We start from the raw sequence: 144,179 nt of genomic DNA, 5'->3' as shown, positions 1-144,179 counted from the left end.
AAATGGGAATGAAGGGAAGAGAAGGGGGATGGGAATAGGAAAGACAATAGAATGAATTGAACATATTTCCTATGTTCATATATCAATACACCACCAGTGAAACTCTATGTCATGTACCACCACAAGAATGAGATCCTAAGTTATACTCCATGTATGTATAATATGTCAAAATACACTCTACTGTCATGTATAGCTAAACAGATCAAATAATTTTTAAAAAAAAAAAGAAAGACTTAGGACAGAATAACTGTCCTATTATCATTCACATAGTTAATCAAACATCTTGCATAGACTCTGGTAGTCCTTAGAGATGCTATATAATACAAACTGGGAGGGAATTTTAATCATTTCTATCTTTTCTACAGATCATCCTTAGATGAAATAATTTGGGTGAATAAATCTTGATTGTCTTTCTCTCAGCCATTCACATGTTCTTCCTTGTACAGAACCCAGATTTTGTCAGGCAATGTGTGAAATTCCTTCAGAGAATGAACCCTGCTTGATCAAAGCAGTGACTCTCAACCCTGGCTGCACATTATAATCCCTGTGAGAGAATTTTACAAATATTAATGCAAAGGCACTTCCCCAGAACAATTAAATTAGGATTTCTTCAAGTGGAATAAAAGTGAAAATATGTTTTTAAAACTTCTCAGGCTCTCTTAATGTACAGACAGGAGGAAGAAGCCAGTCTAAACCAATCATAGTAATTAATCTCATGAATCTGAACGATGAGACTTAAGGAGGATTCTTCTAGAGACTTCTGGTAAAAATTTTCCTCCCTGTAGTAAGGGAAGAATGTAAGGAGAAATGCTTTTTTATGCCAGTACTTTTGCTTCCTGCCAGGAGCAATGTTAGGTGATTTGGTAAAGTTTGGTTGTGGTAGCCATTTTGTAGCTAGGAAGGAAGACATTGCTGATTCAATAAAGAGGGCACAACACAAAAAGTAAAGGGTTCCAAAGATACTAGTACAAAACCAAAGTCACTGTAAATATATTGAGAATAAAGTATTTATTATAGGAATTAAATCTTACACAACGTAAGAGTTGCAAAAGTGAAGGTCTACAAGGAGAACACAACAAACAGGCATATTTCAGTCCACCTAAAGTACTGGTGAGGATAGAATTGCAACTGACAGAGAAATCTAAGAAAAACTAACTATGACCAATTGCCAAAGTGGGACTGCAAAAGGTGTACTCATGAAATAATCTCTTGAAATTAGCACCTTTGGGGAAATGGTTGCCTTGGGGTAGCCATCATTCCTGGGGTCTGGAGTCTTGAAGTGAGTCAGGGACTGCTATTGATGAGTGGACCAGCAGGTGGCAAGAAAGACAAAACAGAATGAAGAAGGAAAGAGCAAGCAGGGACTGCCGCATCTATGCCTTTATCCGTCACCCACTCTCACAACAATGCCCTTCTGAGTGTATTGGCTTCAGTATCATTTATTTTCCAAATCTCATGTAAATTCTTCTTTAGTCCAGTTCTAACCCGGAACCATATAGCAAAGAGGATTCTGGGAAATGTAGTTTCCTTTACTGTACCTATCTCTGTGCTGTTAAATCAAACTGTATTTTCAAGAAATCGTGTAGAATGTATTATCTCTGATGACTAGATTGAACAATGAATGTTACTTTAGAAATGAAGCATTCATTTAAAATATTCTGAAACTTCTTTGTAATGTTAACGGTACAAAGCTATAAGTTACAGAATACTAGAATGATAACAAGAAGAACCTACTCATAATCACAATAATCATAATTTGTAGGCCAGTAAGAATGATGAACTCCCTAAGGAGGCAATATAGGGAATAATGGAAAAGTGCCTTAGGAAAAGAACAGATGAAGTACAAAAAGTAAAAAGAAGGAGAGATAGTTATTTCAAAATTGAAGAGCAGATATGTCTTAATGAAAGAGAAACAATTTTTTTTTTTTTTTTTTTTTTTTTTTTTTTTTTTTTTTTTTTTTTTGTAATGGAGCCATTGGAAGAGAATCCCTTATTCTCTGGGAAAAATGTGAGCCAACAGCTACGAACAGCTATATTTCAGCCTTGACAAAAGCAATTTTAGGAGAGGTATAGAAATCAACAAGTATGGAAGGAAGAAGCAAACTCAAGGTTAGTGAAAGGAGACTAAAAGTAATAAAGGTAGAAGATCATATTGACATTTGAGTCCCTGGTCTCAGACACCTCTGATGTTAACTGCATTGCTGATTTTAATAGAGTTTGTTTGCATGAGCCAACACATTTCCATTTTATATGTAAAGCAGGTCCCTAAACTGGTTTTTAAAATTTTAATTCACAAACAGGTCATAATGAATATTATTAGACAAAAAACTCTTTTACCCAGTTACTAATTAATCTTGCTTAAATCTATGTTTTAATTTTTTTATGTTTGATTTGGAAAATTCAGAGTCAAATTTTAATCTTTCCTTCTTGAAAAATCTTTTGTTTCCTAGCATTCCTTTAAGGGTTGTAATTTCAGGATTTGCAGACTGAAGAATGATAACATATAGAAAGGATTCTTAAGACCATATGACATTCACTACCACAAAATCAAATACTTTTTTTCCAACTGTACAGAGGGTTAAAAAAAAAAATAAAAAGACTAGAGAACAAGCAGAGCATTTCAAAGACAACATATTACAATTTATACCAAAAAGAAAACACCATGATTCAAAATAAGTTAGTAAAACATCTAATTAAAACTCTAAGGGGAGAGTTTTCTGGACTGCTTTACAGTACTTCTTTGTGTCATGTAAAATATTACATTAATAATTTTTATTAACTATATACTAATATAGAAATACTATAGTTATATTGAGTTGAATATTTTAAAAGAATATATGATAAAGAATTGTGGAAAGAACAATGACTAAAATACAATGCTATGTAATATTGGTTAACTTTCCCCAAATCCAACATTTTGATGGTAGGATGAGAATGCTTAGCTATTGCAGATTATTCATCTTCATAAACATCAATTGTTCTTCCTTGATGGTCAAAGCAAGACTAGGAACCAGACCAGAGAACTATGCATGTGGAAAGAGGAAAGTGGAACTTTCCATTTGGTACTAGAAATAAAATTTGAGAATCTGGGCACTGGCAACTGATCCTATCTTCTTTTTTATACACTTATTTATTGTGATACATATCTTAAATATGTATGTGAAACAGTTTAGTCATAGGGTTTTATAGCTAATAAACATCAAAATATCGCTGAATATGCTAACTTCTATTGGAAATTTCATTTTCCCTGTGGCTTCTGAATATCCTTACACTTTCACAAACATAAGAATTTCAAAATAGGGATTATGGGTGACTTGTTTCCTTTATTCTTCTTTGTGTCTCATGTTCTTCAAATTTTCTACAATAAAGCTTGTATTACTTTTCAACCATGGAAAAAAAGAAATAATGATAATCAAGTGAAATAATATAGAGAAGAGTCCTTGGGACATTCTATAACTACTTTCTTTTTATTATTTTTAATTATAAAACACTGCACGCATAGCAAAAAGCATAAAAATAAAAAGGCATCTATTCATGAAACACAATACTGAAAGTCAACATTAGCCTATTTCAGCTGCCTCTCTGTTTCTCTCTCACAATAAATAGCTGATACATTTTTTTAAGAAACCACCCCCATCTTTCTGTCTTCCCTCCCTAGGTCTGCCATAGAAGACTGTGTAGATGTGTAAACATTGTAGTTTACATAAATGGTGCCCTGGAGGACCATGCAAGGCAGAACACAGTTATGCATGGCAGCCCCAGAATTGCTATGTATTAATGGTTTTCATTGTAACTCTCATTTTCATACTGATCATCTATAAACATTCTTCATACACTGATTTTTAGATTTTTACATTTCACAATTTGATTTTTATTTACTTTATTTGTATTAATAAATATGTTTAAGTCACTAATAATTACTGTCCTATAGAAGCCCATTTTATACACAAAGCAGTTTAGCTATTCCTTTATGAGGGTAGTAAATTTTTCCCTTTTTCCCCTATTACTATCAGTACTACAATGAACATCCTTATATATGTCTCCCTGTTCTCACAACTGTGAGTTTCTTTAGAGAATGCACACAGGGAGAGGAAAAAAAAAAAAAAAAAAACCTGCTGGCTACTAGGATCTGTAGATACTGTACACTGCCAAATTCATCCCTGGGGTAAGGTGGACTATAGCAATGTAATATAATATTGAATATAGTATAACATTTCACATGTACATGCATGTATATATAAATATAATGTATGTACTTTAGGAAGAGTACATATTATAATCACACTGTGATCAGTAGTGTGGTTCAAATATTTGCTCATTTGTCTTAAGAAACAAACAGAAATCCAATGCATAAACATGTCTGCTGGCTTAATTTTTTGCAAATATTGCTTAAAAGTTTGCTGTTTAAAGGTTTCTAATATTTTTAAATATGAATTTCTAAAGCCCCAAATATTAGTGTTAAGTACATGAAGCATAAAATACTTTAACTTGGTAAATGCTTTGTCTTATTACCTACATGGTTTGTTATTTTCTTAAATCGTAAGTTTTCTCTGTTTAAGTGACAAATAAATTAAAATCCTAGAGTGATAAATGTAAGGGGAATTAGGTAAAATAATGGGAAAATTGGAAAAAGAAAAAGAATTGGAGCCGGTACTGACTGCCATGCTCTATTATAGGCTTTATTTGTCATCTTACATTAATTTATAAAAATGTTATCTTCCAAGCTCCTATAATTCACTTGGCATCACAGTGAATGAAAACAATGATGTAATGGATCGGAAAACGAAGGCTTGTATTTAATGAAAAGATTCTTCCTATTATATTTGGGGAACATTTTATTACTTACTCTAGGAAAGAAAGGGTGACAAACAAAAAAGAAAAGAAACATATCATTCAAAGTAACACTATTAGAAAAAAATGAACAAGATAAACATTCAAACCTGTTGGAACTCATCCTTTAGTGAGAGAGATGGTTAAACCCTCACGATAAAAAATGATGCATTATTTCCCACTGCTATGGTAACCACAGATTGGAGCTCAACCTCCACAGAAAGTTCAGGAGAACACACTTAAATTCTAATGTCAATATTTTGGAATCTCTGCTCTCAATGAGCAGGGGCAGGGTGTTGGGCTATGTTCTCAATTTTTAAGATACAATGTTTGCGAACATTTTTAGCTTCCCCGCAACAGTTTCCAACTAAATGCACATTTCCAAAATATTTTCACATCCACTAAAAGAAGTAATAAGCTGTGCACCGTTGCACGCACTTGTAATCCCAGGTAGTCTGAAGGCTGAGACAGAAGGATCTTAAATTTGAAGCCAGCTGAGCTACTTATCAAGACTCTATCTCAAAATAAAAAGAATTTTTAAAAAGAGCTGGGAGCATAGCTCAGTGGTAGAAGATTTACATAGCAAGCTGAAACCCTGAGTTCAATCCCAGTATGGGAAAAAAAGAGAAAGAAAGAAGAGAGAGAGAGAGAGAGAGAGAGAGAGAGAGAGAGAGGAGGAAGGAGGGAGGGAGGGAAGGAAGGAAGGAAGGAAGGAAGGAAGGAAGGAAGGAAGGAAGGAAGAAGGAAGGAAGGAAGGAAGGAAGGAAGGAAGGAAGGAAGGAAGGAAGGAAGGAAGGAAGGAAAAAACAAGGATTAGATCTGAGTGTACTCAGTGTTTCCATGTGTTTTAAGACAGTTAGGTCTTTTCTTAAAATACTTGTTAACTGTTCTCTCTTAGTGTAACTATCCCAAGCTGATATTGCAAAATAATTTATAAACTTATAAAACCTCACTTAGATTATTGACCCATTAAAGTGCAACTTTGTTTTCCAAGTTTTCTGTTCTGAATATATGGCATATACATACTAAAAGCATGGACTTTAGAATCATGAAGATATGCAGTTGAAACCTTACTACACCACTAACAAGCTGTGTGACCTTGAAAGGTTATCAATTTCTTTTCTCATCTGTGAAATAGGGGTAGTGGTAACCACTGTGTTTGTTCCAGGAACTGAGACTTAGAGGCGCTAAATAAATTATCACATTTTTGTTGACTGAATATATGTTTACCCTCAGAACCCATAGGACTACTTGACTAATCTATATCAACTCTGTGAAATTAATCAGTCTTAGCTCTGGGAAGTGTTTTTTGCTTCAACAGCATACCATCTCATCTTTTCCTTCCATACCCAACTTTCTATTCCATCAAGCAACTGTTTGATTTAATCTCAGAATATTCTCTTGTCAATAACTTCTTAACATGTTCTCAGCAATTTCCATTCTGCTTCCTTTCATGTTCAAACTGTAAAGTGTGTGCTCAGGAGCTCTCATAAGCCCAAACAGCAGGGTATAAACTGTCCGTGTAGCTAATGCAGATGGTATCTTCCTTGCTTTAAAGTCCACTTTTAAAATCCTTTGAAATACTAAATTACAGGAGCTGGGGATGTGGCTCAGTGATGGAGCATTTGCCTGGCATGCATGCAACTCCGGGTTCCAACCCCAGCACCACACACACACACACACACACATACACCAAAAAAACCAAAAAAACAAAACAAAACAAAACAAAACCTGAAATACTAAATTACAATTTACTCTACCATAAAATATGAGAATGTCAACTATATTGCCAGTGTTTGGAAGGTAGAGAAAGTTTTGCCATTACCAGAGAGAGATGATCAAACACCCACACAAGGTTGAGTTTTTACCAATTAGTCATCTCATCTGTAACATCTGAGTATCAGAGCTTCCTTTTCTTGGTATTCTTTTTTTGCATCTCCTTCCCTTAGGATCTCTACAAACTTCTTCGTCCCCTTTTGGCTCTCCCCTCTTCATCCACACCGTACTACTTCTGTTATTTGACTCTGATTCAAACTCCTTATGAGTACAATAAATGAAGCTAAAGAGAGAAAAGAAAGTTGAGAATATGGGGAACTACAGCTTCTCCAACCTACCCATAGTAGAGAAGAGGAAAGATTGGCCACCTGGTTCAGTCCCAAGGTCAAATTCACCAAGACAAACAAAATTTTCTTTTAAGAAAGAAGGTGTGTGGAGCTAGAGATAAGAGTTCAGTGGTAAAGCACTTCCCACTACCACAAAGTAAATAGATGAAAGAACAGAGACTCTAATATTTAATGTGTGATTTTACTGAAGAGTGTTACAATTTGTTTTCCAGCGTGTTCTCCTTGCATCATCCTGCCTTAGGGTGGGCCAAGTCCCAGAAAATAATCGGGAAGAGGTGAGGTCTTTTATCAAAACCTCATGGTTACTTTCACATTTGATTGATTCATCAGTAGCATTACATATTTTCCTTATTGCCTGACACAATTTTGTCAACTCCAGTGATGGGTTTATATTTTTGTTTTCATACTTATTGTCATGGAGCACACAATTGCCAAATTGCCCTATCTTAATAATCTCCCTAGAGCATTGTTTATTTATGTATTTATTTTTGCAGTACTGGGGATTGAACCCAGGGCCTCATGCATACTAGATAGGCACACTACCACTGAGCTACATCCTCAGTCCTTTTTTAAATTTTAATTTTGAGACAAGGTCTCACTAAACTGCTCAGGCTGTCCTTGAACTTTCAATCCTCCTTCCTCAGTCTCCTGAGTAGCTGGAATTATAGGTATGCATCAACATGCCCAGCTAACATTTAAATAGCTATAAGTGTGGGTAAGAAGTTTAGGAGGAAGTGGACACTTAAAAATTTTAAAACATTATATGTGTATTGAGTAAGTGACTATATACAATGATTTAAAATGGAAAGCAATATAGTTGCGGTGAAGCTCATCTGTAATCCCAGTAACTTTGGATGTTGAGGCAGGAGGATCACAAGACTGAGGCCAGTCTGGGCAATTTAATGAAACCCTGTCTCAAAATAAAAAAATAAGAATGTAGCTCAGTGGTAAAGCAACCCTGGGTTGAATGACCTATAATACAAAAAAAATAAAAATAAATAAATAAATAAAGTTTAAAAAAAGCAAAATAGAAAATACAGTCTTTCACCACAAAATGAGGTTTAGGTCAGCACCAGACTGCATATATAATGGTGGTGCCAATAAGTTTATAATGGAATAGAAAAATTTCTATTTCCTAGTGCCATCATGGTTGTCCTAACATTGTAGTGCAGTATATTTTTATATGTTTGTGATGATGCTATTAGAAACAAACCTATTGCACTGTCATACATATGAAAGTATAGCACATACAATTATGTACAGTACACAATATTTGGAAATGATAATAACATTACTGGTTTATATATTTACCATATTATAATTTCTGTCATTTTTATAGTGTGCTCCTTCTACTAAAAAAAAAAAAAATCATATAAGACAGTATGTGGCTGGGTGTGGTAGTTCACACCTGTAATCCCAGTGACTTGGGAAGCTGAGACAGGAGGATTGCAGGTTTGAGGCCAGTCTTAGCAATTTAGTGAGGCCCTTAGCAAGTTATTGAGACCCTGTCTCACAATAAAAAATAAAAAGGGCTGGGAATGTAACTCAGCGGTTAAAGCACCTCTGGATTTAATACAGAAGGAAGGAAGGAAGGAAGGAAGGAAGGAAGGAAGGAAGGAAGGAAGGAAGGAAGGAAGGAAGGAAGGAAGGAAGGAAGGAAGGAAGGAAGGAAGGAGGGAGGGAGGGAGGGAGGGAAGGAGGGAAGGAGGGAGGGAGGGAGGGAGGGAGGGAGGGAGGGAGGGAGGGAACACAATGTTGCAGCAACCCCCTACAGTGTGTATTTACTTTGTCTCTTGAGACCATCATTTTCTCTTGTGCTTGATTTAATCTTGTGTTATTTTGTTCAACATGGCCTCTAAGCATACAAATCCATTCTAACTTTGACAGTAAAATGCTTCTTTGATTTATATGGCAACAAAATTAAAAGTGATGAAGGAGGACAAAAATAGAAAATCCGTGGTGGTTAATTGCTTGCCAGTCAGGCATGTCCCAATCTGCCATAGATACAATCTTGAAAAGCAAGAAAAAAGTGACAGAATATGCTAAAGGATCTGCTTCTCAGAAAGCAGTGAGGTTAATAAAAATGCTATAAGGGTCTATACCAGACTGGAGAAACTTCTAATGGCCTGGTTTGAAGACCAGACACGGTGATGTTCACACAAGAATGAAATCCCTGATCGAGTATTTTTTTTAGAACACGTCCCTGCTGTTCAGCAATGCATGACTGTGCTCTGCTGCCCTGCCCCTAGTTCTTCTACTAATTGCCTGAGTAACTACATAGCTCTAAATAAATTATTAGTTCTGGATTTATCAATCTGAGGTAACATATACTATATATTGATTTCTAATACAAATTGCTTTTCATCTTTTCCAATTTTTCCATCCATACCTTCTAATTAAGTAGTTGTTTGATTTTGACTTATCAGCCACCATTCCTAGGTAAGTTACTTAACCTTCTGTGAAGCAGTTTTACTCTCTCACAAATGGAGAAAATTGAGTACTTCAGAGGATTGTTGGGAGGGTTATGTGAGTAATTAACATATTCCTCAGCGTTAATATCTCATTCAATCAGTTGACATAGTATATACTGGTTTCTTACTGTGTAAGTTTATACAAGAGTTCATAAACACTCTTGTGTTTTCATACTCCCTTCCTCCCAACTTTGCATCACTCAGCTTTCAGGAATTAAAAAATCTAAGTAAATGAGTTCATTTAATTCAATCATTCTGTAAACCAAAGTTAAGATTTCTGTGTTACACATAGAATGATATTATGAAAATTGAAACCCCAAAAGTATTTTGACAATGTTAATATTATTTAGTACAGTGATGCAGAGTAAAATGATACTTTGTTGTAAGTCTAACATTATTACTCTGTACCAAGAAATAATGTTCCAAACATCAAGATAAAATATTTTCTTTTCTTACATTCAATTGACTATTCAAATCATTCCCTTAGTTTGTTTTATATTTAAACATCATTCTTATAAATCTTTCATTGCTTACAGATAATTCTGATTGCTTTTCTTTTGCTTTGCGGATAAAAGAAACATAATTCTTTACTATATGCTAAAGATTTTCAAGCCTGTGTAAATTGCTATCTGTTGCAGTAGTGTTCTAGGACCTCTCTGATTTTCTGCTTCCTTCTGGACAAATTTTGTGCTAATTTTTCCCTGGCTTAGTTTGTTTCCATACTTTCCTTATTTTCAGTTTGATTCCATGTTTTGCTAAACTATGTATTTAAATAACATTTTTAAAAAGAAAATTGAGAGGTCAATTTTCTGATTTCTTGCAAATATAAAAATGTACTGTTTTGTCCTCACACTTATTTGATCATTTAGGCATAATATTATAAGCCCAAAATCATTTCCCTCAGAAGTTTGTAAACACTTTTCTTCATTATCTACTCATATCCATTATTATTACTTAGAAGATGGATGACAGTTGGGTTATCACTACCCTCTAAATGAATCTGAATTTTCTTTTTGGAAACTTCTATAATTTTGTCTTTATCCTTGGTAATCTGAAATGTAATGAGGACATGCGTGTGTGAAGTATTTTACTCGTCACTGGGAGGAAGGATGAGGGGAGGGAAAGAGGAAATACTGGTAAATGACATTGGCAAAATTAAATTGTTCTATCGTGAGCAAGTACAGATATATAATAGCAAATTCCACCATTATGTACAACTATAAAGCACAAGTAAAAATATGGAAAAAACAGAAATTATTTTCTTTGTTATATACCTACTTGATACCCCACAGATATTTTAAATTTAAAAATTCTTTTTTTTTTTTTTTTTTTTTTTGGTACCAGGGATTAAACCCAGGGGCACTTTACCACTGAGCCACATCCCCAGTCCTTTTTATTTTTTATTTTGAGACAGGGTCTTGCTAAGTTACTTAGGACCTCACTAAATTGCTGAGTCTGGTCTTGAATTTTTCATCCTCCTGCCTCAGTCATCTAAGTCACTGGGATTATAGGCACATGCCACTCAGCCTAGCCAGTTTAAAAAACTTATTTGTTTTTAGTCTTAAGAAATTTCATCTCTTTGAAGTGAAAGAACTCTACAATGAAAACCACAGATCTCTAAAGAAAGAAACTGAAGATCTTAGAAGATGGAAATGTTCTTGGATAGACAAAATTAATATTGTCAAAATGGCCATCCTACCAAAAGTGGTATAGAGGTTTAATGCAATGCCTAATAAAATTCCAATGATGTTCTTCATAGAAATAGAAAAAGCAGTTAGGAAATTCATTTGGAAACATAAGGGGCTCAGAATAGCTAAAACAATCCTCAGCAAGAAAAGTAAATTAGGAGACATCATAATATCAGACCTTAGATTATACTACAGAGCTATAGTAAAAAAATTGGCATGGTATTGGCACCAAAACCATGGTACAGAATAGAAGACACAGAGACAAACCCACATAAAGAGTTATCTCATACTAGACAATGGCGTATTTTTTAGACAAATGTATTTTTTTTACAATAAACATACACGGGCAAAAAGATAACCTCTTCAACAAATGGTGCTGGGAAAACTGGAAAATCATGAGACAAAATGAAATTAGATCCCTATCTCTCACCCTGGATGAAACTTAACTCAAAGTGGATCAAAGACTTAGCACTAGAACAGAGACCCTGCACCTACTCAAAGAAAATGTCAGCTTAGAACCTGACTTCCTCAACAAGACTCCTAAAGTGCAAGAAGTAAAATCAAGATCAGTAAATGGGATGGTATCAAACTGAAAAGCTTCTTCACAGTGAAGGAAACAAGAACATGAACAGAGAGTCTACAAAATGGGAGGAAAATATTCACCACCTGCACCTCAGAGCATTAATCTTTGGGATATATAAAGAACCCAAAAAACTTAACACCAAAAAAACCAAATAATCCAATTTTAAAAAATGGGCAAAGAAAATGAACAGACACTCCACAGAAGAAGAAATATGAATTATCAACAAATATATGAAAAAATTTGCAACATCTCCAGCAATTAGAGAAATGCAAATTAAAACTACATTGATATTTCATCTCATGATAGTCAGAATGGTAATTATTAAGAGTATAAATAACAATAAATGTTGGCAAGGATGTGGGAAAAAGGTATACTCATACATTTCTGGTAGGACTGCAAATGGGTGCAGCCACTCTGGAAAGCAGTATGGAGATTCCTCAGAAAACTTGGAATGGAACCCCCATTTGACCCAGTTATCTCACTCCTCAGTATATACCCAAAGGACTTAAAGTCAGCATGCTGACACATACATTATGACCACATCAATGTTTATAGCAGTTCAATCCACAATAGCTAAGCTATGGAAACAACCTAGGCGCCCTTCAACAGATGAATAGATAAAGAAAATGTGGTACATGGACTATTACTCAGCCATAAAGAGGAGTGGAATTATGACATTTGCCAGTAAATGGATGGATCTGGAGACTATTATTCTAAGTGAAATAAGTCAATCCCCAAAAACCTAAGGCCAAATGTTCTCTCTGATATGCAGATGCTAATTCATAATAAGCTGGGGCATGGGAGGGAAGGAAGAATAGAAGTTCATTGGATTAGACAAGAGGAAATGAAGGGAAGTGAGGGGGGAATGGGAATAGGAAGTACAATAGAATGAATTGGACATACTTTCCTATGTTAACATATGAATACAAGACCAGTGTAACTCCACCATCATGTACAACCTCGAAAACGGGAAGTTATATTCCATGTATGTATGATATGTCAAATATATTCTACTCTCAAGTAAAATTAAAAAGAACAAATAAATTTTTTTAAAAAGAAAGAAAACCTTAACCACACACACACACACACACAAACCTGTGAAGTACCTATAGACTTAACAAAATGAATAGAATTTTAAGCCAGATATGTTTGTGTGCACCTGGAAAAAATTTCTCTCTTTGATAATTTTCTTTCCTCTATTCATTCAAGTTATTCTTTCTGAAATACATATTAATTAGGTTAAATTTTGACATTCCTAACTGAGCCTCCATAGACCATCTTTTTTTTTTTTTTTTTTCACTCTCATTCTCTACATCTTTGTTCATTCTGGGAAACTTATTTTGCAGTACTTCCATTGTTTTTTATTTCAAGAATTGTTTTGGTTTCCAAAAATTTTTTGTGTCTTGTGATGATTCATTTTTTATAGTTCCCACCTTTTTTTTTTCTAACATGGTTTTATAGATAAAGTAACATTTTGAATTTTTCAGAAGATATTGTTTTATCAGTGTTAAAGTTTCTCTTCTCTTTCTTGAATTGCCTTTATATCTATTTTTGCTTTGTTTATCTTGGCATTTATGTTTAGATTGTGAATAGTCTTCAGATTTCTGGTAATGTGTTCTTGTTCATTTATACTTACAAAAGAAAATAGGTTAGTCAGTGTGGTTGGTGGCATGGGTTTCTTGTGCAGTGTGTTGCTTCTTTCATTAGTTTCTCCTTTAACCAGCACCCATGTGTGTGTAGATAAGTGAGGGTATTGGTTAGTCAACTTTATTCAGATTTTTCTGGGTAGAGGCAAGAGGACAGTTTGAAATCCACCAAAAACTGGGCTCTAGGAATAGTTCTTACAGTAGAAGCCTTCCAGTGAATTCTTGCAGAAGAGAGTCTACTTAGAAGTTTTACAAGTTTATTAGGAAACAGTTGTCACTCTTAGCTCTGTTGGTAATGGAAGGCCATTTCTTATATAAGTAAGATATGGGGGCCCTGGAGCCCAACCCCAACCACAGTGTACTGAAGGAAAACTAGATGGAGCTGATTGACCACCAAACCAGCAGCCAGATTCCCATCTCTCTCCTACTGCTCCCTTAGTCTCTTTCACCTTTCTCTCATCTGGCAACTTCCTACCAATTTGGTTTACTACATACCTCAAGAGCATGTAACAAATGACAAGACATTAAGGATTATTGTGCCACACTGAAAGAATAAAAAACCTAGAGGGGTTGGGGTTGATGCTCAGTGGTAGAGAGCTTGCCTAGCATGCATGAGGCACTGAGTTCGATTCTCAGCACCACATATAAATGAATGAATAAAACAAAGGCCCATCAACATCTAAAAATAAATATTTTTTTAAAAAAGACCTAGAGAGTTATTCTTTTGGCCAACATTTCCCATTGGGTAAGTGTAGCTTTAGAATTTCACATGTTTATGGAATGAAAGGAAAATAAATCAACCCAGGTCTTAAATGAAGACTGGGAATCCTCCCTGTAATAAACCATGGCTATTATCTCAAATTAAGGATGACTTAGAATTGGGATAGTCCACGTGGAATTATAGCTCTGTTGAACAGGGTACAGTGGTACTTTCCTGTAATGCCAGCTACTCAGGAGGCTGAAGCAGGCGAATCTCAAGTTTGAGTTCTGTATGGACAATTGATTGAGACTCTGTCTCAACATAAAAATTTAAAAATGTTGGCGATATAACTTAGTGATAGGAAACTCTGGGTTAAATACCCAGTGCTTCCAAAAGAAAAAAGAAAGAAACAAATCATAGCTCACTTGCATCTCATGAACTATGCACAGAAGTTCATTTGGTCGTGATTCAGGATTTTGAACAACCTCTAACACAAATGTAAAGCTTTCTGGAAGTAAGTACAGATGGTCTCCAACTTGTGAAGGTTCAATTTACAATTTTTTGGCTTTATTATGGTGCTAAAGTAACCCAAATTTAGTAGAAACTACACTTCGAATTTTAATCTTTTCCTGGGCTAATGATTTGCAACTTGATATTCTTTCAACTAGTAAATTATAGCTACCGGTCAGCCATTTGATCATGAAATAAACAATTGATATTCTTTAGTGTATTGTGCTACGAAGTTATGATATTTAATAGGTTAGGTTTATTGAGATATTTTCAAATTATGATTGTGGATTAAGACACAACCCCATTATTAGTGAGGAGCATCCATATCTTCAAAGCATTTTGTTTTCAAACTCTTTGCTCAGCAAACATAGATAATCAGGTACTCACTGACCCTACATTTGTTTCTGTTATGGTTTGATATCTGTCGAATGTTCTGCAAATAGACTTCTCTTTGGTATCTGTGTGAGATGTGATCACCAACAATTTCAGTACTGTTCGATGGTGGCATATTTAAGAACTATGAGTGTACCATGAGGGCTCTAAAAACAACGGCAGATTAATCCATTGATGGATTCATAATTTGAATGGACTATGGGAGGTGGTGGAAACTGTAGGTGAGACTTAGTTGAAGGGAATGAGTCCTTGGGTACTATATCTCTTCCCCAGCCCCCTTTCTCTTGCTCTCTCTGCTTCCTGGCCCCCATGCAGGTGCACAGCTTTGCTCCACCGCACCCTTCTACCGTGATGTTCAAGCCTTGCCTCAGGTTCAAAGCAATGGATGTCAGCTGATCTGGACTTAAACCTCTGAAACCATGAACCAAAATAAATCTTTCCTCCTTTAAGATGTTTTTTCTTAGTGTTTGTCATAGCACACGAAAGCTGATTAAACAGTCTCCAAAAGCTGACTATCCGAGACATTAGATATTTGAATTACCAAATGTGCAGATTGTAAAAACACCACACTGACCATTTAAGAAATAAAAGTCAAGATTGAAAATATCTTCAGGTAATAGGAATGATGAAATATAACACCCGGAGTGGGGTAAGTATACAGGATAGATCAGCTTTTTAATTCTGAGAAATTGACAGGAGAGGTGATAGCCTCTCAAGGACTTGGAAAATAATAGATAATAACAAGAACCCGGCATACTTGAAACCTTTACTATATACCAACTGTATTCGTCTGCCAGTGATGATGTAACAACATACCACAGATTGAGTGGCTTAATATAAGATAGGAAAAAAACAGCTTCTTTTTGCTATTTTCACTTACTCATACGACATAGAAAACTTCTAATACCAGATATGTGGGGAATTTCCACACACACCAAGCAGCTCTCCAGTGGAGATCAATCATGTGTTCTACAATTCAATACTGATACTACCTATCTAGAATCAGATTTGAACCACACAGATTAAGAACGCAGTTCCAAAAGACTGCCCCACTTTGCTGGGCCTACTGGCTCATGACTATAACTCCCCCTGCTTGGGAGGCAGAGGCAGGAGGATCGCAAATGCAAGGTGAGCCTCAGCAACTTAGAGAGACCCTCAGCAACTCAGTGAGAACCCATCTCAAAAATAAAATAAAATAAAAAGGACTGGGGAGGGCTGTGGTAAAGCACCCGCAGGTTAAATCTTCAGTACCCCCCCAAAGAAAAAGACTTCCCTCACTTCAGGTACCAATCACAAGTCTCAGGCTGTGATCTGTGACTAAGTGTCTATAAATTGGGATTCCTATGACCCTACTCCCTGCCACCTCAGGTTTGATAATTTTCTAGGATGGCTCACAGAACTCAGGGGAACATTTTTCTTTTACCTACCCAGTTTTTAGAATAGATATTACAGATGAAGAGCCAAATATAAGAGATGAATCTCTCTGGACCTGATACCCTCTATCACTTCCACATGTTTAACAACTTAGAAGCTCTCTGAACTCTGTCCTCTTCAGTTTTTATGGATGCTTCATTACACAAGACTGATTGATTTCAACATTGGCCATTGATATCAATGTTGAAAGTTCAAGGGCTCTGATTACACAGTTGGCTCCGCTAGCGACCAGTCCTTGTCAAGAGGCTATTCAAGAGTCCGACAAAGTCAGCTCATTAGAACAAGAGCTATCACCTAGGAAATTCCAAGGGTTTTAGGAACTGTATGTCAGTAACCAAGAACGGAGACCAATATATGTATTCCTTAATATTTCACATGTAAACACATCTACTTTCTTGCAGTTTTGGAGGTTGAAAGTCCAAGATCAAAGTGCTGGCAGGGTTGGTTTCTCCTGAGACTTCTTTCCTTGAAATGTGGATGTCAGCCTTCTTGTTGTGTACTCACATGGCCATTTCACTCTGTGTGTGTATCCCTGGCATCTCTTCTTCTTTTAAGAACACCAGCCGTACTGGATGAGGGTCCCATCTTTATAACCTCACAAAATCTTATCTCCTAAAGAGCTCTATCACAAATACAATTGTTACTGAACCAGGACCATTTTGCCTGCCATGCAGTATACCAATGACAATAACAAGTTTTGCAGAAGAGAAAGAGTTTATTTATGAGGTGGCCAAGTTTGGGGATAGGAGAGAAAGTCTTAAATTTACCTCCCCAAAGATAGGGTATAGGGATATATATTGGAAAAAGAGGCAGAATCATTTAAGGAATGGGGAAAGGTGATTGAAGGCGAAGAAATCAGTGGTCTAGGCATGTGTAATCTCTTCATAGCTCTTCGCAAGAGGTGCGTTCAGAAACTGATGACATTAGCATGATCTGAGGGCAGTTTTTGGCCCCCTGATGTCAAAGAAGTTACCCACTGGATACCTGCACAGGCCCACTGTTGAAGTCAGTGGTTTCAAGCCCCTGATAAGTAACCTAGTTAAGTGGTTATCATCATGATCCACATGTCAGAGAAATTATCTACAGTAATTCTAGTGGAGACTAGTCATATATTACTTATTTATGTGACCCCCAAAGTTGTGACTTTAAGGCAAGTAACTAAAATCAGACATAATGAGTTAAGTCTAAAGGCTTTATTCAGATTTTCCCTTGATTTCACAAGTAAGTACATTGGGATGGTTTTGGTGCACTATCCTAGAAACCATCTTCCTCTCTGGAGTCTGGTTCCTATTTGCACATTTGCCCTACAGGTACTGAGTTTCTTGCTTGGCATCTCAGGCCCTTCTGTGGCTAGATTATCTGACATTTCCCCCAAGTCCTTACTTCCTAATATCTGCTGCTAGAACCCTAAAATTCTGCTCATGTAGCCATTACCCAATTAGATCAAATAATTTGTGATCATGTTCCCAAGTTCAGATACTTAGCTTTCATTTGTGTGGGTCTATTATGTAGTGAGGTCACAGATACTTTAGAATAAAACTGGGATTACTGATGCCCCAGACATTGGAATGTGGTGGGATCTAGCCACAGCAATGAAAAAAAATAAGTATTTGCCAGTGAGAAGAGATATTCTTAACTATCCTATTGTATATTTATATCTTCACCCACTGAGACCCCTTAAGATAATATAAGTCCCACAAACCATACTTTCCCTCCATTGTAGTCCAGTCTCAGCCTTGGTTATTACCTCATATTTTCAATTCCATATTGGTTTTGGTTTTCTTTGATGGCTGTACAGCTGAATGCTTTTGTCGGCATCATGGTGGGTATCCCTGAACTTGCATATGACCAGTGATTCTGTGAACACACATTTCTGTCATCGTTTGGATCTTGAATGTCCTCCAAAGATCTTTTTTGTTGTTGTTTGTTTTTTGAGTACTGGGGATTGAACTCAGGGGCATTCGACCACTGAGCCACATCCCCAGCCCCATTTTGTATTTAGAGACAGGGTCTCACTGAATTGCTTAGTGCTTCGCTTTTGCTAAGGCTGATTTTGAACTTGAGATCCTCCTGCCTCACCTTTCTGAGCCACTGGATTCCAGGATTACACTGATTACAGGAATGTGCCACCAGTCAAAGGTCTGTGTTTTAAAGGCTTGGTCCTCAGCTCCTGGTACTATTGGGAGGTGGTGGAACCTTTAAGAGGTGGAACCTAGTAGAAGGAAGTTAGGGCATTGGGAGGGTGCTCTTGAGGAGGATATTGGGACCCCAGTCACTTATCTTTTTTTCTCTGCTTCTCAGCCACTGTGAGGTGAACCACATCCTTCCATGATACACCATGGTGCCACAGGTCCAAGGAAACAGGATTATGCACCATGGACTGAAACCTCTGAAACCATGATCTAAAAATAAGCCTTTTCTTCTTATAAGTTGATTATCTCAGGAATGTTGTCACAGTAAAGTTAACACACCTGTATGTAACATACACCAAGCATGCCATTTGAATATATGCTATTCAAATACCCACTTTGTAAGTAAGCATTCTAAAAATAGCACGAACACGTCCTTATGGGCTTTGTATTTCGAAAGTATTAATTACTTGAAGTATATATTTGAGCCCACAAATTTTTATAAAAATTTAAATAACAATACCAGACAGAATAATAAAGATTAGATTGCATCATTATCATAGTTGTAACTTTTGCACATCTTTTACAAAAGATGTCTGGTATGCTATAGTTCATGTCATCAAACAAAATAATCTTCAGGAATTAAATTTCAGTTTTAGCTATATAATTTCATTGGTATAAAGTAGATTTTGAAGGAAAAAATTCCTTGAGGTTATTTTTAACTGTGAGGAGAAATTAAAAATATCATATTAGTTTTTCTAACGTAGACATTGGAATTGATTTTTCAGGTGCTTATATAAACTGTTCAATCAAGATGAAATATCTGCTATTACATTTATGAAAGCCTTAAAACTGAAATTTGTTTTTAACTGTAGTTGCAGATTATAATATTAGCATAGCAAGACTTACTAACAACTAATGATCACCTGCAAAGAAGTTCACTTGTGTGTAGAAACAGATTTTTGGAGAAAGGGCAAACATTTCTTACATGATACCAGGCACAAAGATCCTCCTGTCATTTAACTTCAAGGAAGATTCTGAAATTGGTAGGCGTGTAGTGAAAACTGAGAAGGAAATGGAAAATCAGAGATTTTCTTTCCCTTGAAGCTTAATTCATGTCCCACTACTACATTTTTAGATCTAAAGTTTAAGACATGAACATATTTGTTTAAGACAAGTAGTTTATGAAAATAAATTAAAATAAATGTGTAGGGGCTGGGGTTGTGGCTGGGGCTGGGATTGTAGCTCAGTGGTAACCGTACTTGCTTGTCATGTGTGAGACCCTGGGTTCAATGTTCAGCACCACATATAAATAAAGAAAATAAAGGTCCATTGACAACTAAAAAAAATTAGAATAAAATTAGAATAAAATAAAATAAAATAAATGTGTATGTGTAAAAACAACAATTATTTTGTACTAGGGATTTTACCACTGAGCTCCATCCCCAGCCCTTGTTATTTTTTTAATTTTGGAACAGGGATTCACTAAACTGCTGATGCTGGCTCAGACTTGTGATTCTCCGGTCAGCCTCCTGAGTCATCGAGATTCTACGTATATTCCACCACGTCCTGTGGAACCGTTAAAATTGGACTTTTTGTAATACTTTTTATAATTCCTAATATTAAATTTTGATTAGAATTTCAGTTTATTAGTTTTTAGAAGCTTATTCTTTTATGATAACATTCGATTTGGGCTTCTGATTTTTGCTGAATATTAATTTTACCAATTCAGTGATTTGGCATTTGCCAAAAATGTTAATCTGTGCATATATAAAAATGTATTTTGTTTTATTATAATGTGAAAGGAATACCCATTTTCTCCTACCCCAGCTGGTGATAGTGAGCTACCTTTAGTGTATAAAAGTTTGATCTCCCAGACATCATTACCCTATATACACCTTTGATTGCATGAATTCTGGAACTCTACATCGTGTGCAACCAGAGAAATGAAAAGTTGTACTCCACATGTGTACAATGAATCAAAAAGCACTCTGCTGTCATATATAACTAAATAGAACAAATAATTTTTTTTAAAGGGCTGGGTATGTTGCTCAGTGATTAAACACCTCTGGGTTCAATCCTTGGTACACAAAAAAAAAAAAAAAAATTTTTTTTTGATCTCCTCATTCTCATTCTCCAGTCAGTGATAACATACTGAGGTTAAACATCCTTCTGACACCATTATGGACAGAGGAAGGATAAGAGTCCAGTGATCCCGTTAAGGAGTATCAATATCTAAAGATATTGGGTAGTCCACATTGCCATAATCTGAAAATTACTGTGTTTCATATGAGCTCAAAGTCTGCTCAACTCCAGCTTTCCTTGCTTATGCTAATTGCCTATTAAATCAGTACTCAAGTGTGTATGTGTATAAAGGAGGGGACGGTGTGACAGTGATGATGTCTAGACTGAAGATGATGTTTCTCAGAACTATGAGAACTGTCAACTTCTGAGGTAACAACAAAGTACCACATTCCCTGAAATCTGGTAGGTGCTAAAACTATTTTCTGCTCTAGAAAGGAGGGAAACACCTCCTCCCACTTCCGTACCACAGTTGGTCTTCTGGAACCCAAGAAGTGCTTTGTACCTTCTGATTTCATGAAATCCTTCCATAACATAACTTCCTTGGCTTCTGCCTGCAGTAACATTGGGAAAAAATTACACCAAAACAATGTCTATGTATTTCAGTCTTCATTCTTTGACCCTTGGTGCCTGGGGAGTACTGGGGTGGGGTGATTGGCACAAAGGTGGTAAGCCCAGGTGAAAGATGATGACAAAACAAAAATCCTTTCCTAGAGGTTAAAGTCCTCAAGCAAATCCATTCTTGGCAGATGTAGGTCATCAAGCCAAGGAATGTTTATTGAATTTCTACCGAGCCATGTGTCATGTTTGGTTCTAGAGCTGACAACATTTGTTTGAATAATACATAGTTACAGCCCTTTTGAAGTTTACAATCGATGAGAAAAAGATAATTAAACAGTTAATTTGCACATCCTTAATTAATTTCAAGTACAGAGTTTAAAAAAAAATGTCAAAGGGTGCTGGAGAGAATATATCCATTGAAGTTGAGCACTGAGACAGATCTCATGCCTGACTCCCTAGCCTTTCACAATAGTCAGGTGAAATATGTTTTCTTTCTTTTTTATTTTATTTTAATTTTTTCTTAAAATTATTGACAGAAGAATGTATTTTGATTCATTGTACATACAGTTTTTCATTTCTCTGGTTGTACATGATGTAGATTCACACCATTTGTGTAATCATACATGTACATAGGGTAATGATGTTTGTCTCATTTCACCATCTTTCCTCCCCCCCCCACTCCTCCCTGTATTTCCCTCTACACAATCCAACATTCCTCCATTCTTCCCTTACTCCCTTCTCTCCAATCCATTATGTATCAGCCCATCCACTTATCAGAGAAAACATTTGGCCTTTGGTTTTGGGGGATTGGCTTATTTTACTTATCATGATATTCTCCAACTCCATCCATATACCTTCAAATGCCATATTTTTTTCTTCTTTATGGCTAAGTAATATTCCCTTGTGTGTGTGTGTGTGTGTGTGTGTGTGTGTGTGTGTATATATCACTGTTTCTTTATCCATTCATTCACTGAAGGGTATCTAGGTTGGTTTCACAATCTAGCTATTGCGAATTGAGCTCCCCTGAACATTGATGTGGCTGTGTCACTGTAGTATGCTGATTTTAAGTCCTTTGTATAAAGGCCAAGGAGTGGGATAGGTGGGTCAAATGCTGGTTCCATTCCAAGTGTTCTAAGGAATCTACATATTACTTTCCAAAGTGGTTGCACCAATCTGCAGTTCCATCAACAATATATGAGTGTGTATATTTTCTTTTATTACCACAAGTTTGGTGAATTTGGATTTCATCCCAAAATAAATGAGAGGAAATTGGTTAGAGGTGCATTTTTAAAAGGTGATTGTGGCCTCAATAAGAATAAAGTGGGGAAAGGTATGAGTCTGGACTTGGTCAGTGATCATAGGAATGGGTAGAAGAGAGTTGGTCCAGATTTCAAAGAGATACAAATATCAAAACTTGGTGAATGTTTAGAAATAGGGTATAAGGGAAAAAGAAATCCAAGGTATCTGGTAAAGAGAACAATGGAGGAAAAGTAGGTTTAGAAAGGAAAGTCATGAGTTCAGTTTGGAATATATTTGAGTGTCCTTTAAATACTCACATAGCGACTCAGAACAGTTCCTTTGTTTAATGGATTTGGAAGTTAGTTGAGAGGTTTGAAGGCAAATCGGAGGCAAGTTTGGATATTTTCAGCTGTCTGGTTAATGCTTAAAGAGAGTACAGACAGTACCAACAGATAAAAGGACAACTTCTTTTAAAATAAAATTATAAGAGCAAAGGCAAGGGGTATCACAATACCAGATCTTCAACTCTATTACAAAGCAATAGTAACAAAAACGGCATGGTATTGGTACCAAATAGACAGGTAGATCAATGGTACAGAATAGAGGACACGGACACAAACCCAAATAAATACAATTTTCTCACACTAGACAAAGGGGCCAAAAATATGCAATGGAGAAAATATAGCCTCTTCAACAAATGGTGCTGGGAAAACTGGAAATCCATATGCAACAGAATGAAACTAAATCCCTATCTCTCACCCTGCACAAAACTCAACTCAAAATGGATCAAGGACCTCGGAATCAGACCACAGACCCTGCATCTTATAGAAGAAAAAGTAGGTCCAAACCTTCAACTTGTTGGCTTAGGATCAGACTTCCTAAACAGGACTCCCATAGCACAGGAAATACAAGCTAGAATTAACCACTGGGATAGATTCAAACTAAAAAGCTTTCTCTCAGCAAAGGAGACTATCAGTAATGTGAAGAGAGAGCCTACAGAGTGGGAGAATATCTTTGCCACTCATACTTCAGATAGAACGCTAATTTCCAGAATCTATAAAGAACTCAAAAACTCTACACCAAGAATACAAATAATCCAATCAACAAATGGGCTAAGGAAATGAACAGACACTTCACAGAAGATGATGTACAAGCAATCAACAGATACATGAAAAAATGTTCAACATCTCTAGTAATAAGAGAAATGCAAATCAAAACTACCGTAAGATTTTCATCTCACCCCAATTAGAATGGAGATTATCAAGAACACAAGCAACAATAGGTGTTGGCGAGGATGTGGGGAAAAAGGTACACTCATACATTGCTGGTGGGTTGCAAATTAGTGCAGTCACTCTGGAAAGCAGTATGGAGATTCCTCAGAAGGCTTGGAATGGAACCACCATTTGACCCAGCTATCCCACTCCTTGGCCTATACCCAAAGAACTTCAAATCAGCATACTACAGAGATACAGCCACATCAATGTTCATAGCTGCTCAATTCACCATAGCCAGATTGTGGAATCAACCTAGATGCCCTTCAGTTGATGAATGGATAAAGAAACTGTGGCATATATATACAATGGAATATTACTCCACCATGAAGAATGATAAAATATGGCATTTGCAGGCAAATGGATGAAATTGGAGAATATCATGCTAAGTGAGATAAGCCAATCTCAAAAAACTAAAGGACGAATGATCTCGCTGATAAGCGGATGAGGACATATAAGGGGGGGTAGGAGGGGTTAGCGTTAGGGTTTAGGGTTAGGTTTAGGGTTAGGGATAAGGAGCGTGGTAAGAATGGAGGAGGGAAGGACTGTACAGAGGGAAAAGAGGGGTGGGAAGGGTGAGGGGGAAGGGAAAAAATAACAGAATGAATCAAACAAGATTGCCTATGTAAATTTATGATTTTTAATAAATAAATATAAAAAAATAAATAAAATTATAAAATTATATACCGTGTGGATGCCTATATACCCAACATCTAATTTAATCTCAAATTCTTAGAAAGTACTCAAAATCTGAATAAATGAAGCCCACCTGGCTGCTGATCCTCCCAGATGCTGAGAGGAATAGACACTTATTCTTCAAGCTCCCAAACTACACCACATTTCAGAAACAGGATACCCTCTTTAGCATGTAATGAGGATGCCCTGTCTTCCCTGGTCTCACGTGCCTCTTTATGTCAGGTATACCTGACACCACTGAAGCAAGCCCAGAGGCATTCTATATACTTCACTCTTCTCTCTCAAATTCTAAATGATGCCCAGCTCGAGAGAGAGCCATCTCTGCTGCCCTTTTGTTCCTCTACCTACATGTACTTTTCAGTTAATGCAATCCAGGCCCATGACTTAAAAATCACCTTTTATATGCTGACTGCTTGAAAAATTCATAACTCTAGCTCTATCATTACCCCTGAATTTTAAGCTTTTATATCCAACTACTACTTTGAAATTCTCTCTTGAATATCTCACAGATATTTATTTCTGTTATCAAACCCAGATTCAGAGGCTTACCTGTAAAAGTGGTCCACTTTATGCTTTGACTATAACCCTTGCTGCTCTGCCACTGCAATTTATTTTGTAAACGAACATGTTTCTTTCTCTTCCCCTCTCCCTGCTCCTTCCTAATCTCTCCCCCTCTATTTCTGTCCCATCCTAGTTATCCGTCCGTGGGTACACACCCACGGCAGGAAAGAAGTAATCCAGACAGAAGATCTCAGAAATGACTATATCACAAATTAACAAGTAAACTACAACGGCAACAGAAAACATGTGGTACGTAGCCTTTTGAGTCACCTCTATAAAAGCCCCCTGTGTTTCTCCTTCGGTAGTAAAGCAATAAACCTTCTTTTTCCTTTTTCTCAAATTGTGTCCTCGTTATTGGATTGGCATCGTGGACAAGGACTAAAATTTTCAGCAACAATCCCACGGAAAAACCACTGTCCAAGAGACAAGTGTTAGGTAGAAAAAAAATACTCTATTCAGTGGCCAGAAAATGCAGAAGAAGCTTTGTTTACAAACTAGGTTCTTAACTCTGAGGGATTATGGATACAGGGTAGAAAAGATGAGGGAGAAGGATAGGCTAACACAGGGAGGAATATTCATGTTCCTTCTGAGAATAGGTGGAGATCTTCAGGAACTTGAGTGCAACCCTCTTGTCATTTCTTTCAGGGTCTGATGTTTCTGGTCTTGGTGGCTGGTAGGTGTTTTAAGCTTTAAAGTGAGTAAGGGAAGGAGAGACCAGGCAAGTCTAGGGTGGTAATGACTAAAAGAAATGAAATTTCATTTTGACGTGAAAATGATCTAAAATTGATTGTGGTAATGACTGTACAATTCTGTGAATATACCCCAAATCATTAAATGGTACACTCTAAATGTGTTAATTGTATGCTTCATGAATTATATCTCAATAAAACTGTTCCCCAAACAAAACACAAAACCCCTCGGATCATGTTAACTCCTTTAAAAAATCTCCAAGTGAGTTGGATGTGGTAGCACACACCTGTGATCCCAGCTACTCAGGAGGTAGAGGCAGGAGGATTGCAAATCAGAGGCCAGCCTTAGCAATTTACTGAGAGCCTGTCTCAAAATTAAATTTAAAAAAGGACTGGGGGAAAAAAAAAGACTGGGGACAGAGTTCAGTGGTAGAGTGCTTGCCTAGCATGTCCAAGTACCTGGTTTTCCATTGCCCAGTACCGCTAGAAAAAAGAAAAAGAAAAATTTCCAGACTTGTAATCCCAGCAACTGGGGAGGCTGAGGCAGGAGGATTGATTGCATGTTCAAAGCCAGCCTCAGCAACTTAACAAGGACCTAGGTAACTTAGCGAGACCCTGTCTCAGAATAAAAAATAAAAAGGGCTGAAGATGTGCTCAGTGGTTAAATACCCCAACCAAAACAAAACAAAATCAAAAACAAACACAAACAAACACCCCCCAAAACCAAAAACCTCAAATTGCTTTTCATTTTGTTTATAATATATTCTAAATTTCTTGTCTTAGTCTACCAGGTTCTTGCCAATCTCAGCTTTTGATTTTATACCCTCTGCCTCCAGTCACATTATCCTTCTTCTGTTTTAGAACATCTCAAGTATGTTACCACTAATGGTGTCTTGGAATTAGCTTTTCTCCCCTACCCCTCTAGAGCATTCTTCCACTATGACTTCCTTATTGTCCACTATCACATAGCGTCATCCCTATACTGTCTTCCACCTCCTCAGGTCTGATGAAATCCTGTTTCCTGGCTCTCTGTTAGCGTTTCATTACCATAACAAATTCCTGAGCTAATCAACTTATGAACAGAAAAGGTTAATTTGGCTGATGGTTTCAGAGGTTCTAGTCCATGACCAGTTGGGGCCCATTGCTTTGGACTTGTGGCAGTACATTGTGGAGGAAGTACAATCGCAGAGTAAGCCACATACCTCATGACCCTGAAGCAAAAGGAGAGAAAAAAGAAGGGACAGGGGTCCCACTACCCTCTTCAAGGACACCACTCCCAGTGACCAAAGACTCCCACTAGGCCCCACCTCTTAGAATTTCCACCAGCTCCCAATAGCACCAAACTGGGGGACTAAGTTTTAACAGATGGGTCATTAGCGGGTGTTTAAGATCAAAAGTACATTACCCTTCTTCCAATCTTTCCAATATGTGTGCTAAATTCCAATTTGTGATCAATAAAGTTTTCTACATATTTCCACTGATGGAATAACCTGAGAAAAATTTCCTCTTGGGGTCTAGATTCCCCAAGCAAATGCTTTCTCTCTCTGTAGGCATTATGTTGTACACATGATTTTGAGACTTTTTCTTCAGTTATAGTTTGAATTTAAACATGAATTGTAAATTGACTTTTCGTGATATAATTTGAAAGATTAATGAATGAGCATATTAACCCAGGTTAGCCAATAAGAAAAAAGTCCCCCATCCTTCATTTTGCAACAGTCTAGCCTAAAGGACATGCGTTATGCTGTTTCTGTATCTTGAACTTCCTGCAGAAGTTGCTTCCCATTTCTTGGGATACTATAAATTGGAGAGTTGGGAAGGGACGAATCAATCCTAACAGGACTTGATTACCGTATAAGGAAGTTTGCATTTTATTCTTTAAGGTTTAGAGAACCAAGGAAAATTTCAAGTAGGGAGGTGATAACACTTTCTTTGTTAAAAGAATTTTTATGGTAGCAACATAGATAATGAATCAGATAATGAATCTTTTATAGCTCCTGAAAAACATCAAATTCTCTGGTATTCTTCACCCCTGAGGACCCACTGACAGAAATGCCTCAGGCCCCTCCAGGTCAGATAAAATGTGAATGTGTCTTCTGGCCAACCATTGTCACACCAGGATGCATTGTAATTGTCCATTGCCCTTCTGAGATCCTCAAGGGCAGGAACAATGCAGTTATTTCAAAAATCTTCTAGGTACATAATGGAATGGATAAAAAAATGAGCAAATAAGTGAAGTTCTGAGTTGGCAGAAAAAGGAATGCAAAGGAGATGACTGACAGAAGGTCCTGTAGACAGGTAATGACAGTTGGTTAGACATCTGGTGTCTTGAGTCTTTCTTTGCTCCTCTGAGCCACAGAATTGCAGAAGTCTTAAGGGTGACCTAGAGCTTGCACTTTCTTGATACATTGAAAGATTTATTTCATTATTTGACCTAGCCTTCCTTAGGTTCCTCCCACTCCTAACTCTTTTAGTCCCTGTAAATTATTCACCCTTGAAAGGGCATGTATTTCCTTTTACCACTGATTATTGCTGAAAAGCTTGAGTTGGCTAACATTTTTTTTGGAGAAATAGGTAAACAAATGTGGGAAAGGAGAAAGCCTGACAATGAAAGAAATATAAAGTCTCCTGGGTTAGAGTTACAAAGTTCAATGATGGTATCAGTAATATGAATTCTGATATTTTGACTCAGCTGTTTGACCCCATGTTTACCCAGTAAAATCATTTAAAACTTCTTCTAAGCTAACATGAAAGTGGGTGCCTCTAGAAGATGCTTTCTAGAGAAAATTGTTATTAATGAATTAAATATTTTTATCTATTGTTCTGCTTCTTTGCAGTGAACTCTTCAATTTTTCCTTCCCCATTTTTTACTACTCTAGTGAACCCATACTCTGAAAACCAGCATTTCAGTAACGGGAAGCATTTTTTTATATCAAAACTAACGTTGTATATCGGGCATTGTTATAACTCTTGCATGGCTTTAATCTAAACCAGGCCGCGACTTCTCACCTTGGGTGAGAGTGGGTGCCAAGATTCAAATTGTCAGTTTTCCTTCTCATATTTAGTCAAATACAAACATAAGTCAGTTTTAGCATTTTGTTTTGTCTTGCTCTTTTTTTTAAAACAGTATGAGTTTCAAATAAGTCTTTTAACTAAAATAGGGTCCTGTGTTCAGTTACAGCCATTTCCTAGTATTTTCTGCTGGCTATTACTTTAGTAATCTTTCTACGATTGAGGAAAAGACAAATAGTCTATTCTATCTCTGGAAGCAACAAGTAAAGATCATTAGTGGACAAACATGAATCTGGGCACTTGGCTGATTCAAACAATAGAATCAAGCATCATGCATCATGCTATATAGCAAGTTTGCTGACTTTCTTAGAATCAGAAATCTTTGTTTTGTAGATGGGAGCCTTATGGTTTATTTTCCCTTTTTACTTTCATTTTGTTTTTTCCCTAATTATTAAGACTTCTTGGCTAATTACAAAGGCTTCTCATTCTCTTCTAAGCAGATTTTCCATTTAATAATTTCCTTATGAGATCCTACTCTTGAATTCCTTCAGGGTTGGATTTGTTTATAGCAATAATTTAATCTTATTCTTTCCTAATGATCTTTTCAAATTTTACATTGAGGTCTAGAAGAGGTGTAAGGCAAGCATTATGTTTGCTTTTGAAACTGATCCCCAATATCTCAAGTAAAGAAATATTTTTGGTTATTCATTTCTATTTTCTTTCCTCAAAAGAAAAATAAATAAATAAATAAAAGATTTGTAAAGCAAAGTCTTGAGGGATTGATGAGTCAAGAGGGAAGGGTGGAATGCTAGAAATCTGGCAGAATCAGGACAATCCAAATCTCCTTCTAGAAGCCCAGGGTATCAAGAATACTTAAAATGTCAGAAAAGTAGAGAGAGTAAAGAAAGGATCACCACATGCCTGTGACTTATTCTACCTTGTACTGGTCTTGCAGCGTGAACTGTGGTTTGGTGTGAGATTTATGTCAACAAGTAGAGATTTTGGAATAGTGCAGGCCACATGAATAATTAAGGTGCTCTGCAGTCTTACTGAAACACTGAAATAGTCTCTACAGAAAGAAGACACAGTTTCTGTCCTTAAGGGGCTCATTTTGGTCCAAGTGACTGAGAAGCAAGAGTTAAACCACAGTGTTCGTTAGGACTGGTATAGGGTAAGCCCTAACTACTGTGGAAGCACCCCAAACTTGACTGAGGATTCTGTCTTTTTAGTTTCAGGACCTCTGTACACTCTCAAATACTGAGGGATTCCCAAGAGCTTTTCTTTATATGGTTGTTTTACTGATATTTACCATCTTAGAGATTAAACCTAGAAATATTTAAACACTTATTATTTTAAAATAACCAATTGCATCTAACCACATTAAATACAAAAACAATTTCTGACAAATGAACAGTGTCGTTGTTTAAAATTTTGCAAATATCCTTAATGTCTGGCTAGACAGAAAATGACTGGATTCTCTTATCTGTGTTCCATCAGTTTCTATATACTGTTTTGGTTGAAAGGTGGGAAGAAATTTGGCCTTAAACATATGCTATTGTCAAAAGAATGGCGGCTTCTGTTTAAGGTCTTGGGGATTCTCAGGGGACCTCAAATCACATTCTGAAGACTGCTTATTGAATACCAGGACACCAAGAATGTTTCTTGGTGCAGGCAATTTACAGCCTTGAGATGGACCGGCTAGATGGCGGCAGGGTGAGGGTGGCAGTAGTCAATGGTGACTGTCGTGCAGAGCCATCAGAGAATATGTGGGCATCGTCTACCATTCTTGAACTTACAGCCAATTAACGAAAAGATCCTTGGGAGTGGGGAGCAGCTTTTGCCGATCCATATTACACTAACTGTTCAAGCCCTAGTGCTTATTACAGTCGAGAAAAGGCGCCCATCTCTTGCTTTAACCTGCCCGCCGCCGGTGAGCTGGACGCTAGACATCCGCGGGCGGTGCCGCGTCCCTAGAAGGACGCAAGCCCAGTGGAACCCGCGGCCGGGGGCCAGCGGAGCGCGGCGCGGGAGGACCCAAGAGCGCAGGCGCGGTGGCTACGCAGGCCGCGGCCCCCGGAACGGTAAACAGTGGCGTCACGTGACGCGCCCCTCTCCTGCTCCCGCGCCGCAGCCGCACGCCGATGGCTGCGGGGTCTCGCGGCGCCGCACGATCTCCACGAGGCAAGCGACTCTAGGGCCAAGGCGGTGGCGGCTGCAACGAGGATTAGGAAGGCGACGCGGGAAGCCAGGCATAGTGTCGTCAGCAGCAGCAGCTCGGTCCCGGGAGGAAAAGAGGCTGTGGCAACGACGCCGACGTCCCTGCGCGTACCCCCTATCCGCGGCACCCACCGGCCCCCTCCTCCTCCACAGCGGCGGCGGCACGGCCACCATCTTCCTCTTGCTGCCAGTGGTAGCGCTCGTCTGGAGGAGCTGGGTGAGTTGCGGCTGTGGCCGCGGCCAGGGAGACGGGCAATCCTCCCCTCCCCCGTCCCCTTCCACACGCACGGCGCCTCCGCGGTCCTCCCCGCCCTCCCGCGGCGGACACTGCCCGCCTTTCTCCCGCGCCGCGGGGAAATCGCCTCCCGGGCCTCTTGCGCAACGTCCCACGGCCTACCCGCGCCCCGCCTCGGCCGCCGGGACCGTTTGGACACGGGCTGGGGAGGGAGCCGCGGAGGCGCGGTCTCCAGCGGAAGGTCGGGTCCGCGGCCTCTCCTCGGCCCTTGTCTACTAGTTGCCCCGCTGCCGGCCGACGCGCAGGCCGGGAGGCGAGGCACAGCACGGCGGGCGCTGCCGGAAGGCCGGGCTCGCAGGCTGCCGGATCCGCAGCTTCGGGCAGTCGCTTTCTCCTGGAGCCCCAGCGTCGAGCTCTGGGCCCGGGGGCCGGGAGGGCGGGGAATGGCTTTGGCCGCGAGACCGATCCTTTTGCCCACCCCGCTTTTGAAGAGGGTTGTGGGTGCTCCATCCATCCTCCTGTTAACGCGCGCTTTTGTGCTCGGGACCCAAACTGTCGGCTCCTTTCGCGTAGTTTGAAATGAGAAGCGTAGAAGCTAATCTTGTCTTCTGATAATACGTTTAATTTAATGAACCACTTGTCGATACGTACGTGTTAATGGTGCTAAATAACTGATCACCTGACACGGCGAGGGGGTGTTGGGAGAAAGGGAAAGAATGTTGGTACCGCTCACGGTTCCAGTGTCTCTTCTTTCCCTCAGGAATGTATTGCCGCGGGTCAGATGACCTTTTTCCATCTTTGGGTTTCTAAATGCCATTTCCAGGATTCAAATGTGTGATTATTAGCCCGATGCGGTAATCATTAGTAGAATATGATTGTGGTATAATGGAAGTGGCAACAGTGCTTTAATATCTGCCTGTTCCTGATTTTCTTTATATGTAGAGATGTTAAAAAAGAATCATTGATAATTGAACATCCCTAAATACGAACTTTACTCACTTATTTTAACCAAAATATAAAAACGATAACAGTAAGTACTTTTAGGTACTTAAATAGTAGCTGTATTGAGTTACTTTTTCGGGATCGAACTTTTGTCTTTTTTGAGCTGGTCATTTAAGATCTTCCAAAACACGGTCATTTAAGATCTTCCAAAACTACCCTCAATTATTTAGTTACTTTTTTTTTTTTTTTTTTTTTAAGTCTTGAATGAAGTTTTGGTATTTACAAAATGTTTGTAGGTGAATATGTGTGTTTTGTGATAAGAAAGAAATGTGAGTCCAGTAACCAGGAAGTTTACTATTGTAGCATGCTTAATATTTTTGAATTTATAGTTCCCATTACAGAGCACAGAAGGTGTTGTTTGAAGATTATTGTTATGTCAATAATACTTGTAAACTTTGCCATCACATTGACCTTTCCCCACTTTTAATTTTTTCTTCCCATTCTTCTGTTTACTGGTCATGTGTTACCATAATGATTCTTTTCCCCCAACATCATCATCACTATTATTATTTTAAAGTAAATACTCTATTTTCCAAAGACAGAAATAGAATTTAAGGGGGACTTTAGTAGTTACTACTGCCCTGATCAAGCCACACATTCAGTGACTTCCTTAGCTGCAGAAATACTTACACTTGGCTGAAATGGGTCACTTTCATTTAAAAAGAATTACAATTATAAGGTTTATTTGGTAGTTATACTAGTGAATATCAAACTGGTAACGGATGAATCAGTGATAGGACCAAAGTTTTCCCTGTTCCTTGCATACTTCATAGGTCTATTTATTGAAGAGCATTAAAAATGCAATTTATTTTAGTGCTTTAGTATACTACTGGGAGAACAGTGAAGTTGTCTTCCACTGAAATTAGTTATGTATTCTTTGTTGTTAGAAAGAACTTAAATAACTTGATCATGTTGATCTTAACAGTATGCTAATATGTTGTATATTCCAATAAATCAAATGTAAGAGAATTGGTGGAAAAGTGAGTGAAAAATAGGTTTGATCAAATAAAAATATCAAGATAGAAGAATTGAAAGCATAATTGTCTTTGTTGTTATATTACTCATTTAAAACCGTTATTAAAATTTAAATTATATTAAGTATTCGAATCACCTAGGAAAGGTTGGTAGTCTTTGCCTTTTCTAAAGTATTGTTGGTAAAAGTTGGAAGGCACCAAGTAAACAATTTTGTTTATTGCAAAATGAAAGAGTTCAGATTTTTCATACTGTAGGTTCTACCTGGAAAACTGTTGAATGAAAGTATGCACACAATTCTATTTTTCTAGTGCTAAAACAGATAATGACTTTTCTCTGACAAGGTAATACAGTGTTTGCTTTTTTGATATTTTTTTGCTTTCTTCCATGTGTAAGATACACGTAAAGATACAGAATAAGTTCTGTTACGATGTCATAAATTTTTTATGTATTAATTTTTTCTGAAATAATACTGCTTCAATTTTTAAAATGAAATAATGGAGATTTATTGGTCAGCATTCAGGTTTTTGTATTATAAATAACTACTTCACACAGTGTCAGGGAGTTCAGGGTTAGAGTGCTGATTTAAATATTTTCATTCATCCGCATTTCAGGAATTCTTTCTGACAAGTGGCTCTAGAATTTTCTTTTCTTTTCAGGAATAGAACATCTTAGGCTGTATTTAATTTTTTTCTTGGAGCATTCTCTGAGAATCCTGGAATACTTTTTAGAAACATAGATATTTTTTAAACTACAAAAGTTATTTGCATACTGTTACACATTTGTGATACTGTTACATCTTTGAGAATAGTGAAAACATTTTCCTTTAATTGTTGCCCTTTGATTACATGTGGAAAGATACTGAGATTATTGATTTGATAAAAATACTTGAGACCCAGATACTATTTTTACTCTTATGGAACATAATCTATGCTGGGAAAATAAGATTCAAAGACACAAAATGTTAGATCAGTGGTATTTGAGTTAAAAGTGTGAAATAGTTCAAGAATTATAATAGGTGTATGAAATTTTTAGATGTATATACTATACAGTTATTGCTATGAATTATGATGGGTTATTTTTGGGGTGGAGTACCAGGGATCGAACCCAGGGTTGCTTAACCATTGAACTACATCCCCAGTCCTTTTTATGTTTTATTTTGAGACAGGGTCTCATTAAGTTGCTGAGGCTGACCTCGAACTTAGTGATCCTCCTGCCTCAGCCTCCCACATCACTGGGATTATAGGCATGTGCCACCATTCCTGGAGAATTATGTATTTAATTTGGAACATTTTAATGGTCATAAATTTAAAATTTTTATGACTGTTGGTACAATGAAGAGGGGAAATACAGAAATAAAAATTTTAAAGTGTTACATATTGGTATAATCTGTTGGTATAATCTCACTTTATTAGATAGTTTTGAATGGCAAAGATTATACAGAAAGGCTAAACTTAATGTTGTATTTAATTCATGGTTTGTGTGAGGGGGACACATAAAAAATAAAACTTCAGACTGTAAAAATAAGTTGCAAAGTTTTTTGTTGATGACTTTGCTTTTCCTTCAAACTGTGTTCATACACAGTTCAATGTGTTCATTGAGGATAGCCATTTTGTTTTTTTAATGTGTATAGGTGGCTAAATGCACATTTCCTGCTTTATTTTGTAAGAAGAGTCAGTTTGTTTATAGTATTTTTGTAGATTTCATGGATGATATTTTAAAATTCACAAACAGTAATATGTGTTATGTGAGTATAGTACATAAAGTATAAACATACAGGCTTCAGGAATTAGCCCTACACTGAGCTAAAATTTGAGAATACTGGGTATGTGACCTTGGGAATATTGTGTCATTGTTCGTACAATTACTGTTCTGTATAAGAAAAATTAATATTGCACCTAGTTTGTAGAGTCATTGTGAAGAGCTAATGAGACAAAGCATACAATACACTTAGCATAAGACCTGGTATGTAGTAAGTGCTAAGTACATGTTGGCCTGTTACTACGTAGACTGTAGTTATAATGATGATGCTAGTTCTAGTAATTAGGCGGTTAAGTCAAACTTCTAATGCTTCTTAAAATATCACTTATAATGCCAAAATAACTGTAAGCTTTGAAATTAACTCATTCTTTCTTCTGTTAGGCTAGTAATTCTGCTTTTGCAAGTTTCAGCTTCTGTTAGTGCTTTTTTCTAAATTCATAAATCTGCTTTGCAAGCAGACACCTTGATATCTTATGTATTCTTTTTACTTAGATACATTCAGAAAAGAAGTTATTCTTGCTTTCTTTAAGAGGTTTACCAGTAGATTATACTAATGAATGAAATTGATCGAATTTGATGTAGAGGCAGGTGACTAGGTTGCATTGCTTTGTAGAATTGTGTTTTGTAGTAGTGTCATACCACATGGCTTGACATTTAGTAATTTTCCTTGACTTATCCTAGAAGGATAACTGTGATTCATCTGCAGTGTTTTTATGCCATTGTGGTTAAAAACTGATCTTGTGTCATACAGAGTGGATCTGAGTCCCCACTCTGTCATTTGTTCTGTAATGTTGGGTGTACATTTTTGATAAGCTTTAGCTCCTCTTGTAAATTCAGAAAATAATAACAATAATAATTTGCTGCCTAATTGTGCAGTTGTGAAGATTAAATACATAATACAATTTAGTTATTTAGAACAGTGACCTGGATAATAAATTATTTAGTGAATTACTTTATAAAAATAAAACACAGGGTAACGGTAAGGGCAGTGACTTCCTGTCCCCATATTTGGTTTGTTTGTGTGTTTTGTTTTTGGTACCTGGGATTGAACCCAGGATGCTCACCCAACTGAGTTAAATCTCCAGCCTTTTTAATTATTATTTAAGGACAGGTCTTGCTAAGTTGCTCAGGGCTTCACTAAGTTTCTGAGACTGGCTTTTTTTTTTGAGGGGGGTACTGGGGATTGAACTTGGGGGCACTTGACCACTGAGCTACATCCCCAGCTTGTTTTGTATTTTATTTAGAAATTTAGGGCCTCGTTCAGTTGGTTAGTGCCTCACTTTTGCTGGCTTGAACTTGTGATTCTTCTGCCTGCCTCCTGAGTCACTGGGATTAAATGGTCCCCCCAATATATATATGTTTTGTTGCATTATAACTATATATAATGGTGGATTCATTGTTACATTAGTTTGTTCCTAGGTCATTGACTTCTGAATGAGATTTTTCTGCATTCATGTTTAACTCCACCACTTAAATATAGCAAGTAGTTAATCTCTGACCCGAACTTATTTATTTTTTGTGGTAATTGGGGTTATAAAATAGGTTGTCATGTTAAATGAATTAGTACGTGTAGAGCAGGAGTTCTGGCCTTGATACTGTTGATATTTTTGGCTGCACAATTCTTTGTGTGGGCTATTTTTTGTGCCTTACTGTGTATTTACTAGATTTCTCTAGTACCATCTCCAGTTGTGATTGGCAAAACATATCTCTAAATGTTGATCAAATGCCCTCTGGAGGGGCATAATTCCCTTTGGTTAATTACTGATACAGAGCAGATTGTCACATTATCTGGCATGAAAGTTAGAGCGCATCGTTTTATGCTTTATTGTTATTAACAGTAGTACTTTTATCTGGGATTATCACTGGCTATTAGAATTTTTTTCTTACTAAGAATGCCTAATGAAATTGCTTAATTTAAACTATGATATAAGGACTGGAAGGCATTAAGTGTGCTTCATTTCCAGGACCATTGCACTTCTAGATCTTTTCCTGTATTGCTCTTACCCATTTATAAATTGATCATTCTTTCATTTCAGGTTTTGGCTAAAATGTTATTCTATTATGAGCTCTTTATTTACCATCATACATAGAATGTCCTACCCACCACTACTATTATTATTAGCTGTTCAATTTTCTTTCATAGACTTTAAAATTATCCTGATAATATTTCATTCTCCCTATTGGTTAAGTTCATTTGTGCTTTTTAAAAAATAATAATATATAATTAAATTAATGCATTTATTTTAAAGTGTTCTTAAAAGAAAAACTGAGACTTTTAAAGTAGTTTTGTAGAAGTGTACTTTTTTCCATTATTTATTAATCTTCCATTCTAGTCACGCTTAACCACGTAGAAAATAATGTAACTTGATTTTAGTAGTATAAACTAAATTGGCTGCAGTATAATTCTCTTTGTAGATAAAACAAGTATTTTAAAGCAGGAAATAACTTTGGGCTCAGATAAACTTTATTAGCATGTTAGTTCAATTTTTAATGGTATTCTGAGTCTGTAGTCCATTAGGGCTGAACTCAGCCATTCATAATTAATGTATGCTGTTTCTCTTGCTTATAATATCCTCTGGACCTTCAGGTCCCAGCTTACATATCATCTCCTTACTTTTCTTGGCTTCCTGAGTTTAGCCTTTCTCTGTGATACTATCTGCAGCCTCCAATATGACTGACCCTTCATATTTTGTTGAGATGTTTACCATGCTGTTGTATTTGTTTATATGTCTGTATTCTGTTTTGGCTTGTTAATTCCTTGAATTTGAGACTGGGGTTGTTTCACTGGCACTCAAAGGACAAATGTTTGTAATAAATGTCATATATGATCAAAATAGTATTTATTAAGCATATTCAGTTCTCTTAGTTGCATACATGTTGTCTGTAAACATAAGGTATGTCTCTGATCCCAGAAATCATTGATTTTAGCAAACGTATTCCCAAATTATTGATACTGATTTAACTAGGTATATATTTATCATTAGCCATTTAAAATATACTCCAGATGTGCTTATTGTTTTCATTTATTAAGTTTATAATACCAAAAATGTAAGGAAAAGGAACTTGTTTAAATCTAGCAGTCTGTATAATTAGATACTAATCAGCTATTAATTTTTCTCAGATCTGTTTATCTTTGTCTATATTGCTTAGGTATCTGAAAATTAGTGTTTTTTTTAAGATGTTTTATTTTGGAATAATTTTAGATTTCTAGGAAATTGCAAAGAAGCTATGAAGTTCTGGTATACCCTTAATTCAGTTTCTCTGATTATTAACAGCTGACATTAATGCTGGTGCCTTATCAGAGCTAAAAGATTATAAGTACATTATTTTTTAACTAACATTACATACTGTAGTCTAATTTCACCAATTTATTCATTACTGTACTTTTCCTGTTCTATGATGTAATCTACATTGCATTGATGAATATATTAGTGTGTCCATTGTGAGTTAATATTTCTATAGTTAGTTAACATTTGTTTTCCTATTTATCTTAAGACTTTCATTTTTGGTACTAAGCAAGAACTTCTATTTTTGATACCTGAGATGTTTCTTAAAATCAGTTGCTGTTTATTTCTGATAAATGTTACTTTTAGGAATGTCTTGTTGGATGACTGCATACAGTCATTTTTGGCATTTTTTCCCCATGCAATTGCCTGCAGAGCCAGTTGGAACTACATAAGAAAAACCAGTCTTACTATTTATAACAGTTTTCCTCAAAATATATTCCACAAAATACTGGTCTTGTGATGTATTCAATGGAAATTGTCTTTTTGGGTCCATAATTTGGGAGACTTTATGCTTATTCTCTTTTAAAAGATTCCCATATTTATTGGCCTACCAAGGTGTCTCATGCAATGGTAGCTGCTTTTTTCTTTCCCCTTTTGAACTAGGGATCGAATCCAGAAGTGCTTTACCACTGTTCTACATCCCTAGTATATTTTTTATTTTGAGATGGGGTCTTACTAAGTTGCAGAGGCTGGGCTTGAACTTGATATTCTCCTGCTTCTGCCTCCTGGGAGTGAGATGTTATAAACATTTATTGAATAAATAAAAGGTATTCTTAAAGAAATGTAACTGTGTTAAACTTGCTCCTTCTCCACTTTGGACCATAGAAGCATTTTCCTTGATAATGCCTGTTATTTGAGTCCTGAGAAACTTATGTGCCCATACTAGTTTTGACTAAAACTGTATACTGGACAGTTGGATTTGCCCATCTTTTTAACAGTGTGCTTTATTCTGTTTTATTATTATTTTTGTACCAGGGATTAAACCCAGAGGTGCTGAATCACTGAGCCATATCTATATAGCCTTTTTATTTTTTATTTGAGACAGTCTTGCTTCACTAAGTTGCTGAGGCTGGCTTTGAACTTGGTGAGCCTCCCTGCCTCAGCCTCCCAAAGGTATTTAGATTACAGGTGTGCATCAGTGATTCTTTAAAGACTGAATCTTACCTGCTATTGAGATTAAAAATATGGTATAGGCTTGTAGGCACTTTCAGTAAAGGACTTTGGGAATATTTTGCAAATAGCAGTATTAAGTGGGGGAAGTATAAAGATTTTAGAATGGGCTGGTCTTCCATATAGCTTTGTGATCTTGAACTGTGTGACCATAACTTGTGAATTGTTCTGAACACCCCGCTTCGAAAGTATAGTGTGTTTGGTGCAGCAGAAAGCCATCATGTGAAATTTATGGATTTATTAGCCTTGTGTTGCTATGAGAGTGCCTTTTCAGTAGAGTCAGAGTACCATTTTAGAAGGAAAATTAACAGTTTGTTTCTAGAACTAGAATTGCCTTTTTTTTCCTTTTTGATTCATCTGAAACAGATTATTGATTGGGATGCAGCCCTCTGAAGAGAAAGTCATTTTGATTTGTAATGTAAAGTTTGGATTCCAGCACATCCAGATAAATGATTCATTGATAATGCTCTAATTGCTTAATTTTGCAAATGGTAAACCCTTTTAGTAAATTATTTTTGATTGTTTGATGTATTATACTAGAATTTTTTTTTGAATCCAAAAATGTATTAGTAGAAGTATTGGTGATGTATTATTGAGACCTTTCTTAGGTACCGGGATCATATAACTATAGGGATTTCTTTCTTCAAAGAGACTTTTTTTTTTTTTTTTTTTTTTTTTTTGCGGTGCTGGGGATTGAACCACGGCCTTGTGCTTATGAGGCAAGCACTCTACCACATGAGCTATCTCCCCAGCCCTTAAAGAGACTTTTATAAGTTTTTATCAGCATTGTTAAACTACAGTTTTCTGTTAATTTGGAGAATACCAGTGAATAAGTAAAATAGGTAACATTTTCTTTCGGTGCTTTATTAATATTTCTGTGTAAATAATAGTAAAATTTAAGTAGAGATACTGAAAACTTATTTTAAAGGGGATTAACTTTTTTAAGACCAAGAGAAATTTTCTTAGCTTTGAAAATTATTATTATTTCAGATACAATAAATTATGCTCATTAAAAATGAACCGATTTCTGAACCATTACCACAATCAAGATTCAGGGCATTTTCCATCATTCTTCAAAGTATCATCTTTTCTTTGGAGTCCATCTAACACTTATCTGTGGCCCTAGGCAACCACTGATTTGTTGAGAAATGTTGGAAAATTGTTTTTAAAAAGACTGTAATGAATCAATCTTTCCAGATTTGCCTTAGCTTAGCGTGAAAGGTACCACCAAGGTATGAGCTGTGGAGCCTGAAATCTGGGTTGAACCTTGGCTGATATTTTCTGACTTTGAGGAAGATTTAAAAATTTTATAAGTGCATTTATTTGTAAAACAGGGATAATAATAGATCCTATTTTTTTATTGGGGATTAAATATCTTATGTAGGCAAAATGTTTAATAAAGCTATGTTGTATATCGGCAAATGAAAATGTGAACCTCTTCCCTCATTTTTATAGGGGCAAAAATTGAAGGTTCAGTTGAGAAAATTTTGGTAGATTTGGAGCTACTCTAAAAACCTTAAAGTATTGAGCTCAGTATATTCTGGTTAATCAGTGGGATTTTCTGAATAACTGAACATTAATTTTTTTTTTTTTATTGACTCCTCCTCTTCCCCCAAAAGTATGTTGGTTTGGTTTTATCTGTCTAAAAACCAGGATTGAAAATAATTCAACTTGTGATAATTGAGGCTCCTTAGATATGAGGTGACTTTGCTGAATATCTAATTCATAGGAACAGTCAAGTGGAGAGACTAACTGGTAATCTGTATAGATTACACATAAAATACATTTAAATTACTTATATGATTGTTTTTCTGTTGTTCTCATTTCTACTAAAGGGGACCCTGGGGGGAAAAATGTGGTTTATTGTGCACATTCTCATGTGCTTGTGTATTTTTAAGTTTGATTTGTTTGGTTTAGTTAATATTTCTATTTTCCTCTTCTGCCCCCACAACAAACTTTTTTGTCTATGTTATCTTTCTTCAAATAATTTAAATGCTTTGTAAATAAAGTGAGGTACTTTACAGTTTTACTAGGTATGGAACAATAATTTAAATGACTTGATTTTAGCTCTTATACCTGGACTTATTTGTAAAAGCGTGTTTGATTCTAATTTATGAAAAACATTATGGTTAAAAAAATATGGTTTTTATGGTTTAAGCCATGTAATTCACAATGTGTCAAATTATTGGACTATATACATATTTTTTTTCTAAAAATAATGACTTGAGTAAACATTTAGGATTTCTGTAAATAATATTATACATGCATGATAAAGAAAGATTATTTAGTAAAGATTCATTACCACATTTCAAATGTATATTCTAAAATCAGTGAGGATTTTTTTTAAAACAAAATTCAGAAGTGTGTTCTTAGACTCAAAACTATTAAAATAATTTGGTAGTAGGTGATTTTCAATTGATAGCTTTATTTCTTATGGTATTTTTTTGTCTTTCTATAGGGCTGAAAGACACACAGAAGTCTTCATGGATATAGTGATACATTTAATCATTTAATTCCTACTGAACACTTAGATGATGCCCTATTTCTAGGATCCAACCTGGAGAATGAAGTCTGTGAGGATTTAGTACAAGTCAAAATGTCTTAGAGGACTCGCTGAAGAACTGCTCAGCGATAAGGATCCTATGCTAGGATCTGCAAGTAACCAGTTCTGTTTGCCTGTTTTGGATAGCAATGATCCCAATTTCCAGATTGCCTTGTTCAACAGGTAATTCTTACTTTTTTTTTTTTCCTTTTTTTCTGCAATTAAATAAGAATTTTCTCAGCAGCATTTTTGTTTTTTTTTTTTGTTTTTGTTTTTTGTTTTTTGTTTTTTGTTTTTTTTGATGGTGAGGGTAGTAATTTTAGGGTTCTTTCCTTGAATTTAGAGCTTCTTTTCCAGGCATCAGAATGAGAATTTAAACTAAATTTCTTCCAAGAAGTATGGAATTATTTTCAAAGAATATTGTAGATACAGTTGGAGGACCATTAATTTGTTATTCGATTGGGAAATTGTGAGAATATAGGGTTGTGCTGTTAATTATTATGTCATTAAAACAGGTGTGAATTGGAAGTCTTACTAGCAATAGGGATTGCCTGACAGATTGGGACCTGTCCTTACACTAGGCCGCTAAGTGCAGATGGCTGAATTGACCTTTCCTAATGTTCCTCCCAGCCCTTCAAATTTAATACATTCTTGCTCCAGTTTCAAATTCTTAAGTATTTTGTATATCTCAAAACCAGTAGGAAAAGAATCTCTAGACCTGTGCTTTCCTGTACAGTAACCACTAGCCACATATAACTTGATTTCTTGAAATGCATCCAGTACTGAGATGTGCTATACAATGCACATGAGATTTTGTAGATTTATAAACATGAGTATAAAAAAATAAAAATGAGAATTTTTAAATGCTCATTTATGTATTAAAGTGATGTTTTTGGTTAAACAAATTATTTAAAATCAATTTTGTGTGCTCCCCCCCCCTTTTTTTGAGAGTGGTTTTGCTATGTTGCCTAGGCGGCTTTGAACTCCTGGTGTCAAGCCTCCTGTTTCAGCAACTAAGTAGATGGACGATCATGCCTGCTTATTTGTTTTTTGCTTTGTGTTATTTGTTTTGTTTTTTGTTTTTTTTTTTTTTTTTTAAAGAAGTGGCTACTTGAATTAAAATCACACATGTGGCTTGCATTATGTTTCTGTTGGACAGCACTGCTCTAGGATCTATAGTTGAAGTAGCCCAGAGGGAGATTAATTAAATTTCTATAAAGCTAAATGATTTTTTAATAAGAACTTATTTGGCATTATGTTAATATATAGAAAAATAAGTAGTTTTTATTTTATAAAACAAAGGAAAATATTACCCTAAACCTTGAGGGAGGCAGTTCTCTGTAAGCCAAAGTTTGAATAAAGGTAAAAGCCTCACATGGAAAGGTAAGGCTTTCCCTCATCATTCCCTAAAGTGGTGCACAGGTTTATGTGATCTTGATTTGTTTTTCATGATTCTAGACCCTCTCCTGAAGTTCAGTTTTCCAGTATATTTTTTCATTCATTTTAATATTTTTTGCCTAATATTTAAAATTTTATACAGCAATACTTAACATTTGGAATGAGTGATCTGCTTTAACCCATAAATTTGTTACATTACTCTTGCCTGAAACCCTCATCTCTGGATACTGTGAATCTTGTCATTTGAATCATTCCTTATAATGAGGTTTTGAATTGTTGGCTAATGCTGTATCTCTGAATTGTTTACATTGTGTTGTGTTTACAGTGTTACATTGTTTCTTGTTGTATTCTAAATGTTTTAAGCTTTAAAAATTGTTTTATGTATGCAGTGTTCAGTTTGGTGCCTGTGTCAGTATAGTATTCTAATTATCTTTATTGTTAATAAGCACTTTGACAGTTTTTGGTTATATGCGCATTGTTTCTCAATTTAGTCCAAGATTCAGGAAGAATATTTATTTAATGTTTGTGTCCCTTGTTGTGGAATCTATAATTGCCTTCAAAGGATGTTGTATCGGGCATGTGAATGACACATTTATCATCTTGTTAGACATTTTTATAAAATCTATCTCTTTAGTAACGTCAGTAGTCCTACTTGCTATCTCTCCTTCTTAAAAAATCGATTTCATTTGTATGATGTTTTTATTCATATGAATAGTCTCATTTCTTCTTTTCCTGTTAGTTTTTCTTTAGTGAAGTAATTAAAATTTTTGGGTGTTTGATTTATTGATACTTATTTATGATATGATTCTTTATCTTTCAAACTTCAGCGTGAGGAGAATTAGTTTTCTGAATCTTCCTACCTTAAAATTTATTTGCTACAATTGTTTATTTTAGATTCTGTAGTGCAACTGTTATATCATATACCTGTAGTATGCATGTTTGTAAGATATGGCAGGGGATTATGAGGGGAAAAAATAATGATACAGCTCCTCTGTCTAGGATTGTTTAAATTTCATGTTTCCATCAGTCCAGGGGATTTATCTACATGCTTCAAAGTTCTTTTTGCCTTTTAGGATATTTGTTCAGTAAAAGGTCCAAACATTTTCTCACAGGAGCAAAATGGAAAGCATTTTTGAATAAATAAAACTTGTTTTGTTTTGGAATAATACTAGATTTACTGGTGCATTTCAAAGAAGAAGTCTTTTTGTAACTATTAATGAAAGCACTATGTAGATACTAACTTTCAGCTGTTTGTAAGTTATTTCAGGTTTTGTTATAAAATGACATTTCTAGATGTTTTTACCTGACTCTATAGGTTTTTTTACTTTGCCTTGACCAAAGCTTAGTTAGGAAATGTTCCATTTGTATCTTTAGGAGAGTAAAAGCTATAGATTGTGGTTACTTTGTAACTTTGATTTTCTCAGTGTTACAAAATTTGCAAACAAATAGTTTTCCATATCTTGTTCTGTTAGGCTGAACCAGGTTGTTTACTGGAGTTGGTAAGTAAGACCAAATTTTTGTTGACATATTTGAGTGGTTTGCATTAATATTTCAGTTGTCATCCCAGAAAAGCATAAGTAGTTTTAAAAATAACAACAATAGGAAATGGGAATATTATTTTTAGCACTTGTTGTATGCTAATTGCTTGATTTTTGAGAAAGAGCAGCCAGTGGAGCCCTGATCCTCTTTTTGAATGCTTTTTTGACTCTGGTGAAGTATTAGTTTGCCTATAGTGTTTGCATATGGCTTTTGGATGTGCTGCCCACTAATACTTTTATTTATATCTATCTATCTATCTATCTATCTATCTATCTATCTATCTATCTATCTATCTATCCATATCTATCTATCTGTCTATCTATCTATCTATCTATCTATCTATCTATCTATCTATCTATCTATCTATCTATCTATCTATAAATTCCACTGAGTGAGGAAAGCCAGGAAATACTAGATACTCAATCTTGATGATCAAATCACTATTGTACTCTAAAAATCCTTTTATTTTTAAATTAAAAACAATATTTTCAGAAATGTTTTAAAATGCTGAATATGTTTATATATGCCACTTAAGGACTGTATTCAAAAATCATTGAAATGGTGTTTTTTGGCATTATCAGTGTCATGAAGAAATGTTAAATTTATCCCTAATTTTATAAACAAATGCATTCCCCTTTTACATTGCCAGCTATGATTCATTTGGGGAAAAAAAATCTTATTCTTATGATTTGTTTCTTTATGTAATGCATCGAAGAGAAATTTTTGATATTTGTGATTTATTTGTTTTTACTGTGTTGATCAACATTGCCTAAGGACCAGGAAGACAGACACAGTTGTAGATGCATGGTATTCAGAGTACTTTATATTCAATGTAGCACTTGTAGTTACTACACTCCTTCAGTTAAACTAAGATGACCTTGTCCAGGCTTCATCATGCCTTGCAAAAATCATCATTTACTAAATTATTAAAAAAATGCCTCCTGTAATATTGGCTTTTAAAGATGAAGCAATTTAAAAATTATTTAACTTCTATAGATAATCCTGCATATTAGCTGAGTTGATTGATATTGTGTTTTTTCAACTGTAAAGTATCTGCTAACTGCACTTGTTAATTACTTTCCTATCATGAATGCCACTGATAACTATATGATATCAAGCACTGTTTAAAAAAATTTGTCTTGTGCTGCTTTGCCTTCTGAGCAAAGTATTCTTGATACATGTTTAACTAAGTTTGCAAATTTTCTCATCAGTGTAATGTTTTGTCCTGTTTTGGCACACATTTTGTAAAAGTTGACACATAATTGTACATATTCATGGGGATATAGTGTCATAATTTGATACATTTAATCAGGACAGTTTAGCATTTCCTCAGAACATAATCTATCCCTTTTTTTTCTCTTGTGTTGGGAGGCTTCAAATTCCTTCTAGTTTTTTTATAAAATACATAATAAATTATTGTGAATATAGCCACTCTATACCCTGCTGATAGAAATATTAGAATTTACCTGCCTCCCTCCCTCTAAACTCCTTTCCCTCTACCTTTCCTACCCTTTATTGACCACTGTTCAACTCTCTATTTCTGTGAAATCAACTTTTGTAGCTTCCACGAGTGAGAACATGCAGTATGTATTTTATACTTTTTTAATCATACCACTATAGTTTTGACCTGCTTCATCATTAGAGATAGAATTCATCTGTTTAAAATTAGAAAAAAATTAATAGTAGCACATTTTCTGGAAAAATGATTTTGTGACCTAGTGTGTTACTGAAATTAGTTTAAAAAGGTATTTACAGGTTTTATGGCTTCATGCTTCTTTTGGACAACAATTTTATTTTATTTTATTTTTGCTGTCAGGAATTGAACCTAGGGGTGCTTAACCACTGATCTGCATCCTCAGCCCCTTTTAATTTAAGACTGGTCTTGCTAGTTGTTTAGGGCCTTGCTAAACTGTTGTGGGTTGACTTTGAACTCATGATCCTCCTGCTCAGTCTCCTGAGCCGCTGGGGATGTATAGGCATGGGCCACCACACCTGGCTGCACAATTTTCATTTAGAAAATACATCGAACTAAGCATAGTGAGTTCGGTGGTCCAATAAAATTCAGTTTTGAGATATTTATTATTGTAGTCTTCATTTGCACGTTTTTCTAGGTGTGGGTGGGAGTCTTTGTACAAACTATACCCGCTGTACATACATATTAATTCTCTACTTGCACTGGACTCTTTGCTATTTTTGTTTATTTCTGAAGTACTAATATTTTATTAATTTTGAAAAAAACAACTGTGCTTCAATGACCCTCTTAGACCATTTTTCAAACCATTTTTTTGTTGGGGGGGTATCAGGGATTTGAACCGAGGGGTGCTTAACTACTTAGCTACCTCCCCAATCCTTTTTGAATTTTCATTAAAAACAGGGTCTTGCTAAGTTGCTTGTTAGGACTGGCTAAATTGCTGCAACTGACAACTGGTCTTTGAACTCTTGATCCTCCTTCCTCAGCCTCCTGAGCTGCTGGGATTACAGATGTGACACATCATGCCTGGCCCATGATTGATCGTACTTTTTTTTTTTTTTAATAGCGAAATTAAAAAAAAAAATTTTTTTTCCAGTGCTGGGGATATAGTGCAGTTGGGTAGAGTGCTTGCCTCACAAGCACAGGACCCTGGATTCAATCCCCCAGCACTGAAAAAAAAAAAAAAAAATTCATACATGTATGTAGGGTAAGTATAATGTCAAAGTTCCTTCACTCTTCCCTTTCCATCCCTCACTGTGGGATCAGCCTCTTGACGTATCAGAGAAGACATTCAGCCTTTTGGGGTTATGAGATTGGCTTATATCTCTTACCATGATATTCTCTAGTTCCATCCATTTACCTGCAAATGCCATAATTTCATTTTTCTTTAAGGCTGAGTAATAGTTCATTGTGTATATATATGTACCACATTTTCTTTATCATTCATCTGTTGAAGGGCATCTAGGTTGGTTCCATAGTTTCGCTATTGTGAATTTAGTTGATGTGGTTGCATCACTGTATTATGCTGATTTTAAGTCCTTTGGGTATAACCAAGGAATGACATAGCTGGGTCAATGGTGGTTCCATTCCAAATTTTCTTAGGAATCTCCATACTGCTTTTCAATAGCTGCATCAATCTTCAGTTTCACCAACAATGTATGAGTGTACCTTTTCCCCCACAGATGACCTTACTTTTGAGATCACTTCTGATTTTTTGATTTTTCTGAGCAGGAAAAATACAAATTTAATCCAAAGTAATCATGCAAATATGATGAAAATAAATTGATTATAAACACATTGTGCAGGGGATGGTGGTTTACGCCTGTAATCCCAGTGGCTTGGGAGGCTGGAGGCAAGAGGATCATGAGTTCAAGCCAGTCTCAGGCATTTTAATTTAGTGAGACCTCTAAGCAATCAGTGTGGCCCTGTCTGTAAATAAAATACAAGAAACAGAACTGAGGATGTGGCTTAGAGGTTAGGTGTCTTTTGGTTCAGTCCCCATAACAAAAAAAGAAAAAAAAACATTGTAATTAAAAATACATTGAGTAACCCCATCATAGAATTAGAGATGTTACTTTAACATCTGAAAGTAGAGAACACTTTGAAAGTGGAAAGAGTAGAACATAAAAGCTACCATAGGTATTTGAAAGTTTGTTATATTAATAAGGGATTTGACCCTCTTTTATTTACGAAGAGATAATAGATGTGGGGATTTATACCTTTGCTGGATAGGACCCCTTGATTGGGATATTTCACTGGTGATTGAGGCTTCAGATAGTAATGCTAATATTAGTTGCCCGTTTTAGGACGTTTTTTGAACCTAAAACATCAGTTTTTTGTTTTTTAGCAAATACTTGTGATTGAACCCAGAGCCTTGCACATGCGATTTTACCTAAAAGTGTCTCTGAAACTGCTATTAATTGAAAATTAATCTGTTTTCGTTTTGATTCTAAATGATTTTGTAGGCTTGATGTATTTCATTATTTTTTTTTTTTTTTTTTTTTTTTGCGGTGCTGTGGATTGAACCCAGGGCCTTGTGCTTGCAAGGCAAGCACTCTACCAACTGAGTTATATCCCCCCCTTCATTATTTCTTTATGTGAAATACAACTTAGAAACAGGGATAAATTTATTTACATAAACAGCTTTATTTGCTATTCAGTTTGTTTCTTGCCATATTATTTCTTATACTTTGTGTTATACTGTTACTCAATTTAGACATTTCTAATAGTATGTGCCAGTTCTCAAACAAATTCATTATTCATTAGTTATTTCTATAAATCATCTTTAATACCAAGAATAAAAATTGAACTCAGATAAAACAAACCTTTTAATACAGATATTAAAGTATTAATTTCTAAATTCAGAAAATCTAGAGAGATGGAATTTATGGCCCAAGAGCAGAGTTTTCTAATTCGTGTCTTCATTTTGTATATAATTCATTTTTTCTGTTTCACTTCTACTTGGTTTCATTTCCTTTTGCTTTCCTTAGCTTAACATACTGTAACACCAAGTATATTTAAATTTTGCTTTGCATTGACCGAACATTTAATTTTCTAGCTTTATAATTTAAAATGTGAAATAAAATTAACTTTTTATCACTGTATCTTCTTATCACTGTATATCCATTTTATTGTTTTCATGTACTGCTTATATTCATGTCATTGTTATTCTCAAAGACCATTGCTTATTTCACTTAAACAAACAAACCTGAAACCGAAAAAACAAACCTTGGTCCAAGATAAGTGCAGATTTTTTCCTTGAGTAGCCGACTATACACTTTAAAAAAATTTTTTTGTTTGTTTTTAGTTGTAGATGGACACAATACCTTATTTTAATTTATTTATGTGGTACTGGGGATTGAACCCAGTGCCTTGCACATGTGAGGCAAGCGCTCTACCACCAAGTTACAACCCCAGCCCTATACATTTTTTTTAAACATTTTTTTTTAAAACTTGGATTTCTGTGCTGTTATAACAGGCCGCTTTTCCCAAAGTCTTGAGTGTACTCTTGGTTCTATTAAGTCATCTTCCCTATCTCCTGAAGCCCCCTGTCATTGTTCTGTCTCCTCTTTATTATTGTATTACTGGCATTTTCTTGGTCTGTTTGACAACTGTTGTCCTACAGCTTTTCTGCTTTCCTTGATTCATGGTATTGCTTTCTAGTATTTCATCTTTTTTTCTTTATATTCTCTTTGCTTAATATATCCTTAGTAACTTTATAATACCATTATACTTGATTAATGATTTGCTTTTATATAGAAGTTGAATATTATCTTTCCTTAAAAATTTATAAACAATTGTGTTCTTGGCCTACTATCATCTGGTATTGCTAATAGGTTGCCTAATATTTATCTGAGTACTTATTGACATTGTTAGGTAGCTTTCCCTCCATACCAGCTTCGGATTTTCACTCTTCTGGTGTTCTGAAATGTAGATGCATCCTGGTTAGGGTCTTTCATTTGTTTTTCTGGGCACTTCTGGCCTTTTCAATTGGAAGAGTAATCCTTTAACTAAGGAATTTTCTTGTTTCTTTTTTCCTGCTGCTAGTAACATATGATGTGACCTATGTTTCTTACCCCTTCCTTCCTTCCTTCCTTCCTTCCTTCCTTCCTTCCTTCCTTCCTTCCTTCCTTCCCTCCTTCCCTCCCTCCCTCCCTCCCTCCCCCCTCCCCCCCCCTCCCTCCCTCCCTCCCTCCCTCTCCTTTTGCTTTGTGTATTTTGAGAGACCATTGCCATATTTTCCATGTCTTTGCATATTTAATTATGAAAATTATTTTTTCTAAGAACTCTGTTCTCTTTATTCATGCCATTTTAAGTAGCCTTCTGTTTATATTGGGACATAGAATCTCTGTAGTCTGACTAGTTTTTTCTATTTGTTTATTTTGTCCTTTTCCAGAGTGTGTAGGTTTCCCCAAATGTTGGATTATTTTTGGTTGTTTGTAGATGTTTAAAATGAATCTCTCCTATTTCTCAGTGGGAAAATTATTCGAACTTTGCTATGAAATAAATGGATATTAGCTAGATACCCTACAGTCTTTTGTGGGATTCTCTAAATATCAGACTGAGACAGTATCTTATTAGGTAGTAATTCTGTTGGACTGTAGTTAATTCAGTTTCAGTTAGTGTTAGGAAAAGATTTTCTGCTTGGATTCAGTGCTTAGTTATGGGCCTTGCTAGATAATGAATTTGGAAGGGATGGAGTTTACCTTTTAGGATTTAGACCTTCAGTTAAATTTTTTTTTTTTTTAGTTGATTATTTATTTCTGGTCCAGCTTAGTACTTATGCCCTTTCTATCATTTCATTGCTAGAAGCTCTAAAAGTTTATTGGACATGGTTGTCCTTTCACACCTTTAACTACCTTTGATTCTGAACTGATTTTTTTTCATGATATTCCATTACTCTCTTCTATACAGTTTCTTTTCATCTGAATGGTGACCTAATTAATTTGTAATAAGTGTAAAATTACTAATATCTGGTAATTCTTAAGGCTTTGGAACACTGTTCATTATTATCTTGTCTTTGTCAGTGTTGAATTTAAACTGTTATTTATTTTTCCAGGGTCAAGTTGCATTAGTAGTCTTGCTTTCAAGATCCTTTTCACCTGTTAGTTATCTCTTAATCATTAATTTTGTGTTGGTAATATAGTTATTAAACTTTTCAGAGTTTGCAGGAGTATTACGGTTCTCCAGAGAAAACAGCCAGTTTGTGAAGTGTATGCATGTGTGTGTATTTACGATGAAAGAGATACTGGTTTTTTTTTTTTTTTTTTTTTTTAAGGAATCAGTTACATAATTATGGAGGCTGGCAAGTCCAAGGGCAGCCTGGAAGGCTGTGGATTTAGGGAAGGAATTGCAGCTTGATTTAGAAGCAGGTCTGGCAGGAAAATTCTAAATCGGGATGTTTCTTAAGCCTTTTAGCTGATTGAGACCCACTCACATAATGGAGGTAATCTGTTTTATTCAGAGTCTCTTGGTCCATCTTTAGTGTTTGACCAAGATGTCTGGATACCACAGCATTGCTGAATTTACATAAGATTAACTATTACAGAAAAACACCAGAATCTTTGAACATGATACATTGTTCTTTGAATGGCTAGTTTATATTTGTTATAAAAGTAGCTATATTCCAAGAATTTTTTGAAGAAAGTGATTTCAAGCATATCTGCAGGCAGGCAGCTTATAAAGAAAGCCTCTAGCTCTTTTCTCACAAAGGATTATATTTAAAATTTCTAAAATAGTTAATATGTGTGGGTATTAATGTACCAAGTACTGTTCAAAAGTTTTTTGCAACCCTCTCATTCAGTCTTCAGAAGACTTAAGATCTGTAAATAAATACTACTGTTAATCCCATTTTATAGCTCAGTAAATGAAGATATCCAGAATGGTTAGTTTTCTAAGCTCATTAATAAGTAAGTAATTCAGATTTGAATGGAGTAAAATTTTCTGCCACTAAGTACATGAGTACTATTAAATCAAGACTCTAAACTTGTCCCCAAATTTTTTTAGCTTCAAAGTTAACAAAATAAGGATTTTTTTAAAAATTAAATTCCGTTTTTAGAAGAATAAAAAGGATAGCTGTTTTCCTTTCTAAAGAATGTTTGTGTTTGTATAAGAGATTTATTAGGGTGCTATAATTACTGAAACCCAAGAGGTTTAGAGAGAAGGAATCATTGGCCAGTGATGTAGTTGATCATGAATACTAGAAAGGTGGTCTAAGGATGTGCTTTTAATAAAAGTGCCAGTGGTTAGAAGTATATAAGGTATCTGAAACTGTTATCAGGTAAAATAATTGATTCAGGGTGGAATTCAGTTAGATTCAAGGGGAAAAAAATCTGCCCTCCCCCCCCTCATTTAAAGTTGAAAACATTAACTTGAAGTATTTTGTTAAAAATGAATTGTTTTTATTTATTCATTTACTGAATGTTTTGTGCCAAGTAGAGTGCAGGCAGCAGATACAATGTTGAGTAAAACCTTGTCTCCCTTATCATGGAACTTTAAAGTTTATATAAAAATAATTTTTTCTTCTGATCTTTTAAAGGTTGTTTTGAGACTAGTCATGTATTTATATATAATTGTGGGGAGAGGTATTGGCTATGAACCCTGAGTGTTCTTAAACTTACTTTCTGGGTATGTTTAAAAATGCAAGGTCCAGACCACTCTTGTCCTGGACCATTTCACAGAGTTGTGATTGCAGTAAGCAACCTTGAGGGATGAGATAGTAAGTTTGTTTCTCTCACCCTGACCTCTATGTCAAAGAGCAGGCTTGCTTACTCTTCACTACAAGGCAGTAATTACGAATCCTGTTCTTTTCCTATATTTCGGTCCACTGTATATATAGGCATTTATTTAGGTGTATCTCTGTGTTGTCTGAAACTGGAGGAGGCAAGGGAAACTGAACATAACATAATCTTGCTGTTTTCTGTGCCATGAATGACAGAATTCTTTGTCTCTGTCCCAGTAGTCTTTTGTATTCTGTCAGCAACTATGAATAGGCATAGGCTGGCTTGTCAGTTTGTAAGTAAAATTCCAGATGGTTTATGGTTCTTGACATTATTGTGTTCAGTCCCACAAATAATTCATGGGATTTACCAATACTTTAATTAAGATCAATATTGATTTAAATTAAATAATTTACTGCTATAAAGGCAGGGATTACTTCTGTATATGTTGTTCATATGGGCACTAGAATAGTAGACATTCAGTACATTTTGACTGGAAAAAGCATACAAGGAATAAGTAAAAATCAGTAGTGGGACCAGAAGTTCTGATTATGAATAAAACAGATGTTGCAAGTGAGCTTCAACTTTGGCTGTCACATTTCTTTTTCTTTTTTTGGGGGTGTGGGTACCGGGGATTGAACTCAGGGTCAAGTGACCCTGAGCCACATCCTCAGCCCTATTTTGTATTTCATTTAGAGACCGGGTCTCACTGAGTTGCTTCGTGCCTCGCTTTTTGCCGAGACTGGCTTTGAACTCGAGATCCTCCTGCTTCAGCCTCCTGAGCCGGTGGGATTACAGGTGTGCGCCACCACCCCCAGCGGCTGTCAGATTTCTGGCAATCATTTGTGGAACAGAAAACATTTCAAGGAGAAAAATACAGTGTCCTGAATATAAAAACAAGCCTACTGACCAGGAGAAGGAAAATTAGTTTTATACTGAAACTAGAATGAAATTTCATACGTACATAGTTTTATCATGATGTGTGATATAATAAAAGAAAATCCTTAGTATATTTTCAGTGAACAAAGGGCTTTTAAAAATATCCCTCAATATGTATCCCAGTATAAGCGGTATTATACAGACTAATATGTGGTCTGATCTATTGGAAGAGTAGATTTTTATCTTTGAAACCAATCTGCCTTGGGTATAATTTGCCACCAGATTTTAAGATGTATTGATATAAAGATAAATTATATGATACTAAGAACTACAGTGTAATTGTCTTTTTCCTTTGCCAGCAAAGTTCATGGGTATAAGTGTTTTAAGCAATAGGGCCAGGTATGATATTGTGTAAAATTTAAAAGCTCTGTTAGAAGCATGTGTTTGCCTAGGGGGTTGCTTTGTTGTCCTTAATGGAAGAAAGGACCAGGAGTTTCCTTAGAAAGTGATATGGGCTCCTCTATAATGTACAACAAATAGGCAGACGTTTACTAAAATATGAAAATGTTCAGAATGATGACATTGTTCAATGCTTAATTTATCCAAGTCCTCTCTTCCTGGTAAAGCTAATGTCTTGTAACCAGAATTTGAGATTAGGATGAAACCATTTTACTGGCTAGGTTGCACAACTCCAATAGGTACCAGTCTCAGAATATTGTGTGAATGGTGTTGTCTTGCATTGAGAGAGCAGCCTGGAATAGTTTAAGGGGTTGAACCAAGACATTTTATTTAAATTGATCTTTATAATTATTTGGTCATAGTTTGATAGTTTTAATAGCTTTAAGTTTTCGTCAGGAGAATGACACATCTAAAAAAACAATATTCCAAGACTATTTGAAAAACTAGTCTAAAACTAGGTACATTTCTATCTGCTTGTAGGACTACCACCACCTGGTGATGGTGTGTGTTCTAATTGCAAAATAAGAGAATAATACTTCCTGTGTTTTGAGTCAGAAAGCAAAATATTTTTTCTTTTCCCAGAACTATCTGATCATTAGATAGCTGCTATTGCAGTTTAGGAAGTATTCTTTTTATGTTTAAAAATATAAAATTCATAAAATATGGAATTATATTTTAAAGAGAATACGAGTCAGATACTAAAGATATCTTAAATTGTATTAAAAGTAATTACAAAGAACATGATGAAGTCAGTTCTGAAGAGTATGAATTTACTTTTCTCATTAGAAAAGGTTGGAAATGGTTCAATTTCTCGACCTTTGAAATGTGTTTTTAACCCATGACTCTTCTGATTTATAATAATAGAATGAGTTAGGTCTCTGGGTTCTGGTTCTATGAAGAAATATGAAAAGAATTGTTCTTTTTTTGACACATTGGTCATGGGATATTTTGAAAATATATGATGTGCTTGTTGGATGATCATCTTCTATTTTATTTTCTGTATTAGCTCATTTTTCACTTTCTAACCTTTTCCTTTCTTTCCAGCTGAATTTCTTTGGCCCCTTTTTTTTCACCTGCAAAAAAGCCCCACCCCCCAAATTAATTTACCATATCTATAATCAAAATTTGTTTTTATAACTTCTCTGTGATCTCAGCTTGGAATCTGAATAAGTACATTTATCACATTAGCATATATTAAACATTATTGATAAGTCTACCATTTCCAGGACTATTTGTACTATTCAAAGAGGATGTGTTCTAATTAAATGATTTTGCAATTATTTGGTGTTTATACATTTAACATAGTGAACTTAAAAAGTTTAATGGTACTGTTTGGATAAACTAGTCTTTTTGCAGAACAGCCAATATTTAGTGATTTTTGAAACTTTAGAAGATTAGAATTCTTAATTTGGTAATTGGCTAATATATTCCAACTTGACCAAATGTGCCTCTTTCTCATAATCTTAGAATACTCTTGCATATTAGATTTGCAGAATTTACTTACTAAACACGAGATGGCTCATGAACAACTTTGTGGTCCTTAAAATAGTGGATTAGTCTACATTGTAATTTAAAATATAATTTTGGAGTTGCTGAGTGCCATAGTGCCTGTAGTCCTAGCCTACTCTTGAGGCTGACATATGAGGATTGTTGGAGCCCAAGAGTTAGAGGCTTATCATGAGCAACATGGCAAGACCCTGTTTTAAAAAAAAAAAAAAAAATTCCATTTAAAGAATATCAAGGGCTCTGAGCTTGTGGCTTGATGGTAGAGCACTTGCCTGGCATGTGTTAGGCCCTAGGTTCGATTCTCAGTACCACATATAAATAAATGAATAAAATAAAGGTCTATCAACATCTAAAAAAATATTTTTAAGAAATAAAGAATATCAAGAATCCTTGAGCATATTTTTTTCCCCCCAGTACTGGGTATTGAACCCAGGGGTGCCTAACGACTGGGCAACATCGCTGGCCCCTGTTTATTTTTTATTCTGAGACAGGGTTTTTCTAAGTTATTTAGGGCCCACTAAACAGCTGAGGCTGGCTTTGAACTTGTGATCTTCTTGCCTTAGTTTCCTGAGCTGCATGATTACAGATTTCTGCCACTACGCTGGATTGCAGCACACGTATTCTTGACCTTGTTTTTGTCTGCTTTTCCTTTGTGTAATTAATACCATAGTTATTCTTACCTGTGTTTTTTTTTTTTTTTTTTTTTCCTTTCCTGTCAGGAAAAAAGTGAGCAATAAAATCTCTACCCACCATCCTTCCCTCTTTTTTTTTTTTTGTTAAGGCACCTGTTCCTGGTTTACCTACTCTGTCCTCGAGTTTGAATGTACCTGCAGCCAGAGAAGCTGACTTTTGTAATGAACTAGGAAAGCCTGGTTGGTTACCTGGATTTCCCGAAATCATAAACCTCAGCTTCCTTGGTTGTCTTTTGCTCACTTCCTTATCCTGTCGCTAACTCTAGAAACACTTTGTGGATTCCAGACGTATTCTTTCCCTAGTTTCTGTGATTTTGAATTAGAATTTATTACTTGGATTTAGTTAGAATTAGGCTCAGCTGAGAATAATAGAAACTCCAAATAAACAGTGGTATAAAGAAAGAAATATTTTGTCATGTAATAGCTTAGGGTGAGGGCTGGTCTGGAGTCCAAGAATGCCAGGGGACCTATGTTCCTTGTACTTTGCATTGCTATATGTGATCACTATTTTCAGATATACCTCATAGTTTCAGATATTTTCTCTACCTATCTACTGTGGATCCCAGTCATTAAAGAAAGAAAGGGAAAGTCTGATTTGAGATCATATCTTCAGGTGCATGTACAGTTTCTACTTACCATCCCGATGGATCAACTTAGATAGTAGTCACATCTAGCAGTGAGGTAGATTGCAAAGGGTAGTCTTTATTATGGGTGAACATATACTCAGCTTAAAAATAAAAAGGAGTTCTAGTAAATGAGGAGGAATGACTAAATAGATATTGAGCAACAGCTAGTAGTATCAAGCACAACTTCTGTAGTTGTATGGAGAGGCTAAGATCAGTACCATCTTTGAAGCTTAGAGGTCATTTTGGGAATTTTTGGAAACTTTTTTTCCAGAGCTGATCCTGCCTCACTAGTCAAAGATTTTTCTAGGCTGCTTATTCTGTCTCTTCCCGCCCCGATCTTAGTTCATAAAATCCAGATTTCTGTTCATAGGGGATGATCATTTGCTTGTATCAGAAAGTTTAGAGGACGATTGAATTCTTGTGGCATTTCACCCTGAAGGGTATGGCTTGTCAGGGTGGCTGCTTCTATATCTGAACTTTATTCATTAAAATAGCATTATTTAAACTTGATTATGTTTATAAGACATTTGGATGTATACACCAATACTTGTATGTATATTTATGTACTTATACTATACTAATTATTAATGTGTTTTATATGTATACAATGAATATTTTGAAATGATGAGTTATAGGTAACCTACTTTAAGGTTATTAATTAAAATTAGTGATGGTATAAGAAATGTTTTGGGAAATCAATGAATACCTGTTTAATTATTCTTGAAAATTTATCTGAAATATTTTTTTTGTATTTTTTATTTTATTTTATTTTATTTTATTTATTTTTTTTTGCCGTGCTGGGGATTCAACCCAGAGCCTTGTGCTTGCGAGGCAGGCACTCTACCAACTGAGCTACATTCCCAGCCCAATTTTTTTATTTTTAATATTACTTTTATTTTTAATACCAGGATTGAACCCGGGGGCTCTTAACCACTGAGACATGTCTCTGTTCTTATTTTTTAATTTTGAAACAGGGTCTTACTAAGTTTTTTAGGGCCTCACTAAGTTGCTGAGACTCACTTTTAACTTGCGATTTTCCTGCCTTAGCCTCCGGAACTGCCGAATAATCTTTATGTATACAGTCCTAAGTTGAGTTTAATTTGATCATTGGATTTGAATACTATCATAGTTGAAAAAAGTAACTCAATAATGATAACATATATTCAAATGGAAGAAATTCATTATATTCCGTAGTTAATAAATTATAATCCTAGGGATTATTTTTTGTGTTAAGTTCATAAAGGCTTTTATTATGGCTTATTGGAATATTTCTGTTGTTTTTCAGTATGCTTCTTGTTCTTTTCAACTAATGCAAAATTTTTGCCATTTGAACTCAAAACTCAACCTTTTTATTTGGAAAAGTCTTAATGTTCAGATAAGAATAATTATAAGTATTGCATTTCATTTCTAGCTAAACTCACATAATGATGGAAACATACCTCAACATTGATTTTTGTAACCCAACATTTTTATTTATTTTTATTTTAAGAAAAGCAATTACTTATTCGTTACTAAAATGTCATCTCATACAAGGGACAGACTAAGGGTATTTATTTCTAATATGAAATGTCAGAATGTTTGGTCAGAAATGGCCAGAATGTTTGTAATACTTATTTTAGTTTTAAATATTTGTAAAATAAAATGTGTAACTCATCCTTAAATACAGCAGCTCTTTTAAGACCCTTGCTGTGATGTGAATTATTGGAGAAACTTGATGTGATATAAACATTTTAATAGTCATTTCCCATTTCATTACAGTTATTATGAACAGTCTACTATTTATAACTTTTTTTTTTATACATAAAAGAAAACGGTATTAATGGCATCCTGTACAGTACAAATGAAGACAAATGCATTAAGGTTGTCAGTTCCTCCAATTTATGGAATTCTTAACTGTCTTAGTATTCTCTCTTTAGCTAAATTGTGTCATGAATCTACCAAAGATACTAGTGTGAGTGAGTAAATGTTGGTAAGGTTTAATTTCTTTTTAGGTTTTAGGTATAGTTTATACGTAATATTTCTTCCAGACCATAGATTATTTGTGTACTCCTCTTATTTATACACCCCCCTTTGGAAACTGTTTGGTTAGTATAAACTTAGAAGTCTGATGAAAGCTGCTGTTAAAGGTATCCATTAAAATGGTATTTTATTTTGAGACAGTCTGTCTTTTTAATGTACACTATTTTATATTTTGTTTTCCTAAAGTGTTTTGCCTGAATACCCTGATGAACTTTAAAAATCAGGAAACTCTGGATAAAATATAAATGTTTTATATCTCATTCTGAATATTAACTTTATCCTAATACATCTTTGTTTCTTAATAACTTTTTGGCTTTGTTTCACTTTCCTCAAACTTTTTCCCTTTTAAAATATTACTTTATATTGTATATCCTAGACTGATATTTGTGGATTCTCTGCCTCAGCCTCCTAAGTAGCTGTGATTTTAGACATGCCACCACCATGCCCCTATATCCTTTTTAAAAAGCCACTTTAAAATTGTTTTGGAATAAAGTGGATTGTCAATCAGTGCTATTAGATACCTCGTTAAGGATACTTTTATTTTAGTCTTTTTAAAAAATTTATTTATTTTAAATGGGATTGAACCTATGGGTGCTGCACTGCTGAGCCACATCCCAGCCCTTTTTATTTTTTTATTTTGAGACAGAGTCTCCCTAAGTTCCTTAGGGCCTTGCCAAAGTTGCTGATGCTGGCTTTGAACTTGTGATCTGCCTGCCTTAGCCTCCTGAGTTGCTGTGAGTATAGGCATGTACCCACTTTTAAAAAAAAATTTTAATTTACTTTGTATTTGATAATTAAAACATACTGATAAATAGTACAGTATATGCACATTTACCCTTCACCCAGATTCAGCAAACTGTGTAATGTTTGCTGTATTTATTTATTGCTTTATCAGTTCACCTGTCACAGTCTATCCATTTAGTTGAACTTACCATATATCTCAGAGGACTGTACACCATATCATAACTACACTGAAAAATTTTTTGAATATCATCTGATATCCTGTCCAATATTCAGTTAAAACTTGTCCCCAAGATATATTTTCCATTTGCTTTGTTCAAATCAAGACGCAAAAACCTAGTATGGCATTTGGTTTTACTTCTAAAGCTTTCTTAGCCTTTGTCCATAATATTTTTTGAGGAATGTCCCAAGTTCTAGACTTCAAGCAATGTGATATCTATTCCTTTCACTTCTGAAGATTGGAAATTAGGTTTAAAGGTTGATTAGAGTTCAGATTAAAAATTTTGTAGGAGACCTTGATAGTAAAGCCTGTGTCGTTAATACTGTTCAGAACGAATTTTTGTTTGGTTGTTCAGCTCTTTTGATGTGAAATTTAATTTCTAGGTTAAGGGGCTGAGAGCTAAATCACTTCTTCCTTAAATACTTACAATAACAAGGAATCTGTAGGAATATAACTTTGCTGATTCAAAAATAATTTATCAACTTTTTTCATACTTTTATGTATCCAGTAACAGTACTTGCTAGAATCAGTAGTAACCAAGTGATGATTTTCTAATTTTATCTTTTGTACTTACTTGGGTGTATTTTGGCAAAATTTAAGGTTTTTAAAAATTCTTTTTTTAAATTACCTAGTTGCTGAAGAAGCAGCTGAAAGGGAAAGAGTCAACATTTTGATTACCAATTCCAGGGTATGAGGTTGGTGAAATGGTCACATCCAGTTTAGTTAAAGGTGGCAAATGACATTTGGTTCTTTCCCTTTTGTCATAAGGAATTTTTCAGAACATATTGTGCTGTACTGCTTTTTGTTTTTGTTGCTTCAATTTTCCTGTTTCATACTTCAGTCATTCCACATGTGGTCACTGAGATGTATGTCTAATACTGCTTCTAAATGAATTGTGTAAAGTTTGTTGTTTTATAGGCATAGTGCTTCTTAAAGTACTTACTGATTGCTTTCATTCTGAGATTCATTTTATTTATTTATTTATTTAGGTACTAGAAATTTGAACCCAGGGCAGCTTAACCACTATGCCACATCCTCAGCCCTTTTTATATTTTTTATTTAGACACAGGGTCTAGCTAAGTTGCTTTTAGCACTTCACTAGGTTACTGAGACTGTCTTTGAACTTGTGATCCTCCTGCCTCAGCCTCCCAAGCTGCTGGGAGTGCACACATGTGCCCCTGTGCCTGGCTCTGAGATTTTTACTTTATTACTGTATTTTTATTTTTTCTCTATTTGGTGTATAATTACAGTAAGTTTTAGTATGAAGGTTTTCTCATAGCATATTCACAAAAGTACATCAAACATATGAAGAGATCAGGTTGGAAATGTAGATAACATCTACTTAGAAAGTTTTGAAAGCTGAAAGTTTTTCCTTAAAGATTAATGTTGAAAATAAATTTGATATGTACAAGTAACAGGAAATCATCAAAGGCCTTGGTTAATGGAGCAACTCTAATAAAGAAATACAGTGATAGTTCATTAAAGGATATTGCACATAAATTAAATTTTCAATAAACTGGCAGTTTCAGAACTTTGGTTGCTCTTCTTAAGAATAAGATAGTGAACATTATTTAGCTTTTAACTGTTAAATGTAGTTGTTTTTAGGAAATAAATTATATTATTCTTTATTAGTGACACCAGGTACTATTTCAGTAGGCTCTTGGTCCCTGAATTAATTTGGCCTGAGAAAATATACTTTGAAAAAAATCATCTTGAATGATTGTATATATATATATTAAATATAAATATTTATATAAATATATATAATAAATATATATAAATATATATAAACTAAATTATATATATAAATATATATATAAAACTAAATTTGTAGTTGTAGATGGACACAGCACTCTTATTTTACTTATTATTTATTTATTTATTTATTTTTATGTGGTGCTGTGGATTGAACCCAGTGCCTCACACATGCTAGGTGAGTACTCTACCACTTGAATGATATAATTCTCTTTTTCTTTTTTAATAATAATGACTTAGGATCTCAAACATTTATTCTATCATTCATGTAATTGAGAGTCTAGGGAAACATTATTAGAAATATGTGAAGTAAAAGGGAGTTCACTCTGAATAATGATGTGTATGTGTGTGTGTACATATATATATATACGCACATATGTATATAAAACACATGAACAGAAATAAACCTTATTAAAGTATTTTTTTCTCTGAGGTTTTCTGTTTACTTGATTGTTCTTAAGAATCTAGATTTAGAATATTAACTGAAATGAACCAGATCAGGGATTACCCAAATATTCACAAGAAGCCAGACTTTCTGTTACTGATGATAGAAAATATTTACTGACTTCTAAACATTTATTATGGAACAGAACAAGATACATTTTATTATATATATACAGTTGTGTCAAGGTTAAACACATGTAATACTTATTTTCTCTCATAAAGCTATGTTCTTCACTCATGTATATTTACTAGTATATTTTGATTATCAGAACACTTATATTTTTCAAGTTCTAATAATTGTTAAGTACTTCCAAATTTATTAGTTATTTTTTTCTGTCTCAAGGTTCATATCATTAATTTCTTTAATATGCTCATTCAGAATTCCTTTTAGAGATTTTTCAGTCATCCTTTAAGAGTGTTGATTTCTAGGCATATGTCCTGAAAAAATGGAAATTACCTTTGTGAGTGAGCAACTTTTTTGTGCTTTTGATTGATTATTTCATGTGTTTGTGCCTCTTCCTATCTGCATTCCTGAGCTATAATCATTCTGAGTTTTGCAGTATTACTATGATGGAATAGAGGTGTTTTATATTGGTGTTTTGATTACTGAATTTATTTGAGTCTGGTTTAAACACTGAAGTTCTAATTTCTTGAGATAGAAAATTGACATCTCTGTTATTTTATATCCATTTCATGCATTTGGTCATTCAAAACTATGCTTAAGATAGTACATTGTATGTTCTGTTGTTCTAGACACGAGGGATATATCAGATATATCCTCTCCTTCTCTTCTTCAGACTAGGGATTGAAACCAGGGCTGCTTCACTACTGAGCTGTATTCCCAGTCCTTTTATTTTTTAATTTGAGGCTTAACTGTTTTGTTTTTTTGGTTCTGGGAATTGAACCCCGGGCCCGTGAACATATGAGGCAAGCACTCTACCAACCGAACTGTATTTTTAAATTTGAGAAAAGGGTCTTACACAGTTACTGAGGCTAGCCTCAAACATGGAATCCTCCTGCTCAGTCTCCCAAGTTGCTAGGGATTACAGGAATGTCCCACTGTGCCTGGCTAGGCCCCATTTCTTTAAAGTTTCTACCACTTCAGATAGTGCCTTCTTTGGATCAGGCCTCTAGTACATGGGACTTAAGAGAAACATCGCAGATCCGGACTACAGCAGAACTAATGAAATGTCACAGAACAAAGTGCCTGTTTGAGAGCTGTTTACTGGAAAGTGAAATTCAATGAATAATGGTATGATCCATATTTTAATAAGAGGGTTGAGTTGCCCCCCCCCCCGCCCCTTGAGAGAAAACAATTATTGCTATTTTGTGATAACATGATTCTTACTAACTAGCATTGTAGGCATGAGCAATTTCCATTCTGGGTTTCTACACTTAAATGTAAGATAATATACATTTTCTTTGGCCTAAAAGTAGTAGGTACTGTACTGTTTGCTTAATTAATAAACATTTTCTGATAATTATCATGTGAACTACTGTTTTAGTGCTGAAGGATACAGAGGTATTTGCGATAAGGTCCCTGTCCTCAGGAAGCTGCAAAAAAACTAAGATAATAGAGAATGTCTAGTTGTTTCTTTGATGCTGTTTTATTTGAATTGAGCCCTCAGGGCAGACTTTTCTATGGGGGGTAGCATTAGAGTAAGCCTTTGGATTTTTGGGATTGGCTTATTTCCCTTAGTATGATATTCTCCAACTCCCATCCATTTATGGGCAAATGTCATAATTTCATTCTTCTTTAATTCTGAGATAATATTCCATTGACTATATATACCACATTTTCTTTATCCATTCATCTATTGAAGGGCTTCTAGTTGGTTCCATAGTTTAGTTGTTTTGAATGGGCTGCTGTAAACATTGATGTGGCTGCATCACTGTAGTATGCTGATTTTTAAGTCCTTTGGGTTCCATTCCAGGTTTTCTGAGGAATCTCCATACTGCTTTCCAGAGTGGTTGCATCAATTTGTAGTCTCACCAACATGTGTATGAGTGTACCTTTATTTCGCCACATTCTCGCCAGCTTATTATTGCTTGTATTCTTGATGATTGCCATTCTCATTAGAGTGAAATGACACTTAGTTTTGATTTACATTTCTCTAATTGCAGAGTGATGAACATTTTTTCATATTTGTTGACTGACTGTTAGTTTTTCTTCTGTGGAGTGTCCTTTTGAGTTCCTTTAGACCATTTATTGATTGGATTACTCGTTTTTTTTGGTGTTGAGTTTTTTCAGTTCTTTATGTATCATGGGGATTAGAGCTCTATCTGAGGTGCGTGTAAAGATTTTCTCCCATTCTACAGGCACTCTCTTCACATTATTATTTTCTTTTTGCTGAGAAGAAGCTTGTTGGTTTGAATTCATCTCATTTATTGATTCTTGATTTTACTACTTGTGCTTTAGGGCACCTTAAGGAAGTCAGATCCTAGGCTGATATGGTGAAGATTTGGGCCTACTTTTTCTTGTAGTAGGTGCAGGGGTGTCTGTTCTAGTGCCTGCATCATTGATCCACTTTGAGCTGAGTTTCTGTGCAGAGTGAGAGAGATAAGTGTTTAATTTCATTCATGTGTCTTTCCATTTTTCCTCGCATCAGTTGTTGAATAGGCTAACTTTTCTCCAGTGATGTTTTTGGCACATTTTTTCTAATATGTAAATGCTACTTTCACAATGAGGGAGGGCACTAGGAAAGATAGCGTTACTTTAGATTAGGGAGAGGGGAGTGAAGGGAGAGTACGGGATATGAGGGATAGGAAGACTAGTAGAATGAAAACAGTATTATTACCTTATAATATGTACTGCGTGACCAATGTGATTCTACAGCAGATATAATCAGAAAATGAGAAATTATACCTCATTTATGTATGGATAAATCAAAGTGCATAAATGCATTTCCTATTTGTTATGTATAACTAATTAGAAGAAGAAATAAAAATAATATGGTATGGTGAGAGGCATATAATGGACAGGATGTTGAAGATCCGGGCTAATGAAGTACAATCTAAGCAAAAGCAAATTAAAAGTATACTGCAAAGGTGACCATCAGTGCTTTTGTTAAAGTAATTTGCTGTAATAAATAGTTCTATTATCCCCACGAATTGTGTTTACATGTTTGTTTTCATATTTGATAGTTTTTTCATCCCAAGTGAGTCTATAATTGGTAGACTGTTCAAATGAACTATGAAACAGTGATTTCCCCATGTGCTGTCTCACCAAAAAGCTAAGTATTCAAAATTAACTTTAAACAATCAGAAACAATCGTTATGCACCTAAGTACTCCTGCCTCCAACACAGAAGCCTGTATTGACAGTGTATATACCTCATTAGTAGGCTTTTCAGAGTTGGCCTGTGAGTAGCCAAAGTGCCCCTTGTCTGCCTCTTGTTAGAAGTGTGGGGCAGATGGAGCAAATTCAAACAAAAACTTGAAATGTTCATTTTGGTATTTTTCTTTATTTCATAATGAATGTTTCCTGGTAGGATGAAATTCTTTAGTACCTTCTTAGCCTTTGTTATGATGTCCTATATTTAGATAGTCATTTCATGAAATTTCTAAGAGTGTTTGAGGTTAGGTTTCTACCTTTCTATTTTCTACAGGTATGGTTTGTAGTTACATAATGGGATTCCTACTTAATTTTTTGTTTTGTCCATGCTTGGGGGAATTGAAAGGAAGTATGAAAGTGCATTCTTTCCTCAAAACTGTTATAATTGAATCCATTGTTACCACACAGTATCTTTTTATTCATTAGTATACTTTATACTTGTGTCACTTTATTCTTTTGCTTTGTTTACAGCAGAAATCTTGAAAATAATTTTCTGTGTCCTTTATCCCAATATCTTTCCTCCATCTCTGGATTTTGCCTTTACCTCTTCATAAGAACATACCATTCATGTTACTCAATCCAGATGCCATATTTCTTTTCTGTTGCCTGTCAGTGACTTTTACTCAATTGATCTCTGCTTTTTGAAGTGATTTATTTTCCTGCTCTCTCAGTTATTTTCTTAACCTTTCTGGCTTTTTCCTCTCAAATTTTTTTCTTTTTTGTAAATAAAAATTTTTTTTACAAATTTGTTCTAATTAGTTATACATGACAGTAGAATGCATTTTGACATGTCATACATAAATGGAGTGTAACTTATAATTCTTCTGGTTGTACATGTTGTAGAGGTGTAATATCCAATTCATTTTTTCTACCCCCGTACGTCCTCCCCTCTGTCTAATCCAAAGTACTCTGTTCTTCCCTAGTCCTGAGTCCCCCCACCTCCCATTGTGAATAGCATCTGCATTTGGCCCTTGGTTTTTTGGGATTGGCTTGTTTTCATTTATCATAATATTCTCCAGCTCCGTCCATTTACTGACAAATGGCTTAATTTCTTTCTTTAATTCTGAGTAATATTCCATTGTGTATAATACCACAATTTATTTATCCATTCATCTGCTGCTATAAATGATGTGGCCTCATCACTGTAGTATGCTGATTTTAAATCCTTGGGTATATACTGAGGAGTAGGATAGCTGGATCAAATTGGTGGTACCATTCAGAGTTTTCTAAGGAGTCTCCATACTGCTTTTCCCAGAGTGGTTGCACCAATTTGTAGTCTCATCAGCAATGTATGAGCGTACCTTTTTCCCCACATCCTTGCCAGCACTTACTGTTGCTTGTATTCTTGATGATTGCCATTCTGAGTGGAGTGAGATGAAATTTTAGAGTAGTTTTGATTTACATTTCTCTAATTACCAGATATATTGAACATTTTTTCATATATTTGTTGACTGATTGTATTTCTTCCTCTGTGAAGTATCCGTTGAGTTCCTTAGCCCACTTATTGATTGGGTTATTTGTTTCTTTGGTGTTGAGTTTTTTTTAAGTTCTGGAGATAAATGTTTTATCTGAGGTACTGGTGGTGAAGATTTTCTCCCATTCTGTAGGCTCTCTTCACGTTCTTGATTTTTTTTTTTTTTTGATACTTCGTTTTCTGACCTCTAAAAATTAAGTGTTGAAGTGTTCAAATTTTTAGATAATTCTTCTATTTCTCTTCCCTTTTGTGGGAATATTATTCAGTTTTCTAACTTAAAAAAATAAAAAATGTCTATGATTCAACTCCCAAGTATATAAATTATTAACTTCAACTTCTTGCCTAAACTCAAGATTCTTATGTTTACTTGGTTTGGTTGTCTATTGGGAATCTTCAGTTGAGGGTTTAAAATTGAACTCTTGATTTCCCCTGCCCCTGCCCCACAGGATTGAAACTAGGACTTCATGTGTGCTAAACGAGCATTCTACCACTGCACTATATCCTCCACCTTTTTTTATTTTGACACAGTGTCTCCTAAAGTGCCCACTGTAGCCACCAGCATGTGATCCTCCTGCCTTAGCCTGCAGTAGTTGGGAATTGCAGATGTGTCACTACACATGACTCGCCCTCTCTGTCTTTTGGTATCACTAATTCTACAGTCTTTCCTACCTCTAAATGACAATGTCTTCCTTTAAGTTGTTTGGCAGAAAAAAACTTTGAGATCACCAGTTATTTCTCCCTATTTCATATTCAGTTCATCAGTGAATTCTGTTGGCTTTATATTCAGAATGGATCCAGAACCTAGGTACTCGCACTTCTAACCTTCTTCACTGAAACCTTGTTCTTATTGGTTGGCATCTCACACATGATCATTGTAGCATCCTCTAACTGGCTTTCCTGCTTCTGCCCTTTGGGATTCCTTATAACCTGTTCTTAAAAGAACACAAGTGATGAAGTGATTGAGTAATCCTTTGAAGAGTTAGATTTTGTCATTTTTTCACTTACCATGCTCTGCTAAGTCTTCATTTTGTACAGAGAAGCTAAAATTCTATGGTTTAGAAGACCTTACTCAATTTGACTTGATCTTTTTCTGAAACTATTCTGCTGTTCTCCCTCCCCTTTGCTAAACTGGCAACACAGACCTATCCCCACACTATTCATATTATTCTTTTAATACCTGAGACATATTTCTACTTCAGTATCTTCTAACTAGAAAGCTATTCCTTACCTGGTTCAGGTTTTTTGTTTGTTTTGCTGAAGTTAACTTCAGCAGTATCATCCCTGAGCTCCCTTTGGACCTATTCAGTGCCTTTTTAGGAGTTATAAAAGGATAGCTCTTTTTCTTGTGCAGTTTGGAGAATAGACAGTGGCCTGGATTTTAAGTCTCCACATTCTTCCTGGTCAGAAGCTCTTGTACAATAAATAACCAGAACAATTATCCCTGCCTTTCTCTAACCAGCCTGTGTGTAATTACAAACTAATTCTTTTCCCTGCTCTGTACTCCCTTCACTATTATCTGGCATGCTGTATATTTCGTTTCACCATCATTAAAATGAAGCTTCATGGGAAAGTTTTTAAAATTTTATTTTATTTTATGGAAAACATTAAACATGTATAGAAACAGTGAGAATAGCATGATAAATCCCTGTGTAGTTGTTACCAGCTTAAACAGTTCATAATTTTTCTTGTTTCATTGGCGCCCTACTCTCTTAACACCTCCTTTGTTCAGGATTATTTTGAAGCACAGATCAGAAATACTATGATTTCATCTCTAAATAATTTCAGCATGTATCTCTGAATTACAGGAATTCTTTATATTTTGAAAAACAGACACCATAACATTATAATGACAAAATATTTAAAAATTGTTCTTGATTTTCAAATATTAAGTATGATTTCAGTTTACCCAGTTCCCTTTAGATTATTTTTGCAATTTGAATTCATCGAAATAAGGTCAGTATATTCAATCATTTGGACATGTCACTTAAGTTTATTTCAATCTATGTAAAGCACCCCCCCATATTTACATAAGAAATCAGGTCATGTGTCTGCAGTCTTTTGTTCTTGGTATCTATAATACTCTAGGACAGTGTATAATATGGTAGGGTAGGTGCTTAGGGGATATTTTTAAAGGAATTAATTTAAACAGTTTATGGTATTTTCAGGCTGAATTAAAATGTTAAATTTTGGAGAGCAGTTACCATCTCACTTTTTATTAGCTTGATAGAATAATTTGGCCACAGCATTACTTGTTTTAGATAGTTGGATAGTAGCAAAATGACAGTGTACTTCAGGCTGTAGAAAACTCTTTCAGAATAATTGCCATGGTATACTAATAGTGTTTATCATTTAAGATATTACTTGCCCTTTAGACGCTGTGTTTAAAGTTACATTGGTTTATTTTCACAGAAACCCTTCAGTGAAGTTCAGAGAGGAAAATGATACTGGATATTAATGTTTTTGTTAACAAACTTTGTGGACCTAGAGACACCTTTAAAATAATGTGTGTGTATAATTTGATAGAAATTTTTTTCTTTAAATGTGGCACGAATACCATTTTCCTCTGCCTAGAAAACCTTTGTTGGGTGTGTATCTTGCTTTTTTCTCTGGGCATTTACAAATGAATTTAAACTATGTTGGAAAAAAATTTTTTTTTGAAAAAAATTTCAACAAAATATTTTTAATGCAAATGGACTAGAAAATGTGAACAAGAAAAAGGGAAAATTCTCTGAAATAACTATTATTATTAGCATTTTGGTGTATTTTTGTGTGGGAGGGATATGAAGATAGCTTGGGACACAGTCATACTACGTTTTTATTTCATATTGCGCTTTAACACTTTGAGGCCTCTGAGTTTTTCAGTGTTGTAACTTTTTTTTTTTTTGGTACAGGGATTTAACCCCAGGGATGCTTAATCATTGAGCCACATCTCCTACCCTTTTTATGTTTTGTTTGAGACAGGGTCTTGCTAAGTTGTTGAGGCTGTCTTTGAACTTGTGATCCTCCTGCCTTACCCTCCCGAGCTAGTAGGTAGCTTCTTTTTTAACTCAGTATTTTTTAGACTTGTTTGATAGAAAGCATACTTTCCATGAAAATACCTATAAATTTCTCCTAAACCATGAAATTGAGATTGGCAACAGCTGAAATGTTTGTGAACATTCAATCATAATTGTAATATGTTAAAAGTAACTATAAATCATAGCAGAAAGGATAGATAATTGAATAGTATTGAGGTGACTGAAGATACAGCATTCTAAAGAAAAATTAACTTTATATCAAACACTAAAATAAGATAAACAAGGAACACTTCAAATAAATAACACTGGGGTTGTGGCTCAGTTGTAGAGTGCTCGCCTAGCTTGTGTGAGGCACTGGGTTCGATCCTCAGCATCACATAAAAATAAATAAAGGTATTGTGTCCATCTACAACTAAAAATATTAAAAGAAAAAAGAATTTATATAAATCGTGGACAGCACAACATTAAGACCTGAATAGGAGAGTAGGCAAAACTGAAGACATTTAAAAGGGCAAGATACAAATCTGAAGTGTTCATATCTACTTTAGTAAATGTGTTTCTTTTTTTATTTTTGGTACTGGGTATTGAACCCAGGGGCACTTTAACCACGGAGCCATATTCTCAACCTTTTAAATTTTGAGACAGGGTCTCGTAGCCTATGCTGCTGAGTCTGGCTATGAACTTGCAGTTCTCCTGCCTCAACCTCCCAAGCTGCAGGGATTACAGTCTTGCTTTACTGTGCTGCCAACATATTTTTTTTTTTTTTTTTGAGAACCTGCGATTGAACTCAGGGGCAGACATTCACCACTGAGCCACATCCCCAGCCCTACTTGTATTTTATTTAGAGACAGGTTCTCACTGAGTTGCTTAGCACCTCACTTTTGCTGAGTTTGGCTTGAACTTTTGGTTCTCCTTCCTCAGATTCCTGAGCTGCTGGGATTACAGGTGTGCTCCACTGATTCTTTTTATAATCTGAATTGCAGTGTTATTGAGCTCTTATTCTTACAATATGAAGTTCTTTGAACTGTAAATTGTAATCTTTTGGAAAAAGTGATTTGATATCTATCACATTAAAATAAATATATTTGCCTTCTTAGACTGAGTGAAACTGATTTAAAGTTTATTGTAGAGAAAGATTGAGCTGGCTTTTGTTGTGAATGCCTGTAATCCCAGCAACTAAGGAGGCTAAGGCAGGATGGTTCATAAGTTGGAGATCAGCCTGGGCAATTTAGTTAGACCCTATCTTGAAATTAAAAAGGACTCAGGAATGTAGCTCAGTGGCAAAGTGTCCCTGGGTTCAACCCCTAGTACCCCTCCCACACAAATAAATAAATAAATAAATTGAAAAGGGGAGGGGAGGTATTTATATATAGTAGCCTTGGTTATATTTTTCAAACATGATAGTATCTAAAAAAATACAGTCACTCCAAAATAGTAGATTGTATTGTATATAGCATACAATTTGATAAGAGTATATATCATTCCTACTTTTTTGGGGGGGGGGGGGGATAGGTGAGTTATCCATGAAGGAAAGAACTCTCATCAAAAGGAGGATCAATAGAGGTTGGTTGGCCTTCTAGAATGTTAGAAGAGAAAATGAAATTAATAGGTGTCCATGTTTTTTTTATTCTACTTAAAAAAATTACAAACTCTCTAAAGTAGATATCTAGCTTATTGTAATACTGTGAAGATACTATCTTTTTTCCCTCATGTTGTTCCTTAATGCCAACTTTATAATACAGAAATTAATTCTTTTAGAAGTGGTTGAACTGAGTTTGGCCTTTCTACTACCAAATGTGAAGAGTTTTCTAGTGTTCTCGACTTAGAATTTTATGATCTCCTTTGTGTATGGTGTTAAAGTGATTTAACAATTCCAGTTGTTGAGAAATGTAATAAATTTAACTCCAAATGGTATGATTTTATTATTAACTATAATTATTTTACAACCTCATGTACCTCATCTTCTCAAAAAGATAGGTTGAAATTAGTAGTCTGGAGTAAAGTAGTATTAGTATTAGTGTCAGGAGGACTTAGACTTAGCATATGAGAGCAGCAAGTTTAATGTGATTTGGGGTTATGTTTGGAAGAATTTTATGTGATCTAAATTCAGGCTTAAGAGAATATCTGAGTGTGATCAGATTTTTTGGCCAAAATTTCAAATGAAAATGATAACTAGTTCTGGGATGAATAAACATAGTGTTTGTGGTGTGTGTGATGTTTTGTGCTCTCGTTTCCTAAAGAATCATGGCATTGTTGTAGTTTTGCTTTTTCTTTTCTGTTTTTAGAATCCAAGTTGTATGGCACTGGCCACTTTTAAGAAATCAGATTATCAATTACCAAATTTAGCTTGCCTTGTGTTGGTGGAAAAGGGAGATCAAGTACCCAAGAATAGGCAGTTTTTCTTTAAAAAAAAAGAAAGAAAGAAAAGAAAACCTCTGGTTTTTCTTTACTCTTCCTCATTTTATTCACAGCAGTAATCGGAATATCAGTGCCTTTTAAATACATTGGTACCTAATGGGGAGAGTTTTAACCAGTGATTATTCATTTTGTACTTTTTAATTACTTTTATCAGATGAACAGATTAGAAGAAAGAAATCTCATATACTTTTTTATTTTAATTGGTTCATTAAATTGGTTTTGGAAGGAGTTGAGAAAAAGAAGTCAGAAGGAATATAATTTTTGATGGGATACCTGAGGGAGAAACGGTGAAACAAAACAGGACTTTCTAAGTACCATTTAGGATTTTAAGGACTTTGTTAATCTTCACAGCAACACTTCTAGAACACTAGTTTTGTCTCCATTTTTGTTGTTGTTTTTGTTTTTTAAGAATTTGAGACACTGAGAAATTAAGTAGGTGCTTCAGTAGTTGTGGACTTGCTTTGTTCAGCATGAGAGTCCTGGAATCTTTGGAGGCATGTACAGTTTGATTTATTTGGACTGTGGAAATGAAGGAATTATGTGCCAGAAGGAGCAGGAGTACAAAAAAGAATGGATTCTTGGGACTCTTTATGTAGTCTTAGTTGTTCTAATTGTAGATTGTTGACCAAGACATTTTTGAAAGATTATCCCTGTTTTAGTCTGTTTTCTGTTGTTGTAACTGAATTCCACAGGTTGGTAATTTACAATGAATCAAGAAGTTTATTTAGCTCACAGTTTTGAAGGCTGGGAAGTTTAACAGCATGGCGTTGCTATCTGGTAAGAGTTTTCTTGTTGTATCATAATATAACAGGGATATCACGTGGTGAAACAGAATAAGCATGCTAGATTGGGTCTCTGTTCCCCTTCTTGTAAAACCATTGATGCCAGCATGAGGGCCATCTTCTTGACCTCATTTAGTCCTAATTAGCTTACAAAGAGCCCCCCACCTCCAAATAATATTGGCCAAATACTATGTGAATTTGGGGGTTACATTTTTACTATATGTACTTTTTAAAAACCATAGCAGGACCACAAGGCATCATTTACCTTCTAAGTTATTTCCTAGTACCTACAAACATGAGCAGATCTTTGTTGATTTTTTCCCTTCTCTCCTTCCTCCCCTTACCTCTCTCCACTTGCCTCTTCTGCCACACTCAAATTTCCTTTCTCTTTCATTCATTATCTTTTTTGTAAAGGGTACTGTCCCTACCATACCTCTTTCCCTTCTGTTTTCCTCATCTGTCACTTACATAGAAAACTTTAACCTCCTTCAGCTTGTTGTCATTTACTTCTAAATTTGTTCTTCCATTGTCTTTCTTTGGACTGATAAAGATGTTTTTCTCTCATTCATCAGAGTGTAAACTTTTCCCACTAGTCCTTTTCTCTGATTCTTTTATTCAGCAAATATTTCTGGAGTACCCATTGGATACCAGGTTGTTCTTCTGGATTTTGGTCTTTGAGCCACAAATAAAGGAGTCTTTGACATGTGGAACTTACAATAATAATGTAGAAGACAGTCAAAATGAATAGATATGTAAACTCAGATGGTGAAACATGTTTTAAAGGATAAAGTATAATAAGGATCAGTAGGCAGTGATGGGAGTATATATTGTTTTGCATAAGGTGATTAAAGAAGATTTCTCAAAGGAGGTGATATTCGAGTTAAACCTAAATGAAGTGAGAGAGTGAGCTGTATGGATATTCAGGAGAAAAGCGCTCCATGCAGAAGTGGGGATTAGTAAGTGCAAAAACCCTGAAATGGAACTATGTTCATTTGTGTTCATTTGGAAAGGCCAGTGTGAGAATGATCAGCTTGTTAGGAGTTGAAGTCAGGGAAGTTGGCAAGGGAAGATCTTGTTACAGTATGGACTAGGATTTTGGACTTGAATCAAAATTTAAATGTGTTGGGAAAGCTTCGGAGGGAGGATCTTGAACAGAAGAATGTAATGCAATCTGACAATATTTTAGAAGGATAACAGGGATAACTGAATAAACTATGTTGAGGGAGGAGTTGCAGTAGAGGAACCTGGGTTGCTAGGAGACTATTATAGTGTTCTCTTGATGAGAAACGATGGCGATTTGGAGTAGAGTATTAGCTGTGGAGATGGTAAATGGTCAGATAAGTGATGTTTTGAAGATAGAGCTAGTAGGATGTGTTGATTGCTTGGATGTAGGGAGCAATATGGGGAGAGGAGCTAAGGATATTTCTAGAGTTTTAGGCTTGAACAACTGGGTGAATGGAATTCTATTTACTGGGAGTACCCGGGAGGAACAGTTTATGAGACTAGGAGAATGGGAGAAATTGATATTTATTTTCATTATGTTAAAGTTTTAGGTACCTGTTTTACAGCCTAATTGAGATCAAACACTCTTCTGGAGATTGAGAACATACATATTGAAGTCACCCAGGTATTGATGGGACTGGGTAGGATCACTAGGGATAAGTGAATGAACAATGGGAAAGAAGAGAAATGGGAGGACTTAACTGTTAGATTCTTCAGTATGTAGACATCTGCAGAAGTGGTTCTTTCAAAGGATATTGAAAAGAATGACTAGTAAAATAGGAGGACATGATAACCCAGAAACTGAGAAGAATGGAATTCAAGAAGGGGGAAGTTTGTCAGATACTGCTAGGACATGGAATAATTTAAAACCTGATAATTGATCTTTGGATTTGACTTGCTAATCCTGTTGATTCTGTTTTGATTAATATAGCTATAAAATTCATAGCATACATTTTGCACACCCTGCCAGCAAAAAAGTATTAGTCCTAGACTATTTTCCTCTTTTGGATTGTTCTTCTTTCTGTTCTTTTTAAATATGTTTTTAGATGTTGATAGACCTTTATTATTCATTTATTTATATGTGGTGCTGAGAAGCAAACCCAGTGTCACATGCATGCTAGGCAAATGCTCTACCACTGAGCCACAACCCCAGCCAGCCCTGGCTTGTTTTTATTGCAATATAAGACACATGGGCATTGTAGAAAATTCAGAAAAAAAGTGTAAGATCGAACACCAATATTCCTTATCCACCTTACCTCTAGAGATAATCCCTGATAATAGCCTATTCCATTTTTTCCTGTGCATTTTTATGCATTTTTGTAATGCACATATTGTTTATGCTTTAATATAGAATAATAAGAATTGAGGTGAAAAATAAAGTTTGCTTTTTAAAATGAACATAGTAGATCAACTTAGGTAATATCAAAACATTTTCAAGAATGTGTGGCAGCATAGGTGAAATAGCCTAACTGGACTTCCTCTTTTGTGTCTGCCCTAATTATATCTTAAATGAGTCCTGATTAGTTTTCATGGAGTATGTTCTCCTAAGCTTTTAGTGCAGAATGTGATAGTTAAAAGCATGGGCACTTTTTTTTTTTTAAGTAATTCATGCTTATAGCATGACATTTGGAAAATAGAAGGTGTATTCTTATCTTTTAGAGATAAGAATTGCTACTTACAATGAATGTTTTGATTTTCATCTATTTCCTGCCTTTTTTCACTTATCTAAATGTACATACATGTGCATTTCATTTATTTATTTATCTCTAGTGAGGATCAGACTTGTTTTCTGGTCAGCATTTTTTTTCACAATCCATTCTTCCCTCCGTTCTTTATAATTTATCTTGGTCAAAGTGTATGAGCAGTTCTGTGATTCTGTTTGTTGTCAAATTGCTCTTCAAAAAGATTGTACTATTTGAAAGTATATTTATAAAGAATTTTGTTTTCTTTAAATTTTAGGATAGACCACTATCTTGTTGAGCTCTTTTAAATGAAGTTCTACTTGGATACAAAGATGAGGACTAGATAACTTCTTGAGGTTCCTTCTAACCCCTAGGATGAAGATAATAACTAACATTTGTGTAGTGCTCTAAAGTTTACAGAGTGAGTTCTCATATATCATCTCACTTGACCCTCACAACAACCCTGTGAGGTAGGTAGGACAGGTATTGTTATCTTCATTTTAGTGATAAAGAAAACTAATAGGTTAAGTTACTTAAGTTTAAATGTTCCGATAGGGGCTTGAATCCAGATCTTTGATCAAATCACATTCTTTGGTCAAGATTTCATACACATGACATTCATAATTATTTACATATGTTGGCTGGTTAAATGAAATTTGTTCTATACTGAGAAAAACCCTAATGACAGTATATAGTGTTAATATATCTAGTGTCCCTTTTCCATTCTTTCCTCCCTCTCATCAGTTAAATGGCTTTGTCTTTTTTGATTAAGAAAAAGTAATTTAATTCTGTAGCTGTATTAAGCACCTACTTGTTTTCCCCACCATTTGGGGGAAGGGCAAATTTTTAATTTTTTTCCTTCTCTCTTTTGCTCTTTATCTTCTTCCTTTTTTTTTTGATGTCACTCAAAGTACATCTACATTGCTTACTCTCACATATATAGTAGCATAAAGTCTCTAAATAGTAGGATCCCAGTTAGAATATTTGGTCCCGACTTGAATCAAATGTACAAAAAGAACTTGAAGGTTCTTTTGTATCTTAAATAAAATGGGGATAATTAAGTATTCCAGGTATAGTTGCCTGTGATACTTTTAGGGGGACAGCAAATGATAAATGAAAGTGATAGCTGAGTTGAGGACAAATCAGGAATGATTATTCCTCTTTTTGACTAGTTACCTTATAAGGTAGAAGTTTGTCAAACTGAATTGATGTGGGAACTTAACAATGGCATTGTCACATATGTTAGAAATAAACCTAGACTTTCATGACTGTGTAGTATTTCACATTAAAACTATTCCGTTTTTCTGTACTGCCTTTAAATATTTAAAACTCCCAGTACTTTTTATAATTAATTTTTTATTGTTGTTTTTGTTTTTCTCTAGTTGTTGGTCTTGACGATATTATGGATGAAGGAGTTGTTAAAGAAAGTGGCAATGATACCATTGATGAAGAAGAATTGATTTTACCTAACAGGAATTTGAGGGACAAAGTAGAAGAAAATTCAGTGAGATCACCAAGAAAATCACCTCGTTTAATGGCACAAGGTAATCCTTTCAAAGAGATCCAGCTAGAAGGTCAGATCTACAGGAATAGATGTATTAGGTTGTAAACTTGCTGAGCAGAGATTTTTTTTTTTATATTTTTTAGTATTAAATATTTTAATATTCAGATTATGAGATTATATCAATTTGTTTTATAAAGTCTTCAGCTCCCACTATCCCACTACCCATTTGTTTATCCCTGGTAGAAACTAGTATTAACTCAGTTGCTTGCTTGCTTGCTTGTTTGATTTATTTTTGGTGTTTACCTTTATATCTCTAAGTAATGTGCCGATATTGCTACTTTTTGATTATTCTGATTTAGGTATTTATTGCTTGACTTCCCACTCTGGATGATATTTTCTTTTCTTGTCCCTGTTACATAAAAGCATATTTTGTTATCCTTCAAATATATAATTTTGTGAGGTTATTATTTGTTACTGTGACTACATACTGTTAAAAATGATACTTTTAGTAAATGGTGGCTACCTTTCCTGGATAACTTTTGTCTTTTGGATTTGATTGTTTTCACTTTGCATTTACTTAGTTTACCTGTTGATGTTCTAGTGGTTATCCCTAACTAGTTTTGCCAGTTGTCTGAATTTTTAAAAGAATTTTGCATATAAGATGTTCTGTCATTTTCATTTTATTGAAAAACTATCCCTTGGTGCCTTCTGATCAGTTCCTTGGTGAGTGACTACTGTTAACCTTGTAAGTCTGATAGCTGTAATCAGGAGTTTTTTTTTTTTTTTTTTTAAGTGTTCTTCCGAGGTTCTGAGGAGTCTATCCTTTGTTATAGTTCCTGTTTCTTTCTTTTTCGTTGAGTGCCTTCATTTTGTGACACATCTTTTCCAGAAATTTTGTGAGAAAAGGGATCATGGAGGCACACTTTTTAAACGTGTGTGTCTGCAATTCTGTTGAATCTATTCTCACATTAGAATCAAGGTTTGGTTAGAACTAGAATTCAAGATTGGAAATCAGTTTCTTTGGAAATTTAAAGGTGTTGCCCCATTTTCTTCTAACTTGAGAAGTTTGATTTTTTTTGAAATATATTGTCTGCTTTCTTCTGGAAGGTTGTGGAATCTTCCTCTTTAGCGCTAGTGTTTTAATATTTCATGATATTTTTGGTGTGAGTGTATCATAATGTGCCTTGATGTAAGTATATTTTAAGTATTGAGCTAGGATTAACAGAACTTTAGTCTAAAAACTATTGGTTTTCAGTTCTGGGAAATGTCTTGAGTTATTTCATTGTTAATTCTCGTTTTCTCTCAGTTCTTGCTTTCTGAAATTCCTAGTATGCAAGTGTTAGATGATAGGGATTAGCTCTTTCATTTATGTTTGGCCTATTCCTCCTCTTTGCCTTTTTCCTTTACTTTTTGAAATTTTGTTTACTCAGACTTTTCTGTTTTGTACTTTTAAATTTCCAAATGTCCTTTCGTTTAGTTTTGAAATTGACCCTTTGGTAACATTCTATTCTTGATTTGTGGATATAATATCTTCTTTTATCTTTTCATAATTTTATTTTTCTCCATTTTGCATTTTAAAAGTATTGCCATACTTTGTGTTTCATGTTAGAGGCTTTACTAGAATGGTAGACCCTTAACTGCTGCTCACATTTAAGGGTAGAGAACTAGAACTGTGTGGAACCTATAAGAGTGAGGAGAATTGTGTGGTCATCCAGCTTTGCTGTTTTTTGACAGAATCCCTCATATCAAAATTTAGGTTATTCCCCATAATAGCATATTACGGGAGTCCTTAAGGGATACTGTTTGGGGTGTCTCAGTTTTCAGTGTATACAAATTCACTTAGTCTCACAAATTTCACTTTATTGTCCACCACTTTCAAGTATGAGTGATGCCCCTTAGTAGAGAACACTTCTTTTACTCTCTCAAGAGGATAAACCACCAGTTTTGGGTTAGGTGTTGGATTTTGCCAAACCTGCCAGCTTAGTGTTTGTCTCATTGGGTCTCCTATGTCAGTTATTTTTTATTTTTGTGGTACTTGGGATTGAACCCAGGGGCACTCTACCCCAGAAATGTATCTCCAGCTCTTTCTATTTTTTATTTTGAGGCAGCTTCCTGCTAAGTTTTGAGACTGGCCTCAAGTATGAGATCTTCCTGCTTTTCAGCTTCCTGAGTAGCTGGGATTACAGGTGTGCACCACCGCACCCAGCATTACATCAGTTACTTATTAAACATCTCTTGTTTGGCTTCCAGAATTTGTCACTGTTTTCTCCTTCCTGTTTTTCCTTCTTTTTTGGATTCTTGTCTTTTCAAAAAAGATCCCTTTCTGTAGTGTAGTGTTGAGAAGTGAATAAACTTAGTTGCATGGATTCACCTCAGTTTCTCCTTTATTTGTATTTTTGATCAGTTTTAAAATTAGTTATTTGGCATATGCATACTTGAGACTTTGAGAAAAGAATAATATGGACAATGTAGAAAAATAATAGTTTTTGTCAATAGAGTCAGGATCCAAACTAAAAGTTTATATTTAGAGACAAAACGACTTAATCATTTGTGTAACCATTTACTTTCTATTAGAAAACAATACTTTATCGGTATATCCTCACAGTTACTGTGCTGTTTGTTCTTTTATGATTTTAGCAACTACTTGGGTGTTAAAAGTTCATTTATTTCAAGGATGGATAAAGTAGGCTTCAAAGCTTTAAAAGTCATCTAAATTGTGGAATAAACTTCACTGAAATTTATTATTTTAAAAATATATAGATGAGCCCGTGATAAACTCATAATCCACTAGATAATTTTAAGAAGTTGTTGATTGCTTCCCTAATGTTTACATACATTATCAAGTCATGGGGAATTAAGAAAGGGTCTCTAAGGAATGTACAGGAGGAATAAATGAGATCCTCAAACTGTTGACCAGGAGGATGCCCAGACTGTGTGTACCATTGTAAAGATCAGAATGAAGCACAAGTAAAGAGAGGATTAAAAAAATAAAGAAAAAGAAGAAGAAGTGGAAGGAACAGAGTGGATATGTTTAAAATCTCATGTGAGACCATATTATTCTTACTATTGTAATATGGAAAATTCTTATAAACATTCAAATTATGGTACTTAGGCAGGGGTGACCAGGCAGTAGGTCAGGATCCACTCACTGATACACTGCTAAACAAATTGCAGCTGTCATTCATCCTTTATCAAAATCAGCTCTTTGAGCTGGGCGTGGTGGTATGCATGTGTAATCCCAGTGACTCCAGAGGCTGAAGCAGGAGAATCTCAAGTTTGAGTTCAGCCTTAACAGCTAAGTGAGGCCCCAAGCAAGTTTCCCCTCATATATAGAATCTGGTGGTGGGGTGGGGGGAAATGAAATGACATGAAAGTAACAGGGAGTCTGTTAGAGAAGAGGAAGGTGATTAAGGGGATATGGGAGAGAGGAGAATAAAAAAAGGTCATGGGGTAAATATGATCAAAGTATGTTATTTGCAAGTATGAATATGCTATAATGAAACCCATTCTATATAATAAAGATGTTTAAAAAAAAAAAAAAGGAAGGGTCCCTAAGATTAGGATGACTATATAATTTACTTTTCAAACTGGGACACTTTAGAGTGTACTCTTAATTTTATCAGGACTATAAGTATCATCTAAAACAGTTCCAGGTAAAAAAATATTTCCAGATAGTTCCCTCAAGATTCTCACAGTTTAATGATGAATGATACATTAGGGACATTTTTGAGATATTGGAGTATAGCAGGCTTTTACGTTGAAAGGGAGCTTTAAAAAATGGTATTGTTCATTTGGAATTCATTTAGAAGTATAGGATATGCCGTCTTGGAAACAGCTTTATATCTGAATTTTAATTTACGAGTTTTTCTATTTACCAAGTGAATTAGTTCTTTTCACTTTGTGTTTCTCCTTTTGAAGGATTTATCAGGATAGAAAAAGAGGAAAAACTCAGACTTTTCATATTTTCCTTATTTTCTCTTATGATACATTTATTTGGTTTAGATATTTTAAATTTTAATTTCTTTTTCTGGTAATCTGTATTGTAGTCTGGCATATACTTCATTTCTTAGGAATAGTGTGAGTGCTAAAATTATGACGTAAATACTTTGAAAAAAGGAATTAAGAGATCTTTTGAGGTTTTATTTCAAAACTCACGCAGATCCTATTTGTGATAGATGGTTTTAGTTTGGATTTTATTAGTGTTTGAACTTATTCAAAGAAATGTTTAGTGTTTAAAATGTATGATGGTATTTCTTTGTGCATTAATGTAAAGGAAGCTCATTTTTACTTCATACTTTTTATGGAAGAGAAACTTGATGAATACGTTTCTTATACTAGAGTCAGGTTGTGTACTAGAGTCTTATACTAGAGTCAGGTTAGAGTGTTAGTCTGAGTTGTATAAAGTTTTTTTTTTTTTTTTTCTTGTTTTTTTTTTTAAATCCCACCAGAATTCAAAGAACTTTGAAAATAGAGTTAACGTTTATGTTAATGTATGTATGATCATTTTTATTGAAATGACCAAGTAAATTTTAGAGCTTGGAATAAAGAAGTGATATACTCTATAAATTGTACTGAGATAAAAACACATGGCAAAATAGCTAAGTTATTTTTTTTTTTTTCCTTGTGATAGAACAAATACGAAGTTTGCGACAGAGCACTATTGCCAAGCGTTCAAATGCAGCACCTTTAAGTAGCACAAAAAAAGCATCTGGGAAGACTGTATCTGCCCCTAAAGCAGGGGTGAAACAGCCAGAAAAGAGTCAGATTAAAGAAGAAGTTTGTACATCACTGAAACCTGAGTACCATAAGGAGAATAGAAGGAGCAGCAGACACATTGGACAAATTGAAGTGGTACCAGAAGTTTCAGTGTCTTCAGGTCATTCTTCAGTGTCATCTTGTCTTGAAATGAAGGATGAAGCTGGATTAGATTCCAAGCATAAATATAATAATCAGGGAGAAGCAAATGTGCCATCTCATGAATTAAATAGTCCCCTTCTTTCAGAGACTTGTGTTAGTATTGAAGAAAAGAAAAATGAAGCTCTGATGGAAGGTAAAATTAAGACTGTTAGTAGCGCATTATTTGAGTTTTCAGGTAAAGATGATGATGAACAGATTGATTCCATTTCAGGTAAAATGGATGAGACTGTTGAAGAAAGGAGGGCAAAGGGAAAACTTGAACAGGAATCAAAGGAGATAGCAAAATTGTCTCACGAGGATGACCAAATTATTGAGGAACCTGAATCTTCTACTGATATATCTGGTGGTGATGCTTGTATAGATCCAAATAAGACAGAGAAGAACCGTGTAGATTTTCCTAGTTCAGTGGGTGAAGTGACTGAACGTAATTTGGAATTGAAGAATACCATGGATATTGTTGATGAAGCTGAGAACTCCATTCAGAGAACTAAAATGGAACCGTTAGGTTCTTGTGAAGACACAGAGTCTAATGATATACAGTTAAAGACCACTGAGTTTAATAAATCAAATTTAGAAGTGGTTGATACTAATGCTTTTGAACCAGAAACTAATATTTTAGAAAATGCTATTTGTGATGTGCCTGACCAAAATTCAAAGCAGTTGGATATTATCAAAAGTATTAAAATGGAGTCTCATGAAACAGTAAACCTTCAGAATGATAGAAGCAGCCATTCAAGTGGTGGTTCTTGCTTAGAGTCAAAAAACATTAAATCCAAACACATAAAATCTGTAACTCTTTCCAAGCAAAACATGATCACAGATACTCCAAGGAAAACTGTTGCAGCAAAGCATGAAGTAATACACAATAAAACTAAAGTTAATGTCAAAAGTGTGAAACGAAATGCTGATGAACCAGAATCTCAGCAAAATTTTCCTAGACCAGTGAAAGTGAGAAAAAAACAAACTGATAAGGATTCAAAAACTCAAAGTTATAATTCTGGGGTTAAATCTATGAAAAGCCAAGCTCATTCTGTATTGAAAAAAACATCACAGGATCAAAATTTAGTGCAAACTTCCAAATCTTTAACTCATTCTTTGAGTGATAAGCCTCTTCATAGTCACCCCAGTTGCTCTAAGGAACCCCATCATTCTGCACAAACTGGACACTTACTACATTCCAGCCAGAAACAGTGCCATAAACCTCAACAGCAGGCACCAGGAGTGAAAATCACTAGTCATGTGAAAGAAGAGCTTGAACATCCAGGCCTTGAGCATTCTAAGGAGGAGGATAAACTGAAAATAAAAAAACCTGAGAAAAACCTGCAGCCCCGCCAAAGAAGAAGCAGCAGAAGTTTTTCTTTGGATGAACCACCATTGTTCATTCCAGATAACATAGCTACCATAAAAAAAGAAGGCTCAGATCATAATTCTTCATTTGAAAGCAAATATGTGTGGACTCCCAGCAAGCAGTGTGGGTTTTGCAAAAAACCACATGGCAACAGGTGTGTGTGTGTGTGTATGAGTGATGTATACATTGAAGAGAATTTGGTTTTGTGGGGGTGGGATTAGTGTGAGAATTTTTTTACATACAGAAATTATTTAATATACAAAGACTTTTGCAAAAACAAAAAACCCTCATCAATCCTGGATAAATGATAGATGGAGCCACTGAAATTACAAATATATCATCCTAGAACATTTTTAAAAGCATAGTCTGACTAATAGCTGATATAGAAGAAATGTTATGTTGTAACCAGTTAGAGAGAGTGTTATTTAGTAATCACATCTGAAAAAGACACTGAAAACTTTTGACTTATCAGAAAATTGTTATGCTGCCATGGGACTGTAAGTTATATATCATTTTATTTGGCTTGAGAAGAACTAGTAATAAAGTATGAAGGTCATAATGGAAATTTAATTTTCCTTTGAAGTTTTTTTTTTTTTAAATAATGCACATTAAAGACAATAGTATCACCTCAAAACTGTCAAACTTGACTTTGGAATGAAATTTGATAGCTGAAACAACTGTTAAGTTACATAGTGAATTTTGTATGTAACATGAAATAGAGTGAAAACATGTATCTCTTTTTGGAATGTTGTGATTCCAGTAATTTTTTGTGAGTTCTAGTCTTTTAAAATTTTAGTATATTTAGCATTACTTTTCATTATTACTTTGAAGAATTCCATCAATAGTTTTATGATACTGCCTCCCCACCCCAACACATTTTTTATTTACTGGCATTTTTAAGAAAAGGAAAACAAGATGACGTGGAGTTTGCAGCTACAAGATTATCCTGATCAAGTGGAACTTCTGTCAACACTGATATGATAAAAAGAAATTACAACTTGTTCATTATTATGTTATCTTTATTCGTGAAAGTTAATATTAGGGCGACTTTTCCCAGCACTGTCAGACTACATAAAAATGAAACTCTAAATTTGGAGAGGGACAATTTTAGTAAAGTATGTTGTAATATATTATTTTGATGGGGAGGGGTTGTTAGAAGAGTGGAAGAGGGAGGGTGTTGGGGCTGTTCTCGAAAAAATAAGTTTTATGTCAAAGGGTTTCTTCATTTGTGATCAGTACAAGGCCTGTTCTTGGGGTCTATCTGGAACTATTTCATAACAAAATGTATTCCAGTTTTTCCACTTGTTATTTGTTTGAATACAGTGCTACTACATTTTCCCCTATTTTTATGGACTTCATGGGTTTTATGTAAAATACCTTATTCTGATATTTCAAAATGAGCCTGTGGTTTTAGACCTAAGAATTAGGAGTTAGATGGTGCTTTTAAGTAGCCTTTTAATAAAAGCCAGCCCTTTGTGTCTGCTAAAATCTTCTAAAAATCATTTCCTTGACATACGGTCAAAGAAATGGAATAGAGGCCTTAAGTGAAACATGGGCATAGAGTTAGCTGTGCTTAAGTACATTATAATATAGCTTTTTAATAGATAAACTTTTTTCCAATGACCTAGTCTTCAAGCCTTTGTGCTTTTCAATACTTCATCAGCATCAATAGTTATTTTCATAAAATGAACGTGTTAGTTCCATTAAAAACATTTTTTTTAACCTAATGCCATCTTTGGGATCTAGTCTGGAATATCTTTCCTCCAGTCTGAAAAATGACTTAGAAATGTTAGATGTATAGGGATTTTGGGTTCACCTTGTGTAAATGACCTAGATAATATATAAAAACATTGGAGTCAATCAGTTTTGGAAGGAGCTTTTCAGAATTCATCAGTCTTGTGAATAAAGAAGACTAAGTGATTGTTTTTTTCTTTACATATCAACTAGCCTTCTCTGCTTTGTTATATTGTGCTTGCATATGTTGAATTTACTCAATGTACATTTCACACAGTAATTTTCCTATTTTAATCCACATGTAAGAATATGAACTTATTTAGGAAAAATATATGGAAATAATTTTAATCCTTTTTGATTTCATGTACTAGCCACACTGAAAGCTATTTGTTAATGACAGATCTGACATTTTTTAGTCCTTGTGACAACTTTGGTTCTGTAAAGACCATTTTTAACTTCAGCATTTTATACACATTACATTTGGTGTTAACCCCCATGTATGTGCATCCAGTTGGAAATTATATTTTGTAGTAGATATTCATGGCATAGTCAGATGTGAGAAGCAACTTCTACATATATCCTAAAGACAGTAGGTATTGACTCTTTAAGATGCCGTTTAAGGTTTTTTGCTTCTATCTTCCTAATTCAGCCATATACCAAACAAGTGTTATTTTAAAAAATGATTTTAATCCTTCATTTTTCAATAAATGCAACTTTTGAACTTCTTTTCAACATCAGCTAATTGGCATTTTGAAAGAACAAAGTCTTGAATGCCTCGTGGTTTCTATTTCCTCAATTCTCCAAAGATGCTTGATCTTTAATTTGCATTGTACTTTCATGGCCCTAGTTGTAGATTAGTATATTGGATAAAGTTTTTAAAAATGAACAAAAAATTTCTTGGGAAAATGTATTCATAGCTTTACATTCAAACAAGAAAACTTCTGAGAAGGAAATTCTTTTCTAGGACAAATTATTTTCAGAATTTTATAGACAAATATTTATAGACATATTTTCCCCTACAGATTAGATTGTTAATAAATGATTTAATGTTTATGTGGAAGAGAATTCTTTTATCTTAGAAGAATGAGTGCGTATGTAGTCCACAGTAACATGGTGTAGGCTGACAGTTAAAACACTAATCAGAACCAAAGGCCCATCTTGTAACAACTACAGTGTTAGTGGATTTGTGACGTAAATTTGTTAAGAGTAGGAATTCTCATTGTTGCTTCTGTAGTTTACTTTGAAGAAATCTGAAAAATCTCTAAGAATGTGTTTTGGCTTATGCCAAAATGATTATTATAATTTTAAGTCAGTTTTTAATGATCTTAGAGTAGACCTAATTTAGTTTTTTATTTTTAATTTTTATATGAACTATAACACTACAAGACGGGTATTGCTGTGCTCTTCCAGTTAACTAATTCATCCTGATTTGGTTCAGTTAACTGATCCATAGCTAAATCTTACACAGTGATTTTATAGTCATTGTTGATTACTGTAGCATCTGTGGTACATACGGTATTTTCCTTAATTTCTCTTATGAGTAATCAGAAATATAGGGACAGGCAGAAAATGAAAGAGTAATTATTATCTCCTCCCCCTGCTGCTATACTGTACACCCCTACTGTGTCCCTTCCCAGTTTCTCATGTTTTTAAAATACAGTAACCCAAAAAGGGACAAAAATAAATTCCTTGCTCTGTGTGTGTGTGTGTGTGTGTGTGAGAGAGAGAGAGAGAGAGAGAGAGAAATCTATTTTTAAAAGTATAGGTTAAAAAGTTAATGGTACTTCTAAGTTTTAGATTTTAAAATAATATTTACATTTTTGGACAATTAGTTCCTATTTTCCCCTGTGGAAATTATTTTTACCAATATCATTTCTCAGAATTTTTTTTTTTTTTACTGCAGTTTTTTAACATAAAACCTAAACTATTAAGACATCATCTGTAGATGGCACTAGAGATTAGCCTTTCAGAGCCTCTTAAGTTTGAGACATTCCCAACATAAATTTAAAATAAGGCACAATGAAATAATTACTTGAAAAATTTTATGATCATAACCTATTCTTCCCTGGTTAAATTAAATAAAAATTTGAAAATATTACATGTTTTATAATTTGACATTTAGAATAGGGTTTGGTACAAAAACAGTCCAGGTTTTAAGCTGTGCCTTACCCGAAAATATTTCAGACTTGGTTTGAGGAAATCATAAACCAGCTTTGATTGTGGAAGTAGAGGGACATCACCATGAGCTTTCCTTCAGTATTTCAAATCTGTTCATATTAGTTACTTTCAGAAATAATTTTTTAACTTTGCAACCTGAAATGCAGACATATTAAAGCACCTGTATTATTCAAACCTTTTTTCGCCTTTGGCTTTTTCATTGAAACATTTTGAAGCATCAGGGATTTCAAATCTAGACATCTAGAGATCTTCTATTTCTGCCTTAGAAGCAAATATTCTGTTTGAATTTTTTTTCTTGGCTTGTGAATCCAGAACATTGTGTGTTTTATTTTTCAAACCAAATGCATCCTTGAGAAGATGACGACTTGCCTGATAAAAGTAGCATGGCCATAACCAATGAAGGTTCTGAATGATTAATGTAGATATGAAAAAGTCAAGGCACAGGGTAGTTGGGAAAGGCACATGAGTAAGGAGAGAAGTAAGGAATGAAGTATTTGGTATGACTTTAAGAACACCTTGTAAGGATGTATAGTTAATGTTTTAATTTTTGTAGTTCCAGTGTTAAAACATGACCTCCATTATATTTAGAGAAAGCTGACTCTACAACCCAATGTATTGCCTTTACAGTTCCATCTTCCTATTGGACTACAAGTCTGCCCTTATTTGCCTCCCATTACAGGGAATTGAACACAAGCACTCTACTACTGAGCTACATCCGCAGCCCTTTCAAAAAACTTTTTAAGACAGGTTCTCACAAAGTTGCCTAGGCTGGCACCAAACCTGTGATCCTCCTGCTTGTCAACTTTTCAAATTACTGGAATCACAGGTGTGCCCTGCTATGCCCTGCAGACTACAAGTTTTAAAAGGAGTTTGTCACTTCGTAATTCCAGTGTTGTCAAAATCAGTAGATAAGTCCTTAAATGATTAAAGAAGATAGAACTAAGTCTTTGAAACATACCATGAATTGCTAGTGTGAAGGAGGAGGAAGGAAAATATTAAAACATGGATATTTGAAGTGAGCTTTGTAGTTTTCCTAACAATGGATTGAAAAGTATGTAAGCGATAATTTCTCCCTTACATTGCTGTTTATATCTGATTTGCCATTTTATTCTAAAGTAATTAAAAATTATAATTGAAGAAGAAAAGCATATTTTGGAATGATGAATCTCCTGTCCTTGGACCTACTGGTTAGTGATTTATTGGTTAGTGCATTTACTACTAAAGTGCAGTAAAGGGAAAAACTTACCAAAATAATTAAGATCCAGCCTAAATGCTGTTACTTTCATATCAGGTTGCATATTGATCTTTGGGGAAAAAAGTTTTTTATCTAAACACTTGGGCATTAGTAAGAATGTCTTTCTCACCCAAAAATGCATAAAAAGATTTTTTTCAGCTGAATCTGAAAAAATGAAAGAATATTTTGAGTTTAATGATAAAGTGGTTCCACTGTGTTAGTTTTTACTTACATTTTTGTTGCTTTTTTTTTTTTCTTTTCACTTAAATAACTTGTTGGATAAATAGTTCGTCCACAATTTTATGCATGATTTCAAAGACTAGCTGTAACTTGAATGGATTATGATCAAATTATCACAGATATCACTTTCCTCTGGGGAAATTCATTGTTTATTCTATGTGGCAATCTATAGGGACAGATCTGTTGTCCTTTGTTTTTATTCATGATGGTATGTTGTTTGTGTCCTCCCCACTCCAGTATTTTCTTATTCATGCCATAGAGGAAATACATTTGAAGTTTTAAAAGTTCCATTTTCATGGAATGTTCTTTTCTTTGAAAATTCACTCCATGTTGAACTAATGGAATGGGTAAAGATGAAAACAAATATCAGAAAATCAAATATTGAACATTAAATTTAGTCTCACTTTTGACATTGTTTTTTTAAAAATCACAATTTTTGTTGTTTTGCTTTTTTTTTTTTTTCCAGGTTTATGGTTGGCTGTGGGAGATGTGATGACTGGTTTCATGGTGATTGTGTTGGGTTAAGTCTTTCTCAAGCACAACAGATGGGAGAGGAAGACAAAGAATATGTGTGTGTAAAATGTTGTGCTGAAGAAGATAAAAAGACTGAGGTATTAGACCCAGATATTTTGGAAAACCAAACTACAGTGGAAGTCCATAGTGAAAATAAAACAATGGAATGTGAAAAACTTGGGTTATCAAAGCACATGACAACAAATGACAAAACCAAATATGTAGATGACACAGTGAAGCACAAGGTCAAAATTTTAAAACGGGTGAGCTTTTCATTAGTACATTTGTTATTTAAGAATTTTATGTGAACCAACCACGAGCATTGTGAAAGTTCTAGGTTTGAGTTGTTCTGGTGTACACTTTTAAATTTGTTTTCTTAAATATGAAATTTTATTTAAGAATTTTTGGGTAATCTTAGTGAAACCAGATAGTGACATCTTCAGAATATGCAGGCCTTGTTTCTCATGGTCCTTGGTGTAATTTCTGCAGAGGCTGTGGTTTTTTTAGGCTTTTTTGGAGCCTTTCAAGTTTGAATAAGACATAGTGAAATATTTACTTGATAAATTTTGAGATCATAAAACCTCTTTTCTCTGATTAAGTAAAAAAAAATTTGAGAACTTTACTATGTGCTTTATAATTTGACATTTAGAATTGAATAGAATTTTCTGTATTAGGATGTAATCTTGTGGATTGTAAACATAAATTGTGCTTGCTAAATTTAAAAAAAAAAAGCTTTTTAGATCACAAATAACTTTCAATCCTTTAAGCATTTGGCATTATTTTTTCAAGTTGGAAGATTTTTTTTTCTATTTTTTTCTATAAGGAAAAAATTACATTTAAAGTAACTTTTTATTTTCATCCCCCTCCCCGCATATTTGCTTGGAACTCTTACCTGATTATTTTTCTCCTAATAAGTTGTCAGTTTTCCCTAGTCTTATGTTTTTAAATATATTCTAAAGTGTCTTTTTTATTTCTTTCTTTGTTTTGTTTTTTGTTCTTTGGTTTTTGGTACTGGGCATTAAATGGGGGTGGGGGGGCGTGCTTTACTTTCTATTTTTTATTTTGAGATAGATTCTCACTAAGTTACTTGGGCCTTGCTAAGTTGCTGAAGCTGAACTTGAACCTGATATTCTCTGTCTCAGTCTCTTGAGTTGTTAAACCTTCTGAAATAGTTTTCAAGTAGAAATTTCAAGGAGAAATATAAAGTACACAGTATTTTATCTGATTGAATTTTCTTGTCTTTTCATTACCTTTGATTTTTTAAATCCTCGATTTTTTTTATAGAATACTGCTAAGAAGGAAACAGTAGCAACAAATGTATAAGAATAGGCAAGTATAATAGTCCAAAAGATAGCATGAATTTCAGAGTTGGAAGGAACCTAGGTATTTTTTAGCCTAACCATTCTTCTTTGTTAATATACTTTATAATTCTAAGAAGTGAAGATCTAGTTACTATTTGAAAAGCATTGCTAGGGAATACATCTTCATTTTTAAACAGTTCCGACTGTTAGAAAGTTCTTCAGTTTGAGCTGAAATTTGCATCCCTGAAAACCAGGATTTTAAAACCTTCCTGTTAAAGCTAATCTTTCTACAATATGATAGGGAAGATAATTCAGATTCAAGTGCAGGGGTGTGTTTTCTCCAGAATCTTCCCCGGTATTTATAAACCTAGTTCTTTCAGACACTACTTAGTGACAAATCTGTATTAAGTTCCAGTTTGTCAAAACCTTGCAGAATCCAGCATTTTCTGTTTGACTTTTTGAAAACAAGATTCTGTCTGTATATTTACTATTTGTTAATTTGGTATCAAAATAATTGATAATGTAGAACTGGGAGCTCCATTAAGAACAGTTCCATAGCATGTCTTTGGAAAGTTTTTTATCTTAATTATCACCTCTCGTCTATAGCTTCTTGGTCATTTAGAACTGTAGCTCATTGTATTGTCATTAGCTTAGTTGTCTTTATCTTGTTTAAGAAGACATTAGAAAACATTAACATTGATTTTGTAAACATACAAACCAAGTGATCATTGCTTTCTTTTTTTTTTTTTTTTTTTTGGTGATGGTGACCTATTGAATCTTTGAAACTGTCTGATGTTAACGTTTATGGAATATGCTTTTCAGACATCATTTCCTATCCCTAGATTTTTATGTTGAGCCACTTATTGAGTTTCTGTTATGCTAGAGTTAGGTGTATAACATATTGAAAAGTGCTCTTGTTTTTTAAGAAGTCTAGCTGGAGGGGTAAAAAATAAAAACAAAACAAAAACCCCCAAGTAAATGAAACATTAAAGAATTACCATTCTAGAGAAAATCATTCTTTTATACATATACTATTAGAAGCTTATGATTGTATTGTCAATGCACATTATTTTTCTGTCCTTCAAGCACATGGGTATGATGTGATTAATTTCTACCAAGGATCTCAGAATTCAGTTTAATTAGTAATTCTTTGTGTATTATAATTAGGACCAAAGAAGCAAGTACATTGATAGTTTATTTTGCCCTTGGGTGTTAAAATTATCAGTAGTCACACTGAGTATTCAGTCAATATACTTAGGTAGGCAAGTATGACTTCCATTTGCTTTAGAAATATAGTGAAAAATAGAAATGCTTGTTTCTCCCCAATTTCTTTTTCCATATCTACAGCCAACTGAGAACCCTTTTTACTGTATGCCTGATTTTCTTTCTATTGACATTCTTGGGAACACAATCTCTTGCCCTTTCCCCCCTTTTATAGGCTTTTGTGTGTTTTGCAGAAAACAGGTGTATAACAAATGGATTTTGAATGAAAAAACAAATCTTCTACTAATAATCAAGACTTATTTTTTATACATCTTTTTAAAAAACTTTAAATGTTTTTATGTATAAAATTTTTGTTTTGTTTTGTTTTTGTTGCTGGAGATTGAACTGTGGGACACTTTACCTTTGAAATACATACCCAACCCTTTTTTTGATTTTTTAATTTATTTTGAGGCAGGACCTAAGTTGCTGAGGCTGACCTTGAACTTCGGATCCTCTTGCTTCAGCCTCACGATTTGCTGAGATTATAGGCATGCTTCACTGCACCTGGCATAAATTTCTTTTTCTTTTTTCTTTTTTGGTGGGTGGGTATGGGGGATTGAATTCAGGGACACTGAAGCACTGAGCCACATCCCCAGCCCTGTTTTGTATTTTGTTTAGAGACAGGGTTTTACTGAGTTGCTCAGTGCCTCACTTTGAGGCTGGCATTGAACTTGCAGTTCTCCAGCCTCAGCCTGCCAAGCCACTGGGATTACAGGTATGTGCCACTGTGCCCAGCCAAAATGTTTGTTCTCAATAGGTAGTAATTCTAACTACATTGAATTTTTTTTATCCATATACTGTTGAGGCTTGTTTTATGATTAAAGATTATTTAGTAGTATTCATTTTAATGACATAAGTACTATTTTTCCAGGAATCTGGTGAAAGCAAAAATCCATCAGACTGTAGAGATAATGAAATTAAAAAATGGCAGCTAGCTCCTCTTCGAAAGATGGGACAACCAGTTTTACCGCGGAGATCCTCAGAAGAAAAAAATGAGAAAATACTAAGAGAGTCTACAACTGTTATTTGTACAGGTGAAAAAGCTTCAAAACCAGGTAGTGTGATTAAAATAAATTATTATATACTAATGTAATTGTTGTACGCAATTAGAACATTTAGGAGATTTTAAAAATTTGGTATTTTAGTAACAGTAGTGATAGTTTATATGATTGACCTTATTTGTAATTCAAAATTATTACTCTGAGTTCTGGGGAAGCACTAGTGAACTGAAGTCCCCCTGCCTTCATGGCACTTGAATACTAGTTGGAGAAGCAGAATATAAGTTGACAAGTCAGAAAATGGTGTTATTTTAAAACCTGTGAAAAAAAATACAGTAGTGGGATAGAGAGCCACAATCAGGGAGAATGAAGGGAATTTCTGTTTTAGATAGCATGAAGGAGATATCTTGTAAGATTTGAGGAGATGTAAAAATTTTTTGGAGGGAGAACTAAGTAAGGGACATAGTAAGTGAAGGCTTTGAGGGAGAAACAAGCTTGGTGTTTGAGGAGTAAGAAATTCAGCTTGAAATGATTTGAAGGTAATGCATAAGTGATAGAATATTAGTAGAAGATGAATTTACATATAGAATTTACATATAGAAAATTATGTAAGACTTTTGGGACCATGACAAGGGTTTATAATTATGTAAGACTTTTGGGACCATGACAAGGGTTTATATTTTGTTCTGAATGTTATGGGAAACCTTTCGAGGGTTTTGTATAAGGGAGTGATACATCAATCTGGTTGATCTGTGAATATTGGATTGTAGGAGGGCAGGAGAAGAAGTGTATACCAATTAGGAATCGTATCTTGTTTAATAAATGATGGTAGCTTGTAGCAGAGGTATAATGGGAATAGTGAAATGATCAAATTAAGATATATTTTATAGTAGAGTAGACAGCTTGCTGATGAAGAAAAGAAAGTTTTAGAGGGTGATTGAATGAAGTGTTGGCTTCATTTACTGAGCTGAGAAAGAATGCTAAGATATGGGGAAGAAAGTTGAAAAGTTATATTTTGTCCATTAAAAACTTTGAGATTCTTATTAGACATCCAGGTAGAGATATTTGGGTAAACCATTGGCTCATAAATCTGGAGCTGACAGAAGACTTTGGGGACCAGGATATAAATTTGGGATTGATCAGAACATAGTTGTTACGGAAGTTGAGGAGAGGAGATGGGGAGAGGATCCAGCAAATACTGAGAAATGGCCTTTTAGGAAAGAGGCGAACTGAGAGACTGGAGGACAGATGAAGTGTCAAGAGGTAGGAAATATTGATCTGTCAGATGCTTTCTTGACATCTAATAAGATTAACACATACTGTTAAACCTATGATTTAGCAAAATAGAATCATTGATGAGAATGGTTTCAGTGGAGCAGTAAGGACAAAACCCAGTAGTTTATGAAAAAATGCAAAGGTGAGGATCTGGAGATATTTATTACAAAGTATTTTTTCAAGGCATTTTTCTATTTAAGGGAATATAAATGGTATGGTAGCTAGAGGTGGATGTGGGATCAAGGAAACTATTGTAGAGGAGATTTTATGGCATGTTTGTTTTCTAGTTTTCCTAACACCCATTTATTGAAGAAATTTTTCTTACTGCCTTTGTTGAAAGTCAATTGTAAATTTGGGGGAGTTAACAGAACATTATGTGTTCTGTTCGATTGGTCTGTGTATCTTTTTATGCAAGAACCATTCTGTTGTTTGAATTTTCTGCTCAGAATTGCTTTGGCTAATTAGGATGTTTTGTGGTTCCATACAAATTTTAGGAGTGGTTTTTCCTGCTTCTGTGGAGAATGTCATTGATATTTTGATAAGCATTACACTGAATTTGTAGATTGCTTTGGGTAAGAGGGGCATATTAGCAATACGCTAATTCTTCTAGACGATGAACATGGGAGGTCTTTCCTTGTGTGTGTGTCTTTGTCTTTTAAGTTTCTATCACCAGTGTTTTATAAATTTCATTGTAGGGATCACTCAATTTCTTGACAAAATGTATTCCTAGATGTTTTTATTTATTTATCTGTGGTTCTTGGGAATGGAATTGCTTTCTTGATTTCTCAGCAATTTCATTATTAGTGCATAAAAATGCTAATAATTTTTGTATATTGATTTTGTATCTTGCAACTTTAATAAATTTATTTATTGTTTTTAAGAGTTTTTTGGTGGAGTCTTTGTTTTTTTATGTATAAAGTCTTATCATTTGCAAACAGGGATAATTCGACCACCTCTTTTCTTATTTGGATACCCTATTCTTTCTCTTGTCCTTCTGCTCTTGCCAAAATCTGAAATTTTTTGAGCATAATATTCATGCTCAAAATTTTCAGGTTTTGGATGTTTTGATTAGGAATGCTCATCTTGTAGTAGGGAATATTTTATGTGTTATGAGAGAAGACTGATGATGGGAAGACTTGGGAGTTGATGTTTTTGTTTTGTCATTGAAATATGAAGTGATCAAATCAAGTGAGGTTGAAAGTTGGAGGAACTCTTGTTGGTTTGAGAAGAGGGGAAAAATGTGAATAGATGTCTTAGAAAGTGGGGAAAAAAGTATGCCAGGAAAATTTAAGATTAGGGTAGAAGCTCAAATTACTTACTCCATATTTATGATTATGGATTTAAAATAAGGTCTGTAAGTAACAGTGCCTATTTTTCTCCAGTTACTTTCAGATGTTTGTAACCTACTTCTGTGAAAGATGAGTTGGCTTTCAGTAGAGTTATGGTTTTCCTGGTAGAGATATTTATTTAGTTTGTTTTACTTAAATATTTAAAAAAATTTAAAAAAAAAAAACTTTATATTTTTTTTTAGGTATACATGACAGCAGAATGTATTTTGACATATTATAAATACATGGAGTATAACTTATCCTACTTAGGATCCCATTTTTGAGTTGTACATGATGTGGAGTCATTGTTTTTTGTTTTTTTTTTTTCATATTTGAACATAGGAAAGTTATGTCCTATCCATTCCACTATCATTCCTAATCCCATCTCCCGATAGAGATATTTAAAGAGGTAGGAAAGAAGGTATTAGGTATGCAAGGGAGTGGTAGTAGTGTTGTACTATCTAATAAAATTTGATAGTGGGAAGTTGAGGTTAGGACTATAGTAAAAATCATAGATTGAAGACTTGCCTGTCAAGGTACATGGAAAAATGGTTAATGTCACTAATTATCAGGGAAATAGAAATCAAAACCACAGTGAGATACCACCCAGTATGTAAGACTGAAGATAACTAGTGTTGATGAGGATGTAGAGAAAAGGAAACCCTTTCACACTGTTGATGGGACTGTAAATCAGTATAGCCATTATGGAAAACAGTATGGAGGTTCTTAAAAAAAGAAAAAGAGAAAGAAAATAGATCTGCCATTTGATCCAGCATTCCCACTCCTAGTTATATATACAAAGGAAATGAAATCAGTATGTTGAAGACATGAGACATCTGCACTCTTTTTTTTTTTTTTTTTTTTTTTTTTATACTGAGGATTGAACCCAGGGGTGCTTAGCCACTGAGCCACATCCATCTCTATATTTTATTTAAAGACAGGGTCTCACTGAATTGCTAAGTTGCTGAGACTGGCTTTGAACCCATGATCCTCCTGCCTCAGTCTCCCGAACTGCCACCTTAATGTTCATTGTAGCACTGTTCACAGTAGCTAAGAAATGGAAACAATCTAAGTCTATCACCTGAGGAATGGATATGTCATATATATATATATATATACACACACACATATATATATACACATACATATTGAATAATATTCTGTCATGAAAAAGGTTGAAATCCTGTCATTTGCCTGGTATGGATGGACCTGGGTTCATGATCCTCATCCATATTGGAATCTAAAGAAAATTGATTATACAGAAGTTGAGAATAGAATGGTGTTTACCAGGGCCTGGGTGAAAAGGGTGAGGGAAGGAAGGGTAGAGAAAAGTTAATCAGTGGGTACTGTGTTACAGTTAGATAGGAGCAACATGTTCCAATGTGCTATTACACTGTATGGTGATGATAAAATAATATATTGTTTACAAATCTAGAAGAAAGAGTTTTGAATATTTTTACCATAAAGAAATGATAAATGTTTGAGGAGATAAATATATTTAACCTGATTTAAACATTACATAGTGCACATGTGTATGAAAATATTACATCATACCCTGTTAATATATACATTTTTTGTTTTATGTGTCATTTAAAAATAAATCTTTAAAAAATGGCAGAAAAATGAAAAAAATTATTGTGAGAAGATTCTAGAATAAATGAGCTGTTAAGATAGATCAGAGAAGTGGAATGTTTGACCCTGGATGTTTGATACTGAGATTTTGGAACTATGTGGGAATTAGTAATGATAGAATGAAAAACCAATTGCAAACCTTAACATCCAAATTAATAATATAAAACAAGAGATTGACCAGTTTTGTGATATTAGGTAGGGTCACCTAATTATATGCTCACCTAATAAGTTCAGATCAAAATTTCAAAATAGCTTTTTAAAAGCTAATTAATACATACACATGAAAAGTAACTACCTCTGAAAAACCATTATCTAAATTGGGAAAAGAGTACATACACTTTGTAGCTTTAGAGCCACCTTTTTAATCTCTATTCATTTTAGTTAGCATTTCAGTATCAAGAATATTTCAATATGAACTTTGAATATTTGTTTCTAAATAGTGACTTTTAGTCAATTTTGATTGTAAATTTACATTGTCCACTATAAAGGAAAATGTCTTTTTACAAATAATTTAAAGTTTTGATATTTGTTTAAATTAGGTACTCATGAGAAGCAAGAGATAAAGAAGAAGAAAGTTGAAAAAGGAGTGCCTAATGTGCATCCTCCTGCTGCTTCAACTTCCAAGCCTTCTGCAGATCAGATCAGACAAAGTGTCAGACATTCTCTCAAAGATATTCTTATGAAAAGGTAACACACATTGTTATTACAGAATATTTAATAATATATGCTTCATGTGTTTGAAAAATAATTGAATTCTTCTAATTTTAAGACTTACAGACTCAAATTTGAAGGTACCTGAGGAAAAGGCAGCAAAAGTTGCCACAAAGATTGAAAAAGAGCTTTTCTCTTTTTTTCGGGACACAGATGCAAAATATAAGAACAAATACAGAAGTTTGATGTTCAATCTGAAAGATCCTAAAAACAATGTAAGTATGTTTTGCTCATACCTATGAATTTTATGCTTCTGACTTCTCTAAATACATGGGATCTAAGATTGTACTATATTAGGTCTATAATTTATTAATTGAAGTGAGATTATAGAATTATCTCTTGGAAAGAACATTGTGAATGTATTTTGTTTTTGTGGTGCTGGGAATGGAACCCAGGACTGCATACATGTAAAGCACACACTCTACCCAAATCAACATCCCCACTCAGAACATATAATAGTCTTCTTCTTACTGATTTATGAATTTTTCATAGTAGTGAGTAGTGTTATATAATTAGTACATCGATAGTACATGCCTTACTCTGGTTTATGTGAATTTTCTTTGCATAATCCAGACTATTAAAAATTCTTTTATATGTATTCTTCAGAAAACTCTTGTTAAGCTAAAATCTTAACACTATATTATTACTTTTGATTTAAAGCTTAAAATAGAGCTGTATACCTTAAAAATATAAATTACATTTACATTAAAAAATTAACAACAAAAAATTAAAGCCTGTGTATGATGATGCATGCTGGTAGATGTAGCCGTTTGGGAGGCCAATGCAAGAGAATTGTTTGAGCCCAGGAATTCAGAACTCTTCTAGGCAACATAGACTTCCATTTCAAAATAAAACAAACAAAACCCCGAAATAATCCCAACCAAACACAACAAAAATATAACAGAAAAACTAATCTAAAGCATTTTTGCCAAATTCAATATAACTTTAGTTCTAAATATCTTTTATCAGTCGAGTAAACATTTGTTGAATCTCTTGTCTTTTCTTGGGATTTCTTACTTGAGACTTAGGGGAAATCTCAAAGCTGTGTGTTTGTCAGTGTCAAAGGTATACCTTTGGTGAGTATACTAAGCAGAAGAAGTGATGCCAGTGAACATTTTCAAAGTTCCAAACATGATCTCTTTTGTGTTATATTTACCTGGGTTCAGCAGTAATTGTGTTATAGATGACTCTGGGTAATGGAATATTAATTAAATGTGATCCTCTTTTTTTGAGGGGGTTGAGGGAGTACCCGAGGATTGATTCATCCAAAAGCAGATCAAAAATACTAAATTTTTTAAAAAGGAAAATATTGGTTCTGTACTGAACATGTACAGACTTTTCTTTGTAATTTGTCCTTTAAAAAGAGTTTAGTAATGATGTACATAACACATACACTTTTTTAGATATTATAAATAAACCTAGAGATGGTCTAAATTATAGTTATACATCCCTTAATGACAGGGCTGCATTCTGAAAAATTCATCATTGGGAATTTTACCACTGTGCAAATTTCAAAGAGCAAATTTGCACAAAGAAAAGGCAGTTAACAACATATTATCTGCTACTAGGTGATATTTTCTTGTGCCTACCATCATACATGTGGTCCATTGTTGACTGAGATGTTGTGACATGTCACATGACATGTATGCAAGCAAGTGCATAGGTGATATGCAAACAGTACATCATTCTGTATAAGGAACTAAAACGAGAATTTGGTGTCCATGGGAAGCCCTAGAACCATTCCCCTTGCAGATACTGAGAGTTTATGTGATTTGAAGCATTTCTTGAACTATGCTTAAGAAAAGTCTATATTACACAGTCTGCTGTTATGGTCCAAGAGGAATCAGATATTTCTTGAATAATCTAACTTTTCCATAAGACTGACTTCCTTTAGGTTTTTAATTTGGTTATTTACACTGAGTCCCATTCAAGGCTATTGGGACTTAAACATGCAAAATTTTAAAATATGGAAGATATTAGGTTGAGTAAAGCTCTTTTCTGTAGTACCCTTCTGTACTATGGATTGGTTATTATAACAGATTATGTCCCTGAATAGATTTAATACAATTTCTAGATAGGTATATAATGGTCCCACTACATATGCTTCTCCATTGTTTTGATTTTTATATCAAATGTATATTTCGCTGCCTTACAGTATAAAACTTTTATTTAACTTCTGTGCAATATGTAATATATAAATAATTAAATGTTTGTAAATCAATTTCAACATTATATCTATTCATTACAAAGCTTATGTATAGCAGCTCCTCTTTTAAAAATGTTTGTCTTCCTTTTTCTTCCCATTTTTCAATTCCATCCAGATATTATTTAAAAAAGTACTGAAAGGAGAAGTAACTCCTGATCATCTTATAAGAATGAGTCCAGAAGAACTAGCTTCTAAAGAATTAGCCGCTTGGAGACGAAGAGAAAACAGACATGTAAGAATATCTGTAAATATGGGTTTAATTATCAAACCTATATTTTTTGTCATCGGGAAAAAATAGAGAGATAAATTCAGTATAAAATAGACAGTAACACAGACTTTCTATTCTGTGTTCTAATTGCTTAATCTGCATTCTTCTGTTTTCATTTTTTTAAGAGATGGGGATCTTCTCAGGATGATGAATAATTTGATGTGGCATCCTACTTTTTTAAATTAAAATAAATTATTAGGATTATCAGGGTTAAAATTAAAAAAAAAAAAAAGAGAGAGAATGGGGGTCTTGATATGTTGTCCAGGCTGGCCTGAACTCCTGGGCTCAATTGATTATCCTTCCCCTGTCTTCCAAGTAGCTAGGACTGCTGGTATATGCCACCTCGTCTGACTTCCTCTGTTTCTTAAAGTTCTTCTGTTTTTCCTGATCTCGGCAGGGTTTTTGTCATTTCCTCTGTTATTAGGTTATAGAATTGCTTTGTGAGTTATTGTTGTATTTTGCCAATCAGAAGAATGGGAAAATCGGTATCTCCTTGATCACATACATACTTTTTTTTTTTTTTTTTTTTTTTTGTGGTGCTGGGAATTGAACTCAGGGCCTTGTGTATGCAAAGCAAGCACTCTACCAACTGAGCTATATTCCCAGCCCACATATATACTTTTCATAAACACAGTTTGAGGGTATTATGAATTATTGGTAGTTTGTAGAACCAAATGAAATAAGTTCAAATAAAAATTTTGTACAAGTTCACAGTTCTTTATTGTTTAAAGCTGAAAATGACAAAAACTCTAAAAAATAAAAAATTTTTTCACATATCTAATTTATTGATAAAACCTGATCTGAGTTGTCGTCGGTAAGTGTTCACATTCACAGAAGTACTGTATGTTTAATTTTATGGTGCTCAGATTTGACTGGAGTGTTATTAAAACATATAGTATGTACAGTATACTGCATTTTTAGAACTGAAAAATTCTGAAAGTTAACAGATACCAAGAGTTTTCAGTTTAGGATTGTGAACTTGAAGTACCTTTAAAGAGTAAGTGAATATATGACTTAGAGCTATTGTTACAACAAGATATTGAGCTGTATTACCTAATATCTTACCTTTTCTTCTTTGCCTCCATATCCCAAATATGCATATGCTTATCCTATGCTTCCCCCGCCCCCTCCTAGTACTAGGGATTAAAACCCTGAGCACTTTAGCACTGAGCTATGTCCCCAGCCCTTTCTATTTTATTTTTTTTAAGTTTGAGACAGGGTGTCAATAAGTTGCAGAAGCTGACCTAGATCTTACCATCCTGCTTTTTTAGCTTGCTGATTTCCTGGCATTTTAAATGTGTGTTACTGAGCCTGACTTTTCTTATGCTTTGAAACTGGCTCCAAGTATCATCTTCATTGAACATGAACTTATTCTTTCCTTAGGCCACATACCTGATTTCTTTCTTTTCAAAGGGTGATTTGCCCTTAACAAAGGCAATATAAATGAGCAGACCCATCTTTACCTTCCTTTACCCCATTCTTTTCTTTTCCCAGCTACCTTTTACTATTCTTTGCAGTACTTGCTACATTTTAAGGTTTTGTTGCTGAACTTGTTCAACTGTGAATTATCAGTGTTATGAAGTAGACCTAGTCAGGAGACAACTAATAGTGGACTGCTGAGTTATTTTTGATCTTTGTATAAATTGCCGTTGTTGGGAAGTTAGAACATCAAATTAGGAATCTAAGGGTGAGGTAGTTCTTATTATCCTCCGGTAGCTGCCAGAAAGTTCTAAATCAGGAAACAAATTTCAAATATGAATAACATGTTTCACTTATTTGCAAATTATATTGCACAAGTGGCATTCTTTTGTAAGGTACATGTAAAGTTCTCATGATTGAGTTAAGAGTAATTCTTAAAACTTCAACACTTAAAACAATCTCTGGCATGTATAAGCTCTCAGTATGCGTATTTTGTGTGAGAGGACTATTTAAAGATTAAAAATCATTTATGATGATTTTTTGACTTTTAGGTAAGCTTTTATTATTATTTAAAGTATACATTTGGAAATACATATTTTAAATTCTTTAAAATATTTCCTGTTAGACCATAGAGATGATTGAGAAAGAGCAGAGAGAAGTGGAAAGACGACCAATCACAAAAATAACTCATAAAGGTGAAATAGAAATTGAGAGTGATGCCCCAATGAAAGAACAAGAAGCAGTCATGGAGATTCAGGTAAAGATAATAGATGTATGTTTTATAGCTAAAAAACATAAGATTCAGAAAAGATGTATTTGCTTAATGTTTATAAAGTAGAAAGAAAAAAATTAAAACTATCTACTTTAAAGTACTTATTGATTTAATGGTTTTTGAGAGTGTTTGGAATATTATTTCTCTTAGTATGCAGGTTATTTGCTTTGTAGGCACCTTTTTAAAAAACTTATGATGTAAATTCCTGGGATACTTTGCAGTAATTCTTCCTAGGCTTAGAAATCTGGAGGTTCTTCTTAGACTAAATGTGAGAGCTGGTATAACTTATGTTTTCAGATTTTGATGAGGAAATAATTCTAAATTTTACTAAAAGCTTTGAAGTGTGAGGAATTTTGAGCTTTGGCTTTATTTTAATTAATAGCCACCTTTTTCAAAAGAAATAGTAAAAAAAAAGCTATGAGTATAATAATTTCATTTTAGAAAAATATCAGTGGAAATACAAATTGTGTTTTGTAATTGAGGCTGTATTTTACTGGGTAAAACTAATTTTTTCTCTCACATATTACTAGGAACCTACGGCCAGTAAGTCATTGGAGAAGCCAGAGGGATCTGAAAAACAAAAAGAAGAGCTTGATTCCATGTCTAAAGATACCACTAGTCAACACAGACAGCATCTTTTTGATCTTAACTGCAAAATTTGCATAGGTAATTGAAATTTTTCTTCCTAAAATGTATTCATTGTTAAAAGGGAATACTTCTATATTAATATTTGTAATTTAAGTAGGTTTTATTGTCTTAGTTCTTGTGGTACAGCACCCACCCACTCTGAACAGTAGCATATTTTCATGTGACATGGTTTTCAGGGTTTGAGGTATAGATTGATACTTAATTGTATTATATGGGCCCGGAACTTAACTCTTGCCAAGGTTAAATGACAAGAATTTAACAATTAGAATGAACATCAGAAATTGTGGGCAGTTGTAATGATACTGTAATTTGCTAAGGTGATGGAGTAAAATAGCATTCATATTTTATTATTCTATATAACAATAAATCAAATTTTTATTAAAGACGATTTTTAGAGCAATTTTAGGGTGTTAACAAAATTAAGATGATGCAGAGATTTTCTATAGACAACCTTATTCCACATATGCATATCCTCTCCCATTTTCTGTACCCTCCACCAGAGAGGTGCAGTTGTTATAATTGATGAACCTATATTGTCACATTGTAACCACCCAGAGTTCATTGTTTATGTTAAGAGTTCACTCTTGATGGTACATTCTGTGAGTTTGGACAAATGTACAATGACATGAATCCAGTTATAGTACCATATAATGATATTCTCATTGCCCTAACATTTCTATGTACTTTTCACCCTTCCTCCCACCACACATCAAACCCTGGTAATGACTATTCTTTTTACTTCTTGCATAGTTTTGTCTCTTTCAGAATATCATAGTTGGAATCATATAGTATGAAGCATTTTCAGATTGACTTCTCTCACTTATTTCATGTATTTAAGGTTTTTCCATGTCTTTACATTGCTTGATAGCTCATTTCTTTTTAGAACCGAATTATAGTTCATCACCTGGATGTACCACAGTTTATCCTTTCACTTAGTAAAGGTCATCTCATGAGTGCCATAAATATTCACGTGAGAGTTTTTGTGTGTGTTACCTTGGGTAGGTAAAAAGGATCATAATTGTTTGATTGTATAGTATGTTTGTTTTTGTAAGAAACTGCTACACTGTCTTCCATAGTGACTGTACTACACATTTGGTGACACCACTAGTAGTAAACGAAATATTGTACTGTTTCACAATTCTCACCAGCTTTTGGTGTTGACGTTGAATTGGTCATTCTAATAGTTGTGTTGTAGTATCTCGTCTTAATTTACACTTCCGTAATGACATATGATGTTGAGCATCTTTTCATGTGCTTATTTGCCATTTGTATACCTCTTTTGGTGAGATGTCTGTTCATACCTTTTGTACTTATTAATATGATTTTTTCTTATTTTTGAGTTTTAATAGTTTGTATATTTTGGATCATAAGATATGGATTTTGCAAATATTTTCTTCCAGTCTGTGCTTGTATTCTCATTCTTGATACTGTCTTTTGCAAAGCAGAAGTTAACTTTAATGGAGTCCAGTTCATCAGTTCTTTCATTCATAGTTCATGCCATTGCTTTTTTCTCTAAAAAACCATTGCCATACCCAAGGTCGACTGGCTTCTTTCCTGTGTTACCTTTATGAGTTTTATAGTTTGGTGTTTTACATGTAGTTTTATGGTCCAGTTTGAGTTAATTTTTGTGAAGGGTGAAAGGTTTGTATCTAGATTGCCTTTTTTTTTTTTGCACTTGCATATCTAGTTGTTCTAGTACCATTTATTGAAAAGACTCTTTTTCTTGATTACATTGTCTTTGTTCTTTTGTCAAAGATCACATGAGTGTATCTCTGTTCTTGTAAATCTATTTCTGGGATCTGTGTTCTGTTCTGTTAATCTCTGCTTGTTCTTTTGCTAATAACACTCTATCTTGATTACTTTAAATTTGTGGTAAGTCCTAAAAGCAGGTGTTTTCAGTTCTCTGAGTTTGTTCTCCTTCATTATTGTGTTGGTTATTCTGTATCTTTTGGTCAGAAATTACTTTTTCTCTTGTATTCTTACCTTGTTTATTCATTCAGTAAGCATTTATTGAGCTCTTTTTGTCAGGTACTTTGCTGAGAAAATGTAGTGGTGAAAGTCTGATGTCGAGTAGTAAAGGCAGATGATTATTTAAGTTACAGAAATACAATTGTTGAAAACGTATTTGGCAAGAAGACAGCCTGCACTAGGGTCTCAAGAATGGTTGGTTGAAGAATTGACATTGAACCCAAGATGTGAAGGTTGAGGTGTTCCTACAGAGAAAAAGGCAAGAACGTTTTAGGTAGTGGGAATGAACCTGAACTAAATTGAAGAAGAGGAGAGAGGCATATGATTTGATTGAAGAAATATTTAGAGATCACAGTTTCAAGTGTTTTATAACCATTTTTTCAAACTTCACAGTCAATAGTAGCAGCGGAATTGGTTTAATAAGTAGTGACCAGCATTTCAAAACAGACAAAAACAGGTTAGAGAATATCACTGTGTGAATGATGCTTATAAAAGATGATTTTATGAAACTTTAGTTCAAAATCAAAATACATGTACACAGAAACACACCAATTATATAAATTTAACAGTAGCACAGAACATTTGTTAAATACTACTAGACTTGACCTGTTTTTTTTCCTTCTTGATAGTATGATTTATAATCAATGTCATCTTTTAAATTTCACTAGTGGTTTTCATGTTTTAGTAACTAAGTAGTGCTGCACTGTGCATGTGTAGTTTGAACTGATGCTATACATGGCACCAAGTAGGATATGTATGTACAGATCTGAATGTTACTTCCCAATACCATTGGATTTTGATATACTTAGATAAAGTATATCATTATACTTCAGGGGACCAAGAAACCTATTTGGGGTTCTTGTTACAACATTTTAATTTTACCATGTCTGAGTTGCTTCACATTCTTTTCCTAATTTTTCATATCAGTAGGAGGAGAAGAATTATACTATATTGTCCATTTTATTCTTGATACATTTAGGAGGTAATTATAAATGATTTGAAGGGAAATTAAAAATAGTACAGGTAGAATCCTCCACAGTATGCTGTGAATTGCATTTCACATCAGCTTAGTTCCTTTAAGGGTCTGCAAGTGGGGATAACACTGGTAAAATAACACTGTGGGTGCCAAAGGAAAACAAACCAGTACACATGTACTGTATTTATGTTGATTATTAAGTACAGGTGTAACATAATTCATTGTATTATAGTATAATGAAATGATAATAGTTAGATATTACCCCGGAAATGGATGGTTACTTAATAATTGAATCAGAGAAACAAAATAACTTTAGAAAGTAAATACAAATCAAGTTATACAATTGCAGTTAACAACAATGGTTTGTAATCTTCTGGTATCTTCTGGCATTAGGTCGAATGGCACCACCTGTAGATGATCTTTCTCCAAAAAAAGTGAAAGTTGTTGTTGGAGTAGCTCGGAAACATTCAGACAATGAAGCAGAAAGTATAGCAGATGCATTGTCCTCAACTTCCAATATTTTAGCTTCTGAATTCTTTGAAGAGGAGAAACAAGAGTCTCCAAAATCAACATTTTCTCCTGCTCCACGGTAGTTTTCTATTTATAATTTCCTTAATAATCATTATAGATTTTTGCCAAATTATGCTTGAAAGTGCTCAGAAACAGAAAAGTGACATATTTCTTAAGAATCTTTCTTTTGAGAAAGTAATTATACCTTTTTGTACTCTAAACTGAAATAAAAGAATGAAAGTTAATTTATTTTGAGTGGTTAGAATGAGAGAGTCGAGTGTGTGAGGAAATGCTTAACAACTCTAATTATGCTGTTCCTGAGAGGCAGGGGATATGTTATTAAAGGAAAATTGTTCTGACTTCACTGGGCCTGCCTGCCTAAATCAGCCGAATGGATGACTGTATATGTGAATGTAATTTCATAAAGTGAAAATGTAAACTTTTTTTGGTGGCCTTTATTTATTTTGACCTTCTTGACCTGATTAAAATAGCAGTAACTAATGACTAAGTAGAAAGGGAATTTGTTAGTGGATCTTTAGGTTGCTAACTTCTTAATACTATTTTTAGTCCAGAGATGCCTGGAACTGTTGAAGTTGAATCTACCTTCCTGGCTCGATTGAACTTTATCTGGAAAGGTTTTATCAACATGCCTTCTGTAGCAAAATTTGTTACCAAAGCTTACCCAGTATCTGGCTCCCCTGAATACTTGACAGAGGTACTGTGAACTTTTCTGTCATTCTGTGTTTGACTGGCTTACATGTTCCCAAAAGCAATAGGCAGGAAAACAATGTGCATCTAATAATAAAAAATATTTATTAATAGTAACTCTTAAATAGTAATACAATTATGAATTCACCAATGGATTTACAGAATTGTAGAATACTATACTATGAAGGTTTTAAACCCACATGTCCTTTAATTCTTTTTCAGATGTATTTCAGTATGTCAGAAAATTAAAAATCAAAGAGTCTGTCTGTATGGATATCCAGTTTGTCTTCAAATAAAGACTTACATAAATGATTGACATGCTTATGGCCTTCAGTGTTAGCCCATCAGGAAGATTTTTTTATTGTTAAATAAGTCTCCTGATTCTCCTACTTTTCCAGCTTCATGATTACAGATCTTATTTGCTATTTCTGTGAATATGATGTTGACTGGAAGTTGATGCTTTACAACTCGTTTACAGTCCCACGAGTCTAGTCACCATACTTGCTACAATGATACTCTTGTTGATTTTATACCTGCAGAAATAGGAAAAAACTGTTACATCATGTTTATAGACAATAAACAGCAGTAGCATCATAATATGATTAATGACAAAATTTGACATTTTTAAACTATTTTGAAGGAAATATTTGGGTGCCAAAGAAAGACAAACCAGTACACATGTACTGTATTTATGTTGAGATTATATTTGCTGTTATGTTCATCTCGACATGATCCTTTTTCATTCATTCTCAGTCCGGTGACCATAAAGACACAGTTTTTAAAAAAATTCTTTACTGTATTTCAAAAAGCCTAAATCATATAACTGTTCTTTCTAAGGGTGACGTAACATAAACTTTAATTATCTTTTGACCAGGCTGAAATTAGTTTAATGTAATACTGTTTAGCTAATGTTGATCAGTTTGTTTGACAGTTGTTTTTTTAGGTTGTTAAGACACATTTACATAGTTTGCATGATAAATAATATTTTAGAAATGTGACTTTTTTTAGGAGAAAAATGGGCCAGTGATACTGTTCTTTTTGGAAAAAATTGAGAAATTTACTCTTTGATTTAGGTCTTGGTGAAGATAACTCTCTTGAATGGAGAATTAGGTCCTGAAGTATGGAACCCTTTTGATCTTATATAAAATTATTTTCATCTTTGTGATTGCAGAACTCCACTTCTGCTTTCCAGTTATTTTTAGTTTGATTTGAACTAAAATCCTCCCCCAGGTATTTAAAGTAATATAAATAAACAAGTGAATTTAATATCAACTAATTATTTTTCTGTGATTTTCATTAGACTTCATGGAAAAAATAGGAATAGACTGAAGAAAGTTGTAAATATTCTTTTATTACTATCTTTTAATATTCTTTACTGATTTAAGTATAGGTTATTTATAGAAAGATCATACTTTTAAAAAAAAATGCCTTGCATTATTACACTTATTCTTCTCTGAAAAACTATACTTTATAATTAAATTTGATAACCTGAAATTCAACTGTTAATGATTAAGAAATATCTCAGCCTACTTCCACCAAAAACAAAAGAAAACAAAGCTGGGCAAATGGGAACCATTTCCCATTTCTCTCTGAATATTCTGAAATGTCTTGTACTCTTCCTGGATTGTAATGTTTTTTTTTGTTTTTGTTTTTGTTTTGTGGGTTGGGGATTGAACCCAAGATACTATACCTTGAATCTATACTCTCAGCCCTTTCTCATTTTTTCATTTTTGAGACAGGGTCTCCCTCACTTAAGTTACTTAGGATCTCACTAGGTTACCAAGTGTAGCTTCAAACTTGTGATCCTCTAGCCTCAACCTCCTGAGTTGCTGGGATTATAGGCGTGTACTACCTCACCTGGCCCTAAGACTTTTAATAGTTGTTATGTTAGGCATCATTCCTTTGGAGTTGACATTTGAGCTAAAACCTAAATTGTTCTTTCTCTATTATGTTTTCTGATACATTTGTATTTACTTTGTGTGTGCATCACTGAGCTACAGTCCCGGCCCTATTTACTTATATTCATTATACTTTCAAATAGGTCTTAAAGCTGAAATTGTGTAAATTATGAAGAGTGTAATGAAGACATTTTGTACAAATTGATCACTTACCTTTTTTACCGTAGGATCTCCCAGATAGTATTCAAGTAGGTGGCAGGATATCACCTCAGACAGTTTGGGATTATGTGGAAAAAATTAAAGCATCAGGAACCAAGGTGAGGAATACTTTTTTCACAATATCAGCCTGGGAAAATACTTGCAAAATAAACTACTCAGAGTTCTTATGCAAGGATGCATGTTCTCCTGGGAAAGAGCGCCAGTACAAATTTCAAATGTTCATAATGTACGTCACAAGGCTGAAAACAACCCAGCTTTCCTTTTTATTTTCTGCTTTCTGGTATGCTTTCTCTGTGGCTTTTCTCAATAGTTTCAAAGAAATGTTTTACAGTAAGTATTGAAATCCATCTGGAATTCTGCATTGTTTCAATTGTAGATTTTTTTTTAGTTAGGGCATTGCTAAGCTTTTGCAATAAAGAAACTCTAAAATATAATGGTTTAAACAACACAAAAGGTTTTTTTCTCTTCTGTTAGGCCAGTTGTTCAAAGTGGTTAGGTGGCTCTGATTTTATAGGATAATTTAGGAACTGGGCATCTTCCTTCTTGTCTTTTTATTATTTCAAAAGTGTTTTCCTTCATCAGTTGAACATGGTAAAAGCTGACTCATCAGACCAAATGAGAATAAAGGAGGACTGTTTGTTGAGTTGTGTAAGGGAAAGACCCAGACATTATATTTGTCACTTCATTTCTCTTAACTTCCACTGGCTGGAAGTTAGTCACATAGCCATACATAGTTGCAGGGGAGTCTGGGAAAGGAATTTCTTTTGGATAGTCTTGTGCCCAGCTGAAAGTTAAGACCTTGTTAGTGATCGGCAGAAAGGAGAATACAAACTCAGAGATAATTAGTAGCCTTTATTGTGATATTATTTTTCTTTTTCCTTTATATATTTTATATCTTTTTTTTACTCACAGAATAGTACTACATAGGAATAATTTAATCATTTGAAGTTTTTTTCCCTGCAAGTGATCTGATAATAGCACATTAGAGGCATTCAATAAATAAATCTAAAGTAAGTGAACATTAATTTTTTGCCTTTTCTGGAAATTTTCAGTTTTTCTTTGAAGTGATCCAAAATGGATAGTCTTAAACCAAAGAGTAATTTTTTCCAATATAAATATTAGAAGTTAATTTGATGTAGTGATAGAATATAATAAACTTGGAGACAGTATAAAAAAGTCACTGCATTTATTTGCTGCCACTTTCTTAATGGTAATAAAAACAGGGACTATTACTCTTAAATATTTTGGGAATCACTCTTGAATCTACCCATGTATAACAGCCCAGTACTTTATTGCCTCAACTTGAACTGACTTAAACATTATGATAATTCTTATTAATACAACTTAAGTATCCCTTATCTGTAATGCTTGAGACTAGAAGTGTTTCAAATTTTAGATTTTTTGGATTTGGGAATCTTATGACATTTGTGTGACATAGTAGACTTGGGAAGGGGACCCAAGTCTAAATACAATATTCATTTGTTTCTTACACCACCTTACGCACATAACCCGAAGGTAAGTGTGTGTGTGTGTGTATTTTTGTATATATGTATATATATATTTTATATATATATATATATGTATATATATATATATATATATATATATAGTATGTTTAGGGTGCCTTTGTATCTTGTCATGTGAGATCTTGTCATGTGAGATCTGGTGTGGAATTTTTTATATGTTCGCATGGAAAAAGTTTCAGGTTTTGGGGTATTTCAGATTTTGGATTATCAGATTAGTGATGTACAGCCATATATGTATGATGATTTTTATCTAAAATCAGGCAGTGTAGATGATAGACATTGTATAAGAGGTAGAGCCAGAGTTGATCTCATTCACTTGGTTCCCCTAGGGAAACAGTTTTAGGCTTTGCACCAGATCTGGCTCTCCCCATTCTGACCGTATGCCTTCATGGAGAAACATCCATTTAATACCAAATTATGACTGTCTTCTGTTTGAAACAAAGCCAAGAACCAGAGGCAAACAGCAAATTTGGCGAGTTAGCCAAATGACTTTATAAAATTTAAGGTCTGTGTGCATTTGAAGTCTTTTCACCCAGTCCCTCTGTGTTCCTAAATTCCTTTCTTATAGAGTATCAGTAGATTTGTGTGTTTGCGATACTTGTCAGTCTTCCTTTATATGGCAGCTCACTTTTTCAGTTTTCTTACCTGCAGCTGTCTATGGTTCAGAGATACTAAATGGAAAATTCCAGAAGTAATTTATAAATTTTAAATTGTGTTCTGAGTAGCATGATGAAATCTTGCTCCATCCTATTGTTTCCCACCCAGGATACTAGTCATTTCTTTGTCCAGTGTATCCAGGATCCATGCCATGTACACTACCCACTGGCTAGTGACATAATAATCATTCTGGTTTTCAGAGTAACTGTCATGCTATTGCAGTGCTTGTGGTCATATAATAATGACCTCAAAGCAAAAGAGCATTGATATCGATATATTATAATATGGTAGTTCTAGTTTATTATTACTGTTAATCTCTTACTGTAATTTATAAATCAACTTTATCACACATATATACCTACAGGAAAATATTACAGCATATGTGGGGTTGAATAATATTTGCAGTTCCAGGGATCCACTGGGAATGGTGGAATATAACCCCACAGATAAGGGGAAACTACTGTATAAATACATGGTTTGGTGGTGATGTTGTATATTATGAATTTATAGTGTATCAAAAATATGGGTAGCTCTATGGAAGTTTTAGCATTGGAAGTCAGGGTTTGGTATAGATATCAAAGACTTGGGTTTCAGTATCATTCGTGCTACTGATAAGTTGTGTCACTTGAACAATTGATTAATCACCTTGGCACTCAGTTTCTCATGGAATGTCAGCAAATAAAGCAAGCTCATCAGTGAATCAGTAGCGACCTTAAGAGTTGGCTTCCTTTTAGTCTTCTCATCTGTATTTAAGTTGGTAAACTAACCATCATAAAATTCATTGTATTACTACTATTTGAGAAATAATATTTAAAACCAAGCTATTTTTTGATTATTTAAAACAACTATTTGTTACTTTCTTGAATAGGAAATTTGTGTGGTTCGCTTTACACCGGTAACTGAAGAAGATCAGATTTCTTATACTTTGCTGTTTGCATACTTCAGTAGCAGAAAGCGATATGGAGTAGCTGCTAACAATATGAAGCAGGTTAAAGATATGTACCTTATTCCTTTGGGTGCTGCAGATAAAATTCCACATCCTCTTGTGCCTTTTGATGGACCTGGTAGGTACATGTTTTAACAATGGAGTGAGATTAATGTAAAGTGGAAATTGAGACCAGAGTGGAAGAATGACTGTTTGCTTTCTTAAGATCCAGCCCCCTAGAGGTGGCTTGACAGGGCTAAGCACCCATTAAATAGCTTGTAATATTAGATGTAGAATGTATGTAATGATTAAAAACAGATGTTTTTTATTTTATACAGGGCTTGAACTGCATAGACCTAATCTATTGTTGGGCTTAATTATTCGTCAGAAGCTGAAGCGGCAGCATAGTGCTAGTGCTGGAACGAGTCATATAGCTGAGGCTCCTGAAAATGTACCTATAGCCTTGCCACCTGACAAAAAAAGTAAAATAGAGACATCTACAGAGGAAGCACCAGAGGAGGAAAATGACTTTTTTAATTCCTTTACAACTGTATTACACAAGCAAAGAAACAAGCCTCAGCAGATTCTTCAGGAAGACCTTCCAACAGCAATTGAACCTTTAATGGAAGTCAGCAAACAAGAGCCACCAAAACCATTAAGATTCCTTCCTGGGGTGTTAATTGGCTGGGAAAATCAACCTTCTACTCTTGAATTAGCAAATAAGCCTCTTCCTGTGGATGATATACTTCAGAGCCTTTTGGGCACCACTGGTCAGGTTTATGAGCAGGCTCAGTCAGTGATGGAACAGAACACTCTTAAAGAAATTCCCTTTATAAATGAGCAAAGCAACACAAAAGCAGAGAAAGCAGATAAAATGGAAGTAACTGATGGAGAAACCAAGGAGGTAAAAGTTAAAGTAGATAATCTTTCAGAATCTACAGGTAATTCAGTAGTAGGGGAAGAAACATCATTAGTGGGATCCTCTTCCATTTCTCCAGGGCCTTTGACAAGTCTTAGTCTCAGAGGTAAACCACCAGATGTTTCTACAGAAGCGTTCTTAACAAATTTATCAATTCAGTCAAAACAAGAGGAAACTGTGGAGAGTAAAGAGAGAACATTAAAAAGACAGTTGCTCCAAGATCAGGAGAATAATTTGCAAGATAATCAGACTTCTAATAGTTCTCCGTGCAGGTCTAATGTAGGGAAAGGAAATGGAGATGGTAATGTGAGTTGCAGTGAAACTCTTGTTTCTAATACAACAAGATCCCCACAGTTTATCAATCTGAAAAGGGATCCTAGGCAAGCAGCAGGACGGAGTCAGCAGATAACTGCTTCAGAAAGCAAAGATGGAGATAGTTGCCGTAATGGAGAAAAACACACCTTACCTGGTCTGTCACACAACAAGGAGCACTTAGCAGAACAAATCAATGTGGAGGAAAAGTTGTCTTCTGTAGAGAAAATCTCATGTGTTCAGCAGAATGATAATTCGAAGGTTGCACAGAACTCACCATCAGTAGAAAACTTACCTTCTTCCCAAACAGAACAAGCAAAACCCTTACAGGAAGATATTTTAACACAAAATATTGAAACGGTACACCCATTTAGAAGAGGATCAGCTGCAGCAACGTCTCATTTTGAAGTTGGAAACACATGCCAATCAGAATTTCCTTCTAAAAGCACCAGCTTTACTTCCAGAAGCACCAGCCCCAGAACAAGTGCAAACTTTTCACCCATGAGGCCACAGCAGCCCAACCTTCAGCATTTGAAGTCTAGCCCTCCTGGATTTCCATTTCCAGGGCCTCCTAACTTTCCCCCACAAAGCATGTTTGGATTTCCGCCACATTTACCACCTCCATTACTTCCTCCTCCTGGCTTTGGCTTTACTCAAAATCCCATGGTTCCCTGGCCACCTGTTGTTCATCTCCCAGGTCAGCCACAACGTATGATGGGTCCCCTTTCACAAGCATCAAGATATATAGGCCCACAAAATTTTTACCAGGTTAAAGACATTCGGAGGCCAGAAAGGCGTCATAGTGACCCTTGGGGTAGGCAAGATCAACAACTGGATAGGCCATTTAATAGGGGGAAAGGGGACCGACAGAGATTTTATAGTGATTCACACCACTTGAAAAGAGAGAGACATGAAAAGGAATGGGAACAAGAGTCTGAAAGACACAGACGCAGAGACAGAAGCCAAGACAAGGACAGAGACAGAAAAAGCAGGGAGGAAGGGCACAAAGATAAAGAGAGGGCACGGTTATCACATGGTGATCGAGGAGCAGATGGAAAAGCAAGCAGAGATAGTAGGAATGTAGACAAGAAACCAGAGAAACCTAAAAGTGAAGACCATGAAAAGGACAAAGAACGAGAGAAAAGTAAACATAGAGAAGGGGAAAAGGACAGGGATAGGTACCACAAAGATAGGGACCACAATGACAGAGCTAAAAGCAAAAGGTAAAATTTGCAGGCTGCTTCAAGATTACATTTAAATAACTGTTAAATGTTGTGTCTTTATAAGATTGCCTGCTAGGATTGTGCCATCTTTAAAATTTTTACTATTGGTGGTTTGCAGAACAATAACTGTGTGTTGGTACAGAGTGCTCTGTACCAGTGCTCATCATCCCTTTCTTCATACCAACTGTCCCTAGTTATAGGAATTTAATATTTTTAAAGTTTTACATTGCTGTATATTCAAAGATTTGTTTTATTAATACGCAATAAAGGCTTAGAAATTTTAGTTTTTATTCCTTAATTGGTAAATATGGTTAACTATGAAATATATTTACTGCCTCTAGTGAATGTCCTTTATATAATGACTAATTTGAGAGTAATGTGTGCTCTGTAACTTTGTTTTAAATTGCACTGTTTTTAAAGAAACTGTAGAGGAGCAACAAAAAGCCAAGCAAGTTCATAATCAGATTGTACTAATCATTTAATTGAGCAGTTTCTGACTGAGAATCAGAAGTCCACAGAGTACTTTCATTGCTTTAATCTCATTGAAGGCATTTATTACTATATACTACAGCTTTGTTGTAGGCTATTATTTTCCTTTTCGGCTCTTCAGAAACTTGAATACTTAAGCTTGTACATGATCTTGTGTTTTGCTATCCTTTTTACTGTAAAATGTAAATATTTTAAGGGATATTTTGATTCTAAATATGATAAAAGAATTTCTCATCTATTTTGTGTGTGTGATTTAAAATTCAGCAGTAAAAAAATTTCTTCTTTAAAACTTTTAGACATTTTTCTCTTAATCAGACAAGAACGTCTAAACATAGCTAGCTGTGTCAGGCATTAGATGAGGGGGAAAACGATTGTTTTTATACCTTAGATTATAAACTGAGATAAATTGTGTAGTTCTAAGGAGATTATATGTAGAACTGCCAATGAAAAATTGGAGTTAGAACCCATTTATTTGGTATGTTACTGAAAACTTGTGTACCTTCAAATTTTGTTGTTGACTCTCTAGTCATTGTATGGCTACAAAATTTTAGGTGAGATATGTTTTGAATCTTTTTGTGAAATGCATAATTAACCCTGATTTGTTTGTAGGGCACCTGTACAATTTAATATGTCAGTTATATTTGAAATATAAAGCACATGGAGGCTAATATTTATCCAAATCTAAATTTAATTGCACCCTGAAATGTATACTCTATTGACGTGTATAATTTGAAGGAATAGCTAATCAATGATGCTTCCACTTCAGACCAAAAGAAAGGGTTGGGGCAGAGGAAACTATATTTTTAGTTATCTACCTATACCTCTGAAGAAAAATATAAATAACTCCACAAAGTTAAGAAGATTGCTTTCTTAGAGATTCTAAAGAATACAGTTGAAATTTGATTTTAAAACTGAATTAGCCTTGCTGTTTTCATTGGAGAGGAAAAATTCAGAACCAAAAACCAAACATTTTCTCCTAATTTGCAACACGTTTTTAAAAAATCCTTATCTTCCGAAATTTATTGTGAAAGTACAAAAATGAGGCACTTTTACTTAAATAATGTCTGTTTAACTTTGGTCAGCTTTAGTTTTGGAAATTGGGTGGAAAAAAGAGTTCCCAAACAAAACCTAAAGTCAGTCATCTTTTGCATTTCTTCATCTTTATGAAGAAATTAGTGTTTACAAATATGTATGTTGTCAGTAAATCTACTTTTTAACTCATCTACATGGTTCAGGGGTTGATCTGACACCTGATTTCTAAGTTTCTAAGATACAAGTTAAAAACAATAAGTTATTGAATGGAAGAAAGCCTTTAAGCAATTTTTTGTACACCATTTAGCTAAGTTTTATACTTTGATTCTTACTCTGAAATTTCTTGTTCATATCTATTGATTTTCTCTCTCTCTCTTTCTCTCTCTCTCTCTCTCTCTCTCTCTCTCTCTCTCTCTCTCTCTCTCTCTCCCTCTCTCTCCCTCCCTCCCTCCCTCCCTCCCTCCCTCCCTCCCTCCCCTTCCTCCCTCTTTCCCTCCTTCCCTCCCTTTCTTTCTTTACCAAGGATTGAACCCCAGGGTTGCTTAACCAATGAGCCACATCCCCAGCCCTTTTTATTTTTTGAAACGGCATTTTGCTAAGTTGCTTAGGGCATTGTTTAGTTGCTGAGGCTTGCTTTGCACCTAAGATCCTCCTGCCTGTCTCCCAAATCGCTGGGATTACAAGTGTGCACCACCACGCATGGCTTATATCTCATTGAATCTTTTTTTGTTTTTTTGGTACTGGGGATTGAACTCAGGAGCGCTCACCCCTGAGCCACATCCCCAGCCCTGTTTTGTATTTTATTTAGAGACAGAGTCTCACTGAGTTGCCTACCACTTCACTGTTGCTGAGGCTGACTTTGAACTCTTGATTCTCCTTCCTCAGCCTCCTGAGCTGCTGGGATTACAGGCATGAGCCACTGTGCCCAGCTCATTGAATCTTGATACAAGTTTGTTTTTGTTTTTTTTGTTTTGTTTTAAATAGGCAAAACCTAAATAGCTTCCAGTTAGTGTCGCCCATCTCTTAGAATTACAGGACTACTAAATGTTAGAAACAGAATTTTTTTTTTTTTTAATAGTGCTGGAAATTGAACCCAGGGCCTCTTGCCTAGAGTACATATTAGGCAAGCCCTACTACCACTGAGCTACTCCCCTGTCCCAGAACTCAGTCTTTTAATAAACCCTGGTTGACTGTAATATTGGGGAGAGGCAGGAAAGCCATACTAAGCGTGAGGTTTTCCTTGTGAGAAAAGAATGGGAAAATAAGAAACATTTTTGTTAAGTAGTAGCTCCAAAGCCATTTTTAGTCTCTTGAATCTCACCTACAACCAGCCTTAAACTAGTGAAGTCTATAAAATTTCATCTTTTTTTCCTGTTTTAAGGAAAACTTGCTCTTTACAAAAAGTTCAACATTCTTAAAAATTTAGAATGATCCTGCTTGTATATATCTCTGTTAGATAAAATGTACCAGGATATCTCATTTTGTATAAAGTTCATCCCTTGTAATCCTTGTGATACAAAAACTTGTGCCCTCTGTGCCAAGCGTTGTACTGAATACTTAATATGAGCCTTGCTCATCCTTGAAAAGCAAAGACATATTAGAGCTGAGGAAAGTGGAACTTAGAAAAGTTGCCCGAGGTTAGAGTGCTGTTTTCAGAGTTGGAATCGTAGCTAGGGTCTGCTTTTTCTCCAGAGTCCATGTACTTGGCAGTTGTGTTTTGAGAAATGAGAATGAAAGAGTGAGGAGCAAAAAGCCTAATTGTTTTATATACCTTTGATACTGAAATACAGCACTGACCAGCCCAACTTTTAGGTGAACAAAAAATAACCAAAAACCTTTGGGGTTTTTGTGTGTGTAGAATTGCAAAATTTATGTAAATCACAAATCTTAATTCTGTAGTCCTCTTAGTTTTCTATTGCTATGAGAAATTACCATAAAACCATATAAATTTAATATTTCATGGTTCTGTAAATGAGTCTGATGTGAGTCTCACTAAGATCAGAGAGTCAGCAGGGTGCATTCCTTTTCTGAGGACCCATGTGATTATATTCACCTACCCAGAACTAGGAAGATCTTCCTATTTTAACGTCAGCAGAAAATCTGAATTCCATCTGTGATCTTAATTCTTCTTTGCTATGTATCCTAATATGTTTGCAGGTGTTTCAGTAATCACACTGTAGACATTTTTTTGTGGGACCATTGTTCTGTCTTGGCTTGCTAATTATAGCTTAGTTATTGATGAACTAATGTTAGATTTTTGGAGTTAGGGAATATCTAAGGCCATCGTAAATGATGCCAACAATAGAGAAGAAAATGGAGTGGTGTTAAGCCACTTGAGTATTACAAATGTGTTTATACTTTTGTAACATATAAAATTATCCTGTGTGAACATAAAACTGCTTATTAATAGGTAAGTTTACACCCATAAGTTTTTTTAATAGTAGCTGTGTAAAGTATATCAGTTAAGTTTGAATGCATTAGGAGAGCTTGATAGTGAACTCAGTAAAAACAATTTTGCCTAATTTTAACACTTGGATGTGCCACTCGTACTGTTCCCATCTCAGATACCTCTGAAACATTGGTCAGGTTACTAATTACTAGTAATTTACAAAGTACAATAAGCAATATTTAGTTTTGTGTCTCCCGAAACAGGTCACAAATAAAATTGGTGCTGCTTTTTACATTTTTTTATTAGTGCATTATGATTATATATAATACTGGGGTTCATTTTTGGTTCTTTTAAAAGTGCCAAACACCCCACTTCTTTAATTACTGTTGCATAAAGTATCTTCGTAATTCGTGTAGAGCAAGAAGGTAGTGGGGTGAGTTGAAAACAAAGTATTCAATCAGCAGCTAGGAAAAAGTTGTCTGAAAAACTCAAGTCCACTCTGAGTTTAATCATTTTTGAGGAGAGTACTGGGGATTGAACTTGGGGGCACTCAACCACTGAGCCACATCCCCAGACCCATTTTGCATTTTATTTAGAAGCAGGGTCTCACTGAGTTGCTTAGCACCTCTTTGAGTCTGGCTTTTGATCCTCCTGCCTCAGCCTCCTGAGCTGCTGGGATTATAGGCATGCACCACTGTACCCGGCTTAAATTTAATCTTAATAGAACAGTCATTGAAGGAAACCCCAGCATATGTACTTAAAAGGCAATGCATTCAGCATAACTCCAAATATCTCTAAAATATCTACTTACATGAAATAGTTCATTGTGTATACATATGCATGTGTATCATTCCAAGTTGTCTTTTAAAAATATTCTTTATTTTAAAAGGATTTTTTCCCCCAAAGTAATGGTTTTTTTCTCCCCAGGAATGTATTGTTTGAGTCTTTCAAAAGGCAAATATTGACATTGAGTAGTTTAGGTAATTCACCTTACTTTATGTGTTTGCATTCAGCATTTTGTTTCAGAAACATCATAACATTTATAGTGAAATTATCTTAAAGGTCCTTTTGTATCAGTAATTTTTATTTTCTACTGAAAAAGCACATAACACATAGGAAATCATCAATACCATCATCAGTAAAATAGCAAAAACAGGAATGCTGATAATTGACCACATGAAGTTTGCAGAGTTTTAGGATGAAAAAAGTTTTCACCAAGTCTTTCTGACAGGAGAATCTCTAGGAAACAGCTTTCAGTTCTTAAATATTTATTATGTACCTATTTTTTATGCATTTGCTTAATTGAAATTCAGGGAGCAACATGGTAAGGGTCCAGCCTTATTTAGCTTGCTGTCTAACGTAGAAGACAAATGATAACATCTGAATGTAAAATTGCAGTTGCAAAAGGCAGCTTCAGAAAGAAATTTTCCAACTTCTTTGATTTGGAGACCTGTCATACTCTTACATAAGTTTATTGAGAATACCAAAGCTATTGTTTATATGGTTCTATTGTTATTTAATATGTTAGAAATTAAAGTGATATTAAATTTAACAATAACTCCTTTGGGTCAATATAACATCTGTATGAAAAATAACTTCCAGACTAAATCAGTTTAGTGAGAAGAGTGTCAAATGTTTTCATTTTGTATATTTGCTTTAAGACAACTGGATTCTCTTATCTGCTTCTACATTCAATGTTTGCAATATGTCATTTTGTTTGACTCTATGAAGAAAATCTGGCTTCACACAGATTTGTTGTTGGGAAAGAGGACACTGAACCACACCTGGAAGTGCTGCTTTCAAGAAAGAACACATGGCCTGATATGATGGGAGTGAGATGCAGACCAAAGTTTCCAGGAAGCTTTTGTAACTGTCCATAGAACAGCTTTCTTGCTTCACACATGGTGTATGTTTTTAAAGGTTTGATTATCAGCTTCCGAAAGGAGTTTATTCAGAACATTTATCCTTATGGTCTCAGTATCTCCAAGGTTCAGTGCAAGTTAAGGGTCAAAGTTTTCCTTCAAAAATTGGAGTTGTTATGAGTGGTTTCTATTTAAAAACAAAAACCTTCAAATCATTGTGCAGACCTTCTGCAAGTCTGCCTTACAGTGTATTCTACTTTTGCACATCTTAGTGTTAATAGGACAATATGGGTGGAAACACTGTCCCCTATTTGATAGTACTGAAGTTCTTAACTTTGCTCCTTAACTTTGTGTCCTTCCAGGAGTGCCTGTATCTTTCCTGTTGGATTAGAGTGGCCTAAGTAACAAGAAAAAAACAAAAGGCAAACCTGTAATATTCTTTAAATGATAAATTATCTAGTCCTTTTGAGTAGGCTGAAATATGCATAGACATTAACTTTGCATTCATCATTCTTTATCTGTAACATTTTCTTCATTTACTTGATGGATAATTACAGTTTTCCTTTTAAATTTTAAATGCTCTTTTCCACCCCCACACCTTCCCTATAACCTCTTCCACCTTGTTAATGCTCCAAGGCAGTCATATGCAGTCATTTTGTTTTCTTGCCACAATTGTCATCAGATATCAATTGCTGAAAATAACAACAGTAATAATTACTTTATGGTATGCAGTGGTGGCATGGGAGTGGGAGGTGGAAATGCTGTTCACAATGACATCAGTGTATTGTGTTTGAGCAAAATACTTCTCAAGCTTTTGATGATATATATATATATATTTAGGATAACAGGATAAAGGGTATATATATATATATATATAGTTAGGATAACAGGATAAAGTAATTTTCAGTGACATTCTGAACTTGTTTCATGGCCAGTTTTGAGATTTGTAGACTAAAAGACATGTAAAGTTTAATTTTAAATTTGATCAATTATATAGGTATATGGTTTAAAAAGCCAAGTAGTTGTACAAGAGTTACAACAAGAATCCTCAGCACTACTCTAGAGGCAACCACTTTCAGTTCTTTAGATATTTTGCAGGGTATTTGTCTTCATACTAATTGTGATATGTATGTGCCATTTTAAAAGTTATAAATACTGTAATGTCTTTCTTACCATAAAGTTTAAAGACTTAAGCTCTTACCAGCCCACTCTTCCTTACCTTCCCCCTTTCTATGTTCATGTTTTAAATCCATATTCAAGTTCATTATTGCAATTATATAAAGACTTATGGCTGTGAACCAAGTTGTAGAATGTGGTTATATTTTCTTGTATGATTTTTATCTTTCTTTTGGTTAATAACTTTCTTAACTCATCAATTCATTCCTACCTGAATTTTATTTAAGAAAAATTCTAAATGAATTAATGGAGTTTAGACTTAAGAATCAACATATTTATAGATGTATTAGATATAGGAAAAGCAACTAAAGCCTGTATAATTTACAGATTTACCAAAAAGATGTATTAGACTTAGACTTACTAATAGTAACATTTTCATTTACTCGTTAATGTGAAAAAATACTATAAAAATAATTACATTTATACACATTTTGTATATTAAAATCTCCAGTATTAGGTACCTAATATTGTTCATCTCCATTATAAACATTGTATCCCTCTGATTTAATTAAATCAATTTTTTGGGGATCCTGAAAAAATACAACATCTTTAATTTTGCCAATGAAGTCTCTCTTAAAAATCTCCTGAGTAACAACATTTACCTTTCGACCATATTCAAAGCCTCCAAAATAGCAAATACCATCATAATTTAGGGCAACAAACTTTTTGTATGGATCAATGTCCTCAGAAAGGATTAGACTACTATCTAGGTAGGCTTTGATAAGAGTTTGGTTTTGAATTAAAACTATATGGTGCCATTTGTTGCAACAGAATGTGACTTTGCTATAGCTCATGGATACAGAGACTCTTTCTCCTAGGTTAACTGCTACTTTCAAGGTTTTATTATAAAGCCCAATAGCTAGAAAGTCATTTTCTTCATTTTGAGCTTTCCCCATCCATATAATTAAGCCTTCTGTTTCAGTAGTACTGAAATTCAAGGATACAGTTGTGAACTGAAGGTTCCTTGTTCTGTAATTTGGATCAATGTATTTAATGTAAGAATTACCCATGAACTTTGCAGTTGAAAATGAAGTTTTGTTTTCACAGTACCTTCCCACCCAACCTGAAGTACACAGACAACTGTAAGAAAGTGATTGAGTAGGTATACATAGAGATTGGTGGCGACAAAGATTATTCAAACAGTACACAGGCTGGTTACATGTATTTCCAGCCCAATGTGGTGAACATCTACAAGAAAAGGTTGTACCATTTACTGTGCATTTACCTCCATTTCTGCACACGTTGTACCCACAAGCTGTCCCATCACAGTCACCCACATTAGAGCCACCTTTTGCCCCTAATTCAGATAACTGCAATTCTTGATTATTTATAATAACTTCTCGAATGCAACCTTGAAAACCCAGAGGTTCATTTGCTATGGCCATGGGATTTACAAGATGTAAAGATGATACTCCTCCAATATAGAAGTCTGTATTCGTATCCAGAAAACTCATTTTAGCAGAGGCCTTTCCTGTTACATTTATCCCATCTAGATCCAAGTAGCCTTCAGCACCAATACGTCCTGCTTTAATCACATGCCAAGTGCTTCCATTGATAGTTACTTTGTGGAGAGTTTCCAGAATGAGAGTTCTGTCACCAAGGTTATAGCGAAGCTGAACAAAACCATTTACTATGGAGATACAAAAAAAGTCACCTGTAAAGAAAAAGATTTAGTAATTCACTTCTTTGATTAATAACTTGCTTTTTGTGGCCAGTTAGACTCAGCCTTGATTTTGGTGGGGGCGGGGAACGGACCATCTTGAGCATAGAGAATTTTAATCACTGAGTAGTTGAATTGTACTAAACTGAAATTTTTTAAAATGATATAGTGAAGGTGAATGTAAAAATAAGTAACTTGAATGTTTATTCCAAACCATTGGTTCTGTTTTTGACAAGATACTGGGCAGGTAGGCCAGGGAAAGGGAATGAGAGCAGTATAGTGATGCTCTCAAAACTATATTATATGCTCTCCAATTTCTCTTGGCTTCCAGTTCTGTCTACAAGTACGTGGACCCCAACTTGAGATTTCCACTTGTGTGTGTTTCTCAAGCTCCAAAGCTTATACTGATTTGTGAATTTCCTCCCATAAATCTGGCCTCTTTCAAGCTTCCCGAACTCAGTGAGTCACTCCTCCCTCATTCATTTAATTCTTGAAGCCAAGCCACACTTACAAGTAATCAAAAAACCTCTCCACTTTTTTCTTTTCCAATTGTCTTATCTACATTAAAGCTAAAGAGATATTTTCAAATGAAGGTGTGATTCTTAGGCTACCTTTTAATGGCATCCACTATTGGGATAAATACCTAAACTGTTCAACATAATCTACAAATGTGCTGCAGTTTCCTGACTTCCCTCCCTTCCCTCCATCATTACCTAGAGTGCATTCTCTTCAACTCCACACTCCACTCCAATGACGACCTTGAGATTCCATCCTTCTGCATTGGAAATTTGTGCATGTTTTCTTGGAACACCTCCATTCTATCCCATCTCAGTCAGAGAACTCAGGCTCATCCCTTTGCTCTCAGATCAAATACCAATTCCTCAGAGAAGTCTACCTCGATTTCCTGGAGTTGGTCAGGTTTTTTTTCCCCCTCAGTGCTTTTACCCTCCTTCATAACACTTCCCTCATTTTATAATTACATAGTCACGTGAACTATGACAGTATCTGAAATTGCAAACCATTCTAGAATGGTTGAAAGACTTACAATTCTACAGTTTTACACTTATCAAACTACATAGGGTTGTCTTTGATCATTTTTTCTCAGTTTTTAAGTGAGTTTTCAATCTTCTGTGTCATTACATATGTGATGATTTGATTAATAGCTGCTTCATTCACTAGCTTCTAGGCTTTGTAAGAACAAGATCTGTGTTGAATTTGGACCAAGAGTTTACCTTCAACGCCTAACACAGTGCCTGGCATATAAGAAGGTGCTGATAAGTAACTGGAATAAGGAAATAACTTTGTAGAGTTGTGGGGTGAGATGATTGAGAATACTTCTCATATACTAATTTAGTTTAAAAGAAAAATGTGTTTTTCCTATAATGTGAAGACTTTTTCTAAAATTTCCCAACAAAAAGTTTATTTCAATGTTAATTTTCACCTCGAATGATATATTAAGTATAAGGAAAAAGAAAAGCAACATTACAAACTTACAGCTTATAGAAGAAAAAATTGCAGATTGGATCATTTACGTTTTCAAAACACAGGAAACTAGAACAATGAAACAGTTGATACTAAAGGGAAAAATGTATAATACCCTGAATTTACTTTGTGGCCTGCAAGTGAACACAAACCAGTCTCTTTCACATAAGCTTCTTTCTTCTTGTCATAGTAAAAAATCCTATGGTAAAAAACTATTTTTTTTTTTTACAATAAAAATATGTTTAACTTCACATTGTAGATGACTAGACTTTTAAAAATACACATTTGGAAGAATTACATCAAGATGAATTCAGATGATTAATTGGTTCTTAACAAAATGGTGATAATTTTAGATATCAAAAAATCATTTTGAGTGTTAACAGATACAGATGAATAGAAACCATTGTTTCTGTCTCTTTAAAATGTCTTCCAAAATCATTGATCTGTTAAAAAGAACTTAATTAAAAATAGGCTAATTTTTAAAAAAATTTAATGCTATTCAAGACTGCTCAAATTATTAACCTCTGAAGAGAATATAGAAAACTTGGGAATTGGGCATTCTACCTATGAAAACCCCACTGATCAATGATGCTGAACTTTGTTAGTTTTGACATTGTTTATTAACTTTTTGGCATTTATTAATTCTTAGCAAAGGATTGACTATGAGGCTTGGTTAATGTTTACAACAGACAGCTTTCTGTAAAGATAGAAATTATAGGACAATGATTTTATGCACCTGGAGTAAATGAAATGTTCTAAAATTTTATACAAAAATCGCTGAAATATGCCACTTGATTGCAAGAAAAATAAGCTTATGTCTTTTATCTGTTAATTATCTTTAGGTTAATCTAAGAATGTAAAATTTAGATTTTGGGGGGTGGGTCCTGGGTACTGAACTTAGGGGTACTTAACCACTGAGCCACAAGCTCCAAGCACTTTTTGTATTTTATTTAGAAATGATCTTACTGAGTTGCTTAGGGCCTTGCTAAGTTGCTGAGGCTGGCTTTAAACTTGCAACCCCCTGCCTTTAGCCTCTTGAGCTGCTGAGATCACAGGTGTGCGCCACCATTCTCGGGCTTAACGTTCTGATTTTAGTATTTTAAATTACATGTGGTTTCCCTACGAAAGTGTCAAATATAGCCTCAATCATAATATGAAACTAATGAATCTCTTTGTAAATAGTGTCTAATGGCAGAGAAAAGGAAAATTTTGACTCATGAACTGAACAATATGCATTGGATAACAAGAAAATGTGCTCTTGCCCTCCTATGGTATTGATATGTGTTGGCTTTATATTTCATACACATAAACATATGCACTATAAGACTGCAGTACAGCATTCCTGGGCCAGTCACAATCCTAACTATATCTTAAATCTCTGATCTTATACAAAGGTCCTGTTTACATCAACCTTGAGGATTCTTTGTTAATGAGCAAAATAACTGAAGCTGATTGTCTTTTAATGTCTTTTATAAAGTGAAAATTTTTCTTTCTGTATAATCCTTGAATTTGGCATTTTCGTGGGGAAACTTAATCATGAGTTTAAACCCAACTATCAAATCTCAAAAGAACAGAATCTAAGACATATAACTCAGTCATGTTTTTTTCTCTTTTTAAGTTATCTTTTCTCTTTGAAATGATTTTGGGGGTATTTCGGCAGTGTATTGAGGTGGAAATACTTTGGTCTAATTCTCTGACATTTTCATATATATATTTTTTTGTTCCAGGGATTGAATTCAGGGGTGCTTAACCACTGAGCCACATCCCCAGCCCTTTAATTTTTTTTTTTTTTTTTTTTTTTTTTTTTTTTTGAGACAGAGTCTCACTAAGTTGCTTAGGGCCTTGCTAAGTCTCAGTCCTCCTGCCTCAGCCTCCCAAGCTGCCAGGGTTACAGGCTTGTGCCACCATCCCTGGTTGACTTGCTCATCATTTAACAGCATCATTTAAGACACCACTGTAAGAATTACTTAGATTAGATCGTGAAAATCAGAATACCATTTTTGTTGTGAGACACAAAATAAACTGATTTAATTATTTCTCAATACCAAAAACTTGTTTTCTGGGAAGTAAGATGAAACAAAGCCACATGTAAAAATTTTAAATATTTCATCATACAAGTATAACCTTATATGTAAGTTCTTTGTCAGAATTCTGGAGCTAGGTATTGTGAAAATGGTAATCTAGAGCAAATCAATAGAACCTTAAAAATCATACTTTAAGACTGGAAAATATGTGGGTATTCATTCCATATTTTGTGATGGATTTGCATCTCCTATAATTCAAAAGCATAAACTGACTTTGGAACATGGATCCTAGATTTATTATTTGGATGAAAGAACAATTTAAAGAGAATTTTTAGAGCTGTAAATGTAGAAGAATCTTCCTGGAATTTATACATATCTTCCTTTCCTTTGTATGCATATTTTATCACTTTTGACATAAGACTATCAAGCTTGGTGTTTTAGTCAGCTTTTTTGCTGCTGCAATCAAAAGACCTGAAAAGAACAATTTTACAGCAGGAAATGTGCATTTGGTGCTCAAGGTTTCAGGAGTCTTACTCCATAGACTGCTGACTTCATTGCTCTGGGCCCTAGATGAGACAGATCATCAAGGTGGAAGGGTGTGAATGAAAGTCGCTCAGGACATGGCACCAGGAAGCAGAGTGACTCTCCCTGACAAATATATACACCAAAAGCATGCCCACCTCCTCCAGGCACACCTTACAGTTATCACTTAGTTAATCCTTATCAGAGGATTAACACATGGATTAGGCTAATGCTCTCATAACCCAATCATTCCACCTCTAACTTTCTTGCATTTTCTTATACATGAGCTTTTGGGAGACACCTAATACTGAAACCATAACACATGACTTAAACCTTTATTTTATGAGATTGTTATAAATTTTAGTATATACTATGTATTTGGATATTTCTAGTTTTAATTACCAAAACCTTGCTATTTTATTAGCATTTATATTTTGGGGGAAGCTAGATTTATAAGCATATCCCTGGCAGTGACAATTGAACATAAACATATCAAGTGTTTGCGTATTTTACAGACTAACTTAAAAATTACACATTATCACATATTATTTAATAAACTATTCAAAATTCACTAAGATTTTAATTTTTTTCTGCAAAGATTCTGTCAACCTTACCTGATTGCACTTTTAAGTGTTGTGCAACGTAAAATAGGATGCCATCTGCAGCAAGAGGTTGAAACTGCAATTTAATATGTGTTCTTTTTCGAATAGGAAAAGAAGCAAAAGACATCCAGGATAACTCATTACTTCTGAAAGATGGATCACTTATAGATAAAGCTAAAAGAAAAAAAAAAAAACTCTTAGAAAATTTTATAATTTAAGATAAAAGTGGGATGTAGGTGAATACATTGGTAACTTTTGAGTCTGCCCTGCTCCACTAACTGGGCTTTTGTAATGGGAACAATTATTGAAAAGTCTTCTATTGCTCTAGTAACTGCCCTTTGGTGAGCACGGTGTGACATAAATCTACTCTAGACTGTATTATAGAGAGGTATCAGATGCATAACAAATTCTAGAAAATGTTTCTGAAAGATGTCTCAAATGGTGAAAGATAGAAGGGATCACTATCTGAATTAGTCTTCAGCTTCTATACTTCTGACTCAAATGTAGAGTACAAGTCAAGATACATTTTCAAGTGACAGGAATTGGGCATACAAATCAGTTTACTTGATAATCATTTAAGTTCTGGTCTCTTCAGAAAGTACTAATTCTTAGGTTGTACCTCATGAGTGCTAAAGCATGAGAAAATTCACTTCAATATTAGAATCATTAAACAGTTACTCAGATTTGTTGCTTCTGTGTATAACCAGGTGGGAATTATGCAAGGGAGAAAGGAAATTAGGCACATTTGGCATACCTCTACAGAATTTGATCTTCCTTTTTTCCTTGGAACAGTATTTCTTAAGAGTGTGTCTTGGTTCATGACATGACTTCAGCCATTGTTTTAGTTATTTAGTTAGTCCCTTCTTTGGACCAGGCTTTTGCTAACTTCTGTCTTTTAGCTTTAGACAGACAGGCAACTGGTAGGTGTTTATCCACAAGATTATTGGCATTTGCTGATTTTTAGATAACTGTGGTTATTCATTTTGACTTAACTGCTCTTAAGAATCACCTGGCAGTGTTGCTAGGCATGTAAAGCCTTGTATGTCACTCCTACAGGTCCTGATTTATTAGAGTTGGGATGGGATTGAGGGAGTATACATAGTCTTAATAGACACCCCAGAGTTTTTGACATAAGCATTTCTTGGACCACATTTTCATAAACACTGATTTAAAATAAATTTTAAAAATGCAAGGATAGTTTAAAAAGTGGGTTTCCTTTTGAAATTGTTTTGTATTACTACAGTAAAAAGTTTATTATAAAACATTCAAACAATACAGAACGTTTATATAAAGCAAAGAAAAAAGTGAAATTTTATTTTTCTTACTCTGCTCTTACCACCAGGAACCGGTATTAACAATATATGTAGCCAGACTTTTTTGGTGCGCACACAATTAGTGTTTTTGCACATTTTGTACCTGATTTATATTACATAAGTCCATATTATACATAAACTATCCATAATATGCTTTTAAAATTCAATAATTACAGGAAACTGATGTTAGCATATTTTGCTTCTTTTAAATAGTTGTATAATATTTTAAAATAGATTATTTTTTAGAACCGTTTCAGGTTCATAGAAACACTAAGTGAAAAATTCGGAAAGTTCCCACATAGCCCTACTTCCATACATGTGCAGTCTCCTCTGCTATCAACCTCCCTCAAAGAGTGGTTTATTTGTTACAACTGATGAACCTACATTGACACATCACTGTCACCCAAAGTCGATCATTCACAGTGTTCACTTTTGGTGTTCTACAGTCTGGAGTTTTGACAAATGTATAATGATATGTGTCCACTGGTAAGAAATCACACAGGAAAGTTCCATTGCCTTAGTTCTCTGTGTTCTACCCAGTTGACACTCTCTTCTCTAGCATCTGGAAATCACTGATCTTTTTACTATCTCCATAGTTTTACCTTTTCCAGAATATTATATACTTGGAAACTTACAGTATGTAGCATTTTTAGATTGGTTCCTTTCCTTGCCCTTCCCTTTCTTTTTTAAAAATTTTAAAAAATTTTTAAAAATTTAATTTTAGTTATACATGATGGTAAAATGTATTCTGGCAGGATATACATACATAAAGTATAACTTATTAAGTTTCCACTCTTGTGGTCGTACATAATGTGAAGTTACCCTGGTTGTGTATACAAATGCAAGGCTAGGAGAGTTATGCCAATTAATTCTACTCTCTTTCCTTTCTGATTGAACCCTGGGCCTTGCACATGCTAGGTAAGCACTCTACCACTGAGCTACCCCAAGTCCTTTTTCTTTTCTGGCCTCAACCTCCTGAGCCTCTGGGATTACAGGCTGGGCTCATAGGCCTTTAACTTACATGGATACTAATGAATTGTTTGAGATAGGGATCAAGCTTTATTTTATAAGCAGATAGTTAATTTAGTTAGATTTTTCTTTGCCTTGACCAAAACAGCTGACAAGAACAACTTAGAGGAGGACAAGTTTATTTGGGACTCACCATTTCAGAGGTCTCAGTCCATGGATGGCCAACTTCATTCCTCTGGGCCCAAGATGAGGTAGCACATCATGGGCGATGGGCTCAGTGGAGCTGCTCAGCTCATGGAGAGGTTAGGAAGCAGAGGGTGGGGAAGTTGCCTTGGGAGAGATGCACCCTTCAAGGGTACATCCCCAGTGACCACCTCCACCAGTCACACCACTTGTACAGTTAACATGAAGTCAGTCCATTCAAATGAGGATAGATTGGGTTACAATCTATCCAGTCAATTAGGTTACAACTCTCATAATCTAATCATTTCATCTCTGAATATTCCCGCATTAACAGTTTTTTAGGGAATACCTCATATCCAAAACAAAACACTAAAATATTTTATAATAACGAATAGTTTGTCTTTTTTGCCTATAATTGGTAACTATCTTTAAAATCTTATAAGTAGCATTCATTTTTGCTATCTTCTTCCTTTTGAGAGTTTGTGGGAAATACAGATCAGAATAAAGAACGTAGATAGACTACATTTTGTGGTGATATCTATTTGGCTTTACTACTTTATCTTGGTTGGATTAAATATCTGGGCATGGTCTCTGGAATGGAATAGACCAATTGAGAGCAGCATGATGAAAGGGTCCCCTGCTCCCAGGCAGGGAGTGTCTGGGATTGTGCCTCAGAAGTAGGTTTCTGCTGAAACAATTGATGATAGTGGGTAAGTACAAGAGCTAGGAAATTTTGTACATGCAAAAACTCAAAACAACTGACTGAGGCAGTACTTCTCCAAAGAAGTAATGCTTATGAAATAATATATAATGATCTCTGAATTAAAAAGAAAAAGAAAAAAATGGATTTCATTTGTAGCTCTGACATTGTATGTTTTAAGAAATGCTCAGTACATCCTCATTTATATTCTGAGAAAGACATCAAATCTAGTTTATTATTTAGGTAGTCATAGGAATATTGGGAAAACTAATTTTCTAATAATGATACACATTCAAAATAATGGTGCAGGATATTATTTCAAAAAGAAGTACATTTGTATTTGCCAGCTTTAAAGATAAAATTGAAGAGGAAAAGTGACTAAGTTCTATGAGATTTAGATGTTTTGTTTTTGAATTAAAAAAATGAAAATCAAAAAGAATTGACTGCAGCTTAATAATTGAGATATGCCCAATGATTTCTCATACACCCACCAATTCCTGAAAATAATCACTCATGTTGTAAACATTCTATATGTATTTTGCTTCATTTGTTTGTTTTGAAATGGGGTTTCTGTAGTCCAGACTGGTCTCAAACTCCTGGGCTCAAGCAATCCTCCTGCCTCAGCCTCCTGAGTAGCTGGAACGATAAGCCTGAGTTACCATGCTCAGCTAGGGGCATAGATATTTTGAAACCATAAATTAATGCTTCCCAGTAGGTTATCAGGAGGATCTCCATCTTCTATACTTATGGAACATTGACAGCCTTTGGCACACCACAGGCAACGGTTACCAAACTAGAATTAAAGAATTTAGACTATCTGACAGGGATATAGCTTCAAAACAAATAATATCCTTTATACGTTTATCTTTGCTTGTGGAAATAGTCAACCCAACACGTATATATTAGATGTTGATGCCTAGAAAAGTAAGTTAAAGAGGGAAAAGAGAAAGGAGTAGAGCCAGGAAAGGTCGTATTAGGAAGGTGATGTTAAATAAACACCTCAAGGAGGTAAAGTATTGAACCAGTGGAAAGAGGAAATTACCCTTGGAGTAGTAGGGTTCCTATCATGATCAAGGAGCAGGAAGGAGGGCAGTGTGGCTGGAGAGACATTAGAGAAAGGGAGAGTTTTAACAGTTATTTCAATGAGGGAGAAGTTGGTAGCTGATTTCACAGGGAGTCCTGCAGCAGGGATGACCCTTCAGAGTTATTTCAATTGAAGTGTCTAACTCTTCCCCTCCACTACCACGTGGTATAGTCACGGGACTCAGGCTGCCACTCAGCAGAAGGTCTAAGCTTGAGCAAGTCTGGGAAGGGACTTAGCTTTGGGTTCTCGGAAGGTAACATTTCCAACAGTTAAGAAGCAAGTGCCACCATTCTGAAAGGGACTGTAGGGCTCTACGTTATGCACCTTAGCTTCTGCTTCAAGATGATTCAAGGTTGGCATTGGTTAGCACTATTATTTTAGAATGAGAAAGTAAATTTGTTAATTTTCTTGTAGAACTTTATATCACATGGAAGATTTCTGCCCTTTGGAATCACAAAAAATCCATCCCTGAAGGTAACTTTGTGATAAGGATTAAATAATTAATTAGATTAAAATGTTATATTTGAGATGTTAATACCTGACCCTGAATTTTTGGTTTTCTGAATACCTTGCTTGAAGTGCTGCACAGAGGCTGGAACCTCTCATTTTTAAACTGGTTCAAAATTCCTAAAGGTTTGTATTCAAGAATATCAATGTTCTGTTTTCTTTGATAAGGGGCAGATCTATTTTAATAGGTAAGACATGTGAAGGTTCTGTTTTTAAATAGATTACGCTTTCTGAGACAATGCATAGATATCTTTTGATGAATTATGACTATTTTATGCACTAAGATCTTATAGCTTCTATAAGGAATTGAAAGTTCTGATGCTTTTTGAATGTGAGTGGGTTTACCATTAGAAGCAGGTAGAAGCTACAAATAGGACTTCAAAGGATTCTGATTCAGTAATATCTATCATCACTAAATAAGCTGCCAGATCTTTTGTCTCTATTCATTTGGAGGTAGAATTTGGGAAGATTCAGTTTTTCCAGTGACTCATACAAAGTAATTTTCAATGAGTCATCTTTGGGAGACTTTTCCAATCAAAATAGATTAATTTAAGAAGAAAACACCAAAACCACTCTTCTTAGATAACTGATCTACTAGTTTCTAACCAATAGCCACAGGAATGGTCAGTGTAAGAGGTTGTGTTCTAAGAGGAATAATAGGTAATAATTCAGGGCACATCCAAATTACACAAACTTCACTCTTAATCATCACTTTTATGATCTTGTTTATTATAAATATTATTATCAACACAATATTGACTGGCACTAGGCCAGGGCAATCTGGTGAAAAAAAAAAAAGCAGAAACCAGTTGGATTGATATTATGCATCATCTGATTTACAGAATTCAAAGAACTCTAAAACAAGCAATTCTTTAAGGAAAGACATTATATCTCTTCAAAACACTTATATTATGGTTTGGATGTGAGGTGTCCCACAAAAGCTTACATGTGAGACAGTGCAAGAAGGTTCAGAGGTGAAATGATTGGGTTGTGAGGGTCTTAACCCAATCAGTGATTTAATCCCCTGATAGGAATTAACTGAGTGGTAACTGAAGTGGTAGGGTGTGACTGGAGGAGGTGGGAATTGGGGGCGTGGTTTTGGGGTATATATTCGTATGTGGAAGTGGAGACCTTTCTCTGCTTCCTGATCACCATGTGAACTGGTTCCCTCTGCCACACTCTTCTGCCATGATGTTCTGTCTCATCTCAAGCACAGAGGAATGGAGCTGATCTTCTATGGTCTAAGACCTCTGAAACCCGGTGCCCTCAAACTTTTCCTCCTTTAAGATTATTCTGGTCACTGAAAAAGCTGACCGAAACATCTCGATTAGGTGATATGGAACATCAGAGGAAGATGTTTCTAGCAAAAGCAAAGGATCAGCAGGAATCAAGGGGAAACATTCAAGGACTTGTCACAGTTTATTGAAAGAACTTTGTGGAAAGCACTTAGGAAGTAGCACAATTTTCCCCTGTGACTGACCTTCCGATATGTCTGTGGGCTCTGTCATTCTCATTTCTGATGAGATCTTGGGCATATCCCTTAGCTCTTTGATCATTTTCATATCTCAGTGACAAATTTTCATTTTTAGGAGTTAAGAAACACAATTCAGTCTGAATCAAAACCCTCATCTCTCACCTAATTCTAAGCATTTATCTTCTATCAACAGCTCACATCTGACCCAAGTTTGTAAAGCTGTGGTTGTGAAGTGGTGTGAGTAGTATGGCCCTTTTTGGTATTTGTGCTGTTCATTGCTTTCCTCCTTGCCCTTCCACTCAGCTGCTTGTGGATTTTTCAAGACCATGTTGGGGATTAGTGATAAGAAGAAAACAGAGGGGTCTTTCTTGTTTGCAGCCTGTTTGTAGCTCTCTCAGCTCTTCTTTATCATGGAGGATTCTCCTTTGGCCTTTGACCTTCGGCTACCCACTGGGCCCTCTGTCTTGAAGTTCATGACAAGGCTAATGCCTTCCTTCGCCTTTTATGAATCCCATTCAGCTTCCTCTCTTGTGAGATGCCACCAATCTTTCTTCTTGAGACAGCTTACTTTTTTGTGAAGGTTCTTTCAAGAGGATTCATACCTGCTTATCTTGGTCATTCTCACAGGGCTCTTGCCCTGTCGTCTGTGTAGGGGCACCTCTGCTCCCTAGATGACTGCCATTAGGGGAAGCTCCAGCCAGTCTCTTCCCTTCAGATTGCTTCAAGTGTGGGTCAGGCACTGGTCTTGTCTTCTCTCACTCCAGGGGACACAAATCCAGGTTTTCTGAGATCTCTTTTCCATATTCCACAGGCAACTTCAGCTCAGCAGAAACTGACAACCAAGGAAGGAAACATTCATCCTCCCTCTGGCAAGGGTCTTCTGTTTCCTGTGGCTGCTTTTAAAAGTTCTTCTCAATCATTTTTTGTGGATATCCTAACCTTTCTTGCAAAAAATCTTCCAAAAACATTCAGTTTCTTTCCCTCTGTCCCCTAACACCCTATTTCTTTTTAATGTAGGCTGAGAGAGGATGATGGAACAAGAGTGCCACCTCTTAATTTTCTATGGATTATCTCTCACCTCCTTTTTTGGGGGGGAGTGTACCTGGGATTGAACTCAGAGGCACTCAATCACTGAGCCATATCCCCAGCCCTATTTTACATATATTTTTAGAAACAGGGTCTCACTGAGTTGCTTAGAACCTCACCATAGCTGAGGGTGGCTTTGAACTTGGAGATCCTCCTTAGTCTCTTGAGCCACTGGGATTACAGATGTGAGCCACTGTGCCTGGCTTCTCACCTCCTTTTACACAATATAATGTCCTTAAGATCTAGCTGATCTACTTATGTAATTCAACTGTAGCTTGCTTCTTTTCATTTTTGAATAGTAATCTATGACATGGATCTATCAGTTTGTTCAACCAATCATCCACTGAATGACATTCCTGTTGTTTCAAGTTTTGAACTATTGAAATAAAGCTGCTATGACCATTAAGATAACTTTTGTGTCAATATAGTTTTCACTTCTTTGGTATAAATATCTAGTAGTGAAGCCAGAATTGGGAACAGGTAGTTAGTGTAGAAATAGGGGATTGAGTCAAATCGAGGAAATGGAGGCCATAAAGTCATCTGCCTCTGGAAGTTGGAGACTGCCCCTGGAAGGATGGAATGTCAAGGATCTCCAGAGGCCATTGATTACCAAATTTACCTGCCTTTATCAAGAACTGCAAGCCGGGAGCTGCTAATTAATGCCCCCTGAGCCCTTATCTGCCTGAATCACCTTGGCCCTCCCCCTGCCCATGGCTTTTCACTTAATGCAAAACCAGGCCTAGTCACATAGGCAGGAAGGAGAGATAAGGGGGGAGAGAACTGGAGAACAAAAGAGAATTTAACCTATAAAAGATGTAGGGGGCACTCACTTCTTGGGACTTTAGAACATCAGCCACGGCCCCCTTCTCCCTGCTGGGAGAAGTCTGTATTATTAGCTTTAAATAAAACCTGCTTAATATGCTTGCCTTGGCGTGCTTCTCTAGTGTTCAATCTTCAACATTAGAAAGAGCAGAACTCTCACTGGTAAACGGCGGTATCAGTAGTGTGATGGCTGGGTTGTATGGTTAATATGGTTAATGTATATTTTGTTTTACAAAAAACTGCCAAAATTATTTTCTGGAGTGACTATAGCATTTTATATTCTCAACAACAGTGTGTGATGGGTATAGTTTATCTACATCGTCACCAGCAATTCACCCTTTCATTTGTTACTATAGCTGTTCTAATAGGTATATAGTGATATCCCATCACCCATAAACTCTTTTTAGGCTTGTGGGTTTACATGATACCTGTTATTCTCAGTTTTGAGGCCTCAAAACTATTAGATGAAACTATTAGACAATAAGAATAATTGAATTTAGTATCACATTGCACATTGATCCAGAAAATCTCTGACTTAATATTATCTAAGATTTTCCAGGAAGGAATGAAGGTGTTAGAATTTAAACATAGTTTGGCGGGAATATCAGCTTAAGCTTAAGCTATATGTCCTGACCTGATTCATATTGGTTTGGTAGGTCTGGTAGAATGGTGGAGTGCCAGCCAGAAATCTATGCATATGAGACTTAGGTTTCCTATGTGATTACTCATCTCAAAGAAAGAGCTGGGCAGACAGGTTTTCCTAGTAACCACCTCCAAGTTTGCAGATGAAAGGGCAGGGCAGATTTTGTAGACTGCATGATGTTTGCAGGTTGAATTGGTCTGCTAATTTTATGCCCAAGTTATACATATGCAAATCCAGCATGGGAAAATGAAGGAGGCTGCATTTAAAGACACTAGAAGAGTAATTCTTACTGAGTCTGGAAGTTTCTTCCAGGTTTAAAGATATGACTGGGTACTCCTGAACCAAGCACAATATCAATAAGGAAGAGAAGTCTTCACAACACCCTTGAACTCTCATTCCTCTATGTCTCCAGCAGTGAAGTGAGAGGTACCCAGCAGGAGTGCTTTCTGGGTTTAGTAGATGTCACCTAGCTGCAATTCCAAGCAGCAGCAGTGAGAAGTGAGGAGTGGTGTGAGAAGACTCACAGGCATGAGAAGGAAGCAACCTTTGTGAACAAATCATCATTTTCTTGCTTTAGATTTTGAAAGTAGTAACATGCTTCCAAACTGCACGCACAAAATAGTGAAATATGAAAAAACCTGGATTACAAATATAATTTAGCAGCTTCTCTTTTATTTTTCCTTATTGTAATTCTTTCTCTTATGCATAATCTATATCTTATTTAGGTTCAAGCCTCCTCTAATTTTTAACTCATCAGTTGAGTTGTCTGTAGTTACCATGTTATTTGACCTACCTCTTTTTTTTTTTTTTTTTTTTTTTTGAGATCAAGTGCAGATTTAAAAGGGAAAAAGGATCAGTATTTCTTCCTCCTTCTTTCTCTTGCTCTTGCTCTTGATCTTTTTGTTTTACTTCTTTAACAAGGCAGGTGGGGTGGAGTGAGGTTACTCTAAGAACACCATTTCCTTTACTAGTTTCCTTTTCTCCCTACCAACATCATCAAACAGGTTCTGTCAATGTCTGCTCATGAAAGCTCAGGACCAAATGATTGTGTTCCATTTGTGCTGCCCTATCCTACTCGTAATTTTCTTCATATTTTTAATGTATTATGCAAATACATGCCAGAAGGGCTTCTTTAGTTTCCAGCAGTATGGTGGACTAATAACATGATTAACCACACACCAATTATAAAATTGAAGGTCATTACATTACTAGAAACAAATATATAAACATATAATTTGTGGTGTACAACATAGATGTTTTTAATATATGTGTACATTGTGGGATGGCTAAATAAAGGTGATTAACTCATATTTATCATTTTTTTGTGGTGAGGATATTTAGCTATTTGCAAGCATACAATATACTGTTGTTAACTACAGTCACTGCAATATACTAAAGAGTTCTTGAATTTATTCCTCCTGTTTAACTGAAAAAAATTTTTTTTTTGTGGGGGTATGCTGGGTATTGAACTCAGGGGCACTAAAGAACTGAGTCATATCCTCAGTCCTATTTTGTATTTTATTTAGAGACAGAGTCTCACAGAGTGTATGTACACCATATTTTCCTCTAGGACTTTAAGTTTTGGATCTTATGCTTAGATCTTTAATCCATTTGAGCAGTCCATTAGATTTTCTTTGCTTTTTGTCCTTTTTGTCTTTTGACTAGATAATTTCTGATTTTTCTTGAGTTTTGTTGATTCTTCTGCCAGATCAAGTCTGCTGATGTAACCCTTTAATGAGTTGTTCAGTTCAGTTATTTTATTTTCAGTCCAGAATTTCTGGGTTTTTTTTTTTTTTTTTTTTTTTCAGTTTGTTGTTGTTGTCTTTGTTGATACTTTCATTTTGCTTATGCATAATTTTTCTGATTTCATTTAGTTGTCTGTGTTCTCTTTTAACCCATTAAGGTCCTCCTACTAGTTATTTTATTTTTCTTTTTAAATTTTTTATTGTTTGTTTCATTTAGTTATACATGACAGCAGAATGCATTTTGATTCATTATATACAAATGGAGTACAACTTTTCATTTCTCTGGTTATACACAATGTATATACTAGTTATTTTAAAGTCCTTGTCAAGCAGCTCATAGATCTGCTTTTTAAAAGGGTTGGTTTCTGGGGTTTTATTTTTGTTTTCTCAGTTGAGCCATGGTTCCCTGTTTATTTGTGTTCTTTGTAATTTTTTTTTTTTTTGCTGGGATTGGATATTTGAATCAAGAACTCCCTGTTCCAATCTTTGCTTATTGAACTTGTGCAAGGGGAGACCTGTTATCAGCCAAGCTGGGAAACCTCTCAAATGTTTTCTGGTCTCTTTCTCCCCCTGGTGTCCTTAGTGGAACTGCAGTTCCAACATTCTGCTCACCTTTGTTCTCAATGGCTTTTGAACTCTGATGCCAATCCTGTCAGCACTCTTGAGTCAGATGAGACAGAACCAAGTCCCTTGTCAGGTTCCCAGACAGCCCAGACATTGACTCATGGTCCTTTCTTCAGTTTCTGTCCAAGTAGGAGACCTAGAGCAGGCGATTTATCCCAGTTGCTCTGCATTAAGCTGCCTCAGGACAAGTGAGTGTGCCAAATGCCATGAATTTTCTTACTGTTTGTGGGATTCCTGCCTTTGTTTCACGATGGCCTGGGTGCTGTGGCTTCTCAATTGGACTCAGAGTCCTCACTGCGGTATTCAGGCCTCAATATTGTTGTAGACTTGATGTCTTCGTCAGTCAAGGAGAGCCTATGGCTTCCTAGTTCATCGTTTTGCTGACCCACATCTCCGCTTTTTAAAGCACAGTTCTTTTCCAAATGTTAAGCTCTGCAAGTTCCCCTCATGCTTTGTAAATGTCATCACCTCCCACCTCAGATGCATAACTGTTAATTTCAGCACATTTATTTAATCATTTTAAGTCAATAAATCCTAGTGAAGACTGCTTTCTACCCAATCATCCTGTTCTCATTGGTGGACCTCAAGATTTCTAAAATAGATGACTTTAATTCCCATAGCATTGTTCCTTAAGATGAATTCAAAGCATGGCATATCCCATAAATAAATAGCTCTGATATCCACACACCATGTTTATTAGTTTAAAAGGACAATCCTCAGAGTTACCTTGGCTTTGTTCTGAGGAAATTACAGAGTTCTAATTTTATGTTCTCATTTTCATTATATTTAATGAAGTACATTTTTACTTTAGCCACAGTTATTCTGCCGTGCCATAACTATGTTCTGTTCCATTGTTAGAGCAAAAGAGTACAAGTAATTTAAGATTTTTGTGGTATTTACTTATGTTTTCTTTGCCCCGGGGTCTGTGGATAGTGTATATGATTTCACTGTAGCTTCTTGGCTTGTAAATAAATGTTCCTTTAAAGCTTTATTGCATTAAGAATCTAGTGGTTAGAAAAGAGCCTTTTCTATTTTTAACTATAGAAAACCTTAGAACTTTACCTCTCCATTACAACCTAAGTAGTTTGACAAATTCTGGATAAAGTAGGTACATACCTTGTTATTGTAGCAAAAATGAAAGCTAAGCATCTTCTCTCTTTGCTGGAGGCATGTATTATTGTCAGAGTCTACTGGGAGTTGTATAAATGAGCAATTGAACCTGATGGCTGATTACTAACAGAAGGAATGGTTAAGTATCAATTATTGAAAAAATAAAACCATCCCTTTAGCATGACTTTCCCCAGCACCCAGATGGATAATGCTGAGCAACTCTATGTAAGATTTTAACTCATTTAGGTATTTGGGTGGCTATTTTGTTCTAAGTGATCTTTGGAGACCTATCAAGATGGAATGTTGCTTGAAAATTAAGTATTCTACAAAGTTACATGATTGTTTTATGATAGTCAGAGACATCTGGTAATTCCTACTATCAAATTCTTTTAGAATGAGATGTTCTCCCTGTTTTACAGAGTAGAATTTGAAGATTTAAACAGGTGATAAGTTAAACTTTTAAATTTTCATAATAAATTATCAACTTATCACCTATAAATCTAGAAAACAAAGCATATAATGATCCTTTCAATCAATAACTGGAAAACCTGGACTTCTATAGGGACTTAAATTTTTAATTTTTTGCCATGGTCTATCAAAAACTTGGCTGAATAATATCTAAAAATAACATTCTCATAAAAACATTAAATAATTATTTGCTCTGAGAATTGACTATTTGAGAATTGATTATTGTTCAAGTAGTCTGCAAGAACATTAGAGAACTTCTTAATTTAGCTTATGAAATATATTTACAGAACTGTGACTTAATACTTCATCCTTAGCCTTTAATTGTGTATCAGTGTAAAAAATGGCCAGATACATAATGTCTCCTCATTTTACAGAAAAATTTCCTCAATGGTAATATATATTATGTTAGATTTCTTCTCTTTCTCCTTTTCCTTCTTCTTCTTCTTTTGTTAATTGATGCTTGCTCAATACATTTTTATTAGAGTTCAAAATCAGGACATAGTTCTCTTTTTGGTGTGATGACCGATGTGCTTTTATTATTTTTTTAAATTAGGCAACCTGTGTATTTTATGTTTTTCTTAGACTTCCCAGAAACCCCAAACTTGTTTTGAACCCGATCGCATGTCATGTTTTAGACCTTGTTTTTTCTTGTTTGTCCTTCCCTTTCAGTCTCTTCTTTATTTTTCTCTTCTCTTCCCTTTCCTTTTTTGGTATGAGGGCATATTTAATTTTTCTACCACTATTTTGGCTACTTTAAAAATATGTATTTTTTGCTGTGAGCTCTCTTAGGCTATTTGGAACTGTCTCCTTAAGTGGCCATTGGATCAGGCCATTTCCTTAGGAAGATTTATGGCTATTTTGAGAGTCTCAAGGGCCTATTTACAGAAGTTCCTGGGAGATGTTGTTCTGTGTATGTGCCTTCTGGGTGGACAATCATTGTCCAGATTACAAATGTCCACTGAGCACTATCTATGTAAAAGGTGCCTTCCTGGGCAGCATGCCACTGCTGATGACTTTTTAACCTACTGCTGTTCATACCTTTCTTCTCACAAGCATTTTAGTACAGGCCTTTCCTAGCATAAATTTCCTTCTCATGTGGAGGGGTTTACTCACGTATGTAAGTGAACCCTTTCATTCTTGTTTATTCTTAATGTTTTAAATTGACACAAAATTATATATATTTATAGAGTAGCGTGTGATGTGTCGATACACGTCTACATTGTGTAATGTTCAAATCTGGGTAAACATCTCTATTTCCTCAAGCATTAATCATTTTGTGGTGAAAACATTCAATAACCTTTCTTTTAATTTAAAAATTAAAATATTTTAATTGTCATCTATTTTCAAATATACTCATTTGTTTCAGAATCCTTCATTCACAAAGAATATAAATTGCACTCTTTTCTTGAGGTACAACATTTACCTTTATGGAGTACATTATGATAATTCCATATAAGTGTGGAATGTGTAATAATCAAATCAGGGTAATAAGCATTTCTGTCTCTTTAACAATTAATCACTTTTATGTGTTGGGAATTTGTAGTCTTCTAGTCTTTTTGAAATGTACCAAAAATTCTTTTAACGGGTAATTGCCTTAGGGTGCTAAAGAAGAACCAGAAGTAATTCCTCCACTCTGTTTTGATGACCCTTTATTGAACTTCTTTCAGTTCTCACTCCCTTCCTCTCCCAGTTTCTGTTGACCACTATTCTATTCCATTTGTCCTCAAGATTAACTTAGTTTCATCTAATGAGTGAGACATGTGGTATTTGTCTTTCTGACTGGCTTATTTCAATGAACATAATGACCTCCAGTTCCTTCCATGTGACTGCAAATGAGAGGATTTCTTTTTCTTTTTTAAAGCAGAAAAATATTCCATTATGTAAACACACCATTTCTTTATCCATTCATCCATTAAAGGGCATCTGGGGTGATTCCATATTTTGGTTACTGTAAATAGTGCTGCAATGAACTTGGGAGTGCAGGTATCTTTTTAGAGGAATGATTTAATTTTATTTGTATATATGCTGGATAGTGAAATTGCTGAATCATATTGTAGTACGTTGTTTAGGTATTTGAGGAATCTCCACACTATTTTAAATAATGGTTGTACTAATTTACATTCCCTTTTCTGTATATCCTTGCCAGCATTTGTTATTATTATTATTTTGTGTGTGTATTTTTGATGATATCCATTCTAACTAGGGTGAGATGATATCTTATTGTGGTTTTAATTTGCATTTTTCTGATGATTAGTGAAATTGAGCTTTTTTTCATGTAATTGTTGGCCATTGCTAAGTCTTCCTCTGAGAAGTGTCAGTTTAGTTCATTAGCCCATTTTTTTAAAAAAAATATTTCTTTATTTGTCCATAGACCTTTATTTTTACTTATTTATTTATATGCAGTGCTGAGAATCGAACCCAGTGCCTCACATACCAGGCAAACACTCTACCTCTGAGCCACAACCCCAGCCCTATTAAAGCCCCTTTTTAAATTGGATGTTTTGGGTTCAACTTTTTTCTTTCTTTCTTTTTTTTAATTTTTTTAATTTTTTGCCGTGCTGGGGATTGAACCCAGGGCCTTGTGCTCACAAGGCAAGCACTCTACCAACTGAGCTATATCCCCAGCCCACTCAACTTTTTGTCTAACTTAAAAATATACAGTACATTATCATTACCTGTAGTCACTCTATTGTGCAATAAAGCATTAGAACTCATTTCTCCTTCCTTACCGTAATTAAGTACCTGTCGGCCAAGCTTTCCTCATTCCTCCCTCCACCCTACTCTCTCCAGTCTTTTGACTTCTGTGATACCAACTTTTTAGATTCCATATATGAATAACCATTGGTATTTGCCCTTGTGTGCCTTCTTATTTCACTTAACATAGTGTCCTCCAGTTCCATCCA

General features: G+C 34.8%; 2 protein-coding genes across 6 annotated transcripts in view; one reads left to right on the top strand and one right to left on the bottom strand.

Annotated features, from left to right (window-relative positions):
* Window positions 1-30,763: 30,763 nt before the first annotated feature.
* On the top strand, window positions 30,764-116,037 carry PHF3 (PHD finger protein 3). Of its 5 annotated transcripts, none has more exons than XM_079146736.1 (16): window positions 30,764-31,052; window positions 41,812-41,987; window positions 77,363-77,524; window positions 82,115-83,903; window positions 89,602-89,911; window positions 93,084-93,267; window positions 97,985-98,132; window positions 98,215-98,371; window positions 100,478-100,594; window positions 102,675-102,806; window positions 103,352-103,487; window positions 106,807-107,002; window positions 107,491-107,638; window positions 109,757-109,846; window positions 112,800-112,995; window positions 113,195-116,037. In XM_079146736.1, the coding sequence occupies exons 2-16, from the start codon at window positions 41,954-41,956 to the stop codon at window positions 115,312-115,314; spliced, it is 5,919 nt and encodes a 1,972-aa protein (XP_079002862.1). In that variant the 5' UTR covers window positions 30,764-31,052; window positions 41,812-41,953; the 3' UTR covers window positions 115,315-116,037. The 5 variants fall into 5 exon arrangements, with proteins under 5 accessions (XP_079002862.1, XP_079002861.1, XP_079002864.1 ...); XM_079146735.1 differs by having other exon boundaries at window positions 41,721-41,987; XM_079146738.1 differs by lacking the exon at window positions 41,812-41,987.
* Window positions 116,038-121,945: 5,908 nt separating this feature from the next.
* EYS (eyes shut homolog) overlaps window positions 121,946-144,179 on the bottom strand; it is a gene marked incomplete at its 5' end in the record, with an annotated part of 1,696,555 nt that continues 1,674,321 nt past the window's right edge. Inside the window, 2 exon segments of the mRNA XM_079147376.1 lie at window positions 121,946-123,912; window positions 128,561-128,722. Of these exon segments, the coding sequence (XP_079003502.1) occupies window positions 122,720-123,912; window positions 128,561-128,722 (1,355 nt within the window). The 3' untranslated portion in view covers window positions 121,946-122,719.

This window comes from Sciurus vulgaris (genome assembly GCF_902686455.1).
Source record: "Sciurus vulgaris genome assembly, chromosome: 7".
In the NCBI taxonomy this organism is placed as follows: domain Eukaryota; kingdom Metazoa; phylum Chordata; class Mammalia; order Rodentia; family Sciuridae; genus Sciurus; species Sciurus vulgaris.
This window is presented reverse-complemented; position numbering and strand designations above follow the sequence as displayed.

Excerpts from the sequence above, each read along its gene's own strand:
- PHF3 (XM_079146736.1), top strand. The coding sequence starts at position 41,954 with ATGATCCCAATTTCCAGATTGCCTTGTTCAACAG. Across the intron at positions 83,904-89,601 it reads AAAAAACCACATGGCAACAG|GTTTATGGTTGGCTGTGGGA; the intron begins GTGTGTGTGTGT and ends TTTTTTTTCCAG. Across the intron at positions 102,807-103,351 it reads AAGCAGTCATGGAGATTCAG|GAACCTACGGCCAGTAAGTC; the intron begins GTAAAGATAATA and ends ACATATTACTAG.